The sequence below is a fragment of the Platalea leucorodia genome (genome assembly GCF_965183815.1).
Source record: "Platalea leucorodia genome assembly, chromosome: 5".
Lineage (NCBI taxonomy): Eukaryota > Metazoa > Chordata > Aves > Pelecaniformes > Threskiornithidae > Platalea > Platalea leucorodia.
In genome coordinates, this window is record NC_138827.1 from 72,511,418 (window position 1) to 72,615,038 (window position 103,621).

Here is a 103,621-nt window from a genome sequence, read left to right on the forward strand (position 1 = left end):
GGGGATGGAATCTCTTCCTCCTGACAATAAAATGGTGACAATTGCTTATAAAGTGCTTCTCAGACAGAATGGAAAATTAAAAACTTGAACCCAAACTGCTCCCTACCAGCCAGTGTAAGGAAGGTGCATGTTAATTGCATTTTGCCTAGGAAATGGAGAGTGTTACCCATCCCAGTGCCTTTGCAAAGGGTTTCCAGCAGATAAGAACAGTTAGGAATATCTAGAGCTGGGAAAAGCGCTCTTTAGGGGGCTGAGAAGGACAAAATTAAGAGACCAGTGTCAGCCTCTTTCACTGTGTGTTCCCCCTCTTTCTTGGGGGAACACAGTGTTTCCTACAGACCCCCCACAGTGCACAAGGCAGTGCTGAGGGGATGCGGGGGGGGGGGCCTTGGTGCTGCCTGGCCCCAGGGAAGCATCTGGCAGGGCACGGAGCCCCGGCAGGAGGTGCCTTTCCCATCTCCCGCACAGCAAAGTGCCGGCAATTGCACAACGCGAGCCATTGCGGTGCCTGGATGTTTGGCAAATGGGATCCCAAGGAGCCCCGTGGGACATGCTTGGGCTGTAGGAAAGAGGGGAGGGCAGGAATAGTGCCTGACTGCACTGAATGCCTGGGACTTGCCTGCTAAGACAACTGGGATTGTTTTGGGTTCGTGGCACATGGTTACTGTCCTTCCAGATTTATGACTGCCAAGTGTCTCTGGGAGTCTAGTTTTGAGCAGAAGGTTGATTGTTCTTGAACAAGGCCTCTCTGCTGTCCTCCCCTAAAAAGAAACGACATCTATGCCCTTCTGCAGCCTGAAGTCACTTTTTCACTACAGATGGAAAATGATATATGGGCCACTTCTCAGAAAACTATCTATGTATGAGTGTCATGTTAAACACAGGCAATTTCTCTTCAGCACAGCAGTGAAATCAGAACCAGGGGAGGGATGGATTTTTACACTTCTCCGAGCGCCGCGCACGCTGCCTACCTGCTCTCCTCCCCTGACGTTCGTGTCCCCACAGGTGATGGAGCAGCGTGCCCTGTGCCTCCCGCACGAGTGTGCTGGGCCTGGAGGGGGAACTCGTAGTTCGTAGTTGGCAGAGGGGCAACGTTCTGAGGCATCGTCAAACCCAGGAGCCCTAGAGAGCCTCTTTCCTTCTGAGGAGCCCAAGAGATAAATGTCTCAGTACCACTTGAGAAAAGGCTGGACGGCAATAAATAACACGGCAAGTGATGATACTGCCTCGTCCTTTGAGGAATCGTGGTGCATACAGTTGATTTAGAATAAAAAGATCAATCTTCGGCTGTTACCCAGTGAAGAAGCCATTCATCTTTAGGAGCAGGACTTGAAATGTGTGGTGCTCTAGTAATATATTATTTGTAAAGGCCAAGATTAATTAATTTTCAGTCAGATAAACTGGTATTTTTTTGTGCCAAAGGCTTTCATTCGTCCTTGCTGTCACTGAAACAAGATAACCCATACGAACACAACTTTGTTAATTGTGCCAGCCACATTTTGCAGTATACACTAAATGGTTGGTGTGTGAGGATGAGGAGAAAAACTGCCGATGGAAGCTAACCTAACACCTGCCTTGTTGTGGACTGTGAATCCTCTTCACGGACTCAGTTCAGCACCACATTTTCGCGCGGTTGCATGTCAGCACCAACCCTGTCTCTGCTGCTCAGCGCAGCGCCGCTGGCTCCCCTGGGACGCAGTCAGTGAAACAGCACAGCACCCGTGATTTTAAACGTGACCGCGGTGCTACTCAGAACCGGTCTGCATACACTGGCCATCAAAATTCAGGTACATCCCTAATCCGCGCATGGGTATTTTTCGCCATGAGGTTATTTTTACAGGACATGTGTTGTCGGGTGGGGTGCCATGCTACATACCAATGAAATAAGCAATTTGCAATTGTCTTGTAACTTTCTGTTTTCTTCGGGTAACAGGTTGTGCCAGAGATCTTTTTGCTGCCCTGTGGCGATACGCGTTCACATGCCGCGCTGCTCCCTGCAGCCTTTGCGCCTCGGTAAGTGTGGAGCGCTTGGGATTGTTAAAAATCCGTTTAGGATTTTGTGTTTTCCATTTCTCCTGAAGTCAAGCATCATCTCCCTGACAATCTTAGCTGCTTTAAACACGGAAAGGTGCAGTTTTACCCCTTATGCTTATATAGGAAGACCTTAAGGTTTTTTTATTATTATTTTTAGGGGGAAACAAGAAGCTGGCGGGTTGCTGGGACACGCGGTGACCGCCGAGCCGCTCTCCCGCCGTTACTGGCGCAAGGCCGGAGGGGTACCCGTGGCTGCCGGCGCCGCCCGGGCGCCTCTGCCCGGGCCTCCCCGGGGCTCCCGGCCGGGCGGGCGGCGGCGGCGGCAGGAACCTTGGTGCCGCGGAGCCGTTTCCCGCGGCGGCCGGGACGGCTTTGCGGCAGGACGCGGCCCCGCCGCCCGGCAGCAGCGCGGCGGCGAGGAGGGGCCGGGCCGGGCCGTGCCTGCGCGCCGGCGGCTCCGCTCCGCGCCGCTCCGCGCCGGGCCGGGGCGAGGGCGGGGAGCCCCTCCTCGGAGCACAGGCAGAGCGCGGCCCCCGGGCGGCAGGTAAATACTCCCTTTGGTCTGTGGTCGGTGCGGGGCTCGAAGGGTCTGCGAGGTGTCCCGGCCCCTCCGGGGCGGGCAGCCGGGCCGGGCTCCCCGCAGCCTCGGCCGTGCTGCCGGCCCGCCGAGCGCCTATGCGGGCTGCGTGCGAGGGCCCGGGCGCGGCTGTGTTTGCGTTTATCGCACAGACACGTCTGCGGTCATGTGCCCATCTGGGAAGACACGTTCCCGTCTGCATGGAAAGGCCCTCTGCTTCAGGCGTCCCCCACCCATAGCCGCTCACGATCGCAGCAGGAATTTGGGCTGCTCCCCGTCGGGAGAACCAGACTCCAGTGTGTGTAGGCACAGTGTGCAGGCAGTGCTCTCTATTTTAATAGCCCAGAGTATGACATAATGCCGTGGTCTTCTTACATTGCAGTAAAATTGCTTTTTTTATGGAGCAAGAACCCAAACACAGCCAGTGGAATTATACCTTCTGGAATCAAATAGGCCTGACAGGAGAGTATCTGTTATGTGGGAATGTGTGCTAGCTGGAGTATCAGCAGAAATGCTAGGATTACTGGCATTGCAAGGTAAGATAAGGGGAGAAACTGGAGATCAGGTTTGTGTAAGGAATCATGACTTGCTCCTGATCTGTTTTCTGTTCTACAAATATGCACTTATGGCCCTGATCCTGAAAAGATTTACAGACAAATCTGATTTTAGGCACTGCATAATCCCATTAAGTGACTACAAAAAGTTACGGTATGTAAAAATAAGAAAGCATCTGAATCTTAGTAGGACCAGTGCCCATACACTTTAAGCAACAGTAGTTTTCATCTTGCCACTTTCAAGCCTTATTTATCCAAAATTAGTGAATTAAACTTGAGATTAAAAAAGAATCAGAAATCTAAAATGTGAAACAGGGCACTATATAGTGGAATGAAGCATCTTATCAGTCTACAGTAGCCAGATACATCATTGCTGTAGAACTTCATCAGACTGAAGTCACGTTATGTGTTAACATTCCAATTTCATCAGATGTTTTGAGGTTTCTACTGGGCTTCTGCTAAGATCTTCTGTAATAAAGTTACAGTTCAGTTTAGAAAAACAGCCAGCGTTTGTGCTGAGTAGTCGCACAACTCTGTAGCGGTACGTGTGGTTACAACCAGCCTGCGGGGTTAGCTGTTGTGGCAGGGCTGCCAGGACCTGAGGGTTTGGGTTGCTGTGGTAGTTTGCTGAACTTCAGCATTATTTGGATCGTTGCTTCCTTTCCTTCCCCTGCTCCTCTTTCCCTGATAATTAATGTGCCAAACCACTGTGGTCCTGGCTGTTTGAAAGACAAGAGGAGGGCTTAGTTTGAGGTTTGAAATGAGTTTGTTATTAAACACTGTATTTCCATCAATGTCAGCATTCAACCTCTAATAGATATGGTAAATCCAGGTCTCACTGTGGAAAGGCTTGTACTGTCCCAGCTGAGCTCTTTGGGTACCACGGTTAGAGAGAGGAGTTGGCCACAGTCGCACGTCAGGGCTACTCAGAAAGCTGTGCACTGGACAGATTTGGATGTCAAGTACAATTTCTTACGGCCGTGCCATGATCTCATGGAAAAAATGTCTCCCATGTTCTTGTGGGAGATGCTGTGTTTCTTACCCTCCTTCTGGCCTCTGGGGCAATGCAGCTGTTATTCCCAGCTGTGGGGTTATACTGGGCTGTGCTGGAGCTTGATCATTGCTTCCTGCTTGGTGTGCCCCAAATATACTACCCTGCAGAGCTAAGTAAAAATTAACTATGTAGTCTGGCATAGATGGTAAAGGATTCAGTTATTATATTGCTATTTATACCAGCTTGTGCTTCATCTAGAAAGGTCCCAAAGTATCTTCTGAGTCCTGAGTCCTAGTTAAAGGAGATAAATCTCTTCATCTAGCAGCTCCCCTCCTGTATGTCCTTCATTGCTTAAATGCAGCCACCTTGTTCAGAACTCACAGGGACAAATTGAAAATTTCTGATTTCTTAAAGAAAAAAAAAAAAAGAGTCAAGCTTTTAAGGGCTGTCTGTCTTTTCAGCATAGTTCTAGAAAGTATGGAGTGGGGAGATACTTGCAAAATTTCAGTTTGTGTTAATCAGAAATATTTATATTTTTTAAAAAAAGGTTTTATCTCACCTGGCATACACAAAGTTCTCCCACATCCTAACAGGAGACAAGCTGGTACATCATGGCAGATACAATTAGAAATATTAGACTGAGTCATGTTGTTTGTCATTCCTTGAATGTCCAGTTCAATCATGTTTCCTCTTGTATTGGAGGAGGTTTGTATCGCGCCTCTTGGGTACCCTGTTCCCTGACAGTCTCTGTACTCTTTGTGCTGAACTCGGGAGGTATCAGGCTGTTTTGTGGTGTCTGTCTGCCTGGCAGAACAGCCAGGAGTTCTTGTAGTCAATGGCAGCATGTAAAATGCAAGTTATACAACTTTAGACAAACGTGTAAACACAAAGCAGATGAATCCAAGCATAGAAATCATTCACCCTCCTTTGGGTTGTTGTTTGAGACTACAGGTATGTTTAGGACTACACTTCCATGCCTCAGGCCAAATCACTGCTCTGCTTCATTCCGTTTGTCCATGTGGATTTTGTGCCTGAAGTGTGCGTTTGAGGTGTTTGCATCCAGACGATCTACAGGGGTGGTGGTAGGACTCAGGAGAGCCTCTGTTCCCCTATGCCTGACATCCATCCCTGTGAGGTCAGCCAGCCAACAGGCAGCATGCACAAGGGGGTAGCCTGGATTGTAGTCTGATGTAATCTAGGAAGGTGCCCACATGCTGATGGGTTTGGCTGGCCTGCAGCCTGGGCTGTGTGTCACCATCAGCTAACTCCCCTCCGGTCAGTCTGCTTTGCTTTCTGTTCCTCTCCTTGCCAAGGGTCCTTCATCCTTTCTGGAGTTCCAGTCCAGCTACTGAGATTTCAAATGGTTACTCATCCACGGGAAGTGATACAGCCCCTCATTACTCAGTGGTGCTCCCCAGCCAGGAGGGATGTGTGTCAGATGGCTGCAAGGCAAGGGAGTCAGTGATAAAGATCTCATGAGACCTGTACAGCAGTCAGTCTCTGGAAAAAAAAAAGCTTTCTGTGGTCCCTCTTCCTCCACTGCTGGGTCCTTCTCACCCTCTGGACCCACTTTGTTCTGGTGCAGCAGGTTGTTGTGTGCTTTTCAGCTTAGAGTTTCTTGTGTTTTAATTACTGTTTCCGAAGTGCAGTTAAAATTAAAGATAATGTACACTATAAGCACTGTTTTATTATTCATTACTGTGTGCTCATCCCTGGATGAGCTGTTCCGTAGCTGTGATGTGTTAGTTCCCCACGCAGGGAGGATGCCTGGGGAGCTTCCTTGTTAAAGGCACTGGGTCAGATCGGCAGCTGGGGAAAATCTGTGCTTCACAGAGTGAGACTCATGTATTCTCGCTAAGGGTCTGCTTCCACTCACAGAATATGCCATTCTTCTTCTTCCCTGGTTTCACCTCTTCATTTCATCTTTCCTCAGGTGGATTTTGTGTTTTGTTTTCTGTAGTGTGGAAGAGATCACTGCTGTCTTTTAGCTTGACTGTGATTAGGCACCAAGTTAATTGCAGCTGTTCCTGCTCTTTGCCTCTCCCTGGGTCTAGCAGACAGGATGTGTGAGCTCTTCTTCACTGATAAATGTCAGCAGCTGATTTAGTCCTTAAGGGCAATGAGATTATAGCAAACAGGTGGGTTTGCAACATGGAAATAGTTATGCTTACATTCACAGTTATCCTCTGTAGCACCTGGCCTTATAGCCAAACTTGCCTTACTGGAAAGCCTCTTTCTCCAGTTTTCCTGAGCTTTTCCTGAATATTGTCAGTGGTTTTGTGCAGGACTGTCAGTCAGGAGGTGTTTATGTGAGACACTTTAAAATTGGGATTATCTAAAATTTTAAGCAATTAATTTCTCAGTTGTGTGTTGGGGAAAGAAGCTTTTGAAGAGAGGCTTTAAAAATGTGATCTAAAGACAGTTATCCTGGCCATGTTGAACCAACTATCATATGGCAAGCTCTGAAACTGTGATCTCCTGTTCTGTATGAAAAGTTTCTTGTAGTTTTATCTTCTTTGTGAGGCACTGTAAATTTCATCCAGACATTTAAATGATGACTCTAACAAGCTTGTGTGCTGTGTTGCTCACTCGGTGTACACAGCAGTAGGTCACCTGGGGTTTTGGAATCACTTGGGGAAGCGGCTTGCCTTGTGCCGGGGGAACAAAATACATCCAGGATACAAGAAAATGTGACGGTTTGCACAGGGACAGTGTCCCAGCTGACACTTGCTCCCTGCAATGTCCCTTATGAAATTCCTAGTTATCAGTTGCCTCTCCAAATCGAGAATAAGAGGCAAGCAGGAGTGTAGCTTTCAATCGCCGCTCAGAGAACTGGCCACTGTATGCATAGGATTCGTAACTGCTAGGAGTATAAGTGTTTTTAACCAGGACTGCCCTTTGGTTACATACGGATGGTGCATAGTACAGTGGATCTGACTGGGGACGTTGTATGCTGAGGCTTCAGCCGCAGCAGCTACGATACTGTGCTTCCCGTACAGCTAAGGGAGAGAGGGCTTCTGGCTGGAGAGGGACGTAGATGCCATCAGCTTTGAAAGAGCTTATGGTCAGAACAAGATGGAGAATGTTTGCTGAGTAGGCCTTGCTACACTGTAAATAAATAAAGCACCAGCTACTGTCTAGTTACAGCAGGGGGATGCTGGAAAGAGGGCACTCCGCAATACCTTACATTGTGCTGCCACTGTCAGTTCTTCAACGTTTTCTGCAAGCGTTCTGTGCCAGTGATGTATAGAAGGGCATAGGCGGTGGTAAAGACTTTGTGTGTGACATGCAGCCGTCTGTGCATCCTCATTCTCGCTTCTACCCGTTCAGATGTGCCCACCTGACAAATACAGCTCAACTTCATAACTAAGAGGTAGCACCTAAGTCTTCAGCTTCATAGCTTTTTTCAGGGATTCTGCACAGCAGAGCCTGGTTTTCAGGGACTGTCATTGACCGAAGTGCATCCCATTTAGATTCTGGGCAATACTTGGCTGATGTGAACCACAGAGCTAGTCAGAAATCCTTGTAGCAGCAAAAAATTAGGCTGTGATTGTTCAAGGTGCCACTGGAAGATATTCAGGTCGCAGGCTGAGATTGCTCAGACTGACAGGCAGGAAAGCTCATTAGGCACTAGCTGCTCCAGCCCCGGTGGATTGTATTCAAAGAGGCCGTACATCCATCTTTTCTTTAGATCATCTGTTGTTCAGAGCAGGCTTGTCACAGCCCATAAACTGGATTGTAGTGGTCCAGGCCTGCAACATAACAGAAATAAGGGTCCCTGAGGCTGCTTGAATTTGCCCTGCTACCAAATTGTTACCCAATTGAAAGAACATCCCTTTCTGTTTTTCTTGTTGGCATTGGAGTTTCAGCCCACAGTTGCAATGCAGCACGAGATAAGCAGAGCTGGTTCCCACAGCAGGTTCCAGGGTGCTGAGAAGGGGATAGGGCAAGCTCTCAGTGGCTGAGGCGCCCCTGCTCTCTATTTGCATACAGGTAACTTGTAAAACTCCTCTTGTGCTCTTGAGATAAAATTCTCAGAAACACCCAAATCTTTGCCAGGAATTTGAACCTAAGGGTCATTAGGAATCAATGAGACTTGGGGGACTTGTAACATTATTACCCGCCGTTTGCTATCTTTTGCTGGCTGAGAGGTCCTCTCATCTATGCATTTCGTCCTGAACACATTGCTTGTGAACATCATTGATTGTTCCTTTCTAATTCTCTCTCCAACTACAAGAGAAAAGGGGAAATCCCTATTTACCTGTTGTGTATCACTCATTGTTTTATACATCTCGATCACAAAGAAGAGGTCCTGTGAGCGCCAAAACCAACAAGACTGCTTATCAAGTTGTGGGATACCTTCTGTTCCTCCTTCCTGCTTTCCCCCTCTGCTTCCCAGTGTTTTCAGATCCATCTCGTGCTAACCATTTGTGCTGTGGCTAATTTGGAGACACCCATGTGTTGGCACTGGCCTCCTAGAACGGATAAGGGACCGAGTTTTGCCTGCTTCTCCTGTAGAGGGAGGGTGAGTTTGGGCCTGTTTCCTGTCCAGTGTTGAACAACAATTCAAGAACTGCATCTTTAAGGACACTACCGCTTTGTCACATCTAGTCGAAGTTACCTGTACAGTTCAAAAGAAAGAGAGAGAAGAATAACTGGCAGATAGGCAGGATGGTGGCATAAACCCTGTTTCCTTAGGAAACCAAACTGAAGGTGCTTCTTTTAGATATACTTTTTGTATAGATTTGCGACCTAAGAGGATCTCTTCAGTCACTGGTTCCTAAATACATGCTGGCTCTAGCTTTCTCTCCTGCCTCAGCTAGAATAACAGTCCTGAACATAATGTGTAAGCTGGGGATACACAGCGAGTGCCTGTTGTGGGGGTGTGTGTCACCTGCAAGATCGCTTTCTACCCTTGCTTTTTTGCCATGCAATGCTTAGGTATTTTCCCTGGCCTGTGGGGATCCAGAAAAGCACATCAAGAAGTTAAATGATCTCTTCTAGTGTATGTTCCTTGGCATTTGTCATCCATGATTTTTCTCTGCTGTCAGACTGTGCTGTCACCTAGGTTAAGTCCTTGTGGCTTCTCTAAGGGAAGTAATCGTGACTAAACTGAACTTCTGTGTCACATGGCAAGACCAGTAATCCTTGCTGTTTACCTCAGCCATATGAATAATGTGGCCGCTATCAACTCGTGATAGTAAAGACTTTACTCATGTTGTAAGTGCACATTAATTATCTGACGGCTGCACATTCATGGATGAAAGCTGTATCTGTGCTAGACAGACATACAGAACAGCATGTTTTTCAGCTGCTGCAATCTCTGGGTCCAGCAGTTTTTGCTAAGTACAGTTCACCATGTTCCTTCTACCTTTTTTTTCAGTAAGACCGGGGCCTGGATGAGCTGTTAGGTTTCTGCTTCCCGTAACAAATCCCTGCTTACAGTTGCCTATAGCTTTGGCAGTCTTTAATAGTTTGGGCTGATGCTTCTCTCTTCCTCTCCTATTCACTGCCTTAGGCTGAATGTCTTTGGAAAAATTCAGGTGTTTCCAAGAAACAATACATAAGGCAATACCTTTTATAGTAATTTAAAAGGCGTTCATATTATCCTTTTTTTTTTTTTTTTTTTTTGCCTTTTTTTCCCCTTCATGTGAAGGAAGTGATTTCCACTGCTTTCCCTCCTGGAGGAGATTCTGATGGAGCTATTTACTGCCATATGAAAGTTTTTATTTCATTTGGCACCAAATCTGTGCAGAAGTCTGAATTAAAATTTTGTTGAGTGTCACTGTCAGAAAATGCCAAATTATGTTTATGGAGAATATGTGATTGCAGAATCCCAGCGCTAGTGGGAATTACTGGCACAGCTCTTTCTTTGATCTAAGGAGGTTCTTGGTGGTGTAGGAGGGGATGAGCCTGCCACCACTGAGGTCACCTTTCACATCTTTATTGAGCAGGACAAACAGACTAGTTTGGAAGATATGAATGCTGCAATTTGTGAACCATGTGATGCAGGGGCCTGTCATCTTCTCATGATCTTGTGAATCAGCATCTTACTGGATATGAGGTCAGTTTGTAGTTCAGCATCAACACACTTGGCTGCATGACACTGGACAGCTCCAGTCTCACAGGATCCAGAGAAACGTGCAGCCACATGAGGCCTCCAGCATTTAAAAATGAACCTGTTAAATGTAAGTGTCAATTTTTTCCCCTTGCTTTCCACCTTTCCTAAAGATTTAAAATAAAGAACAGAGCAACATTGCATCTGCTACCACTGAAATGCTTCAGTGGCACGTCACAAGCCCTTCTGGAGTGATTGCTGCTCCAGTCCCTCGAGTGAGAGCAAGGCTATATTCTCTGGTGTATTCACCCCTATGAAACGGCATCTGTGTATGGGCCAGCCTGTAGCTTTCACTGTTGGCATATGGTTATGTTAGTGCTGGTTTTGCTCAAGTGAATGCCTGTTGCAGTTTTGCAACTTCAAAATATCATTCTTACTTTAGACATGCTGTAGGAGGATGTAGAATAACTGGACAGGTTGCACCTCATCATGTGCCTGAGCCTGTTCCTGGAGCTCCCAAGCTCTAAGGTACCACGGAGCAGAATGCTGTTCTGGGGCTGCTGGCAGGAATGAGCTTCAAGAGTGAACTTCGTGCTGCATTAAGCTGACAATGCCCAGGATGACTTTATTTCCCACTGCCGTTAACTGGCACAGTTGCACAGCTTTGCGAAGAGTCTGTTTCCATATTGTTCTGATTTGAAACCACTCCAGATCTGTTTTGCTCAGCCCTCTGGTTGTGGTTCTGGCTCTGCCTTCAGTGTCTTACTCTTCTTGTTGAAGCTGATCCTAGTCCTGGTTCATTATGAGGGTAGTGAAGTGAATCCTTGCCAAGAGATAATGGGAGAAAGATCCCAGTGTAAAGGCTTGAAGTTTCCAGAGTTACGTATGTGATTATTTATTGCTTTTGAAAATTATTTACTTGGAGCATGTGTGCAGAGACCATGGTCTGAACTGCTGATTTGTTAGGAGGGAGGGTGAGCTGCTGCTTTCAAACACAACTGTGTTATGGCTGGCCACAGCTGAAGCAGGGATGGGAGGAAGCCAGCAGGTAATTGCGGAGGGGGTTGGTTTGTGCTACAGGATTCTGTGCCCCCTTCTTCTGGGGCTGCTGGCCTCCTTCCTCCCTCTGGCTTGCTATAGGAAAGGGTGCCTATTTAAATGAATTTGCTAATAGAAGTTAGGCAAATAGACTGTTCTGAATTAAAAAAGGAACCTTAAATAGAAGTATTATCTGTGTTTGATGCTGTTTAATAGATGTTTTTTCCTGCTAAGTGTAAATCTTCATGGGTCCTGGTAGCACTTCAGCAGCATTCACAAGCTAATGAGCTGCTAATTATCAGCCCTGCTGGGCTAATTAGTTCTATTAAGAGTGTATTAATCTAGACAGAGCTCTGAGCTAATGCAGCTTTGCTAGTTCTAGGACTTGAGCTGATGTGGTCAAAACTGGGATTTAGATCTCTGACTTTGGGCTGTTCTGCATGTACACACAGGTATTGTGATTTCTCCTAGCAGCCATGAGAGCTGTTCTCCCGCTGGCACAAATGCCCCGTCTCCAGGTCCCAAGAACTTGCACACATTTGACTAATTTCCCCAGTTTAAACATACCTACCGTGCATTTCCCTTGAGCACGGCAGCACTGTGGATGGAGCTTCAAGAGGGACAGGTTAGAAGGCAGCAGGCTTGGTGCGACGGAAGTCAGCAATGAGACACCACCACAGGGAACAGAACCCCCCTTTCTTCCTCCTCACAGGCGTGAGCTCAGGTGGGTCGATACAGCTCTTCACTAGTTCTAGCCTTGAAGCCCTTCGCTCTTCTTACGTTTTGCCCAGTGAGTCAGCTGCTTGGAAATAAAGATCTGTGGATTTGTGACTGTGCAGGATATGGTATATTTTGTTTTGCTGGTAGGATGCTTTTCTGGGGCTTAGGTTGCCACATGGTTTCACTTAGGTTCCCAGTGATATTCTAGAGAGAAACTATGTGCAGCGCTCTGCAGCAGCCTAATAGCATTGATTTATTAGGCAAATATCACAGTTCTGTTTACACAAACAAGTAGGCAAAGTAGCTGCTGTAACCTCATGCTGGTCTCCTAAAATTGGGAGTGCAAGCAATCTGGGAGATAAAAGGCAAACTATTTGAGGCTGGTTGGCCTGTTTTACTAACCCGTGGTTTCTCAGCTTTTTCTTACAGTCCCATGGGAACCTGTACTAAGCATACCCTAGGTCGCTGCATTTGTGGTGTTAGTCAGTACTGCCTCTCAGTGCAGCTTTCTAAACCTTGGTTAATAAATGGCATCACTTTGGTTCCCCTTTATCTGTTGCCCCATCTTGCTCTCTGCAGGTTCCAGTTCAAGAAGTGATCGTACACAGAGTTCACACACAGTGAACAACAGAAACCCCAAAGGGGTTCTTCATACACAATAATGTTGGTGCCAAATGAAGGAGAAAGTAAAATCAAGGGGGCTGTGACTGTGAAAGGAGTGATGCGATTAAACATACTTATCTGGGAAAAGGCCCTTACTGACATGATGTTTTGCTTTGCTTTACAGGTACTCTCCATCACTATGAGCTCATTTCATAGAGGGCCTGTAGCCCGCTTGATCGGTGGTGGTTAAGTCTCCCATCTGAAGACAGGTCGATTTGGTTCCTTTCTATCACTAAGGATTGTGGTTGGTGAAATGTATTTGCCCCACCATCTCTAAGTGAATGGTGTGCCAAGGACAGATGTGAAGCAGCTCTTTCTCTGGATATTGATGTGGTATCTTCTTAACGCATCACGACGCCTCGTGCCCACCGGCAGCACAGGATATGGAGGCTCTTGAAGTTGATGACATTAGCCCTGCCTTGGAAGTGACTGAAGACTTTTTCAATAGTTTTGATACTAAGCTTGAAAAGATTGTGCAGCCCTCTGAGGTGTACGGTGTACAGGAGGTCCCCGAACTGGTTGGGCACGAGGTATTTGATCAGATAACAGAGAGCAGGAATCTGAGGAATGTCGCCTCCTTAGCCAAAAGTAGCCTCATCTGGGATCACTGCAAAAATGGCCTCTTGGAAACCAAAGCTCAGACAGCATTCCCTGCCAAAGACCAGCGTGTGGTGCAAAGGGGAACAGCTGCTGACAACCTTGCCTGGGCAGGGGAAGGGGAGACTGCAGCTTTTAACATCTTCAATATCTGCCAGCGGAGGAGAGACAGGCCTCGCTCGGTGAACGACATCCTGGTGCAGAATGAGGAAGCCTCCACATTCAAGCCAGGACACAACAGGTCACGCTCCGATATCAGCCATGTAAACTGGGGAGTAGTGTTCACGGGCACCTCCCTGCAACAGCCACCTGCGCCTGGTCAGGACAATAACTGCGCTCTGCTCTCTTACCTGGCGTTAACCAAGGGAGAGGACATCCAGGGAAACACAGGTTTGTGCTGATGCTTTATTGTTTCTGTTGATATGAAGACCTTCCTATTTATTTTTAGTATTTGTCTTGAAAGAGGAGCTGCATGTTTAAAAAAACCAAACCACGCCCCCCAAAAACAACAGTGAGGTAGCTCTTAGGATGATAGAAATCAGCATGGCTCTGTTGTCTTTGATATAGCTCTGTCTGTTTGCCTGCCTAAGTTTTTCAACCAATCTTGACTTCTGTTCCTTCCATGGTTTGAAAAACTAAGCTTGTTTTACTTTTTGCTTCTATTTTGTACAGTTTGACTTGAGAAAAAAATTATTTATTTGTTATGTATTTCTGATAATTTCCTTACCTGATTTTCCCAAAGTAAAAAAACTTTGAATGCTAAAGCTATTGGGGGAATGGCAAATCCAAACAAAGGCAGTTTTCATAAAAGTTAAAGAGCAGCCATTAAAAAGAGGGCATACAAAGCTTTACTGTGAGGCCTGAGATCTCTGCTCTGTTTCTTTAAGAAATGCTGGCTATTCAGTCCATAAACAATTAACAAAAACTCAAGCATGCAATTTGTGCTTGTCAATATTAAGGCATCTCTGCCAGCTTTGTGTGGGGTACAGGAAGTCTTGTTATCAGATTGAGGCAGGCGTCTCCAGTGAGCCATACGAAGTGGTATTTCAGCAAGTGATACTTTTTCCTTTTCCTTTCTCAAGCACCACACTGGAAGAGGTTGTGCTCAGGGCTTCGGAAACACTGAACCAGTGTCTTCATCTCCATGATTTATTTTGTAGATGCCAGAAGTGGACTGGGCACTTACGGAAAAGCAAAGCAGTTAGTGCCACAAAGGTTTTGTAATGTAAATAAAGGCAGGACCTAACAAAAGAATTTAAAAATCAAAGGGTTGTAAAAGGGTGCGTGTGCGTGTGTGTATGGTGGAATGGCTCCAGTTACGAATAGGTAGCCTGTTTAGGGTTAAAACAAGCCTTTTGGGTGAGGTTTTCCAGATAAGTCAGCTATTTTGGAACATGAAAAGCAGGTGCCTAAATGGTTGTGTTTGTGGATGTGTGCATATACAAATATATATAATATGTGGGTATATATCTATGTATGCATACATATACACACAAACCTGTACGTTATTGTGTTCTATTGTGACATAGTTGCTGTATCCCACAGAAGGGTGCTCTTGGTTTACAAAGGCAAGTATACCTGCTGTTATTTTTGTTTAGGGAGATATATTGCTTCCCGTGGAGTGGGGTCTCTGTTCTCTGTCCTTTCCATGGAAGGGATGCAGAACAGGAACACACCCAGAAGCCTGATGACAGAGCTCTCAGTTTCTGTCAGCTGTATCCTGGGCATCTCATGGATTTAACTTAGCATGTAACACCTTTACATGCCCGCAGAAACACCATTAAAATCTAGTCACTAAAGGTCCCCGATAATGCTTTAAGCTTAATCTTTTTGGCCCAATTTCCCCACACAGCCCTCAGAAAAAGAAAGAGGTTCTGTTACTTATACTGTTTATAAAAAGAAAGACCTAAGCCATTCTGTATTTAAAGACTTGTTCATGCACTTATTCAGTGAGAGTGATTTCAAGCTGCCACTGTATCCCCAAGCTGCAAGAAGCAAGCCGCCAATCCAGCTGGTGCCGAGCAGCATAGTCCGAGGCCAAACAGGTCTGCCTTCTGTCAGTCCAAGGCTTAGGCAACTGCAAGATTACATTGGGGTGCACCCTAATGCATTGCACCTCTGTCTGGGGTGAAGCAAATTACATTCCCCTCTCCCTTAGACACAAATGCAAGACCGTGTGATGCAACTGTTCATAAAAGGAAGCAAAATGAAAAATGGAAACAATGCTGTAGGTTTTTCTTCCCCTTCTGGCAAACAAAGAAGTTGTATTAGGAACTGCAGTGCTAGGACACGATTGCTTCCAAAGTCAGGGACCACATGCTGCAGTGTCTCCCCCCTCCTGGATGAGTCTCCGCACTTTCAGAAGCTGGGCTGTCTGCAGTGTTGTCCTGCTTTGACCCTGGCTCCCACTTCAGCTGTTCCATTCCACTTTGCTTAGAAATCATAGAATCATAGAATCGTTAAGGTTGGAAAAGACCCTTAAGATCATTGAGTCCAACCGTTAACCTATCACTGCCAAGTCCATCACTATACCATGTTCTCAAGCACCACGTCTATCCATCCTTTAAATACCTCCAGGGATGGAGACTCAACCACTTCCCTGGGCAGCCTGTTCCAATGCTTGACCACCCTTTCAGTGAAGAAGTTTTTCCTAATATCTAACCTAAACTTCCCCTGGTGCAGCTTGAGGCCTTTTCCTCTAGCCCTATCACTTGTTACTTGGGAGAAGAGACCGACCCCCACCTTGCTACAGCCTCCTTTCAGGTAGTTGTAGAGAGTGATAAGGTCTCCCCTGAGCCTTCTTTTTTCCAGGCTAAACAACCCCAGCTCCCTCAGCCTCTCCTCATAAGACTTGTGCTCTAGACCCTTCACCAACTTTGTTGCCCTCCTCTGCACATGCTCCAGCACCTCGATGTCCTTCTTGTAGTCAGGGGCCCAAAACTCAACACAGTACTGCAGGTGCGGCCTCACCAGTGCCGAGTACAGGAGCACTATCACCTCCCTGGTCCTGCTGGCCACACTATTCTTGATACAGGCCAGGATGCCATTGGCCCTTTTCCGCCAGGCAGCTCTCCAGCCACTCCTCCCCTAGCCTGTAGCGTTGCAGGGGGTTGTTGTGACCCAAGTGCAGGACCAATGGCAGACCCCAGGGAGATGCACCAACCCTCTGGAAGCCCTCAAAGGACCTTGCTGTGTCCAGAGTCGAGTCTATAGTAGGACTTCAAACCAGTGTCTAGAACAGCTTAATAGAAAACCCTGCGTGATGAGAGGAAAAGACAAGAAAAGCGCTCTGTGTACAGCTGGATCTCACAGTGGGATTCCTTAAGCTAGGTTGGGTCCAGGATTCAGTCACCCCATCGCAGTGTGTACCCAAGGCGTGCCGCTTTAGTAGTAGCAGTGGAGTTCAGTGGTACACTTCCCAGCCCCTCAGCAGGCACTTGTACTGTTTAAATGCAGTTAATGCAATGTAGTTTTTCTCCATACAGAAAATGTCAACAAACTGTGTTACAGTGTGATATATTCTTTATTGTTATGATTTCATGTTAAACGGTTTGTAGTTGTGAGTTACAACTGTGAAGACCTCGCATCTATAAAGTAGTTTTGTGAAGTATAGCAATATTAGCACTCTTAAGAAAAACAGGAATTGACAGATTTCCATGAAGAAAACTCTTGGTTTTATACTATCTGCAATAGTGCCAGGTATCTTATAGCTCATCCATTCCTCGATTTCTCTGTAGTACCAGGAACAAGTCCCATTGCTGTGCCCAGTGCTGCCAGAAGCGTAGGTGTCGTCAAAATAGCTTTTTACAGAAGAGACTCAGTGTGGTCAAGTTCTGGGATCTGGGCGGTGAACCGAGCAAGGGAAGGAAATGGATTAGGAAGAGTGGCTGAAGAACTCCTCGCAGTACTCATTTGTAGCCCAGCAGCAGTCAGTACCACTAAGGTGCTCAGCCCACACTTCTTCTATTGCTTTTTGCAAAGGTGCAAGGCATTTGTCAGCGCTTGCCATGTGCCCTCCAAGAGCCTTTCTGCGTGGGATGTTTGAAGGCAGTAGTACCTTCTTTGAGGAAGGAGAACTTCTGTACTCTGAAAATGCACTCTTTTAATTTGTTTCCTTAACCTGTTCTGTTCAGCTGCTGTGCGGGTTTTAGAAGGTAGCCATGGTATTTCTTTCCTCTGTGTTTACAAGAGAGCCTGCCATAGAGTTTGCTGCTACTGTGAGCTGAGCTGAAGAGAGAAAAGCAAAAGCAAGAAAGTAGGTGTTGCAGGTACGTGTATCTGGGACTGGTAATTATTCTCCACAAGAGACTGAAAAATGTATTTTAAGATTGGCTAAAAGCTGCTGCAGTGGTTGAAGGAGTCATAGTGGCCGCAGCCTGTGGAGACATCCCTTTCCAGGGCTTTAATACAGATTAAACGAATGCATAGGAGATACTGAGAGCAACTTCAGCCATTCCTGTCAGTCCTCATTGCGGTAAAGGACTTCCCTCTGGAGCCTGCAGAGGTCTCCCAGTCCTCCGAGGTTGGCCGAGTTGCTGCATAGATTAACTCTTCACAATTTTTTTTCCTTATCTTCATAGTATATTTATTACTATGAGCTTATCTGTTCCTGCTGCTTGCTTTTTTATAATACAAACAAAATGAAACTGGATCCTTTCCATGTGCTGTGAAAGAAAAGGATCTGAAAAGAAGCTGTGCCTTTTGGGACAGTATCTCCTTAGGCCTGCTGGCAAAAGAGTTAGTGTACTAGAAATGAGCACTGTTTGTGCTACAGAGCAGTGTCAAGCGATAAGTGGAGCTAGCAAAGACGGAAGTTGTAAGCAAATTCAAGGCAGGCTTTTGTATTTCTGGGCATGTGGCCTGGCAAACAAAGGGAGAATGCTACTTCTGTAGTATCCAGCGATAGCTTGCTTAGATCATTAAAACACAATGTGTGAGCAGTTATCGTTGATAGTCATGTGGATGTTTTCATTCAAACACTGCCACTCCCGAGAGTGTGGGTGCTATAGGACTTTTCCCGGGTAGCTGTTTTGTTTGCCTGCCTTGCCTGTGAGCTTGGGGAACTCCAGAGCTGTCACTGTGCTGAGCACCTGCATGCTGACAAACTGTCCTTACTGCAGAAGGCTGACACCTTCTGCCCCTCTTCAGCAAGCAGCTATGGAGATATTCAGCCAGGCCCATTGATTTTGGGGTCTTTGCAGCACTGTGGCATGGCAAAATAGACATGCCAGAGAAAGGTCACTGCCTTAAAACTGGCCAACAGGCCTGAATTCTACTGTGTTGGATCGAGGCTAGGATTTCACCTCCTTCTTTCAACTGGCTGATTTAAAAAAATACCTTTTTTTTCCCCTCTCTTCATATCTTGTTATCTGGCTGGGAACCTAGTCATCGTTTGGGACACTGTGAAGGTATGATCTTGTATTCAGGGTTTGTGCAGGGGATGTTTCAAGAGAGGCTGGGCCCCTCTTCATATACCTCTTGTACATATCACATGCTTTTCTAGGGTGTTTTTGTGGAGGTGAGACATCTAAATCTGTATTCATGAGCAACACACCCCTGATTCACAGGTTGGGGACTGGAGGTGATCCTTGAGTTCTGACAAGTCATTTTACAGTGCTGCTTTCTCTTATTCTGGCGACCACACAGACTTTATGTGGGGGTACTTTCTTTGTTTACCAGATATCCTCACCTTCGGCAGCAGTAGTGGTGGCTGCTGCTAGCTCTGTGCCTGTCGTGTCGGCTCATGCAGCATTTAGTGGAACATACCAGTGTGCCGAGCAGGTTTGTGGTGGTGAGTCGCAGAGCAGCAGACAGCATTGCCATCGATTGCCGCTGTTGTTGTCCTGCTCAGGGAGGAGCTGCGAAGACAGCTAGCTGGAAAGGGGAGGTGTGGCAGGTGCAGGACCTGCTGCAGAAGTGGAGGTGGCCAGAGATCCTGAGAGGTGTGAAACATTGGAGGTGTGACATGCGGCCTTCATGCTTCCCCTCCAGTGATGGCCAGGTAAAGCCTAGCTTCTGACACATCTACCAGGGAGGTTTCTGAAGCCTGATTGCCATTTGTGATTTTGCAAATACACCCCTGTAGCACTCTTTTGTCTGTGGTATGTAGAAGCTACACAGCCAGGGCAAACCAATAGGCTGTTAATTGCCACTGGGATGGCAGAACATTATAGATCTGTGGTCTTGTGCAGAAGATAATGGTGCTGTCGTCCAAGAGGCAGATGTGCGGAAACAACACTTCTGCACCTTCCTCTCTGGAGAGCAGGAAGCCTCAAACCACTTGGAAATAATCCCAGAGGTATCAAGCCAGTTGGAGAACCGATGCCCCCCTTGTGGCCAATTTATTTTCAGCATTAAAAGGTAGTCAAGAAAAAGGTAGCTGTGCTGCAGAGATTTGGGGCCTTTCAAGATTTAAAGAGGCAAAAATGTTATTTAAAATCCAATGTGAGTTGGATGCCCTCCACTGCGGCAGTCCATAAGTGCCAGGGACTGCCTGTGCCTCTAGCAAGAGACAGCCCCTTCTCTCAGGAGATTACAGCTTAAATACACCACACAGTAAGGATAGGGAGGGTGAGTAGGGACAAAGAGAGGTGAGGCATTTTGCCCAAGATCAAATGGGAGTATAATTTGGATCGCCTGATTTCAACTCATCTGCTGGATGATACTTCCCCTCTAGCCCCCCTGGCTAATTCGGAGAGTGCAGGCAGCACTTGTTCCCTGCAGGCTCACTCCTGATTGCTCCTTGGGCTTGGGCACCCTCTGAGCTGGAAGGGCCATGGGGGGCTGGCAGAGAGCAGCAGCAACGGAGAGGGCTAGGCTGGGCAGCTGCCTCGGGTGGAGGGAAGTGTGACCTGCTCCACTGCCTTGCCTGGGAGGCTGTGGCAGGGTGCAGGGTGATGGAGAGGGGAGTGTGGTGGCAGGCGATGGGAGGGGCTCACATACATAAATTCATAGTGCAGGAGGATTACAGTAGGCAGCACTGATGAGTTTGGTTGTGAAGCTGTTCTGGTTGGGAGGGTTCTTCTTTCTGGAGATTTTTGCTCTGGAATTACGACACTCCATAAAGCTAATGAACAGAGTTTTCATCTCCTGGGGCAGTGCTGATTGCTTCCAGTGATGTTGTGATGACTTTCATAACTGAATTTTCAGGTTAGTTGCTATTATTCCGTTAGTGGTGTCAGCTAACTGTCCTAATGTGAACTGACCCTGTTTTCATGGCTTTGACAGTCACTTTATACCCTTTCTTCCTTCTTTTTAAAGCTGAACTGAGTGAATTTATTAAAAAATCAGCAAATCCATCTTTATTTGATATTCTCACTTCTTTTGCAAGTGCTGCTGTTTTATGCATCTCCTAGCTGGTGGTAGGTAACCATCTCTTTCAACTTGTTATAATTCTGTCCCTTCCAGAGTTGAGTTCTGTTCTGGGTTGGTCTTGCACTTTGACTGAATCCAGCCTCCCTTCTCCACTGCCCCCTTGGCACAGGCACTGTGTCAGTATGCATAGGGTGCTGGTGGTCTGCTCAGCAAACACTATACAAGCATTTGACTTGCTGCAGAGGAGCAAAAAGGATTGGATGGAGTGTCTGGGCAGCTGGCATCCTGTAGACTTCAGCAGAGTTTCTCATATGTTTCTCATACAATGCCAACACCTGAAAGGAAAGACATGAAGAATAATTTGTTCAGGTTCTTTAGCCATCTGTTTAGGCAGTTCATTCAGTGAGGAATGTTTTTGGTGAACTGCTAAGCTGACCTCACTAGCAATGCATAAATCTAAAATTAAGAGTTTGCAAGTTCAACATTTTCAAAGCAGGTTTTGCTTTCCCAAAGCCTAAGGAAGATGAAAAAGAGTGAATGCTCATTTGGTGGGGAGAGATGCTCTTTCTTTATATAAATTAATGCAAACTGCTACCTAGTTACAAGTCCCATTGCTGTAGTGGTCCCTTGAAAAGCGGTGGCATTGGGAGAAGAAGCCAGATTTGGCTCCAGGACAGCCATCTGCTGGAAATTTGTGCCTAAATATCAATGCCATTATTTCAGGACCAAGTGGAATCCGATATACTTGCCTGAAAGAGGTATACCTGCAGAGCCAGGTGGGAGTAGGAGGCATATCGACAATTGCGGATCCGAGTCACGCTGGCTGAGGCACAGTTTGTCCCTGATCTAGCAAACCCCACCAAGCAGGTGACTAGCCCAACCGAATTTGAGAGCATTTTAGGTCCCAAAGGTGTCTGTTAAGTTCTATGGAAATCAGAGAGGAGGACTGTTGACAAAAACTCTGTAACTTATGCTCATCTCTTACTAAGCATTAGAGAACCCAAAGAGGAGTGCCACCTCAAGAGACAAACTCCTCAGAAACTAGGCATCTCTGCTTCTGCTCTTTTCCAAGTTACTTGGTATTACTGTCATCAGAAATGCTTCACGGGTGGAAAATAGAGCAAGTTTTCCTGCTATACCAACAGGAACGCAAGTACAGTCAGTTGTTCAAGAGCAGATATATTCTGGACATGCTGAGACAACATTTGGGCTCGCTCTCTCTCCTGCGGTGCTGGCTGCACCAACTGCCCCCAGGTGTGGAGAGGGGTAGGTGTGTGCTCCGTGCAGGTTCCTACCCAGGATGAGTGGGCAGTTCCCAAAGGAGAGGAGAGACGCTGAGGAAGATACTGCCCTGTCCCCAGCTGCTGAGTCTCTCTTTGTTTCCCTCTGCCTCCTTCCCCCTCTTCCCTTGAAATTGTAACTCCAAATGGCTCAGGCATGGGCCATTTGCTGTGATTATTTCCTTTTTTTTTTTTTTACTCTTCCTCAATTTATTCTCCCTGTCTCTGTAGGGAGGAAAAGCGATGTAGTTTCTGTTTGGAAGGTGGATGGAGAGATGGTAGCATTTGCTCTCTGAGTGGAAAGGTATTATCTAGCACACTGCACGTCGAGAAGAGGGTTGTAAGGGGGGTGTGTGTACGTATAGCATATGGATTCAACCTGTCTCTGCCAGCATCTATTGCCCTGACCTAAACAATACGAGGCATTTTAATTTTAATCAAGTTGGCTGCTGGTTCTGTCCCAGTTAGAGCGAGAGTCAGTGGAGCCGATTCATGGGAGCTTGAACGGGAAGGAGTGGGGCGAAGGAGGGAGAGGGGGGTGCCTCTGTGAAAGGCAGGGAGAGATAGCCTTTCTCTAACTCAACAAAAGACAAGCAAACCTGTGTGCAGATGAAGGAGGGGTGGCTGGGGGAAGGTTACGAGTTGTCTTATTATGGAGAAGCTTGAACTGTCATCTGTACTTGATGGAAGCGAGAGAGATTGCAGTTGGAGCTGCAGAAGCGCTGCTTCCCTGATTGGATTAATAGAAAGGGAAGATGACTCTAGAATGGCTGCCCATTATCTGCACTACAAAGGGATTAGTGTGGGTTTCAGAGAAATTAATGGCTTTTGAGTTAGCGCAGAAATACTAATGAATGTCAGGGCCAGAGATGTACGGTGAACAAAATTGGTTCTCTTTTAGCGTGTGTGCGTGCGCACGTGTATCTATCCATTTGGGCTATGAAAGTGTGCTTTTTCCTCTACCATTTTGGGTTTTAGATTAGGCTTTCAGTTTTCATATTTAGCTGAAATACTCTCAAGTAGCTTATTTGTTGGCAAGGTATAGTTATATTGATTTCTTTTCCACCTTTTCAGACCTAGTGCCAAAGTAGCAATTTTTTAATTGTTGTTATGATTTTAGTCATATATGCAGGAAATCTTTGTAGGTAAAGTGTAGAGTGCTTTGAACATGGTGTTAAATGCAGGCACCGTTCTGAGTAAGCGGGCAATGCGGGGAAGCTGAGGCAGAGCGGGCAAGGCAAAACCAAAGTGCCTCCTTTTTGTTAGTGTGGATGGGAGGTAGCATCCTTCCCCCATTTTGTGACCCCTATGAGATTTGCATACTCACATAAAGTATATCAAGCAATTAATTCTCATGTATATTCATTAAGTTTAACTGAAACTTGTCTACTTAATCCTTGTAAATCCTTAAAGTTGGTCTTCACTGAAGAGCTAGCCAAAGCTTTTACACTGTTGCTGTCCTTAATCCTCCTCCTGACCATCCACGAAACTCTCACAACCAGCTACAGCAATGCTTTCAGACAAGGACGGGAGCACCTCCTTAGACTGTAGGTTACAGCCCAAGATCTGCTTTCTCACCAGTTGGTATCAGAAGCCCTTTGGACAGTAACGAAGTCCCTCAAATATTCATAGTCCCTGACTCTCCTTGTGCCCCTGGGAGGATAGACAGACTCACCCATTAGCCAGTGGTGGTGAGAGCGGCTTGGCCAGCAATTCTGGCTGTATTAGCTGGGAAGCCCAGTACACGTGGGGATGCAGTAACTTTTATACAGGCTCATCTTTGGCTTTTTGTTTCCAAGCTTCGTCAAGCCCAGAGGCTTCTGTTCTCTTAGCTCTGCATTGAAGACGTCCTAGGTATGCTCGGAGGTGATCACGTCTAAAACTTGTTAGAGCATGGCCTGTTAACGTCAGTGGTAACTGGTTAAGCTGAGACGCTGAAAATATTTTGCGCCTCCGGCTGTTTGCCCTATCCCTCTTTCAAAGGTTGTCAGCCCGAGGGCAGAAACCACGAATGAAACAGCTCCTGCATTGCTGCAGTTTGTAACACTGCATGTTAAGGTCAAGTGATGCTAATTTTGTTTTGACCTCATTGTGCCGGGCAGTGGATGAGGAGCTGTTCCAAGGTGGCTACCTTGCTCCTGCGTCGGGAATGGCAGTCTCCAAGGGAGATGGGCAACCGGAGGCAGAAACCTCTTCATTTGTGTCTGTTAATTCTGCCACTGTTTGTAAGTCAAGACCTATCACAGGTACCCGTACTGGAAAGGTGAAGTAGAAGTCAAGTGAGAGCAAGGATTTGTTCTTCAGGCTGGGTGCTTTTGGGGTGCTAAGTGTTAAAGTCGGTGTTAGAGTGTAACAGTGAATGCCACTGAATTTACACAGGGACCAACAAAAATTGCATAGAGCCACATATCCAGCCCAAGGTGAAAATACGTTTGCATGTGTTAATGGTAGCTGAAGTGGTGCAAATGAGATTGGAACAAATTTTGCACGGAAACATTTTCTAAAACTCAGAAATGCTTTAGATAATTCCTTTTACATTCATATCACTTTGGTGCCTGGAGTGACTCGGATATGGCTGGTTTTCTGGGGATGAAGAAAATTTCCCTTGACTTTGCCTTGGGCCAAGGTTTGTGAAGGAGTCTGCTCTGAAGCACCTGAAGTGCTGAGGCACTTAGATACATGTGTTTGAGTCTGGGCAGCCTCTTACTTTTCATTTTTGGTCATGTCTGCTGGTTCTGAGCCTGATTCTCATAAATCAGCAACGCTCCTCTCTAGTAAACGTGCAAAATGTTCTGGTCCCAGGTCGTGCTGAAATGTGGTAAGAAACTGCTGTCGTCGGGCGCAGTTCTCCCTTCCCCGTGTCCTGGGCAGGTCCAGGTGCCAGGTGCGGTGCCCAGGTGCTGGCAGCGGGGCCGTTTGGGCGGGTTCCAGTGGCCCCACCGCGGGGCACAGCTGCGCCCGTCAGCCACAGGTGGGGCCTCTCTGGCAGGGTGCATGTCCGAAAGGGCAAAGCACTGGACGGTGGGGTGAGGAGTGAGGAAGAAAGCGTGAGGAGCAGCCCAGGGTCAGAGGAGGAGAAGGTGCTGCAGGCGCCAGGGCAGGGATTCCCCTGCAGGCCCTGGGGAGACCATGGTGGAGCAGGTATCTCCCTGCAGCCCATGTGGGACCCCATGCCGAAGAAGATGGAGATTTCCTGAAGGAACTGTGACCACGGACCTCTCACTCAGGAGCAGGTTTATCCTGAAGGACTGCAGCCCCTGGGGAGGACCCACACTGGAGCAGGAGAAAAGTGTGAGGAGGGAGGAGCAGCAGAGAGGAACTGATCATGACCCCCCATTCCCCTTCCCCCTGTGCTCCTTGGGACAGCGGGAGGTAGAGGTGTGTGAAAGCATGAAGTTGAGCCTGGGAAAGCGGGGGGCATGAGGGGAAGGTGTTTTAGTTTGTATTTGTTTCTCACTGTTGAAATCTATTTTACTTGGCAGTAGATCACTTGATAATATTGTACTATTCTGGACTAGGTTCTGGGAGACTTGCAGTGTTTTGTTGCTCTGTCACTACTCTCCTGGATAATCTCAGGAAAATTGCTTTGCTTCTCTGTCCCTCTGTTCCCCTGTCCCTTTTTTGTGAAGTGTTTTGGTACCTCTGGATAAAAAAGTGCTGTATTCTCCTTGGTTCAAATGTAGATTCAGTGCTTGTGTTTGCTAATTATAACCTATTGTGTGAAGGCTATTTCTGTGATCCTATCCTCCAGATATATCATATATGGGTAGGAGAGATAAGCCAGAATGACATAGCAATTTGAAACAATTATTTAAAAAGAATTAATGGTAACGTTCTCATTTTGTTTCCTCCAGAACACAAGCCAACGTTCCCAAATATTCTGAAGAAGGGATACTTAGAAATTAGAAGAGACAATGACAGCTACTGGCAAACGTGTTACGCTGAGCTCTCCCCATACAAACTGTACCTGTATTGCTTGGACAGCAGCGGCAACCAGACTCTTCCCACCGTGTATCCACTCATGTGTTTTCAAAGGGTCACTGTTACTGGTTGCATTGAAACCAAGGTGGTGGACGCTGTCCTGTCAGACAACTCGCAGCTACAGCTGAAGGCAGAGTCCTCATGGGAGGCTTTGGACTGGGGACAGAAACTCTGGGAAGCGGTGCGTGCTTCTGTGCCTGCTTTTACGAGACAGCAGGAGAAACTGGAGAATGTGCCAAAGCCTGACAATAAGAGTGACCTTTCTCAAACCAATGGATTGTTAGAGAAGCCTATGGAGCTCTTCCTATCCATGAATTTGACTGAAAGCTCTAAAGAATACCAAAATATTCTCAAGTCAGGGACTCTCTATAGGTTAACTGTCCAGAATAACTGGAAGGCATTTACTTTTGTCTTGAACAGGTCTTATCTCATGGCATTCCAACCGGGTAGGCTTGATGAAGATCCTCTGCTGAGCTACAATGTCGATGTGTGTCTGTCGGTCCAAACAGATACTCAGGATGGCTGTGACTCTTGCTTTCAGGTCATTTTTCCTCAAGATGTCCTCCGCCTGCGTGCAGAGACCCGTCAGAGAGCCCAGGAGTGGATGGAGGCACTGAGAGCAGCAGCCAATGCTACTAGAAGTTTAACTCAGAACCCGCAGGTCACGCTTAGGAGCAAACCTGGAGATCGGCCCTTTGGAAATGATCTTAGAAAGAGCAAGCGCCAATCTGTGACCACCAGCTTCCTGAGCATCCTGACCACGCTGTCTCTAGAGAGAGGGCTCACAGTTCAGAGCTTCAAGTGTGCAGGTAAGCCACCAGACTGCAGCATCTGCACCTACTCCTCTTCTGCAGGAAATCACTTGGAAGAACATGTATGTGTTTTAGCAGTATACAGCCATTCCCTGCCTCTCGCTATGGCTGTAGATGCTTTGGTGTGTTAGCCTTTCTTTGCTCTCTGTAAAATGTGGAGAAAAGCCTATGGGATATTCAGGGATTCACCTGCATTTGATGAGCAGTGCTGAAACACTACATCCTGCACGTACAACACTACATGGGCCAGGGCTGCCTTACAGGGTGACTGAGCTGTTTTCTTGGTTCAGGACAGCGGAAAGGTGGTCTAGAATCAAAGCGATTTGAATTCTGGATACGATGCAACTTTCCAACTTCGAGCACTTTTGTTTGCTTTTATTACTGGGTCTCCTCCAAGTCATTTTTGCAGCTCAGTTTCAGCTCTGGGCCTTCTGGGGAGACTTCTCAAAGCATATATGCTTCCATGAAACACCGTCATTTGGCAACGTGTGTTCTAGTGCTGAGGTTCAGGCATGAGCTCATCTACTCAGTTCTTCCCCTGAGGCAGGGGTGAAAACATGACCTTAAGCCTCTGCATCTAATTGTGAATCTCAGTTCATTTGACTGCTGACTCTAGTCCTAGGCAAGAGCATGACTTTATCCAGTTTGGGAATGAAGTGAAAATAGAGGACCTGTGTGAATGCAGTTCATTGTCCATTTACTTTAGCAAGGGCACCTTTGCGGAGCAAATTTGGCAAATTTGTGCCTAAATTGTATTCTGTGGCTGACTTTAGTTAGGCTCATATAGAAATTGTCAGCTGTATCAGAAACAGCTTTTCTGGAGGGTTTTCCTCTTTTGTTATGGGAGTTGTAATGGTCCTGCCTGCTCCCCACTCTGCTCCGGGGTGGGGGAGCTGTCTAATGTGGAGGTGTCCTGTTGCTCTGGAACCACACGTGGCTCTGGGGGTGTCTGTGTGGGCCCAGGACCTGCTGGGTGGCCTGAATCCCTTCCAGGGGAGACCTGAGCCCCTGAAGTACTGGGTTGCCCTCAGGACTGGCTGTGGGCGCAGCTGCCTTTGTCCCTCTCTGGTAGTCACCTGCAGGTGGTGTTCCTGCTCACATCTCCACAGTGCATGGCACCCACCTGGTAGCTGGAGCATCGTGAAGGTTGGCCTCACTGCAGGTAATGATTTGGTCACAATATTGGGGCTTCTGCCTGAGTTCAGTTCTGTTCTGGGCCACAGACTCTTCGGGTGACTTCATGTCAATTTTTTCTGGGAGTAATTATGTGCCAAACTACTGCTGAAACTGAAGGTACCTGGGTCCTATGATAACTCTGATTACCTGAACACTATTGGACAATGGTCATGTCTTAATTTTAAGGGTAGTTGTGAGAGTGAAAACTTCAGGGAGACTCTGGGAATGGGTCAAGTAAGTATCCCCAAGATGGGTTCAGCCCAGTGTGTTACCCAGCAGACAGCCTTGTGAAACTCAAGACAACAGCAGAATTAACAGCTTCAGGTTAAGATAATGTCTCAGACGACATTAAAACTTTATTCCTTTCTCCTAATTTCTTTTAATTCAAAGCTCAATAGAGGAAAATTTTGTAATTTTGCTTCATCCTGTGACTGAGGTCCAGGAGAGTTTCAAGTGAGCATTTTCAATGACCTCCTCAAAAATAGGATCAGGCCCTGGGATGGCAACAAAATGCACGTCTCCAATGTGAAACAGGTTTTAGTCTTGCATTATGTAGCATGGGAGCAGACTTTTCTCTGGGAAGGGGTGGACTTCCTCTCCCAAACATGGGACAATTCATCTGCATTCACTCATGTATTCCCCACAGAAATAAGGTGCTCTGACCATGTCAGGGTTGCGTGGAATCTTTTCCTGATACACGTGAGGCGTTCCCAGTGCTCCTGTGCTCTCCTCTTAGTCTGCAGAACTGAACAAACACTCTTGTGCAGAGAAATGTGAGTTGTGGAGAGTCTGTGAGAAGCCAGCCACTGGGATTCCCTGTACCTGAGGATGGGGATGCACAGCCCTTACTCTAGGAGCGGACCCTTTGCTGTCTGCCTGAGACCCTTAGAGCCGGTCTTCGAGAGTTGGCTGGAACTTCTAGCTGTTACCACGGTGCAAAGAAATGAATCATTGTAATTATAACTGGGAGAAACTGGGGAAACTTGTCTGGCTCAGAAAAGTTTGTGCTGTGGGGACTTCGGAGGCACAGCAGCCAGCTGAGACTCTCTCCTTGCACCTTGCTCCCTGCAGGCAGTTTGCGCTGTTCCCTGGCATGGGCTGCTGTTTAACCTAAGGGGCCTGCTGTTGGTAATTACAGCTTGCAGGCATTGAGAGCGGTTTTCCCCAGGGCTGCTGGGAGGGGTAAGCTTGGAAAAGGATGAGGAGGGGGGAGGAAGAAAAGTTTTGCTGTGAATTCTTCAGCCATTTAGTGCAAATTCCTGTAATTACCGTCTTTGTGTCCTGTCCCAATGGCACATAATACAGCAGAAGCCTTTCCTAATTGAGACCTTACAGGAGGTACAAATCCCTCCTTTGTTCGGCCTGACAAATTAGTGCCAGAAAGTGGCAAGGTCCGAGTGGGAATCAAAGGCAAGCAACACAAAGATGGAACTTAAGGCTACAGTAATAACCCTCTCTAGTCCTGCAGGGGTGGGAGGGAAGGAAAAGTAATGACCAATGAAAAATGAAGGGTTTTTTTGTTATAAATTCCCTTGACATGACAGCACCTCAGGGCTGCTTTATTTATTTAGGAAAAGTGATTAAATAGTAATACAACAGGGCAGACCATTGTCTCTCGAGCTACCCCCCTTCCTACGGACCCCTGCTGCCTTGGCTAATTGATTGACAATGAACCTCTGATAAAGAAGGTTGTTGGGGACAGGGGTTTTATTTTTTTTTATTTTCTCTTTGCAGTCTTTGTGGGGTTCCCCTCCCCGATTTTTTTTCTGTTTGAAATGCCCTCTGCATCCCCCTCTCCTTTTCTCCCTCAGTAAAAGCTTTTCAAGGGACTGCTCCCAGACAAACAGCTGACACTCACAAGCAGGTAGGGAAGAATGTGAATGTCTGCGCCTCGCTATTGACAAGTTTATCTTGGAGTCTGACTAGCACTTTTCAACTCGTGATATAAGCCAGGGTGGGGGTGTCAGATGTAGTCATGGGGCAGGGGGGACAAACTGTTGATACACTGGAGTCAGAAGGGCAGCTTGGAAAAAAGTTTTCTTTTGCTTGATCAGCAGATACAAAAGCTTTCCCCCACGTTTCTGACTCTTTGTCTTACTGTGGAGAGTGGGACATTATTTCTCATAATTTCCAAAAATGAACTAATAGGCCACTGATTAACAGTGGAGAGGCATGTTTTCATAAACCCTTTTACCTTTGCTGCCATTGTTTATATTTTTTGCTTGGAACATAAATACATTTTGGAACGTGGGGTTAACTAGAAACTGCTGGCACTGGAATGGCAGCCTCCTCTGTCCTTTGCATGTTCATATAACTGCAGGCATGATCTTGCCCTGTTACTGGGGTACAGCAATGTTCCCGTGGGAAGTGTTTGGGGCTCTGAGCAAGAGTGGCATTTGTGAGTGTCGATCTACTCAGGTGAGACTTTGGAGGGACCCAGCCCTTGTCTTCAAAGGGATATGAAGTGAAAGTTGGTTGCGAGTCCAAGCTGGTAAATTTCGGTTTTGTTTTGTTTTTCTTTAATATGCAGGAAGTGAGAGAGATGTTAGGATGATCTGTTGGGGGGGGGTGGTGTTATTATTTTTTATGTATTTATTTCACCTGGATTCAAGAGAAATCCCCCAAACTGTTCATGTTACAAATTTGGGATGAGGTGACTTTCATCAAAACATGTGTTTGGCAAGTGCAGCATCTTGCAGACAGCGGTAGCTGGTTCTGAGTACTCCAGTGGCTGTCCTCTCTCTCTCTGTTGGGCCATCTATGGACTCCTGGGGAAAGGTAGACATTTCTCCTGGAGGAAGTCTCCTGGAGGTCTGTAAGGAGCAAGTGTCCCCAGCTGCCCTTCACTATTGCTATTCCCTTGGCATGTGCCTTCACATTTCCATAGCTAGGGAAGCCAAACAGCCTCTGCCCTTGCCTCCTGTTTTTGCATAGCTCCTGTTCTTTTGAGGTCTGTCTTCCTTTTCACCTTTTATTTTTTTTTTTTCTCCCTGTCCTTCATTAAAACAAACACTTTTACAGTGAAGTCAGTTGTGTCTGCCAGGATCTCTTGTTGCTTAGACAGCAAGTCCTAATGGATGTGGGAGTTTCTGCCTTCTGCAAAATGTGCTCTACACCCTTTTGTTTGTCTGTGTGGCTTTCCTTGCTCCTCTTCTGGGGTGCCTTCTGTCTTTTCCTCCCTGCTTTCTGCATGTCTCCTCACTTGCCAAAAGGATAAATACTGCTATTAGGGCTCCACTGACTTGGCTGGCTGAGCTGAGCACTAGGTGCAGAGAAGCCAAGGTTAGTAAATGGGCTATTTCCTGAGCTTGCAGCCTTGTCAAATTGAGCAGCAGGTGGAAAGCTGTTGGCTTTCAAGGAGTCATTCTGCCTCTAGTGCTGTGATCCTGTGTGTAGATGGGGGACAGTCCAGTGAAACACACCCAGCTCCTGCAGCCTCTGCTCTAGCTCACCGCACTGGTCTGAAGTCAGCCCCTACGGCGGTATAAGTAAAGTTCCCTCCTCCCCCCCCCCCCCCCCCCCCCTTCATGAAAAGAAAGTATTTTCCTAATAGCTTGCAAGCGAGCAAGTGTGATTTAAAAAAAAAAAAAAAAAAGGAAAAAAGAATTAGTCAGGCACAATGTTGACTTTGTTCAACTTCTCAAAAAGCCACATAGTTGAAACTTCTCAAATCCAGATAGTTGAAAAGCATGGGTGCTCCTTCCTTGAATTTAACAAATACTTTCTGAGCTGTCATCCCACCCAGCACCTATTTGTAGCATGTCAGTGAAATAAAAATACTAGGTGACAAATCTTAGCAAACGTAGCACAATAATAAAATACCAGAAGGTCCTCTGGAAAGTTGTCAGCACTCTTGTCACATTTTTAGTCCCAAATAACAATTGTTCTCACCTGTCCAGGGCTTTTAGGATTGTGCTTTCTAAGTGCTGTATATATTTTGTGCTTGGTTTCATTTCAATTGATCTCTTTGTTCCAAGACTTCAGCAGCTTTTTGCCTTCCCTGTATTTGAGACTTGGTAAAATCCCCTGAGAATGTGTTTTGCACTGTAAAGGTTTTATTGTGTAAGTATCTTGACTTTAGACCACAGTCTTCCAGTCTTGTATGTGACTTTCAGGCCCTCTTTCTATTGATTCACAACTAAAACTTCCACTGCTAACAGTGATATTTCTAAACTGCTATTCTTTGTTAGCCAAAGCCAGCTGAGCAAAAAACGGTTGTCCATGGCTAAATTAGTATTTGGAAAATACACCATGTCTAAACAAGGCCACTGACTTGTTGGGAGGCGTGGGGGGAACGTTTCCAGACAAGGGAGACTTGAATTTATGTACCAAGGAGTACTTAAGTTACAGTGGACCTACATGTTTCAAAACACAAGGTTGCCGGTCCACAGTGCTTTGACACGTGACAGCTCTTGTTTGGGGAAAGATCAGAAGATACCGCATGGTATCTCTTTTACTTGCTTGAGTTGATTAAACCTGTTATCAGTGATCAATTATGATCACAGAAGCCATTTACTCTTCAGCAGTAAGATGAGTGACCTCTTCAATCCAGTTTTAAGATGGCTTGACTAGGGGAAATGGCAGTGAAAACTGTTAGCTTTGTCTAAGCTGGTAGAAGTTAGGTCCTTCACCTTTCTGGGATCTGTCTGGCACCTTCCCAGGGTGGGATTTTCCCCTTCATAGGATTTGGTTTGGAGTTGGCCTGCTGCTGCCCAGAAGGGCAGTTTAGCTGAGTACTTAGCCAGTTCAGTGCCTGTCCTGCACCCTGGTGTGCGCTTTGCAATCCTCAGCTGGTGTTTTACTGTGGTCTTTGCCTCAGTCCTGCAGGCGGAACAGCCGATACAAATGTCTTGGCTGATACATCTACATATTCCTCCTGGCAGGTTTAAAGGGCGCCTGTGCTGCCTGTATGGGGTAGGTGACCCCCTCACTCTAATCTGCCTCTGTGAACAACTCTGCAGGTTTTCAATATGTTCTTTTTTTTTCTTTTTTTTTCCCATCACAAATAAAATATTTGTGTTTATTTCTTTTACTGTTACGAGCTCAGTTCTGCTGTGTGTGAACATGTCTCTATTCTGAGCATAGACTCTGTCTTTGTCCTTGACTATGCCTTGTTTCTTCCTGTCTTGTAGGTGCTAGGTATTAGTTCCATTGCTCTTGGTTGCTTGGGGGTTTTTTTGGTCCATTTATTGTGTGAAGCCAGTCTTGATGAAGCTTTTGGCATAAAGTTCAAAGAAGAGAATGCCAAAAACAGGGAGTCTAAATGTCCAAGTCTCACCTTTGTTGGGATAGAAGAAGCTGCATCTGGATAAAAGCAAGTGTTTTCAGACCCGAAAACTCCAACACCCCCTTCCACCACCACCAATTCTTCTCTGGAGAACCCAGAGGTTCCCCATGAATTGCGTTACAAGAGACAGCTTTATTTGTTGGGCTAGCATTTTTTAAATCAGTCAAGCCAGCTTTTGCTAATAAAGGCCTTGCCTTCACAAAAAGGCACAGGCAGGGTATATCTGCACAACACTTTTTCTGCAGTTGCAGTTTATACCAGGCCCCTGAACTGGGTTGGGACATGACTGTTAATTTAGTTTCCTAAGAAAACAAAGCTTATGTGATAATGCTGTTTGCTCACAGTTTTACCCCTCCCCCGTAAGATTTGAATCTACTTGACTGTTTTAACAAAATTTGACAGAGGAGAAGAGGTACCAAAGATGTGGGAATCTTAGAGGTTTCACAGAAGCTGGCATCATAGGGAGTGCCTCTTAATGCTGCTCTGGAAAAAAAACCTGCTATGTGCACTGTGCGTTTGCTCAGCATCAGAGCATCCACGTGGGTGTGCAGCCTTGAGGGACAAATACAGAAGAAAAATGGCTGCTTTAGGTCCACTACAGCAAAACTAGGGCATTTGTGTGTGTGTGTTGGCAGGGCTCCCCGCCCGTTCTGTCACATGCCAAAGCAGTGTATTATTGGCAAAACTCTTACATGTGGATCAGATTGGGGGGAATGTAAAAGAAATTACAGAGCAAACCACAGGCTAACTGGTAGGAAGATTTCAGGTTCTGAGTCTGGCCTTCTGCAACGTCAATAGACTCTGATACATACCTGTGCTGTGTAAATCTGAATAGTGCATCTGCCCAAGGGAGTGCTGTGCTAGTGATGTGCGACCAAGAAGAAATTCAGCCAAATAGTATTGGCAAAAAAATATATAACCACACTTACTGTACAGTTGTTTCTCATGTTAAAAGGAGATAAACCAGCTGTGTATTCAAACAGAAACAGAGCTGGTTATTTCTAGGTATGTTAATAGCTGCTGTATCAAATAAATGGAGCTTAGCAAAGTAGGTAGCCTTCAGTGTAAGTAAATGAGTGAGTGGTGCAGGGGTAAGTCGTCTTCAAACTAACTGTGGAGCAGAAGTGAAAACTAAGTTAAGTAGAGGCTCTTTTTGCTAAATGACGTGGCCACAGCTGAGGACGCTGGCACCAGTGTTTGCTCTGATCACACAAATGGCTGGCCTGCTCTTTGCTCTGTTCTCTTGTCTACCTTCTCAGTATATAAAACCAAGCTTGAGTGTAATCAACTGTAGGAATGGGAATACCATTATTAATTATGCTCAAATTATCTACTTACTCCTAGCTGGCAGACTTAAGAGCTGGCCCAGAGAGTGTGTTCAGTTCCCATCCCTGACTAAAGAGCTGGTGAATTACTGAATCCTGCCAATAAGTCATTCAACAGGAGCTCCCATTCCCTTCTGTCAGGCAGCACTTCAGAGTCTCAGCAAAGCGCCAGATATTGCAGAGAATAATCCTATAAGGACATGGAGGAAAGAATAGCAAATTAGCTTGAGGTGTATGGTATTCTTCCTCAGCGCTGTTGTCCTGGGAACAAGGAGAAAGGAGTTGAAAGGATGCACTAGGAGAACGTAAGCTGGCCATGCGTTAAAGGATTCACAAACTATAACTGTATGTGAAGTGTGTCTTCATAGCTGTTTGTAATTCCCTTGGAGCAAGTTCTCTGGGAAGAATGGTATCTTGGCCCTTCTCAGCTTTTGACACTAAAGGTAAAAGAACCTGGTGAAATTCAAGTGGGGAAATCCAAGCAAATAAAAAGCTAGTTTCAAAAAGTTTTGTTGCAGCCATTTGACACACAGCTAGTATTTTTTGGTCCTGATCTACTGATGAAACTTTTTCTTGACTTATATATGCAAAGTGTGAGCTTACACTTTGACATTTATGTTTTTTCAGTGTTACATGTGCAGGCTTAACTATTATTAGTTTTATTGGGAAGGCAGAATTTAGCTGTGTAACCTGCAGCGTGCTATCTTCTACAAAGGATAATACAAACACGCAGAATGTTGTGTACGCACCTATGTGTGCTATCATCTGGCTTGTTTCCACCAGTGATTTTGGTTTTTCTTGGTTCTTCATCTTCTTGGAGAGGTTCACCGCTCTGCATGTCCAGCATGACTGTTGTAAAGGGTGTTGTTTACTTCACCTACCCCTAGCAGTCTAAATATTGGATGTCTATGCTAATCCAGACTTCGCTGACTGGAAGAGAGCCTAGCTGCCTAGAGGATGGTTCATCTCATCTGCCTTGGAGAGATGCTGTGTGGCAGTGTGCCTGTGAGACATCACTAGTAGGATGGGATGGGTCACTCTCTGGAGTGGCCTGTGTCCTCAGCCCAGGCTAGCGCCTGTAGCCAGCAAGCCTAGACTGGGTAGGCTAAATTAGCTGAGCTGGATTGTGCGAGACAGGAAAGACAGGGCTATGCATTGTATCTTCAAATGGCACTAATGAAGATGGGAAGGCTGTTAATTTAGGGCTTAGTTCTGAGCTCCAGCTAATAGTAAGGTTTCCATTGACTCAGAATGGTTGGTCCATCCTTTGGAGTCTATTTAAAAAAAAATTGAGTCTGGGAGTTGGCGACTAGTGAGTCCTTACTTATTTCTGGAGAAGCTGATCTAGATTATAATTAGAGCGGGATTTGTACGTTGCTGAGATAAATAATGTGGGATTTATACATTGCTTAGATAATTATAACTGGATAGGGTCAAACCCACATGGCTTCAACAGGGGAGATTTTCTGCCTTTAATCTGTTAAGGTTTTGTTGTTTGTTTGTTTGTTTGTTTTTTTAAGTCCGTAAGAAGCTCACAAAAAATAGGCAAGGTGAGTAAAGTGTCAGACTTTGCTTGGAGGTTTATGAGTTTTGATTATTTCTTTAGAAAGAGAATTGCTTTGGGGAAAAAAGTAATGCTGGGAAAAGGACAGACTGTAATGCAAATTCAAACCTGGGTGGGCATGAGGGAGAACTGAGCTGGATTGCTGGTGTGTCTTCCTTGTGAGTTTGAGTTTTCCCATGGTGGAGTGAATTGGAATCGATGCACAGAAACATAAGGCCAGCAACTGCAGTAATTCTCACCTTCTCTTTCTGGTTGGGCTGAGCAGCTAGAGCAACGCTGTATGTCTGATCTAACCCTCTGAACATTTGTTGGTGTGCTTCTTCTTCTTAGTCTGTTTTATGGCTTTATCAAGCTGAAAGCCTTTTGAAGTCGGTGGGTCATTTTCTTTTCTTCATATTGTATGTTGTTTCTAAATGAATTAGCTTCTAAGCTAATCTGTCACAGATTTAATTATGGTACACAATCATGAGGGAGTTGCTTTTTCCTGATACTGAGCAAGGAACTTTATTGAATAAGGAAAACAGTTGTGTACTTAATTCTAGTTTGGTCTTCCATTTTCTCTGTTTCACTGTGGAAATACTCCAATCTTTTCTTGCTAAAAGATGAAAGAAAAAGGTATCTGGATAAAAAGAATAGTTGTGTGCGTCTTCCTTGACTGTAAGACTATGCAACACCCTGAAAGTGGCAGAAGTGGTGTTTTCCATACTTTGCAGAAGAGGAATTATATTCAAGTCTCTTGAATTCTTCCTCCGTACTGTCGTCACCACCACCTTAAGTCAAGAAGAGAGCCTTGTTACAACTTTTTAACCTCATCTTCCCATACTTTCCTCCCCAAGTCTTAGCGGTTGGAGATGGGCCTCTTGATGTTGATACTCCTGCTCTGCTCACAGACATGTTGTTCGGAGAGGTTCATCTGTGCCCAGCAGCACTTTCTTGCTGCTATTTTTTCTAACCCCTCTTTTCTTTGCTTGATTCCAAGGCTGTTTTGTTATATTTTCTGTGATGAAAGGTTTGGGATTACTCCTTCCCTCACTTTGCTAACAGTGTACCTACAGCTACACTTTTTCCCTCTGTAGCTTGCACTATAACATCCTTTAGGTAGGGATGATTTGGGGTAATAGTAAATATCGCAGTATTCTCCTTGCTCTACGCTCAGGGTTTGCCAGACCTTTGTACAGATGTTATATGGATAGTATTCTGTGAGAGCATTAGGAATAGGTGAGAGAGGCTTGGTGAAAGTTGTTCTGCTTCTTTCCCCCATCCTGTGGAAGGTGCTTTCTCTAGCTATAGGCAAGTAAGTGTTTTCTCTGCAAACATGAAACGGTCCCTTCCCCCACCCCAAACTGTTTGTTGAGTTGTGTTATCGATCTCTGAGGTGGTCAGCTACATCTGACTGTCTTGCTGGGAGGGGTGCTCAAGAGTCTAAAGCTAGGAATCAGTACCACCTTTGCTTCTGGTAAACATGACGGCAAGTTTATGTACCTGAATGTCCAGGTGCAGGATTTCCAAGGGCATTAAGCCACAAGCTATTCATTCCTCCTCTTCTTTCTCTCTCACTCTTTCTTGCTCTATTTTTTTCCATCTTAAAAAAACAAAGTAGCATAAGTGGTCTATGCCACAGAAATATGTTTGTCACACTACATTACTTTGAACTGCATAACATCAAAGAAAATCAGTGCTTTGATAACTTGATTTGAAAGGATTGTAGAAATAGCCATCATTATGAATCACAGCAGATAGGAATGGAAAGGATGGTGATTTTCAAACAGCAAAGCTTGTAAGGAAAGGGAAAATGTAAGGTAGGTGCCAGTGCTACATTCTCATCTGGAATACCCCAGCCTTATAATGGTTATGTAGCTTTCCAGAATACAATTTACTTGAGAATATGAAGAGGAGTGAGAAATACTCTGTGTAAAAAAATGTGTTTCTGAGGAACAAGGAAACAAATGTGGGCTCAGAGAAGGGCTGGAATAGGATAGAAAGCAATGCATGCTGCTTGGGTAGGGACTTCTTATACTTTCTCCTCTTTATAAAACCACCCTTCCCGAAGGGAAGGGCATCCAAAATTGCTTGCTGAGACCCTCCTCACCCTGGAGACCTTCAGTTCTTATGGACTGGACATAGGCAGGAGGAGGGAAGCTGCCCCAGCACTTCTGTGCTTTGTCGTTCCTCTCCTGAGGAAACTCTCTCTGTGGACTGGAATGAGTTTCTGGCTCTAGGAGGCTGCGAGAAATTAGGCCTTAAAACAGTGACTTCTCAACTGCAAACATTTTAGTTTAGGATGATGGCAATTCAAATTGGAGTTTAGCTTATTCTTGCCTTCAGTCTAACGGATAGGAGCTAGGGCACTAAGACAAGCTAGCAGCCTGTGGAGTGGCAGGGAGTGCACAGTGGCAGTTAGATGAAATCCGTGTGTCCTTTCCCATCCTCATCCCCCAGACAAGTAAGTGTGGGCTAGTAGGGAATGTTTATAAAGGTTTCAGTGGCATTGAGTTAGGAGACTTCAGTCTCATTCAGACACAGCTTTACCACTAGTACTTCATCAGCCGCTCCAAACACATTGAGCTAGAAAATACTACATGTCATTTAGCAGTCTCTGTTTCACCCAATGTGAGGTGATGGCTGTATGTAATGAATGCTAGCGTTGGAGCCAGTTGAGGTATGAAGACAGATGCTTCAGTGCTTTTCAGTGATAGGAAATTCAGAGGCAACTAGTGACGAGAAAGATTCAGACCCTTCGCTGCTTTTAGCAAGGCTGGCACAGAAGAATGTGCTGTACTGAGGTATTGCTGACACAAACGTCCCCTCTGAGGGCTTGTTCCCATGTAGCTTGGGAAACGGGAATGTTCTCTTTCATAGATTCCTTCATCTTGCTCCATGAGGAGAGGAGTGGGCATGCTTGTCTGTTTCCTTTACAGAGGAGCAAAATTTACCTCTGTTGTGCTTTTAAAAACATGGGATCCATAGCAACAGTGTGAGTACCTTCTGCAAGCATCTTCCAGGGCTACTAGTCAGATGAATTGCATGTCAGACAAACAGGACTGGTATTTCATGTCTTGTCAGCTGTTCAAAACCTTCACCTTTATGTATGAATGCATTTTAAAAATTGAAAGAGTAGTTCTATATGTACTACAAAGCACTGATACTGAGCTTACTACTAGGCATGCCTGCTGACTTCAGCCATCACAGCATAGTGGAGCAGGACTGCATGGAAATTCTTCTGACTAGTCAGGAAACAGCTTTTTTAAAGAAAGGAAAGAACAGGAAAGGAAAGATGGGAAAATGCATGCTTTGCACTGAGGGAAATATGAAGTTGGTGGCTCCTAAGTTCTGATCCCAAGCCACAGTCATAGGTCGTATTTTTATAACATGCTGCTGAATTACTTGAATTGACTTTACCCTTATAAAAGGCATAGCTGCAGTCTTTCTGCCCTAAAAATATTGCTTTGCAAAACGTTCTGCTAATGTTTACCATACAAAAATTATTTCTACAATGATAATAGTTTACAGTCATAATGTTTGGGTTTTCTGTTTGATTATTAGCTAAGATGAGGTCACATTTTTGCATTATGTATGTTGAGTTATTCCACTTGAGGTACATATTTATGCTTATGATCTTATGAATGGTAAAGGAGGAGACATTGACATAAGTATCTCTTTCATCAGCTGACCTCTTCATATACTTACCTTTTTCAAGAAAGTGCATATCCTCCCTTCAAAAAAAAGGGAAGGGAGGGAGAAGGAGATGGAGACAGGATGTGTCTCACACTGATTCACTTGATAGTGTGCATTGCAGAGAATCAGTGGCCAAATGGCTCTGGAGTGTGGAAGAGAAGGAAGTGAACTAATTGTGTTGGTCAGGATATTCTAATTATTTTGATTAGAGCAGAGGGGACATGGTAGCATCAGCTAATAGGGAGAAGGAGGAGTTCGATTTATTCCTAGAGTAGCTGAGCTGCGATCTCTCCTCAAATCAGGATAACTTCTGCTGGGGAAAAAAGACTTCTTCAGTGGGAGAAAATACATAATTACACTAAACAAAGTTGGTTATACTGACAAAAGCAGACAGTCACTTGACTTCTGCCTGAAAAACCCTGTTTAACCAATACTTTTGCTGTAAAAGCGATGTACAAGGATTCTGCTAATCAGCATTACTAACTAGCTCCAGCAGAGACCATCTGAGCATACAGCACATGCCAGAGTGCGGCTCTGGTGCTAATTGTGTCTGTAGCTGTAAATGTCATATGGGGACACTAGCATTTGAAGGAAAAGCAGAAATACTGTCATGTGTGCTGCGTCAAAGAGGTGTTAATAACAACCACAGACATCTCATTATATCTTATCCAAACATTTTTAGCCTCACTTCCTGAGCAGGTTGTTTAATATGACTGTGCTGTGTGTCTTCAACCCTCCACTCTAATATTATTTGAACCTGTTGGCTCATTTTAGCCACAGTTGAGAGAAAGATAGAGGTGTCAAATACATGGAGTTTCTATGTGTTTTGTGAAAACAGGTGGTCAGGTGAAGGAGAGCTCTGCATTAGTTCTTTCCAACTAAAGCTGCAGCTTGTGACTACATTGTTTTACCCCAGGGACTCCACACAAGAGGGCATGGGAAGAGGCAAGGGATCCAGCTGTGAAAAAAGGATTCGGCAGACCTCAGACCTTGTAAGACACAGGGTAATCCAATCGTAAGGAAAAAAAAAAAAAACGTGCAGGAAACTGAGCTGTGTCACTACTGTTAGTCAAGGACTACTCGTTCTCAATGTGACTGCTGCTCACAGTTATTATTCATGGTCTGACTGTGGTTCGCCTTGGCTGTGCTAATTCTGTGGCTGAATCCTACCTGCCAAGTCAGCACCCCTTCTGGCTGTCAGCAGGAGCTGGCTTGAGCTCTTCCAGGCAGCCAGTGCTGGCCCATTCTGTTGTGGGGAAAATGGGAGCTGTCTGGAGTGACTGCACAGTACTTCTGTGGTCTGGTGTTTTCTGTCTAGGCTTCAGGTCATGGTTTCCAGATGGCCATGGCTTTTAAATGCCCAGTGTCTCGAAGTTGGTCTTCTGCCTTTGTTTCTTGAGAAGTGCTAAGTATCCTTTGACTGCTCTCTGAACTCTGTCATAGATGCCCAAGTTAGTGTATGCTTGTTCAGCGCTAGTCCAAGAATACTGATATTTATTTCTCTGTTTTTAGGGAATGAGAAATGGCTCATTGGTAAAAAAAATAAAATTTTAAAAAGGTCTCATATGGGGGAATAATTACTTTTCTTACCGCATCCTGAGTACGTACCTCTGGCACGGTGTACAAACCCAGACTTTTCCCCTTTCTCTTCTCCAGGCTGTCAGCGCTCCATAGGCTTGTCCAATGGGAAAGCCAAGGTGTGCAGCTACAGTGGATGGTATTACTGCAGCACCTGCCACGTGGATGACAGCTTCCTCATCCCTGCACGGCTGGTTCATAACTGGGACACTTCCAAATACAAGGTAATCTCCCTGCAGGTTGGCTTGCTAGCACGTGAACGGAGTTGCTCTTTCGATAGAAACCCAGACATTGCAACAGGTTGAAGGTTACAGGCATTGACTGCTAATACTGTCGTCTTTGTCCCTCTTGCCAGAATGAGCCGTGGTCTCTCAACAAGACAGAAGTTTTCATCACAGTTTCCTTAGCCAGGCCTGAGGCATTTCACTACAGGAGCAGCCATGCTGCTCTTTCTTGGTGGCATCTTTTCCATCATTGCTTATCTGGTTGTTCAAGAGACAGGGAGGGACAGAACACTGAAACCTCTCTTTTAGCCCTAATCTTTGCAGTTATTGAGCCCTTGAGGAGTACCTGTTTCATGAGCACTAAGGACTATGGATTGGCACTGCCTGGTGGTGGATGCTAAATTGTGGAAATATCCACAGGAAACTGGCATACCCAAATATGGTGTTTGCAAGGCCCAGTATGTCCTCTCTTGGCGCAAACGTTTCAAGGACACTACAAGGACATTGTTATAGCACTTGTTTAGACCAGACAGCCGAAAGTTGCATAACGAGAAAATTCTACAGTTGTTCACTTGCCACACGAGCAGCTTTTCTAAAACTTAAGTCATCTGCTATTTGCTGCTGTCTCGGTGGCTGGTTGCTGGATAGGGGCAACTGATTACATGCCTCAAAGCATTATGCCAGCAAACACGGTAGCAGTGTTGTTTTGCCATCTCGGGGATCATATGCTGAAACAATAACAAACTGCTAAGGGATCCAGACCATGCTAGAGCTTCAGACCTAGCAGCCACTGTTAGGAGAGGCTGTTTGATGTTTTGTGTCTGCGAATATTATTATTATGGGCTATTTGAAAAGGAAAAAAATAACCAGTAAATGCCCTATTAGAGAAAAAGCAGCTCTCTTGAAGAAGAAAATTTGTCAGACGGGGAGATTATTAAAAGGTAGCCAGAGCCTTCTATCAGGAAAATGATAGTCTTGTGCCATGAAATGTAAGATTCTTCAGAGTTACAAAGCTCCTACATGTGGAGACAAAAACCCCTCCCTTTCCTAGAAGCTAGGAATAAATATTTAAGAGTTCTTTCTTTGGATGCTTTTACCAAGGACTAAACTTGCTAGCCCACGGTAGTATAGGTAGCCCTGATATGGGGCAACTGGGTGGTAGGGCAAAGACCTTGTATCAATTAGCACTTCTCTTATGAGGAAAGGCTGAAAGAGCTGGGGCTGTTCAGCCTGGAGAAGAGAAGGCTACGGGGAGGCCTTATTGCAGCCTTGCAGTACTTAAAGGGGGCTTATAAGAAAGATGGGGACAGACTTTTTAGCAGGGCCAATAGCGATATGACAAGGGGTAATGGTTTTAAACTAAAAGAGGGTAGATTCAGACTGGATATAAGGAAGAAATTTTTTACAATGAGGGTGGTGAAACAGTGGAACGGGTTGCCCAGAGAGGTGGTAGATGCCCCATCCTTGGAAACATTCAAGGCCAGGCTGGATGGGGCTCTGAGCAACCTGATTGAGTTGTAGATGTCCCTGCCCATTGCAGGCAGGATGGACTAGGTGACCTTTAAAGGTCCCTTCCATCCCAAAGCATTCTATGATTCTATGAATATTACAAGAAAATAAACTGGTTTGTTTTCTAAACCTGCAGGGTAAAATTATGCTCTGTCCTCTGTTTCCTGTGGTCTTGGTATAGGCAGCTGAGGCAGAAAGGAAATGGCACTTTTAAGCTTAAGCATTCATGGAAAACTTAATCTACTGTAATTGCAGTATAACAGTGAGAAGTTATCAATTTGCACTTTTTGTAGACAGGCAGAACAGCTGTGAGGTGGCTTGGAAGCACAAGCAAATTCTGTGCAGATACTTTACCAGTCTCTGTGCCAAAGCGCTCGGAGGGGTGGATTTAATAAAGGAACACCATTCCTTAGATAGGAAAACACGACGGCATCCCCAACTGTTAGAGCAGAAACTAAGGCATGGAGGGAAGGTGAAGAGGACATCATGTGCCACAATGGCAGTGTGACAGCTGAGCTGAGATCACTGGTTGGATCTCCTCAGCTCTGTCCCATCCGTGTATAGCATTAAAATAATAAGTAGTTCTTGTTGCCTTTGTGAAATCTTTGGGTTTTTCCCCTTTCTGTTCAATTCTGCCTACGTGTGCTTTTATTTCTGTCACTGCTATACCTCCATGGGAACTAGGCATTACTTTTCTGAGGTAGAGCACATATTTCCTGCACTTTTAGATCCTCATCTCCTTTCTCCGTTCAGAGATAAGGTCTGACATTTATTTCTTCTGTGTGGTCTAAAAGGCAACTTAGTGCTGGCTGCTGCACTTAATAGTTATAATGAAACTGCATGATTCCTTAGTAGTGTATTGATTAAATGTGCTGATTTGGCAAAGACAGATATCTTGTCCCACTTCCTTGACATGATCTTGGTAGTAATAATTTTCTTTGGGCTCATTTTTAAAGGAAGATCACTTAACTTGTCAGCATTTCACCTCCCATAATTGGCCACTGTGCCCACACAAAGCTGTGCAGCAACATCCCAAAATGAAGCTAAACAACAGAGCTTCTCCTAAATGCACAGCACTGCCCCTCGTAGGTAGCACAGCAATGCCTGGAAGTGGAGCTTCTGTGGTGAGTGACTTGCTCCTGGCCAGGCTCATAGCATACCCCAGAGAGGTCCTGCAGGGAATAAGCACATACCACATTTGACGGTCAGAACTGAAACAGGGCTTCAGTCTTCAAAAGCTTCTGTGTTTCACCCAGTTTGAAATGTGCCTGTTAGTCCACCAAGTGGAAGGAAAAGTGAATGAAGAGTTTGAAAACCTGCGCTTCTTCCTACTGCCACCTTTTCCCTGCCTCTGTAGGGGTTTCTGGGCTCTGTACTATCTGGCAAAGCAAGCACCAATAGGTACTCTAGGACATAAGCGTTTATGATGATAGAGTGTAATTGGGCATGTTTCTCTTTTCTGTTTCATGGACTCCTAGACATCTCAGCAGCAGCTGTAAAGTAAACTGTTGCATCAATTAAGTAAGTTTTGCAAATGGAGAGGTTCTTGTCTGCTTTTGACAAGACAGGTCATGAAAAAACAGAAGTGGTAGAAATCTGTAGAGTTGTGTCTTCCCATACCCAGGATCTTGAAAAACAACAATGCACTTAACACCTGAAAGCCCATGGGTAGGAAAAGAAAAATCCCCTTGACTGCCGTAAAAGCTCTTTGGAAGGACTTGGCAGTTAGGCATGTTTCTTCTGTCATAACCAAAGCAGCAGTTCGGTCCCCAGGTTCACTTTTTTCCCCTGTCTCCCTACTGTTTTCATGTTTGTGTTTTTCATGCGTTTGTGTGAAGGGAAAAGAGGCAATCTTGTGAACATCCTTTCGTCCTTTTACTTAGGCCAACTGTTTTCCCTGTTTGCACGCAAAAACCAGTAAGTATTGCAGTTTGGTTCAGGTGGCTTCCAGCCTGCGCGAAATGCCAGACAAACACAGCAGGAAATGAACTCCCTGTGCCAGAAGGCTTCAAGGGAGGCTGACTTCTGGTAAATTGAATTTTGAACTGTAAGTTTGCAACCTCTAGAAAAGAAAGGTCTGGAAATGTTAGCATCCATCCTTGTATGACATTTAAAGCTAAAACCCTGTTGTGCTTTGCATCTTGTCACTCTGGCTTATTTAATAGGATTGTCTAGTCTGCCCAGTAAAATTGGGGGACTGTGAGTATGTTAGTACATGTACTAGAATATTGGCTGGTAGCAAGCTGAATTATTATGATTACCTGACCCTTCCCATTATAAGACTGCATTTCAGCTTCTTGTAGCTTTGCTATGGTTGGCAATGTGAGTCAATGTTTTAAATGACCTCTGTGCCTGTGTCAGGCATGCAGAGTGAACCGACACCTACCTGTCAGCCAGCGATGCTGGGCAACGCTCCTTTTCCTGCAATCAGCACTCAGCAGGTACATTGTATTGGCAAGGAGAGAGAAAGGTTTGCTTTGCTCCTCTCTCCTCAAAGGCTGCATTCAGACCATGCAGCCCCAGAGCTGCACAGTAATACTTTGTCGTCATAGTGCGCATGTATTGCAGAGTCACGCAGGGGACCTCAATTCTGGCATTTTTTTGTTGCTGTACTCCTAATGTTGCAGCCTCAGGAGGGTTGCCCCATACAGGGTACGAGTGTGCACAGGCATGGGTGTAGTACTTAGTAATCGCCCTCTGGTTCCCGAGACAGCAGGGCAGGTGGATGAGGAGCCCATCACTTCAGCAGGGGTTTAAAGGAAGGAAGTAAGACTACAAAGCACACTGGGCACCAGGTCCTCCTGGTGGGAGGTGCTGGTCGCTGTACCAAGCATTCATGTGCCTCCTAGGGAATCACTGAATATGTGGCTTAATTTGCCCATTGGTGGAAGAGGAATAATATTTACTATAGACACAGCGGTTGTCAGGGGATCACTGAGATATTACAGCCAAATAGTTTAATGCTTGTAAAGGCAGGTTGTTTAACTGCAGTCTCTTTTGTGCACTGCAGTTAGCATGTCTAATAAAACATCAACACTGCTAGTGTTAGAAAACTTGACATATTTGGGGTTTGTAGAGTTTTGTTCTACAAAATCCAAGTTGGCTGTGCTGCTCCTTACACAGCACGTTACCTGTGCTTCCATTCAGACAGCACAATTCCTTGTACATGCATTATTTAAAAAAAAAAAAAAAAAAAAAAAGGAAAGAAAAGAAAAAGAAACAAGTGGGATGTTTAATACAAGTAGGTGAGATATTTCATACAACTTCAGGGCCTGGGAAACCTGTGGAGTTACGATCTGCTGCATTTAAAATTACACATTGTATTATCTGTGTAGTTATTAGTGGGAAGGCTGACCTTGGCATTATTTCTTATATTTTTATTATACATTGTGAAAAGGTTACCTTCGGGATAGCTTTCTCTGGAAGTAGCTAGTGACTGTAAGTAGCTAGTAACTTGTGCTGTTTTTGGAAGCGGTGCTATTTATAAGGATGTATGTTGCTTTTACCTACTTCCTACCTTACAGCACCAGAAGGGAAATAACATCCTAAATCTCAAGAGGTTATGCTGTGCCCTTTCTCCTTTTGTTAGCCTAATTCATCCCTCCCTCGACTCAGTGTAAACACTGATTTAAAGGTCCAGGAGGACTAATTGAATTGGAGCGAATAGTATTTCTATAGCACAGTTTCAAGTAATTTGCAGCTCATTTCAGATAATCCCATCTTCTCTCTTCCAGCTGTGATAAAATGCAGAAATAAGGAATGAGAGGGAATTTGGCCTTCTCAGCTCAGAAACAGGAGTATCTTTTCTAGTGGGAACAAAAGTCCCATTAATTTATCAAGATTACAGTAGCTCTTTGCAGGTGGAGACAGAACAGAGCACTATCATGAAAAAGGCATAAGAAAAATTTCTTGCAGATGAAACATTGGGAGTGAGTAATACCAGTAAAATTCAACTGTATTTATCTGTATTTAAAAAAAAAACACAAATTGATAGATGTGCTTTTTTTTTTTTTTTTTTTTTTTTTTTACATAATTTTAACCATACTGGTTGAGCATGAAACAAATGGGAGTAGTGCTTTACACTGGAGTTCTATACCTTGGGATAGTACAGTGTGATTGGATTTGCAGTGTGCATGTTTCCTTTTCTAATGTTGCGCTTTCTCACTTACCTAATCACTTGCTTCTTGCCAAAAAGAAAACAGCGAACAAACAGAAAAATATTAACAGGGAAGAAACTTCGTAATCATTTTTTAGAGTTGAAAAACGTCTAGTAAGCTATGTTACCCAGCAGTGAAAACATGTGTGGCTGCAAATATCACTGTACTTTGAGTAAGTAAGCAATTATCTCATACACTCAACTTTGATGGGCTTGATGAAGTTTTACTTGGCTATAAGCAGAGACAGTTGGATCTCTCTCTGTCTTCATCTGTAATTGGTAACAGAGTAAGTTTTCAGATACAGAGAATAGCTGACAGATCACAGAGGGGAAGATCTGCTTAAAAAGAGTTGGGAGGAAAGCCTAGCTAAACTGCTTGCTTTATTTTTCAGGTATCAAAGCAAGCCAAAGAGTTCCTGGAATATGTTTATGAGGAGCCGCTGATTGATATCCAGCAGGAAAATCCCATGTTGTACAAGCATGTTGAACCTCTGGCAACTGTTGTCCGCCTGAGACAGCAGCTAAAGTCTCTCCGAGCCTATTTGTTCAGCTGCAGAGCAGCAGTGGCTGAAGATCTGCGTAGAAGGTAAGAACCACAGTCAATGTACAGCACAAGGATGTAGTTTCCTTGTCATGTTGCTTTTCTTGGTTTTTGGTTTTTTGGGGTTTTTTTTTGTTTGTTTGTTTGTTTTTTCCTCACAATCTAGTTCTGAAGATGCTACCTGTTTATAAAGATGTTGTGCTTGTATCTGACTTCTCTGGGCAGCTGGGTTATCTATTGCCAAAGAAAATGGTTTTATAAGGTCTGAATATCTGAAGTTGTTCTTGACAACTTTTAGCCCAGGGGTCACACATTTTGGTATCTCTTACTCCTCCTCAGGCTTCCTGGCTGTGCATGAGTATTTTCAGTCAGGTGTGATGCCATGGCATCGCAGTGTGGTAGCCACTGTTGAGACCTTCGAAACACCTCACAGTATGGCAAAGCATGAGAGAGGCCAGAGTCAACCACCTGTCCAGCACTTCTGCCCTCTTCTGCGATACGATCTCGCACAAAGGCAGAGGGCAGATGTAGTACCCTGGCACGTGACCCAGCATATGATTTATGTGACACCGGAGCAGTTATGCTCTTGCTCAGCCACTATCTTTTCCATCCATGACATGGTTGTGCTGAGTGTTTTGTTTATTGGAAAACACATGGTCACAGCACAGCAGAAGGTGTTTCATATTGAGTTTTCTGTGGTGGAAACAGTAGTTTTATAAAAACTGAACTTCATTTTAGAAGTGCTGTCTCTTAGTCCATTCAGCTGCTGCTGCATTTTTCTAACAAGCTAAAAATGAGCAATCTTCTTAAAACCATCAAGCCACAGTTGTGACCTTAAAAACGCCAAGTTATTTTTGTTGTGGATCTCTGAAAGGGATGGGGGGATGTCTCTGCCCGTGCCATACTGTGAGGTGAGTGGCTCCAGGCACATGCAGCTGACCTGGTGGTAAATGCATCGTAAGGATTTGTATACCCAAGTTTGTAAGTAAGACAAGACCACAAAGAGGAAAGCCACTGCTTTGAAATCATGAGCTGACAAAGGGCAAGAAAGCAGATGACATCAGTGACTGTATTTTGAGCATGGTGTTTTAAGGATGGGGGACCTGAATTCTGTAGGAGGGAGAGGAGGCTGCACTAGTGTCTTTATCCCAGGTAAGGCGTGAGGCCGTCTGCTATTTGGTACGTGACCTACGTCATTGCTTTGATGAACTACCTAGAACAACTAAGAGAAGGATATAGCAGCAGGTTTCTGGAGAGCACTACTGAGTTCTTGTGTCAGACCCACGGTGTGTTAATACATGTTTGTGTCTTACTGCTCAATTCCTGTTATTTGATAGGGCAGCTTACAGCATTTTAAAAATTAGGATGATTTTTCTTTTATTCTAGAGGGTGGTATTATCTTGCAGAGCTGTTTCGCTGTTCAGCTATAATAACTTTCCTATGCCATCCTCTTCAACTGCAATAAAACTAAAAGAAGAATAAGATTTGTGAAGGCTGCTGTTCAGAAAAATTGGCAGAAAAGAAATTATGCTTTCTGATTAATGCTGAAGAAAAGAATGCCCTGATTAAAATAGACAGGAGGAGGCACGAGACTGAATGGACTTGGGTAAGAGAGTGAAAGAAGAGAGATCAAAGGAGGCCTAAACAGAGAAATCAATGGACTAGAGACAAAGGGATGAGGGAAAGCCAGGAGAAGGAGGAGATTCAAAGAGGGAAGGGATGTCAGGAAATTATGAGTTAATGAAGAAACCAGGACAAAGAGGGAGCCCAAAAACCTACTTCCAAAAAGGAGAGATGAGAAGTGCTGAGGAAATGGAGAGAAGAGAGGATGGACAAAAATTAGCACAAGAAATGTGTGCATGGTCTTTTCTTGGGGTGGGGAGGAGAGAGAAAAAACTCCCTGTATCAAAATGAAACACCCAGAATGGCAGAAGAGGAAACTGGGAAAATACTCCAAATGCTCCCTTTTCTTATCTAAGTGTTCCTTCATGCTGTCTCCAATTAAAGCTCTCTGTGGTGGAGAGGAGGACCCCAGCCCAAGAAGGGTTTGCTTTTATACTGGGGAAGCAGTTTGGTAGGACTTGTTAAAAGTGCTGTAAAAGCCGCTGAGGGAATGTACAAAACACACCTTAGAGTCCAGCTCCTTCTTGGTGTGTGAAGTCTCTGTCGGGGTGGGCTTGGTGCTCAGTTGGTCCCTCAGATCTCCCCTAAGAGGTCTGCAGAGATGAAAAGGAAGAAGAGCTCTTTTCCCAGAAGGAGTTATTCCTTGCTCAAAACTGGTCCCGATGGCTTTGCTTTCTGCATGCAGTATCACAGTGTGCAGACATTCACTATCAATGTGATGGCTTTATAGAGCACAGCTGAAAAGTAAATGAAGAAAATATGTGATTTAAATTTCCCTTTGGCTCATCACATGGGCAAGTTACAAGAAAAGGAGGAGTTTAAACAATACGGTGAGACAGCATTCCTAAATTTAGTACTGTTTCCTAGTTAGAAATGAAAGGCTGGGGGAGAGAATCCAGTTATCTGTCCTGCTCTAAAAACATTCTTTTTCTGCTTGGTCTTCACCTTAGTATGTGAATGACTATTAATCACAAGAAAGTGAACATAGCATCTTGAAGACCTGTCAGACCCATATAAACAGACTGAAACAAACTGTTAATATTGCTGTCTAGGGAGAACTAAAAACAGACTGATTAATTGTATTGGCACCTTGCTGCCTTTGGGACACTGATAGAGCCTGCCTTATTAGGGAAAAGCAGATCACTCCGAGGTTTCTTTTATTAATACTATTTGCATTATAATATTCTTTAAATCTATACCTTGCTCTTGAACCCAGATCACAAAATGAAGATGGCAGTGAAGTTGGAAACTCTTGGTATCCTCTGGGAAGACAAAACTGTTTACAGTGCTTACAAGTCACTTTTTCTGAAGAATTCCAGATGGCTATAAACCAGGTTAGCTCAGGATCCAGTTGGCTTAAATGTGGAAATGTTATTTATAATGCTTGGTGCACATAGATAGGTACTTTGGGAACTTTGAAACCTGGCATCTAGCAGAGAACTGAACCACATTGTGAACTTTGAAGAAGCGAGTGACTAAGTAGAAAGAAAGGAAGAAGAAAAGGACGGAAAGAAGGAAAAGAAACAGAAGAAATCCTAAAAGTAGCTAGAAAGCTCCCAATAAAAGTGCTCTTCATCAGTTATAATGATTTGTTCTCACCTATTGCTCCACTGGATTTTAAGCTCTTTTTATATTTGCAAGGGAAAAAACGAAAGGAACTCAGACTTGGCTGGGAGGAGCAATAAGGACCTCCACCGGTGCATATCAGCAGCGTTCTTCTGAGATTAGCCAGCTGAGACTCCGAGCCTGTTGCTGAGCTCCCTGTTTTACAAGGGATGTTGTTATGCCTAGTTTGCTGTGGCTGTCACCTCAGTATTGCAACAGACATAATTTGCCTCAAATGTCTTTACTCAACAAGTTCTCACTTGTTTTGGTTGCCTTGCTTGTGTGGATGCTGTTCAGGCAGAAACATACTAGACTGAAACCTAGAGCCAACAGAGAATTAGTGCAAGTGGAGCTGTACAGATCCCACCACCTGCAGATTGTGGGATGATGAATGAATGGCACAGGCAAACAAGATGGAATCAATAAAATTGATAGCTGGGAAAGAGGGAGAATCTTTGAGTCCATTAAATAATGAGGTTATTCTGTGAAGCTGTGCTGAATTATGCAAGTCTTATTCTGGTTTTGCTTTCTTCCTTTTATCTCTAGACATAAGACACACTAACAGTGCGTCCCTATGCAACAGCCTCTTTTCCTCTGTTCTTGTCATGGCTGAAGGCTCTTCAGGGTAAGGAGCTATCAGAATGATTTTTTGGGGAAGTCTTCAGGCACCTCCATGTCTACTGTAGGGTAGGCTAACCCAGGTCAACCTTGGAGCTCTCTCTGGGCTCTTTGCTTTCTCAGCTATACACCTAAACTTGCAGTTCAGGTGTTACTAGCCCAGATACTTTAGACAGATGGCAGCAACACAAGGTAAATGTTCTGCAGCACATTCCCCTATACATTAGCGCTCATTGCAGTGCCCATGCTCTGTAAGTACATCTTCTGAATGGTGGTGAGAAACTATATGGAAAAATTTCCCTCTTGTTACTCGTCTCTCTCTAATACCATTTGTCTATCAGCTCTAGAACAGCAACACATCAGTTTTACCCTAGCAAAACTCTAGCTGGATGCGTTACTTAGCCTCTTACAGGAAGGCCAAATTAGAGCTTGCTGTTGCCGCAGGAGGTTAAAGGTACACCTCCAGTGCTGCAGACGTGGGGTCCTGGCTGAGCCTGCCGGTCTGTCAGCACGATGCGAAACAAGTCCAAATTCAGTTATGCTGAACAATAGAGTCCTGTCACTTCCTACAGTGAGGCCTTAGACATATCGCTTCTGACACAGGAGTAGATTACTTTCAAAATATTTGTGTGGCGATTGGGGAACCTGTCTAAACACATCACAGGAATCCTGATTGATCTTATGCAATCACTATACCACCAAATACCTCACGTATGAGAAGCTGGAGCTATGTCATCTTTCAAACTAAGGACAACGGAAGGTCATTAAGTCATGTCCAGACTATCAAAGGAGACTGTTTTCTCCATTTTCTTTGCAATGGGTAGTCCATTCGGAGATTGGAAAATCGCAAAGTAGGAGAACAAAGACACAATGTGTGAAAGCAGTAGACTGCAAAAAGAAAGTTTGAGCAGGAAAGGAACAGAAGGATGTGGTTTCATAGCACTCAGGGCTCTGAGTTAATGGCAAGACCAACAGAAGAAGAAAATTTGTCGCACGGGTGATTGGAAAGAGGGCGAGAGAGAAACTCATTCAAAGAGGATATCTGGATATCCTGAGAGGATCCAGTGTTAAGACCGAACACCACCTCAAAATGAGGAAAGGTGAGAAAATAAATGCAGACGAGTATGGACGAGCCATTTGTTGTTTTATAGAGATCCTGCATGCGTGTAGCCATTGCAGTAGCTGAAATAAAGCATGCCTGTTGATGGAGCTCTTATGAACAGACCACCTCTTTGCTTTAACTCTTGTGTCTTTTTGAAGAAGGAACTGCGCGTGCAGGGTCCTTGCAAGTTAACATCTTAAAAAGCACTTGGCTAAAACTGTAGGGGATGGAGTTAAGGTGGACTTGGAGCTTTTGTTTCAAGTAGGGGTAACAAACAGAGCTGGAGCAACAAGATGTGTGCCAGAGCAGCTAGGGTAGAAGCAGTGCTGCTGTCTGTTCAGGCCAAGGGAAGGTTAAAAGCACAAGCCAGTGCTCTACCATGGTAAGCATCCAGCTGAGGAGCATGCCAGGGTATATATAAGTTTTCCAGAGGACAGGTGGGTCTTTCAGTTCATGTTAGCATTTTCCAGTCTAGGGGCACACCTGCATCTCCTTGTCAAATAGGTCAGTAATATCAGACATCTTTCAAAATGGTAGTCTCCATTCACCTTTTGAGACTAGATTACTTTAAAAAAACAATGATTTAAAAAGAAGTTCCTATTAGACATGGACACCACATTAAATATGACTTGTGCCATTTTTATCCCTATGTTTTTATACCAGAACTTCCAGCAGCAAACTGGAAGCGTTCAGAAGTGCCTGACTAAAACAGAGACCATTTTCTTATTCTTCATTTCAAGTTAATGGCAGGGGGGATCTAAGCTATTTTGATTTCAAAATGAAACTGTGTGCCTCTAATTCTCTGCATCCTGCTTTTAATAACAGCGGTACTTGATTCCTGAGATGGATCTGTAGAAATTCTTGTCTTTCACAATGTTACCGTAACCTTGCTCAAGTAACCACAGAGGAGAGAGAGTTAGTGTACTGCGTTTTAGTTGAAAGTTTATATACTGGTTCAGGATTGCTGATGGATGATAAGAGTAACTGTTTTAACATAGGAATGCTCATGGGGAGTTTCATAACAACATGAAACAATACCTTACCTGGACATGCTTGCTAATAAATCTAGCACTTAGTGTAGGCTGAAGATATTTAGGAATGGCTGCTCCCGGTTCACAAACGCTTTTTTAGCCAAGCCGACAGAATTAGAAAAAAATCATTAATCTAGTATAATACCACAATAAATAAATAAATAAATAAATAAATAGTGGTGTTTTTTTTTTTTTTTTTTTTTTTTAAATTCATTAATTTATTATTACCTTTTGAGTTTCAAATCACTGGGTTTCCCAGAGGCCCGCTTCCCTGAGTAACTTTTTTTGGCTGGAAAGCTGGGGTTCTCCTCTCCTACTATACTTCCAGGAGCTGAGGTTTCCAAGGAAATACAAAATCAAAAGCCTGAATAAAACCATAAGAATTAGCAACACTGGAAAAACTCCTACCTTTTCCCCTCTGATGTTGTTCTCTACCTTAAATTAACAGATTCCATGTCAAATGAATTGCAAGAGAAAACCTAGCAAGAGATGTTATTTACCCCGCCCCATATATTTGGGATAACTGGCAGTTCACTGATATCCCTCTGTACTTTTTAAATCAAATAGTAGCTGAAAAATTTGAGCTCCCGTCAAGGAGGTCAGAGCGCACGCAGTTCCTGCCTGTGTGCTACGCACACGGCCCCAGCTGTTGGTGGTGCACGCTGCAGGGGCTTCAGAGGTCCTCTTGCCCCTTGTCTAGGAGGCAAAAAAAGTATGGGAACAGCAGTAATCAGCATGTGCTTGCCTGTCAGCTGCTTTAGTTTGTGGTGTGGTGCAGTAGCTTAGAAGTAAATTGGTGGTGGTGTAAGTTGCAGTGCCAGGGTATGAACCGTGCTGGCTGAGGAAATGGACTCGGTACCTGGGGTGCCGTGCCAGCTGCGGGCGTAGCAGCTTCCTGCAGAGGGGTGGAGAGGACATCTGAACGTGGCTGCGTGCTAGGCTGGTGCATCTGCGTCTCCCGTGAGTCAGAGCCCAGTCATACAATTCTCAACCTGGTCAAACAAGACACTCCTGGCTGGCACATGAAATCGTGGTGCCAGCTTCCCCTCCCCCCTCCCATCCTAGGTTTCAATAGGCTTTTTGGGACAAAAGAGACTTGGTTGTGCCCACCTGCCAGCTAACTTGATTTCTTTTGATTGCGCTGTAAAAAGAAGAGTTCGCTCTGCTTATCACGTTTGTACTTTGGTTATAGTGTCAGGCTTGGGCAGATTAATTGGTTGTAGCTTTAGCAGAGCTGTCAGGGTATTTAACCCGTTGGAGAAAAATTACCTAAGCTGATGATAAACAGGCTTTAAATGCAGAGCAATTACTTAGTGCTAACAAAGCACCATGACTACACACTTTGTCCAAATGCAGAAAGCAAAGTCTTATCAGTGGTTCTGTTTGCAGGAGGACACTAAAAGATAACCTTTGTTTGTGCAAATACTTACCTGATAAGATCATCCGGAAAGGGAACGGATGAAATTTCTGGTTCTATCTTGCCTGAAGGTTATGCTTCAGATTACAAATTACCAAACAAAAAAGAATAATAATCACCAACTGAGAATGCTCAATTCTCTCTTTTAGTTGGACCAAAAGTCTCTGATGGTGGGTTTCTTTCCTGCTTGCATTGATTGCTTTTACTTCTAGCACATAACAATAAAGCAATTTAGAGACCTTTAACCAATAGGACTTTGGATTTCATTGTTCACAGGAACTGGCAAAGCTGGAGGGCTGGTTAGCATTGAACTTGGTTTGTTCATTGCAGGCTTAACCCTGACTGGTAGCCAGGGTTTACAGCACAGCAATCCTGTGACTCACAACTGTTCTGTTTTGCATCGATGGTGAAACTGGTCCGGGAGTTTCCAAACCGTGAAAGCTTAGGAGGTGCTTTTAGTGGGACATGCAGTCAATACCGTTTGCCTCCCAAGGGTCACAGGTCACATTCTGAAGCAGCAGAGGCTTGAGTTTTTATTGTGATGAGTCTTAACATCTTGCGTTTGACCTCTGTCTAGCTCACTCCAGTTTTTTTCTGTGTTAAGATTTGACTGAAAGGACACTGCTTATTGAATGCTTTTAATTGACCAACTTAAAAAAAAAATCCAGTTTGTTATAGCACATCGATCAAAAGATTTACAAAACTGACATCTTTTATTTTGCTTTCAAATAACTTATCAGAGATCTCCCATTTGGTGTTTGTAAAGGACCTTTATATCAAGGGAAAAATAAAATGCAAACACATGTTTTGGTCTTTTTGGATCAAGGCCTTGTATTAACCCAAGCATGCTCAAAGCTCCATCTCATGCAGAAAGTAAATAGGTATTTTCTAGTGAAACGTTTCTAAGTATAGTTATCTTAGCCTGCTCTGTGGTCTGTGTCAGATTTTTAGACGTGAATGTGATATTAGGTTGATTTGGATGCCATGTAGTACTTTGTCATTGCTAATGCAATGGCACGGTGTTTGTGTGAGCCCCATCTCGCCCGCTGCACTCTACTGACTTTGGCTTCCTTTCACCAATTTCAGTTGCAGTTGACAAAGGGATGGAGATGGCAAAGATGATATGTTCCTACTAGTTACATGAGAGGAAGTGTCTGGGTTGAGAAGCAAGAGGCTCTGAATTAGTCCTGTGTGCCCCCTACTGAAAAAGACTTTATATAAACCATCACCTCGTTATGCTCAGAGAACCTGTGCAGACAAGGAAGCTGTTGGAAACCGGCCGTCATTCATTTTCTTGCTTACTGGACTACTTGGTCTGTGTGGATTTCCTGCCTCATCTCATTTGCTTGCATTTTATAATGAGGTTTTTTGAAAATGCGTTTGATATTCTGGTGCCTCTTATGCTCTTGTTCCCCACGCACTAGAGGCTGACAAAACTGCCAATAAACAGACGCATTTTTGGGAGGCAGCTTCACGTGTTATGTTCCAGTAGCTGTTGAGTTTCATTTTTTTCTTTCCAAATGGGACTAATAGAAGTTTTCTGGAGGAGATCTTAATTGCAGATGTGCAGCACAGCAGGATGTTTTTGAAACAGATGCTCAGCTCACCACAGGTGTGAGGGTGCATCATTTATATTGTAAATGATAAGGGACTGAACTGCCTACTTTTAGGCGATTTCAGTGGCTTCACATTCATGGAGCTGTGTGCTCTCCAACTTTGGTGACGTGGGCAGGTGCTGTGGGAATGTTTTGCACCTCTGTGTGTATTGGGAACCATACAGGAACTGGTCCGGTTGCTTCATAAGAAATTTTGCAAATGCTGTTGTATATGCGAGCTCTGGCAGCTCGGCTGTTTTTCTGTGGCCAACCACAACCAAACTGTGATTTTTTCCAAGTCAATAGAAGGACTGAATATCTGAAGCTGGACCAGCCCTACTTACTGAGGGTTTTTAAATGCCTCTGCTTCCATAGCAGTGAAAATAAGCACTCCTCTTACCTGAGTGCCAGGTATGTGCATGTGTATATGTGCCTTGCATAAGACTGGGAGGGCAGTGCCTAGTTCTTTTCCTGGAAATAGATTTGGAAGGGAGGAGGAGTGTTGGATGCTGGCTCTGCAGAGCTGCTGCTGCAAACTAACATATCTCAGGGCGGGGGACAGGTACAGGGAGAGGATGACTGTCACCAGGGCCTGTGCTGGCTGAGACCCCCCTGACAAAGGAGGTCCCTCGATGATGAGTTTGCTTTTCATCTGCACACTCTTATTAGGAGTTAGAACTTGCAGGAACTAAAATGCAGTCCTTGAAGGCAGGGGAACGTGATGTTAGTCATCGATATTAGTCATTGACAGTTTCCACCTTATGGGCTATTCAGGCTATTTCCTGAAAAAGGAAATCTTTCATTAGCTAATTATTTTCCTTAGCAGCGCCGTAAGGTCATCAGCAAATAATACAGTTCCTGGCAAAGCTACTGCACTGTTTAGTGCCTGCCTGTGTGATCAGGGGAGAACGATGGGGAAATTTTAATGAAAGAAATTCTACCAGAGCTGAAAAATACTAATGGCTTCAAAATGCTGTTCAGACTCCTTAGCAATCAATTTTAATAAATCTTCTATGTGCAAATGAGGAATCCAAATGTCATATACTGTCTGATAGCTGGATTTTGACTGTTTTCTAGTGGTCTTTGACATTCTGCCAAATGTATTATGAAGGTGCGATGCAGCAGAGCTACTGAAACATGCTCAGCTCTAATCGGAGCGATGGTATAGCCTACAGAACTGAAAGGGGAAAATGCAGTATCCCAGTGAGATTACAGCTAGGAATTAGGTGGGTGGAGCAGACATGCTTGGCGACTCAGAAGGAGCAAGGGCACAGTCCTGCTCCAGAAGAGTGCTGGAAGATTGGTAGTGCCCAGTTGTCAGTGCCTTGCTTGCAGGACTCTTTCCCTTCCCACCCCAATAAGGCTTCGATTTTTTTCAAAAGTACAAAAGAAGTATGAGACTTTGTACCACTCACCTTAACAGCAGTGAAAAGTCCTAGTCCCTCCAAGACAGCTTTGAAAGCATCAGTTTAAGATAGCTGTTTAAGACAACTAATGGCATAGAATGAACTGAGGTGCTTCCATTATTTCTTAGATTCGGTGTTCTGTCAAAGACTGCAGTTGGTACTGTTATTCCTGCTGATCTGTGTTTTAGCTAGTTATGTTGCCGCACCTTCTAAAAATCTCTTCTTTGAGTTCCTGTGTACTTTCTCATTAGTCTCATATCATGATCGTGTAATTTCATATTGGCCTTTCAGCGTCTTTGGTTTTTTGAACATGTCCAGTTGCCTTTCTGTTCGCTGCCATTCAGTCCCACCGTTACAAACCAGTCTTTGCCAGAGCTTTGTTCATGCATTTAATAATATCAAGAATTTCGTTTCTGTATTGCGTGAAAACTACATGGTTTTAATGTAGGAAGTGGGTTCACAATTTCTTCTCTAAGCAACATGTAGTGTACAGGAGTTTTACCTCTTGAGGTACTTGGTCGCTTTTTTTTGCAAGTGATGATATCAGCTCCCCACGATACCTTAGCGTGGTGTTGTATTTGTTCTGCGTGGATGGAAAATAAAGCTGGTTGGCGGGTTGTTTCTCCGTGTGTGCGCACAAAGATAGACATTTTAATTAGATGCACTTTTTCTCTTCCTGACATCTTTATGGCAGACACATAGGTTTTCATAAACTTTCCTTGCTAATATCCACTTCCCTTTACAAGGTCCATTTTTCTCTGTAATGTTACTTTAACCCAGTTTTTCATTTTACTGCAAGTCACCCTGATTAGGAGTTTTCTGTTCAGGTTTCTGTAATTTAGCTTTACTGCACAGGTCTGTCAGTGGATAATCAATGGTCTTGCCTGAAACCTTGGTTTATGTAAGGGAAAGATGCCTTTCTCAAATAAGTCATTATAAAGTGTATGCCAATACATATAGTTCTGTATGCAAAAGGGAATTGATATCAATCAACTTTATGTTGGAAGAACAGTATCTGCATGACATTTTTGCCGATAGAGTTATTTCAGTTACAAAACCATAAATCACATCTGAAATTAACTGTAACAGCTTTCCAGCAGACCAGGAATCTTGTACTAAAAAACATAGGAAATACTTTTAAGGTGTAGTTTGAGTTATTTGGGTTTAAAAAACCACCTTCCGTGCTCAGGATGAGCTTTCAATGGCTGTAAATGTTGTCGTACATGCTTACCTGACAGTTGGAGAATGACGCTGGCACAGCATTCATTCTTATTGTGGAATTGTTGTGCCCATGAGGAATGCTGTAAAAGTAGCTGGTGCTTACAGGGAGACATTATTCCACTTTCTGACAAGCTCCCTCTAGCATCATTGTTCTGCAGTCTTTTGGTGGGAAGAGGAAATCTTTGAGTTTCCCAGGCAAAAAGGCATGACACACATCCATTTTTCTCTTTTCCAGGATCTTTCCCAGAGAGTATCTTCTCCAGCAAATCCATCTTTATTCTCTCGCAGACCTTCAGCAGGTAAGTTTCTTCAACTAATTCTACCTGTTACACATCAAGCCTGTTCTCATCTTCAGTGCTAATTGTACGTTCCCCCTTCTAGCTAGTCGTAGCTTAAATAGCTTTACTTCTAAGCCATCTCTGTGGTTTATAGTTTAATATAAAAATGGGTTAACAGTGGCATTGGTTAGGGATGAGAGAGAGAAAGCCTAGAGCGTCAGTGTTGAAATGGGGCTGCAAAGAGGCTGTGGAAGACGACTGTAGTCTGCAAAGAGAACTTTGCTGTGAGAAATTTTTCATCTGATCAATGAAGGCTCATCTAAGGCTCAGCCTACAGGTGACAAGTAGTATTTATTTCTTTGCTTCAAAGAATAGTTGTTCAGGAATTTATGAGTTTGTACAGTCCCTAGTGCAATATGCTTATTTACAAAGTCTGCTAGGCATTACCACAAGAGGGGAAAAAATAATTAAAAAAAAAAAACCCTCAGCAAGGCTGCTACACAAAGTTAAGCTATACAGTGTTACTACGACAGATGTGACCGCAGAAGAGGTAATGTAAACTGCTTGTTTAGTTCAATCAATATCAATGCAAAGACATGTTTTGCTGGCAAGCACCTTGCAGTACATCTGCTTGAACAGCAGAATTTTATTACGTACCAGATTTAACAAGAAGAATTTGGCAAAAAGAGCTGAAAACAGAGGATAGGGAATCTAAGGTGAATGTGCTGCAGCGCTCAGATGCACAATGGAGGAAGCAATGAGGTAAGAGGCGCTAGCTGACCTGGGCACATCTGTGTTCACACTCTAATGCCATTGCCAGTGATATGTAAAACACATTATTTTAAGCTTCTTTCACTGATGTTTCTCTTGTCTAGTGGTGCCTTCTCTGCAGAATAATGGGTAGCATAGTCAGTACAGGATGTTCAGTTGACACATTTAAGTCAAGGTAGTTCAGATGCCCTTCAGAGCTGGAGACTACAGAACTGCAGGAAACATGGCTTTTGTTGGCTAGTGAAGTCACAGAGTAGAAATGATTCCATATATAAAATAAAAAGGCCAGTCATCTGAGGTCTAAAACTGTTTCCACAGCTTTTCAGCATGTTCTGCTATCTCATCTTTAATAATCAAGCCATGAAAAAGCAAGCTACTTAACTCCAGAGCTGCAGTATCCATGGTGGGCCTGTCTGTTAGCTCCCAGTGCTTTGTAAGCTGCTTCATCAGTTCCTAACATGGGTAGTAGATGTTTTAGAAGCAATCAGCAGCTTATCAAGCACCCCGTGGGAGGGAGGGAGGAAGGGTAGAAGTCACAATTCATCCATTGATTTAGCAGTTCCCTTTAGCATGTTTCTTTGTGTTTGTCTTTGCAAGACACCTCTTCCCCTGAGGGCCCCAGCCCCAAACTTACCATATTTAGAGGCAATATAATTTGATTACCGTTTCTGCTGAGGTGGGTTAAATTACATTTACCTTTTAATCTAGCTATATCCTTGTTGTCAGGCTGGAGAGGGTTTTCCACATTTCAGAGACTCTAAGTTTCAAATTGGATTGCCTGTTTTTGTCAAAGTGGAACCAGAGTGGAAAGGGGAGGAGGACCCCCTTGAGGAAATTAATCCAACAGCCAGAGAAACACTAACACCCTTACAGCCCCTGCCTTCTCCCTGGTTTGCCCCTTACAACCGCTTTCTCCTGATTGCTCATCATTTTCTACTGACCTGCAGTTTGGGTGTTTTTTAATCCTGAAAGTTTCCCCTCCTTTTGATTCCTCTGCTGCCTATTTCCTCATATCCATGGGCTGCTTTTGCACTGTATCCTGCTGTCATGTAGATTGCATGTGTTTGGGGAATTAACTAAAAAGTTTATTAAAGATTAATGGAAAGATAAGGCATGGTGAGTGAATTAGAAAAGCAGAGAGGGGTAATCTGTAGATATAAGCAACCTTTACCCTGGTTAGTCCCAGCTCAATTCTGATTTGTTTCCTAGCCAAGTTCTCTTTAAAGATCCTAGAAAACATGCGTCGTTTCCTACCAAGCAGCTGAGTTTCAAAAATGTAGTATGAGGGTCTGTTCTTAGGTGCAAAAAAGTTGAAATGCCTGTTTGCCAGTAGATGAAGCGGCATATAATACTGTTCTAAAATGAAATCCAATTTACATTTCTTTCCAAGCTTAACAGAGCTCCATGCCTAGACCTTATGCATGTGGCAGAGTACATACTTGAGCTGTCTGATGGTCTGGGGACGGTTGTCACTTGGATCCATTTGGACAGGGCTCTACTGGGGAAGACCTTAACTGTGAGGTTAAAAGCAGAGTGGAAAAAATTGAAACAATATGTCCTTAATTTTGGAAACTCACCAAATCCTGGTGAGGTAGTGGTTTTGCTAGGACTTTACTCATTAACAAATGCTTGTAGTGCAGATGTGAGTATGCCTGACCTTTAACCAAAGAGGCAGCAAGTGATGGTCTTTATTTGCATGTGTATGTTTGTTTAAAATAAAGACAAATGCACACTTGTACCCCAGCAAGGTTTCACTGCAGACCAGGGCCCCAGGGACTACGTTAAAGTTTACAGCAAGACTATCTGTGGGCATTCCCATGGGGTACATATTCTTAGAATCCTCTTGTCATTGTTGTCGTTGGAGGTGTTAGCAGACGAGATAACTAATTAGGTGCATTCAGATTTAACCAGCAGAAACACGAAGTGTGACAGCTTGCCTGTTCTGCCCCATTGGCTGCATTTGCTTTCCTTTCCAACCCTCCTTGGCATCATCTGCCCTGCGTCACCCATAACACTACTGCATGTCTGTTAGCCAGCTTATCCAGGGCTATTCCAAACAATTAAAGCTTTAAAGAGGGAGACCTCCAATTGTTAGGAAGCAAGTATTCACTCCGGAAATTACTGGTTTTAGCAGACATAGTACACTGGAAAAATGGATTACTCTTATTTATGTGCAGTATAGTCCCTGACGGTGCAGTCACAATCCAGGGTAGCTTCACCCTAAACCTGCTGGAGGTATGAACTCTGTTCTCTGCGGACATTACTAATGGACGTATCACTGGTTTTGTGGACATGTGGGCACAATTCGCACAAGCTGGAATTAAAAACTGTCCATTCATTTTGTATGACTATGGGGCTGCTTTTGGTGAGACTAACAGTTTTTACACTGTTAAACATTGATTTGGACAGAAGCTGACTCAGACAAGGCTCTTGCATTTCTTAGGAAAAGTAATTCTTGCTGCTTACACTAGATTCCATATTAATGGGAGCTTTTAAAGTAAAAGACTTGAAGTGGCTATTGTGAAGAGTTCAAAATTCAGGTGCTTAATCCACACAGAGAGTTAACTAATGTCTTGCCTGTTTTTTGTGTTAAATAGCAAGATATACAAGTGTACAAAGATTATTGCAGTGATAATCTTTACTGTAGAAACACTCTTAATCATGGCAATTATTTCATCTTGGTTATACTCCCCCCAAAGATACGGTAAAATAAAAAGTATCCATGTAAAGGCAAAAATGACTGGATGTCAAGGATGAAAATTGTGAGCAAGATAAGAGATTTAAAAAGATGACGACTTGAAGTCTTGTTTACATGGGAACACTCAGGAAAAAAAAAATTGAAGTGACAAAATATGGGAATTTAAAATGATGAGTTGAATTATATTGAATCACTGTGTAAATACTGTTATTCAAAATATAAGTGGCTTTCATTTGGTTTATCTCCATTTACTTTGGAAGCAAAGTGAGCTAAATTGTATTAAGGCCATTTTCATTCTGAATGTGTATGTCCATACAGGGATTTAATGTAGTATAATTTATCCATTTTAACATTGTAGATAAACTAATCCGTTAAAATTTAATTAAAACATCCATTTACTTCAGATCAACTTTCCTGACTATCTACCTGTAGATGAACCTACAAGCGATGTGAAGAACAGTGGAGAGAAAGGATGAACAAGAGAGCCCTATTCTCGCAATAATATAGCACAGGTCATACAGTGAATATGAGATACGCACAAAAATCCTTAATGGAAATGTTTCTTTGCAGAACACACAGCAAGCATGAGGAACTTAATGCCACAGTAATATTACTGAGGCCAGAAGTTTATCATCTTTGAGAGGATTAAGTATCCATAATGAGAATGTCCACAGTTACACTATGTAAGATAAAGAGATTATAAGGTTTCAGAATAGACATATTATTTACTGAGGGGATTAGGAAGATGTCTTCCCTATTGACAGACGGATCAATGATTTCATCTTCCTCTGACGTATATAGCACTGATTACAGCACCTGATAGGGTTTTGGACTAGGTGAACAGTTAGTCTATTAGAAGCATTCCCAATATGAAAATCTTAATGTTTCTGTTCAAGATTTTGTGTGTATAAGGTTCCCTAACAAAAACGTGGGGAATAAAAATGAACTCTGATGAAACGTAAGTTCCACCTAATTTGAGCCTAGTATGTTCGTAGACCAGGATTAGGAAGCCTTAGAAGAACAAAGACATTGTTAGGTCTCATTCACTTTTCCAGGCTTTTAACCCATGCTGTACTTTCATCACACCTCCTTTTCCAATGGCAAATTTGGGTCCTCCCTGTATTTTCCTGGACTGAGATGGGGGAGGAGATTGGAGATGCTCTTTCTAGCGGTTTTGCATGTGCAAAACTTTACATTGATTTAGACAAATTGTTTCATGAGTCCCAACAACAGCAAAGACTGCAAGGAGATGTGGACTGTTTTTTGCTCTTTACTTGCTTTTTTGTTCAGAAGTAAAACTTCTTTTCTGATCACTCAGTCCTCATGCAATTACTGAGAAATGCTCAGCTTAGATTCATAACGTACAGCTCAATGACTTCCAAGCCCATCAGTGGTGGTGTCCTTGCCTAGCAGTTCCTTTTTATTCACCCAAAATGATGGGATGTGGCATCTAACCCACGTGCCTCTGCTGGTGAAAGCTATATAGATTGACAAAACTGTGTTTTGGCTAACATCCTTTGGGCTTGCTGTAGTTTTGGCAGTGTTACTGGGGTAGGTGCATGACAAACGCCCCCCACCTCCTGCTCTTAACGGATATAGCCATACCTGTAAAAGCATTAGTGCAAACTCAGTTATATCAATGAGACAGTCTTTTGCTGTCATTTGTCTCATTAAATGATTCAATATAAGCTGTATCAGCTTAAACTTTTATTTACCAAAGAGGTTTACCCATGTAGCTGTACCAGCAGATCCTTTTAAGTTTAGGCAAGCCTTTTTTTTTTGCTTGAGGGGCAGGAGGTGGCAAGTGAGAAGGAGAATTAGGTTTTTGGCAGGCCTGGCTGTGCTGAGATGCCTGAAGATCTGTCTGTCGCAGTTCTCTGTGGGAGTTCACTGTGCTCAACAAGGGCAGCAAAATGCCAGGCGCATCTGTGCCATAGCTGCCACAGTTCAGAGTTCAGCACCGTAGTGAAAACATTGACCTACATCCCCAGCCTCCCAGACAAGGGTTGACACAGCGTGTGTGACAGAGATGCAAGTCCTGCAGTGCGTTACTACCAGTATTCAGCTGACCACAGGTTGGATGACCTTGCTCAGAGTAGAGCTGGTTTAAAACAGTGGTGGGTTTTAACTGATGTGTCAGGTACAGCCCCTGCTCTTAAATATCTGGTAGGAGGTAGACAGAAACAGATGGTTGTGAGGGGCGTACACACTGTTAATTTGTACAGTCATCCAGTTCTCATCCTAAGGCACATGGGATCTGGACTCTCTTCCCAGCTCTGCTGCAGGCTTTCTCTGACACACAGGACAAGTCATTTTTAGTGGGATTAAGGTAAAATGGGTCTCACTTTACTATGTGTATGTTTAAAATATACATCCTAACCACAATTAAGTTCAAAAGAGGGAAACCAGCACTTTGGAGGGGTAGTCCGTCTGGCCTATTTTAAATATGTTGTGCAATTTAAATACATTAAAATTTTGAGGCACTTAGATAATTCTGTACTTGAACCATGTAAACATGCATCTTGGACCATAACGACATAATGCTAATAGCCATCTTTATGTCCTTCCTTTACAACCTGTGCCTGTATGACTGTGGTAACTGTACTAGCAGAAGAATATGAAAATAGTCCTAGGATGGGAAAAACACACAATATACATTTCCATAAATACTAAAAGGTCTGATAGCAAAAGAGCAATTAAACAGCTTGTATACTTTCCTGTGGCTATGGCTCCTTTATCACTCATTTCTGTCACTCCCTGGAGTTTGCTATCACTGAGCTGCCTTTCAGCAGAACAGGAAGCTTCAGGTTAGCTGATATTCCAGGTGTGTGTATAATTCTCCAAAGTGCTGACAGCTCTGCTTACAATTAGTGGTAATGGCAATGAAGTTACTGGCGTTTCCTTTTTACCACATCTCTGCTGGGGAAGGGAGGTGCTGTCATTCAGAATGGCTTGTGGTCAGGCGGAGAGCATGGCAGAGCCGGCCAGGCTCGTGGGTGAAGAGCTGGCCAGGAGCATTTTGCCAAGTGGCAGCCAGGAAGACAAGTTCATCTGAGTTAGGTGTGTTAAAGTCTTGGAGGCAAAGTGTGGATATATAGCAAGATTCTTAATAGATATTTTTAATAGCAGAACTGGTTTTTGCACTGCTTGAAACCAGAGTTTTCCACAGGGCTTATTAAATACATGTGGTGCATTTCCATGTGAATAAGTAATCTAGGCTGCTTGGGGTAAGTGTGGCTTTTTAGAATGAAATTCTGTTTAAAACAACCCAGCAGTGGTGCCAGTGGCTCGCAGGAGCTTCTGACCTGAGATCTCCAGAGATATTTTAATTTTTTCAGCCCCTGGAAGAGGCAGTAGCAATATAAGCTACCCCTTTTCTAGTGCTTTGTGCTAACCAGGTTTCTTCTGTTCTTTTTTTTGCTGTGCAGAATGAAAGGCCCAGTACTGGAGATCAGGGTTAGCAGTGTGAAAGATTGGGCTCTAACCTCGTTGCTGTACTTCACATAAATGTTTATTCAGGAGAGGCAGCTGGACGTATCTCAAGGAGTAACATCCCAAGAAACCAAATTTCCTGAGGAAACAAAATACTGAATCAGGGCTACCTGCTTGGATGAGAGAAGAAAAATTTTTTTAGGAATTTTTTTAAAATACACTTTGTAGTCACAGTTTTTTCCAGAGTAGCCCTAGCCGTTTTCTTGGTATGTTGCTTTCTTATTCTAAAATCCTTCAGAGGACTCCTCCTTAAAATGCCCTGATCCAGTCCTGTGCAAGGCAGGAAAGTTTTTAATTTTGTGATATCACTCATGAAATAACATCTTACTCAGTGGGCATGTAGAGCCAGTTAATATCTCTGCATGCAATTGCCTGCTTAATCTTAAAAAAAAAAAAAAAAGGAGGGGGGAAAAAAAAGCACATATATACTCTCTGCCTGAAAGCATATTTGCTTGTGTGTGTATTTAGAGTCACGTATGTTAGAGCACTAAGGAAAGTGCTTTCTGTTCTTTACCAGCCAAATTCCTCGTACTCTTTCAACCTTGTTTGATTAAAACAGCCTTTAACCTTTGCTTGAATACCTGTTTCTTAAAACAACCTATAATTCATCCCTGCAACAAGATTAGGAGAACTTGGGGTGTGACAAAATGACATGTAGCTGCCTGGAAACCTTGGGGGAAGGAGAAAGGAGGAATGACGATTGAAACACAGTGAGTGTGAAGGCAGAGGTTGTGGGGCTGGAGTCTGGTTGCAGGGCTGGCTGGGGAGCTGGCACAAGTGATTTCAAAGCGTGTTGTTTATACTGAGACAATTTCATCTCTTTCTCACTTGTGTCAGCTTGCACCCAGAGACCTGCTGAAATATCAGGCTTTTCTTCCTTTGCATGAGAGGGGTGGGGGAGGGCTTGGAGGGACCTTGTCATCCGCTCTGCCTCCTGCTGTAAATTCACTTGGACTGTCACCAGTTTGTTCCTCTCCCCAACCAATGTAAAACTCTGTCTTCACCTTGCCCCCTGCCTATATGTGCTTGTCACAGATTAGCAGCATTTGCTCTTGACCTTGTTTTCTTTTTCCTCCTCTTCCCAGTGCCTGTTATAGTTAGTGGCTCATTTGTGGAATATCACTTTAATACCAAATTAAAGTGCAACACATTGAGTGGTCTGGTTTGGAAGGACCACGAACAGCAAATGGCTCTGCCGTCAGTGCAGACTGCCTGGTGCAAAGAAGTCAAAGGGAGCTTGTGATTTCTGTTTATTCAAATTCTCACTCATTTCTGCTTTAGTTTGATTTATTTCGTGGTTGGTTTTGTGGGTTTTTTTGTTCTTTGCAAAGTTTATCGCCGGGTTTCCTTTCACGATGTTCTCTGCCCTGTGTGGTTGATGAGTTAGCACGGCACCACGTGTGGCTGCGCGATGTTGCTTTGTCTGTGTCAAAGCCAGTGATGGCAAAATGGTGTCATGCGTGTCAGAGCCAGCACCTTGCACTGGTGTCAGCAGTGGATGAACGGAGTCCCTGGCCTGACCCGCTCCTGTCCGCCCTGCTGCCACCCATACCACAGGCCGAACAGGCCTCTGGGACAGCCAGAGAGGATGGGGCAGTATCACCCTTACTGTCGGGAGCTGGGATTGTGGCCCATAGCATGGCTATAACAACAATAGATGGGGCTCTCCTGAAGTTACTGCTGTGTTCTTTTTTAATTTGTTGTACAGCAATGCATAGTGACTGATTCTAGCGTGCATGCACACAAGTATTAAGAAATCATTCTTCCCTTAAGTCACTTGCAATTTAAATAAACAAGACAGGCAATCTGAAAGAGATGACTGGGAGTCAAAATGGAGCAAGGAAAGCTGACCAGACCAGTATATTGCAGAAAAGATGGGGCAGAGATGAGATCTGATATCTGCCTCCCTGGGGCTTTTACCTCATGATCATACTTCCTCCGTCCATTTCCCTTTCCTCTGAACTAGATTAATTGTGCATTGAAATCGTAACAAGAATTTGCGGTGTTAAGAATCTGGTGAACGGAAGGGAAAAAGTCCTCAAGGAAGTTAGCAGTCCGCGAGCATTGTCTGTTCCCTAGATATAAATGACTAGGAACTTCCCAGCCAGGGAATATGTTTTCCCTTTCTTTTCTCTGCAGCTTGCATTATCCTTAGCTAAGCATATTGTAGCGTACTTGTCTCCAAGTCCATGTTTTCATCGCAGAAATCCTGACCCTGCTGAAATTTGTCGCGGGGCAGAGATTCCATTTACCTTTTGCGCTTTAATGCCCGATCTCCACACTTAATGAATGCGGAAAAACACCTGCTTGTTCTGCAGTTAGCAAACAGGTAAAGGCAACCATTGTAGCTTTCCTGCACCCCAATCTGCTTTTGTTCTTCCCGGCTTGTGACAGAGATCACCTGTGACAGAGAAGAGAATGCGTCAGAAAATGGTTTCTGAAACAGATTGCACAATGTCAGGATAGGAGATAGAGCGTGAAACAAAGATAGTTGACTGCAGCAGAAGAGATCTGAGGCAGGCATTAGGAACAACTTTCCAGCTCTTTGGAGCGCTGGAGAGTTGTGGCATCTCTGTGGTGAGAAGTTTTTAAGCAAGTCAGACAGACATCTGTCAGTTGGTTGTGCCGCAGGGTGAGGAATAGTGTGGAGGTTTCCAGAGGCATTTTTTCTAGCCGTGTTTTCTTATATCATTGGTAGTTCTTTCAAAAGCATATTTCTCATCTGTCCTGGAGGTGAAGAAAGATTACTGAGTGTTTAGTCCTCCTCCGCAAAGCTTCCGCCACTGGAATTTGGAGGGTAGTGAGCACAGCGGTGAATCCAAGCTGATCTGTTCAGGAGATTTTATTTTCCCTTTCTTTCAGTCCAGGAAGCACATTCTCTGTGCTACTCTGAAGTCTAGGCGAAGCTGGAGCTTAGCTCTGAGCTTGTTAGCAAAAGGCTTGATTCAGACTAGCTGTTTCTGGAGAGGTAGAAAGAAAACAACCAGGAAGAGGCTTGTCTTTGGAGGATGGTGGAAAGCTGTGCACGATTGTTGACTGCTTCTTCAGATAGCTTCCTTCTGCCAGGCATGCTTGTGACGCTAATCCCAATAATTAAAGGACTTTCTATCCCTTCAATGTATATAATTGGGGATGGTGAATGAGCTTCATGTCTACCACCCCTTCTATTTTCTCAGTGCCTCTTGGGCTTTCCATGTCTCTTCTGCATTGCGTCAGTGCCTCCTGGCAAATTCTGTCTGTCTCTCAGATAGAGCCAAGTGTGCGTCTGGCCTTGAGAAATAATCATAAATTGTGTTCTGTCAGGAGGAGAGGCTGGGACAATCCAGTTGAGATTTGAACCTGTAGTTCAAGGTGTTTTAGGGATTTCATATCACTTAACCCATCCCCTCCAGGCATCACTTGTGTCTGACATGTAAATCAGACTGGAGGAATAAGTGGAACAGATTGCTCGGTGCTCCAGAAGAAGGTTACGAGGAAAGCCTGTGTCTTTAAAGAGAGTGCCTTCTAATAAATGTTATCTGCAGAGAAATACACCAGCCCCTATATAAGTAGTTAATGTTACAGCCTCAGTGTAGGCTTATAAAATGACTTTATCACCTCTATGACGATAATGATTAACAAGCTGATTTACAAGGGTGGGGTCACAAAGCCATTCGGCAAATTTAGCTTGTCTCACAGTGGCAGTGGTACAGAACCTGAGTTTTACAGTATTTTCTCCACCTAACCTGGAATATTAAACCCTGGTGGTAGGGCTCTTAAGCAGAGCAGTAGCAACAGATACTCCTCTATGAGGATAATAACCAGCGTTTCCTCCTGTGCTTCTGGTACATGAGGAAATTACAGGTCCAGGTCTGAGGATTCAGGAGAGTTGGGGATGTTTCTAGCTCCCTTCTCAGTGTTTATTCCCTGATCACTTAGCCGCAGTGAAGTGATGGTGTTCCTAGACACACTGTTACGTGATGCCTATGGTTGTTGGCTCTCCCTTGTGTCAGAGCTGGCAGAATATAGAGATGTGGGTAGATTTCTCTTCCTTCTCTTAGATCCTGGATAGCTTCTGTTAAAATATCCTTTGTCTGTTGATTTTCCATTATCTTGGGTCTTCATATAAGAAAAAAATCTTTTTTTCTTTTTTGTTTTTTAAACGGCTTCTGATTTTACTTTCATTATCATATGTTGGAAATTATCCAGACTATCAAATTTAATCTAACAATTATTTTAATCCAGAAACCCTTGATGTGGTTTAACACACCGTGACACTTTTCAGAATTTGGACTTCTTAACTTGGCAGTTCCTCACATCGAGCAGAACAGTGTATCTGAAAGCTCAGCAAGCTATATCCCCTTTACCACTTGTCTTGACAGTCCTCATGTAGGTGATCAAAGGTATTTATGATCTCCATGCTATGTAAACATCTACTGCACTTATAGAAGTTGGTAAAAATGCACAGACAGGGTAGGCGATTTGATGACCCTCACTCAATTTCACAACATAGGCTCCTGCAGGGATGGAGGCCTTACTCCCTGCCTTTTACTTCTTAGTTAGCATTGCTGACAGGAGCCCTGCCCTCAAAGCAAACACTCACTGCCCTGAGAAATGTCTGAAAACTGTACTGTTTCTTCTCTCCTGTCCAGAAATTTCATCATGGCTGATAGATTTCAGTGTTGATTTATGTGGCTATGGTGCAAAGGTTGGACATTTCTGTCGACCTGGTCTAATAGGTGGGTGGAAGGCTGTGGAGGCGTTACTTGAAGCAATAGTGGATTACAGCTGGCTCATTTTTCCTTCTGTTTCTGCACATCCCTCCTCTAGTTCCCCCTAAAGCCCTTGTAATATTACCTCTTTGGGAATGACACAGTCTGAGTTTGGAGGGGACTTCCATGCTTGCCTTGTCTAATCAATATTTGACTGCTTTTCAGTGACACCTAGCTTCTATTATGTCTTTTCTAATTTGAACAACTGTCAGGAACCAGAACAAACCCTAACTAATTTTGTATTAGGGTTTTTTTGTGCATTTTTTTTGTCTTGTTCTGTTTTCCAAACAGAAAATTATTACAAGCCGTGAGTTTAGGTTACCATCTCTCTGGGTTAGAGCTCTCAAGGGAGATGAGAAGATCTGTCACTGTTACCTTGGCCGCTTTTCTAGTTTGGTTTTTAATATGAAAACATATATATTGCAACACTGTGCTCACTACATTGCTCACTTGTGGGACTAGTTTGTGCAACCCTTCTTCATGCTGGTAAGTATGTTCTCATACAAGGAGTCTTTGTTGACTGAAAAGGGAAGACAAAGTGACTTGACTTCTTTCTGCTGTGTGTAACAGGCTGGAGTTTTGGACCCCCTGTATGGTGCTATATGGGAGGAGGAGGTTTAGGGGCAAGGCTAGGGCTGGGGAGTGGGGGCCTTCAGAGGTGGACTTCTGCCAGCATTGTGTTTGGCCTGGAGAGCTGGGATGAGGGATGAGGTCAGGACAGAGCTGTAGCTCAGCATGTGTCGGAGGTGAGGGGACTGCCTCTCCTCTGGTGCAGGACAGCGTCGTGGGCTCAGAAATGTGTCATGAAGGTAGGACACAGGGATACCAGTGAGAGTCCCCAGGACAACGCGTGCTGCTCCTGGAAGCTGTCTGTGCGCATCGGCCCTGTTGTGCGCGTAGTGGGCCACTGAGGAGGATTTCTCTGCCTGTGGAGGATGCTGTGGTCTATGGCCTTTCCAGTTCTTATTCTCTGGAGACAGCTGGCTGCCCGCTTGTTTCTGAAAACATCACCTTGATAGAGCGAGGGAACTACGAGTAACTTCCAGTCTTTGGATAGAAGGATCAGAAAACCTCTGGGGGGCCAGCAGCCCTCCTGACAAGTGGTTAAACTTTGACTGATCACACGTTGCCCTCATGATCATATTAATGTGATGTATCCAAAGGGATTTCAACCTGTACCATAGCCCCTGCTGCCTTTCATCTTCTCTGTCTTCCTGCTGAATCAGGAAAGACATAACCCAGTGCATGTGCGTCGTGTTTTCCCACTGCCCAAGGCTCTTGCAGCCGTTGCCGACATTGGCTTGTTCTGCTAGCATTTGGCAGTCCCCGTGCTTCACCTCAACCTCACTCATACAGAGCATAATTGTTTCTTTGGATTTATACTGCTACCCAACTGAACAGTAGCACAAATATATACAGAGAAGAAAGTTTGATTTACCTTTATTCATAACTTTGACTTGTATGAAAAGCCTCTGTTGTAGAAATCATCTGAAATAATTGTCCCAACACCCCTTTGGCATGTGTTCAGATCCTGTGTACCCCTTTAGTTTCTCCCACTGCTGCAGACAAGTCTCTGCCTTCGCCTCTTGCTTCCCAATACCACCTCAGCTTTCCGGAGCCGGGTGCGGGAGGCTGGGCAGCGGGGTGGGTTGCTGCTCTTGCGGGCTCTCCTGGCTTCTCCTCTCCCCTCCCAGCAGCCCCGGCACCTGCAGCCATGCTCTGGCTGGAGGGATGCTCTCTGCAGTGTGGGCAGGGAGCCTGTACAGGAGGCTCCTCCAAAACACAGTTTGTCCCATTTAGGGTGGGAGATATGTGGCAGTTAGTGTAAAAAGCAGTGTTCGTTTTGTTGGTTTAAATTGTAAGTGCTTTGAGGCAGGGGCAGGGCAGGGCCTGTCTTTTTATGTGTGTACATGCGGGTGTGTATTTTTATACTATTCTTAATGTGGGACACGCAGTTAGGAGCTGCAGTATGCAAAGCCACAGCTTTCTGTCCTGTGGTAGCTTGGAGAAGTGTTTTTCCAGATCCACAGAGGTGGACAGTGATTCTGATCTGAACACTGGGGCTATTCAGAGGCACAACTTGCTTTGAGCCTCTGAACGCAAGTATTTTCCTCCCGTTGGCACCAAGCAGTGTACCCCAATGTATTCCAAGTTCAGCAGTGGTAAGCTACCTGTGAGAGCATGGCCCCATGTCCAGAATCCTATTGGGATGGGTTCCTTTGACCAATTTAGGAAGAGAAAGCTCCATTGTACCCTCCATCAACTGATGACGAGGGTGCTATAATTTTGGACAACGAAACAATTGCTTGCACTACAAAGAATTTGCATTAGGAAACAGACCTTGCTCTTCGTGTGTGCTGTAGGTAGAAGCGAATAGGAACTCAGCAAAATTTTAATTTATTTTGAGCTTGATGCTTTTTTTTTTTTTTTTCTTAAGAGGCAGGAATATATTTTTAAGCTTTTGCAGGTGCGTGTTGAAGTTGTACTATGTTGCAGGGATAAGTCAATGGTGAAATTTTTGGTTTCTGTTCCTTTGGCATACTCTTAACTTAGTCAGTTTTGTGCTAAATCTCCACATTTCTTATGAAATGTGATAAACTGTTCTGTAGCTGGTAGTGTGTGATTTCACAGTTTCTCTGTTTTGTGAACTTATTTTGTAAGCTTACTTTGTAAACTGAAATGTCCTTAGGAAGGGTTCAGGTCAAAGCTTAGGAGTGACTCCAACAGTGAGAACAGACGTGTGCTGTGTTAGACTGCATGGGGGCTGTGGAGTCTCTGTCGCTGAAAGGCTTTAGTAACAGATACAGCTGCAAAGAATGACATAGATGTTGCTGGCTCTGCCAAGACGGCCTCTTGAGGTCTTTTTTTTTTCCCCTCCTATGATTTCCCTGATATCTGGATAATGCATTACATTTGTTTAACACACTTCTATTCTTTAATCGCTTGTGTTTCCTTGAAACTCAAGATCAGATTCCAGCATCAACTGGGAGAACGTCCTGGGACTCTGCCGTCGTGGTTCTGGGATGTTCTGCGATGTCTAAACTGACTGACCCTGGGCCTCTGGCTGTCACAAGGGAGCGCTTAGTCACAGGAGAAGTTTTGACACCTTTGATTATGTGTCCCACGCTCCTTTTCCCAAGCCGTAAAACACTCACTGGGGAAGTGTTACCATGAAACTCCTTTTGGGGACAGCAAGTAGAAATCTTCCTTTTTGCTTGCCAGGGTAAATGGAGATGAGGATTTTATTCTTATTAGCTGCAAACACGAATGAGAGAAGGCTGCAAGGGAAATTCATATCCTGTGCACAGCCCTGAGGTCTCTGATGAAACAAAATGACACAAAATTTACAGATGCTAAAAATAGTGATAACATCAGTTTGATGTTGCATTTTGTCTTCCTCCTATAATACAGTAAAATGGCCTGTAATTCACATTGCAAAATTGGCATGCATGGCTCTTTGAAGATATCATCTTCGTTGTGTATCTGCAGTGGCCAGAGTTACAAGCCAACCCGCTACAGTGCTACGACGAGCCGTACAAATAAATAAATAAATAGGGACAAATAACACCACCTCCTTGGGGGCAGCTGCCCACTCTTAATCTGTCTTGCTTAGGTTGCGAGCTCTTCAGCATAGAAAACCTTCTGTGCCTTATACAGACTTAAATTCACCCCTGGTGCTTAGGAAGGTAATAGATGATGTTAATTTTGTACATTATATAAAATGTGATTTTAATTCAGAGATTTAAATTTTAAGTCCTTGCTGATAGTGACATTAGTACAGACTTAGAGAGTTTGTTTGCAGCTCTGTTTTCATCCTGACATTTTAAGCTGAGCTCTTATGGCCTGTCAGAGGTAGTTGCTGTAGCATGAAAATGCTTTGGAAAATATGTATCTATTGTGGTTTATTTACTATCTTTGTATGTGTATTTCATCTATTAGTGCTAAATGGCTTTTTGGATGGTGATTGTAGCTGTGTCCCTAGCTGGGTGGCTTCACTGTTCCTTTCCTCCTGTTTATTGAATACTATCAGCTTTCGTGTCTTTCCTCTACTCCCAACTTGTTTGGCTTTCAGACCCTCTGTAACTCGGGAGTCTGCAAGAAAAAAATTTCTTCCTTTAAAATGAAAAACAAAACCCAGCCTAGGGGAGCTAAACTAACTTCTGACCATCCGTTAGAAGGTTAGTAATATCACTACCTTGAACTATGGCTTCATTTTTGTATTTCACGCAGCAGCTTCTCTGCATTGTTTATATTCTGGTTGAAGAGGATCTTCCTATGCCAGGATACAATAGGAACGTCATTTTTCCTCTAGCATGAGCAGATGTCCTATCTGCAGTCCTAGCAATAACACTGCCACTTCCTGTGGGTGCAGATGTTGTCAGCAGGCTTGAGCTGGACGCAGAGAGGGGGCACATTTCAGCCCGCGCCATTCAGCGCCGTCAACATCGACGCTACCTATGCACCTCCTTTTCCACGTGTACTCTTTAGTAGTGGCTATCTCGGCTAGCGGGCAGGAGGTTGCCCTGGAACACAAATTTATTTCCCTTCTACTTTACGCAGGGGAAGAGTGCTTCCAAAATCTCTGTTGTTCATCTCTGCCTTGAACCTTTGCTTTCTCTAGGTTCATTTACACTAAACCCAAATTACAAGTGGTGTGTTACCATATTGAGGGAAGGGGTGCCTGAACTGAATCTGGCACACATTTAAGTGCAAATCTCACCAGTCTTAGGTTTCAGGGCACAGCCCTGTGCAAGCCTTCCATCAGCAATTATGGCATTCTTTTTCTTTTTTATGGGAGGTCACTATCAAATCCTGTGGCACATTTCTATCACGAATCTGGCAGGCTGCCATTCAGACCACAGGAAGCCCGGGAGAGAAGAATATACACTTAGGGCCTTATTCCATCTTCATTATTCCCTACACCAGCAGAATTCCTTAAAGTCTCTGGAAGTTTGATCTGAATGGAAAGTATTTTGCTTGAATAGCACCCCTTGTTGAGGCATTGTCACTGAGTCACAAATTTAGATGAGTGTTGTGGCTAGCAGTTTAATCTATACTGCATGGCCGTTTTTTCACACCAACACAGGGAGTGCTAATCACTTCTAATGGTCTAGCAGGATTGTCTGGCAGTGAGGGACTTCTTGATTTGAGAGCTGGACACTGAAGGAAGAAAACAGGGTTCCTATTGAAGAGTTTATCTGAGAATTTATTCATTTTGGCAATGAGGGGAATATTGTATTTTAATGGTTTTCCATGGGAAACACAACATTACTGAAGGCGGAAAGCCAGGGTTCCATTCACAAAAAAATATGAAAAAAACCTTGTGCTTTGGAGGAAAAGCAACAAAGACAAAACTGCGATTTGTGCGTAAAAAAAAACCAAGAAATGAAAATCATAAATGTCAGGCAGTATCCATAGCTGTCAGTTAGATGATAATATGGAAGCCTTAAGCTCTTTTCCTATCTACTTTTTTGTGCCTTAGTATGTGAATGCGTTGTTGTACTTAAAATGACTACTAACCTTGTATGTTATTGCTGTATAGAGACTTACAGAGAGACAGTAACTTTGTTTTTATGTTTGGATCATTGCCAGTTCATTGGTTACTATTATCACTTGTGATTCTATGGAGCTGAAACTGTTGGGAAGTAACTTTCCTGTTGTTTTAACCAGCAGCGCTTAACCGCATTTCTGTATTAATAAATATTGTCTCAGTCCTTCAGGGAGTTCTAGTCATTATTTGGGGGTTCATTCAATGTTGTCTTCTCCTCATTTCAGGTTATCGAAGGAAAGCTGGCTCCTTTCTTGGGGAAGGTGATCAAGTTTGCCACCTCTCATGTGTACAGCTGCAGCCTTTGTAGTCAAAAGGGTTTCATCTGTGAGATCTGCAACAACGGAGAAATTCTTTACCCCTTTGAGGACATTTCTACAAGCAGGTACCGTAATGTCAGCATACGTTTGACTCGCATATCATATCGTTGTGGATTCTCAGCCTCATGACCTCTTATTTAAATAACTAGGGATTAGATTGCAGTAATGCACATTTCTGGGCAGCTACACTAGATTGATTACTGGTCCAGGGAGGCCACCACGAGTAGACTTGGAAATAGATGGGAAGAGCTACTTCCCAAAGCCCTGTAAGTCTCAGAACAGCTGTTCAAAAAGGGAAAAGTCACGTGTAGCATCACACAGTGTGATTTATCCAAAGCTCTTCTGAGTTTGCAAAGTGTCCTGAAAAGCCAAATGGATTCTCTGGAGTGATTGCAGACATCTTTCTGGTATCCGATGTCACTGGACCCATGATGTACTAGGATTGTCCATCATAAAACAATAGCCATCTATTCTGAAGCATTTCCCTCATGAAATGTTATGGCTAATTCTCTGCTTTCTGTGGGCATACTCCTCTGTGCCTGTGTATGCAAGATTTTTTTTTTTTTTTTTTTTTTTAAAAATGGCATTGCTATTCTCAGGTGGCTACAAAATAAATATAAGCGTATGTCAGTCCTAAGCTAAACAAAAAGAACCTTTATTTCACATTATATGGAGTGGTGGATGCCAGATCAGGGACGGGAGTTGCATGGAAAACCTAGAAGCAAAATGCAGGAAACCAGAGCAGACTTGGCAATGCAGCAGTGTTACTACTCTTTTTCAAAAATGTCTTGGATTTTGAATAAAGGAGAGATTTTTTTTTTTTTTTTTTTTAAACTCAACAGAAAGACAGTAGATCTGACAGCACAGCATTCCTCCATAGATAAGTACTTTTCTGGCTGTTTCAAATACAGTTATTTTAATTTGTTATCCAAAGTGTTCCATTGAAGAGAAAAAAATTGAAGAGCCACCTTTGGAAACAATCAGGACCAGCCTGTTAAAAGAGCTTCATTAAGAATCTGATTCCCCTGCATGCACAAAGATGTTAAATTACAAGTAACCAAGGACTACTCTTCAGGGATTTTCAGCCTGACCTGAGTTTCAAAGACTGTTTGCACATTCTTTTTCCAGACTCTCGTTCGAAAAAATGCATTGACAAAGCAGTGGACATAAGCTAAACAAGGTGTGCAGCTGAGCTCTATAAATGGTTTTCAAGAAAGAATGTATCTAGGATGCATGGTGAGATAGGCTGAGTTAAAAAGAGAGAGACTAAGATGACATAAAACATAAGATGTCTATTGAGGCTGTACAAAAGGCGATTGAAGGTATTCCCGAAAGATTGATGAGAACATGTAAGAGCATTTGGGAAGACAAGTTTACTTGAAGTGTCTGTGCATTTGATTTGTCTGAGGGATTTCTGGTCACAAAAACATTGTTGGGTGTATTTTGTTCCCCCGCCCTTCAGCTGAGATCAGACGTACCTTGCAATTACAGAGTTTAAAACCTTCTGGAATCAAATAGTATTTGTCAGCAGTTCAGTGAAAAGCCAAAAGAAGCTGCTCTAGCTCCTGTTTTTATGTGAATTAGAAGCCAGAAAAGACTTTTGTTCATGTTTCACAAATGTGAAGTCGTGGTTGATGTCATGCCAAGGATAGCAGTCTTCGTTAATGATTTTAAGTAAAACACAATCAGCATGAAAGGTTCTCCAATATTTCTCTTTCTTTTTTTGTCAGAGGTCATCCTGCTTACTCCTTTTGTACTCCTTATCACCAAACCTTGCTTTTATCCCCAGCATTTTTCCATTTCCCTTCCTAGTTAGTTTTCTCATCTCATTACTGCTCGTGTGCGCACATGCACCTCTGTGAAACTAACCAGATTATTTCAGTTCCATCTTTTTGCTCTTTTCCACCTTCAGGCTGGAGGCAAGTCATGCCACCAGAGGAGCTTGTGTGTTTTACCGTGCAGCTCCATCAGCTGCAAGGCAGTGAGGGAGAAGGTCAGGTAGAGGGGTTTTGTGTTTGTTTCCATCTCTTACAGATGAGAGAGATTTCTGAGGTAGGTGTGCTGACCACTACAATGACAAGCGTAAGGTGAGGAGGCTAGTTAGAAATAGGTAGATGTGCAGAGTAACCTGTGGCAGATGCAATGGCAAGTTCACAAAAGGTTCGTGTGAAGACTTGTGATTATACCTGAAATTTCTGATGACGTGTTCAGCTTTCCTTGTTAGTTAAGTGTCATACAGAGCTCTGAGTAAACAGCTCAGATTTGTGATGTAGTTGTACTATTCTGAGTCCACCATTTGCAGTGAGAATTGACTACAATTCCCTTTCTCCATCCTGGTTTTCTGGAATTGCTGTCTACAGCACAGTATTCACATTTTGTACTCAATACTAGACTGTCAAGTACCCTGGCTGTAGCTGCTGAGTTAAGGAGGAAAGAGCACCTGAGCTCTGAAGACCATGTTTTTCCTTCTTGCTTTTGAATGTTGCTCATTCACTTTTGAGCATACTACTAATTCTGCCAGAGAACTGGGCTGTTAGGTTAGAAATACTCAAAAGTGGGTGCATGACAGCTTTTGCAAACTTCACCTCTCCGTTGAATGTTTGAAAAGTGAAGTCTGTTTGTGTGTGGGGGGTGTGTGTGTGTGTCTGTGTCTGTGTTGAGCTGGCATTTGTTTTTCTGGCTACCTCCCCAACGTTTCTCGCTCTTTGGCAAGAAGAGTGACAGCTGTCAGAGCGGCCATTACAGTTCCAAGGTGGTTCTCAGCTGGCTGTTACCTTTCCATCTTCATGGTCTCTTTCAGGTCAGCTTTGAGGTGGAGAGATCGTTTCTCTCCAAAATATTCTCAGCAGTTTCTGGAGCAGTCTTCAGCAGGAATTTATGAAGGATGGGTCTTCTTTAGATAGATACAGCTGAGAGAAAAGGAGGGCCCCTCTTGAGGGCTGGAGTTTCTCTTTGGTCAGGTTATTTGCTTGAGAGTCATTTTTGTCAGTCCTTGAGCAAACAGAGTGAATACCTGGGTTATGCACTCCTCAGGGTTTGAATACACATATATTACATACCCTTCTCTCGCTAATCAGCATGACACATTCCTTTGTTGGCAAACGGTTCCAAACCAAACACAATCAGTTCACTTAATTAGCGGGTCTGTGGGCTGTGCTTGGCAGGCTCTTTACATCCTGCTCAACAATACAACGCAACAGTTTGCTGCCTTGAATGTAAGGGTGGGCTCACAAAGTCATAAGCTTTCTAATGATATTTCCTTTCTGTGGCTTTTCTTGGGAGGTGGCCATTCTGCACAGAGCTAAATGAAAGCCATGATTCAGTAGTTAAACAATTTCTTAAAAATTGTCCCATCCTTTTGGATGCCTCTTCCAGTCAGTTTGATTCCTCTGTCCCCCATTTTCCTCTTTTCTGTCTTACCCATATTTGCATAACAGTTCATCAGGGTTCCTTCTAAATTTCACAATTTCGGCATCTTTTTGAAGGCCTTTAAATCATGAGAACTATATTTAAAGCCTTCTGAGTTAATTGCACATTTCATGGAGCAAATTGCCAGCTAATGTAAACTCGCACAGCTCTGCTTTTGCTGGAGCTCTGGCAACTTAAACAACCTGAGCATCTACCTCCTGTTTTATTTCTTGGACTAAATTTGCCCGGGGCTTAAATTTAGTAAATAAACATATAAAATTATCCTATTATATCACTAATTTTATTTTTACAAGTGTTGTGAAATGAGTTTAAATATCCCTGGTTATAAATCGGCTTAGAGCTATCCTTGCCCATTTGTTAGCAGCCAGGCGCTGTCCTTCAAGTTTTTCTGATATTCCTTGTTCTTCATTAATGTGGTGAAAAGTTTTTGTTTCTTTCTCCTAAAATTAAAAAAAAAAAAAAAAAAAAAAAAGCAGAAGTGAGAAGAAAATGCCTGTGTAGTGGTAATGTTGCCTATAATACGCGGCTGTATTTGTTTTATAACCTAGAACAATTTTTAACAAGTTTTAAGTCTTAAGGAATACTGAGAAAAATACCACTGGAACGAGAATAGAATTATTCATTAAAAAGCGTTTTCTGCCCAATTAGATAATTAAGTAATTATAGTTATGGTTAAGATTATTATATGCTACCCAGTTAATAGTTTTGATCATGCCTTTGTGTCTGCATCCTAGTGACTACTTTCACAGGCAATTTGTTGTGTTTTGCTGGTAAAGCTACTTGCTTCGTTAAGAACTATTTAGTCAATTCCTTGCCTTTTATGTGGTGACTATAGATGCACGTGAACCAAGGAGAGTTGTTCTTTTGTGTTCATATTCATTTATCAAGGCTAAACTGTTTTCTCTTTGCGAAGTTAATTTGTTCTGCAGATCACTTAAGACATGTAGACCTTTTAAGATACAAACCAGAAGACCCAAGTTTAAAATAGACATGCCACAGAACAGGCTTGACTATATCAACCAGCTTGGATGCCTCTATAATCTTTGGCCACCATCCTGATAAGACCTATGAATGTACTTTACACATAGCGAGAAGTCTTACTAAAGGCTCCGAGCCTGTGCTTAGCCTTATGTGCATGCCAAAGTCTTTGCAAGATTACAGGTCACTGTGTTATGGATGCTGTGTCACTGGACAAAAACAGCTTTGAGCATTTGGGAGAACGTTAAAGATAGGTATTAGGTGGAGAGACTGAAATATGTAGTATAGAGCATTTCCAGGAAATACCTTGGCACAGGTCAAAGGCATAACTCAAAGTACATCATTTTCCTTCTTGCTTTGATTAGTTTGTTTTATGCTAGACAGCCTTTCCCCAAGCCCAGCTCACCTGAGCTGTGCTAGTATTTTAGTACCTAATTTCTGAAAGAGCTTAGCTTATCAGATGTCGATAGTTGATTCAAAGCACCCTGAAGTGATCTGCTCAACACTTTCTTTAAAGAAACTTAGGCACCTAACTAGATGTTAAGTTCTCTTGATAATTTGATTTCATCTGAATATGTCAGAACTGGTCAAAATCTTCTGGCCCAGATCTTTTGATTTTTGTCTGTGCAGGGTAGCGCAGTAATGTTATCTAGAATACATAAAAAGAAAGAGATAAAATATACTGACTTTTTCATCAAGCATTGTATTTTGGAACTGAATTAGCTTTAGAGGTTGGTTTTACCTGCCTCATGCCAGAGTGGTGTTAACTAGAATATTCAGCATAAAGGCAGGTATTAATTTCAAGTAGGAAGGTCTCTGCAGTGCTGCCTTCTGCTCTTCCCCGCTGGCTGAACATGGCAGCCATCTCGTTTGCAGCTTCCCTGCTTGCCTTCTTCCTCACTCTAGACATTTCCAACTTGCCAGTCAAGACCTTTTAATTCTTCCTCCTCCTTCCTCATGCAAATTCCCCTTTTAAGATAGACTTCTCCATCTCCCAAATATGATTCCTTGTAGACCAGACAACAGCTTGTCAATTGCTTTTTAGCCCATGAAAGCCAACACTGCCAACTCTAAGTGCTCAGCAATTCTACAATTACATTAAGAATCTTGTTGTTTATACATGTACGTTATTTTTTTAAATGTTATGTTCCTTTTTTCCATCTTGGGTCCAGGTAGGCATGTCTTCCACATTACGGCAGAGCTATGAAGTCCAGGTGCCTTTGCCTTTCTCTTTTATTAAAAGCATAAATCCTGGCTTAATCACAGGATTTCCAGACTTGAGACTTACAGAAAAATGAAAAATAATAGAATCGTGCAGTCACATCATAATGGTTGAGGGCAGTATGTTAATATTACTATTAGTAGTATTGCCTGACTCTTTGCTTTTAGGTCTTCAACCACCACTTTGTGAATAGTTCATTAATAATAGGAGAGGTAGAGGGGCAAAGTCCAGTTCATGGTGTGGCAGCTAGCAGAGGCAAAGGATATACGTCTGAGCAAGGTAAACACTCGAATCTCTGTGGCATCTCAGCCTCTCCAGTGGTTTGCAGGTATGGATCTACCATGTGTAGGGCTTTTCCCCTTTCCCAAGTAACCTAGCTCCACTGACTAAAGCGTAATCACATGAGTTTCAGATTAAATGTTTTCGTACTGATTTTAGTGTCCCTTTACTGATCTCTTGTGAACTGCTGTGTACAGGCCACATTACTTGGCTTGGGATTTCTGAACTTGGGCAACTCGCAAAGTGCAGTACTGAGGTCGACAGTCAGTCCTTAGTTCTGCTGGACACTGGTATGGAAATATACCTAGATAAGTGTAGCATAAATCCCTGCAGCCACAGCTGGGGAGGAGCTGAGGACATGCTTCTGTCCTTATAGGATCAGGAGTGACAGAGCTCTGCGAAGAGGGGTCTGGGAGCTGCAGGATCCCTTCCCTCATTTGTGAGGCTTTAATATTTCTGACCACTTTGCACATCTGTTGGATGCAGTCAACCTTGGCAATGGGTGCTGGCATGACAGGATGAGGGGCAAGAGATGAGGAGGAACACAGTGGCAAGCCCTGGGTGGCCGAGCCAGGATAGGGGCTTATTCATTCATCCTCCCCCCCTGCCTAGGGTGCTTCTCCAGCAGCTCAGTCTAACCCTTGCTGGGTGAAAGGGACCCTGGCCTGGCAGTTTTCATGCAGGGACACCGGGTAGTGTGTCATTCAGCCATCCTGGGGTGTCATTACTAGAACAGCAGTGGTGGTGGTGTTCACAGATGCCACGTCAGGCTGTGTGTGGGCTGGTCCCTGCGGCTGTTCCAGAGGCGCGAACCGCAGGCGCTCTACTTGGTGAGACCCATCAGCACGGGCTGGCGGTCACTGTACACCCCTTGCTAGCTGCCACTTGTAACCAGCTCACCCCTCTGCATCGTTTCCCCCAGCACACGAGCTGGGCCGATGGTTGGCAGTTGCAGTTATTTCTGTACCCTCCAGGGCCGGCCCAGGACCCAGCCACGCCATTATACATGAGGAGTGTCTTCGAGCTCTGCTGGCATGTCAAGGGTAACCCCCATCTGATGAGCACGTATATGGAAAGGAAAACTATGATTATGCTTTGAATCACTGCTGGTTCCCTGGACACTGAATTAATCATTTAGAGTGAATTTCAGGCATGTAACAAATTGAGGGGCTGGGTAGCGGGCTCTGCTCTGTTTTTGTTTGGCCTTTTTTTTTCCCCCCTCTTCAGAGGAAAGTTTTTCAAAAGCAAGGCTGAAGTATTAATAGTTTTTAAGTATGGTATGTGAAAAAAACCCTGTGTCTAGTAAAGACTGTAAGGGTGTCATACAAGGCATTATCTTAACAAGCGCCTTATAGGGACAAATCAATGTCATATTAGTGCCAACTTTCTTCCATTCATTACTACACGGGCGTCCCTCCCTAGGCAGGCTGGTTCCTAGGCAACTGTAATAATATTGCTGCACGTGTGTGTCAGGCATTGATTGCCTTTGGGGCTTTTTTTGTGTTGTAAGTGAACACAAGCTAGTCCATTTTCTTTTTGTGTTCTGCTAAAGTCTCTGAGAGTTTTGAAGGGCGCGTCTGTGATATTCACAGCTGAGCAATTCAGAAATACTTCCAGTCAGGCACATGTGCATAGCCTGGGATGGTCGTCATGCTGCAATCCCTAGGCAAGGCTTACTTCAGCTACTGTGGTTTGCTCTTTGGGGTTTTTTAATAGCCAAGTTACAGGTGGCTTAGTATTCTGGATGCTTGGAGAAAGTATAGTGTTACCTGAAGAAAACATAATGAACAACCCCAGTTTATCTTGTTTTTACTCTGCATGGAGGGAAAGGAAAAAACCTGACGAGTTCTAGTCAATGAAGGGTTCGGCCCTAAATCAAATCCTTACTGAAATTCCTTTCAAGGGATCACTCGCTTGAACAAACGTGTGCAAGATCTGGCACAGAGGAAGTGGGTTTTTTATATGAAAAAATGAAAGTTAATGTATAAAATTGCAAGAGAAAGGATGGTGGGTGAATATGGCACTGCAGTGAGACAGGGGAGCTCTTTGACCTTCTCAGCTCTTCTAAGAGCTCCTGGCTGACCTTGAGCAAGGCAGTTGACCTTGTGTTTCCCGTTTATGAGGTGGGAATGGTGGTGTAGCTGTCATCCACCGTTTGTTCATTTCAGGGACAAACAACATAACCATGAGCTGCTTTAATTCCCCACTTGGTGTTTGGAAGCCAGACAGGTACAGCCCTGTGTGTGGTTCTGAAGCTGTCCTAATAAACCTTGCCAGTCCCAGTAGCTTCATCCCAAGATGGTCATGCTGGCCAGTCTGTCAACCTGTAAGGTTCCTAGGAGACAAATAAAACTGTCTTTCAGATGACATCCTGAGCCACCAGTTGATCATCCCTGGTTTATTTTGTCTGCTTAAGGCGGAAGGTCTTTGAGGCCTCTTTGTGTTGCATCCCACCTCTTTGGGCACCTGATCTTACCCATGGGCACCTAAATGGTGGTGCAGTACAGAGGAGAAATATGAGTAAAATCAATTGGTTGTGCAGAGTCTACAATTACTTGAGCCATAAGCCTGTGAAATATGTGTGGGAAGCATGAGAAGAATTTGCCAGAATTTACAATTTACCAAATATTTATATGTATATGTTTCAAATGCCCAGACTTAATGGGAGATACTAACATCGGCATTTCCTCAGCACACGAGGAATGATTTTATGCTTTTAATGTAGAAAGGCTTTTCTTCTGTAACTAGTAATGATAATAATAAGAGCATTATAATGCCTGTCTGACTGTGGAGAGCTTTGTCCTTTCTCTCTTACACTTTTTAGTGCAATAGAAATTATTTAGAGGATTGAATAATTCTCTGCATTTCTATTACTCTGGTGTTCAAACAAGTAAAACATCCTTAAAACATAAAACACCCCCTATAGTCTCAACAGAAATTGAGTTGGTCAGGAAAGAGAAAAAAAGAGAGAAAACACTGAAATAGAGAGAAATATTTCAGATGCCTTCTTAGAGGACTGCAAGTCTGTATGAAAACAACATGCAATGTTCACCAGTTCTTCAAATGATGTTTGAAAAATAGCAAGATGCTGTTAATGTGCAGTATCGCAATATCATTCATTAAAGAAGGAAACATGAAAGGCCTGAATGGCAGTGGGCTCATCAGCTTATTATCAGTGGTGTATAGAAGTCTCACAAAAGGTGCGGGGACTTTTTGGTCTCTAGCCAAAGAAGAAGTCAGGATTCAGAAATAGTACCTGCACTGTGAATTACCTATGACAACAACAAGAGTTAAGGGAAAGATAACTAAGTGTAGTGAACTATTACGTGAGCCTTTTATAGACTACAAAATGTATTTTTTTCTCCAGAGAAATAAAAGCATTTTAGAATACTGAGGCTTGAAAACAGTAAAGAAAAACTGTGACTCTCACAGGTGGAGATAAAATTAGATGTCAGGATTAAATAAGAAGCAATCTATTTGTAATACTCTAAGAAGGAATATCTTTTTGGTGGGGTCTTTGGTATCACTGGAAAATTTCTCCCAGTGAGATTAGGAATGGTCAACCAGTTGACATTTCCAGGGTCAGTTAAGACTGACTCTATTTGATATGGTGAAAAGCAAAGCCGTAGGTGGCTTGGGGTAGTATAGCTCCATCACTTTAAAGGGAGTCACTTACCGTTTGTCCAAAGGCAGAGCAAGATCAGCATTGCCCCCCTGCCCCAGTGGCTGAGTTTCTTTAGCAGCGAGGGGATACAAGCATGCGGTGGAGGCTGACCCAGGTATCCTCTCGACCTGTCCCTGTGGAGAGCAAGAGGCAGCTTGCCAATTCAGAGCACTGTTTTTCCAGGCTGCTGTTTTGTTGTCATCTGCACACCAAGAGTACATCAGCCTTCACCGGAGAAAGCAGAAAATAGGTCTTCAGAGTGGCAGTCAGGCGTGGGGGCACCAGAAGGGGCCGACGGTGGTCACGATGGCTGCCGGTGCAGTGGGCTGTGAGATCCGGGGCTGGCTGTTTGCACTGCCTCTGGTTAGTGCCTGACAGTGTCAGAGCTTCAGCTATTGCACCCTCTCTAATAAATAACAGTGCAGACATTTCTTCTCTCTCTTTTGGTTCTGAGTGATGTGTGAGAAGTTTGTTAATTTTTTCCACTGAGCTTATTTCCAAAAAATGAATTAATATTCATTTAAACACCATCAATCTTTGTTTTCTCTGCCGATGGCCTTGGCTGGGGAGAGCAGGTGTGCTGGCTCCTCCCTTATCCCGCTCCATTCATTTCAGCAGCAATTTCTGATAAATTTTGTCACCTCCATGCGTACTGTAGAGAAATACTGAGCGAGCATAGGGAGTGGCAACGTGAGAGCTCAGAATTACACTCCTCATCAATCATTACCCTCTAGCAACTTCCAGAGCGCCGTAAATTGCTGACTAACAAGGGAGCATTAGCTTGATAAAATCACCATTAGTGTCAATTCAGAATGATGTAAAGTTTTAAAGACACTGCTGTCCTCTCTGTCTCTCCCTCTGTTCGTGGAGATCCCAGTCCAGCAAAGCACGTAAGCACATGCTTAATTGTAGGCAGATCAGTAATCCCAAGGAAACCACTGGCGTATGAGTCCTAAGCGTGTGTTTATGTGCTTCACTGGATCAGGGCCATAACACAGACTCTCTGAGCACAGAAATGATAAATATCTCTGTGTGAGCCAGTTTCTTGATTCAAACCCAGATTTAGACTCACTAGCTGGACTTAGAAATATGACAGTCAAGTTCTACTGCAAGAGAGCATAGTGGTTAGTAGATATACGGCATTATACTTAGCCTCTTTAACCTTCCTTTTCTTACTTGTTATTTGAGTTTTATCAGTTTGTGCTAGCTAGAAGCGTGTGTCTCTAAATCTCTGCATAACCTTCTCAAAGCTCTGCAGTTACTAAAATTTAGACCATGTTTGGACCCATGCATAAAACTTAAAGTGCAGCCAGATCAGGAACAGTTTTTTAAAAGTTACAGGTGAGATGCAGATGCAGCTAATATAGCTAACAGGTTGTATTAGCTTGTGGACTTCTCTCAGTATTGCCAGACTGCATACCAAATACTACAATTTGCCTTATGGCTTCTCAGTGTTGGGGGTTTGTTTCTTCATGTTTTCAATTTTTCTTCACAGTCTTGACTACAAGAACCTTATTTCTAAGAAAAAAAAGAAAAAAACACAGCAAAAAAAGCTCAAAGCAAACAAACAAAAAAAACCACTAGAGAGATAAAAATGGACACTTGGATTCTTGTATAGTCATTTGATTACAATAGCTGTGAAAAAGGAAGAGTGCGAGGCATTTTGAGACTTCCCACAGAATCACCAGGGTGACTGGCGCCCCTCATTTGTATTTCAAAATTGCTCTAAAGTTTGATGTTTGTTGCTTTCATTATTTGATTATCCAACTGGAATCTAAGACTTTGTACCTCTAACACTGTCATCCTTTTATTTTTTTCATTTGGTTACAAAGCTGTAGTGACTTACTCCTCACTACAGATAGTCATTTGCATTGAAAGGCTGAGAATGTCCATTTAGTTGTAGCCCACTCCATGATCACCAGATGTTTCATTGCTCCACAGCCATCTGGAACTGGGGCTTGATCTGCTGTGACATTACATCCATTGCCTCAGAGTGCCCCAAAAGTAATCCACTCATCTCGTTTGAGCAGTTGATTTGTCTGAAATCATAATACCACATTTGAGAACAGAATAGCACGCCTTTGAATGCCAGAAGCTATAATTGTGTCGATCTAGTCCCATCTTTCACAGGACACAGAGCAGAAAATATCACCTACGTCTGTTTCATTTTTTACTTTGTGGAATGACTACTTCTCCTGCCGGTGAAGTGCACTGTACTTTTACTCTTTCCAGAACAGCTGACCATTGGAACTTCAATGAGGAAAATGTCATGTCTTAACTGTTGCAAATGCTCAAATATATCTTAATGGAAATGCATATTGTTACTCTTAATTTACAAACCCAATCAGCAAACTTGTCTTTCATAAAACAAAATTGATGTCTATTCTGTGACAGACCTGAATGCTAGTTAATAAGAAGATTAATCCTTCTAAACATTTCTGTCTGTGAAGCAGAAGTGCTGGGACAGATTCTCAGCAACTGCAGATGGATGCAAGTCAACTTATTTTAGTCGTCCTGAGTAGCTTTACACCGGCAGAGGTGTGGGCAAGCCAGTGTCTTTTACCATTCCACTCTTTTGAAACATAGCACTCTTTGAGCTACCAGAACTGTTTGAAGGAATGTCTACTGCCCACAATCCATGTGAAGCCCATTGCATGCTCTGGTCCTATTTTGTCATTCAATTTTGACACTAATTTGTGTTTGCAGGTGTGAAAGCTGTGGTGCTGTCTTCCACTCTGAGTGCAAAGTGAAGGCTGTACCATGCCCCAGGTGTGTGCGTAAAGAATTGCAGAAGAAGCAGAAATCCTTCTGGAGGCGACTGAATATGGATGAAAACTTCGAAGAGTCTTGCAACATGTTTGAGTTGTCATATCAGAACACATGAGTTCCTTAAGGCAGTGGCCAGCCTGAAGAGAATCCCTTTCCTAGCTGCCAGCTCAAGCAACTTCTCAGCTTAGCCAGGCAGAAATCTTTTTGCAAAATAATATCTGACCTTCTTCATCTGTGAATAACAGCTGCCAAAGTGGCCGTAAAGCCTTCTTGGCTTTGAAATACCAATGGCTAAACTGCATTTTGCGTTGAAGTCCAGCCGCTAGCTCTCATACAAAATGTGGTTTACTTGAAACGCTTTAGGTCTAGCTAATTAAGCACCCAACTTTTTCTTTTCCACCTCTGGAGAAGACTTTTCTTCAAGGCAGAAAATATTTGCTGCCATGACCACATTATTTTTTATGTTGTTCATTTAGAATTGATGAATGATCGACTTATTTATGTGTATTATTTATTTATTATTATCCTTGGCAGAGGTTCTGGTGAGGTGTTTCACAGAACCCAGTAGGGCAGGAATGATTTTAAACCCACCTGCTCCTTCTGATGTGGACATGTGGTTCCATTTCCTCGTGTTTCCAGAGAGCTATTTTTAAAGCATCAGTGCATTTACATGTCACTTCTCCCTGAGGAAGGAAAAGTATCTCCCATCAAACCTTATTCAGGGTGCTTGCAAACATAAAACGCAGAGTAATTCCTTCAGCTATGTTTATATATTTATAACCACCCCAGTGAACTATTCCATACACAGATAAGCAGGGGACTTGCTGCTCTTTTTGTTCAGGCTGGGTATGTCGGTCAAACTCTGTCACTGAAGTCCATTGAGTTTTACCCTGGTTATTCTTGATCTATCTATGTGAGGTCACGTCCTCACCTTCAGTAACATGATGTTGGTTCTGACCTCCTGCTATTCTTGCATTTTAAGACATTTTAAGTGTCCACATTGGGTTTGTTTTTATTTTGTGAAGTTTTAAATGTTTCTCTAACCTGAACCTGTTAGACTGATAGGCGGGAAAGTGGTCTCACCCACGTTAGTTAGAAAATACCTCCAAAATTGTGAAACACTAGTTTGCTGTGCTCATGTGCAATTTGTGTCCTGCGTTCTTTGCGAGCTCTAAGGGATTTTATACTTCTGTAGTGATTTCCGTGGTGGAGAGCAAAGTTCCTTGCAGTATGGTTCTGCTCCACACACCTGGAACACCGAAGTATTAAACACGGTAAATTACATATATTGTGAAAGGGGAGTACGTGATGGATTTAGCTGGGGAGATGTGTGTCGTCACTGGCAGTATGTTTAATTCATTGCGGCTTCACCTCCAGTGAGCACTTGGAGATCCTCCGCTCTGCAGTCCACATTCTTAACTCTTTCTCCAGACCCTGCAGTAATGTGTGTATTACGTACATATGAAAGCATTCCCATATATATACACGTACATCTATATACAGAAAGCAAATATGGTTTCAGGAGAAAAAAGCCAGTCACATGCATGCGTATTTTTCCCCTCTTCTCGCATAGGTTTGTGAAAATGCAGGACACTGGTCTTTGCTTCCTATATAATCTGCAGGCTGTTGTATTCAAGGCAGAAAGCAGTCTTGATCATTGAAGCACTAATTGTGGAAATATTTTAAATAAAAGAACAGGGTACATCATGCTTACATGAAAAGGTAGAATGCTACAATGAATTGCCTTGTACTGGAGCATAAGTGGTTACCTTTTCCAGCCTCCATTCGAAGAAAGTAGCTGAATCTGAGCTTCCTCGAATTTGAGTGCAACTACTATATATATATAGAAGCATGTTTATACCTGTATGCATCAGACAACCAGTGCCTTTCTTTTCCAGAAGTCCTTCTCGCAGTGGGATTCTTTGGAAGGAAGTGAGGGTTTTCCCATGTTCTTGGCAAAGTAGTATAGGGATTCCTGTATTTAATAGACCTGGTGAATCATGCACCTTTGTCACTAAAATTAATACTTCCCTTACACAGGGATGTCTCTGTCTCAGCTCACTGTTCCTCATGTGAAATGAGTTTCTTTCGGCTATCATCCTTGAAGATACGTTCCTTGCAAGTCCATTCCCACATGAAGAATTCCCTGCATGTTCACAAATGCAAACACTGGGGAAGTATTGTGGAATTAGTCATGCAAACAGGAACTGCAGTGGTACTGGCTGAATAAACAGTACGCTCCCATGTTTTTCAGCATGTGTCACTACAACTAGGCCTGTGGCAAAGCCAGTAGCTCTGAAACTGTCAGAATCTGGCAGGGACTATTTTGAATTAGCTCTAGGCATAATGGCGGGTCATTAAAGAAAAAAGGTGGTGTTTTTCCTATCATCGTGCTCTAGTATTTAAGATACCTTACAGCACTGGTTCATGTCCAGCTCAGTTTAGAGAAGGCTGCTTGTGTGCACTGTCAAAAACCTTACGGAGTCAAGGACTCAAGGTTCAGACATTGCAAACTATTAGTTACTTTGACAGATGTCCGGATCTCCAAAGTACCAGTTGTGTGGGTGGTTAGATATTCTGGTTGAATTCTGGAATAACAACGTAGACAGCACTGGAGTTGCTCTGGGTTTGTATAGGTATTACAGAACAGTTTCTTTGCTAATTGAGATTTACAGAAAAAAAGAGTATGATGTCAACGAAACTGCGGGAGTTAGTCATGAGTCCGGAACTACTGCCATTACTAGCGGCAAAGAGCAAAAGCGTGTTGTTGCGATATGCTGGCAGCACCCAAAGCTTTATGTAAAAGGATACTGTACAATACAGATCAGATTCATTTCTTTAAAATCCAATGTTGTTGTAAACAAGCCAGTTTCTAAAATGGATACACGTTCACTTGTACCTTGGAAAAGTAATATAGCTTCTCACGGTAGCTGTAGGAGCAGACCGTAATGTGGAAGATGCTTTCCTCTCAGGGATGCCTAGCTCCTATCAAAAAAAGTTATTCCATATGAACGGGTAAGATAAAGTCTTCTGTCACTGCCTTTCATAAGCATAATGAAAGGCTTGATCCTGCCCTCAGAAGGTGCCGATGCAGTAGGAACAAGCCCCGTTCGTTTTTCAGGATTGCAAGGCAAACGAATGAACTGAAACTACTGCTCACGTTACTAACGTGAGTCACAAGAGCCAACTCAAAAAGGACGGTTTTCCTGCAAGAGCCATCTGCTAGCAGGAGACTCAGCCTGCGGTTTTGTAGGTGATTTGGGTTTCAGACAACGCTGTACCCTTGCGTGGTTGTTTCTGCTCTACTATCAGTGCTGCATGCTGGTCCCCAGTGCTACTCTTCCCATAGCCTGCATGTGGCTCTGCGCTGCAGACTTCTGGGTGGGCATCAGCTGGAAAAGCACCCGGGGTCTTTCCAGATTGCACAACTCTTCCCACACACACACACAGGTGAAATTACGTATTGGTACTTCTAGTCTCATCCTACCCACGCATGAAATAAATTTGAACAATAGCATTTCATTGTGAATCAAGAATAAAATGTGGTGTTTGTCTCCTTCACAGAGAAGGTGCTTTCATAGCTGACGGAGGAGGAATTGATCTGTACATCCAGTTACTGCTTTTCCTTGTACAGAACTTGTAATCAGTGTAGAAATAGGGTGCTTCACTGCAATGGACTATAGCCTGACCCTCTACAACTACTTAGAAACTTCTCATCTCAGTTTAGTTAGTCTGAGATTATTTTAATCTAGGACACTGTAGAGATCCTTATTCAAGTCTCTTTTCCTCTTTACCCTGACCCTCCAGCTTTCTTTCAATGGGGAGAAGGACCCACCTAGGGGATGCAAACAGCAGCTTTATATTATCAACCTATAAAAAGAGAAATTTGGATCTCTCATGTAGAAATCTTTCTATTGCTTTTCTTTGTCTGTCTTAGGTGATGAAAAATGATGGCTTTGTGATGTGACACAGTATCCTGGCTGGCATATACCAAAATGAGCTCATTGCTGGGATGACAGGAATTGGCAGTTGTGAGGGTTTCCTAGATAAGTGAGAGAAGGTACTTTTTGGTGAGGAACTTGAGTTTTTCAGAATACTCCACAAGTTCTGGTGGCACTGTTAGGAGTGAATCATCAGGGTACCTCTAGAGCTTCTCTTGTCAAGGCTTCTCTTAATATCAGGATACTGTGTGTATTATAATGGATTGATGATAATGTCCTGAAAGACTTAGAAAAAAAAAGCAGAGGATGTCTGTTTACAATGAAATGGGGAAGCTGCACAGTTGTATTTTGCTTTTTCCCTGTGGCAACAGAAGCCACCGAGAATTTCCAGGGCTTCCCAAGGTCATGGCCTGGATTGCAGCCAACTGTTGATCTGTATAGAAGAAATGTAATCAAATAATCATCATAATCTTCTCTCTTTTTTCCTGCTGCTCAGCTGCAAGCCAGTCCCCTCTCTCTCTTTCACTGTCTCTGTCCCTGTCTTCACTCACAGTGCTGAGCCTACAGCTAGGCTTTGAGCTTCATAGCTCATTGTGTTGCTTTTGAACCAGTCGAGTCTGATCATTCTCTCCTTCGTAATTTGCCTTCCAGTTTTCCCTTCCCAGTAGGAGTGCCTTACAGTACTGTATATTAGTATCTACCTTCCTGTTTTGGATTTCCTGATTTAATCTTGTAGGCTTAAACTGAAACTCTCCCGTGGCTGCGCGTGCTTTTTTGCAGGGGCAGCTGAGTAAATCGGTTTGCTTGTTTTGCCCTCATTAAGTGAGCTCTACAGGCTGTGTATACCAGCTCTGAAGACACCAAGCTGCATGGAAACCCCTCACTTTTGCTCAATTTGGTGCCTTAAATTTTCAAAAGCGAAGAATTTTGTCAGGAATGCTCTGCCATGATGCAGCGTGTTTGGCATTGGAGCTCACAACCCTTGCTCATGGAAGTTTCCATCTTGCTAGGAGTGGTGACCATAAAATTTGTTTACTATCTGTGCTTTGAGAGGGAAATATGAGAAAGGATAGCATGGATATGGCATTGGTTTTTATTACCTGTATTTTGGAGACTAGCTGGGCTTCTCTTCAGCCAGAAATGTGGTTGTGCTTATGTGAGACCTTTAGGAGCTGTGCATATATAATAATGGCAAGCACTGGGCATTAAAACAGGATCAGGTCATGTGCAATTTTGCTCCTCCTGGAACCACTGGCTAGTCCATGCCATGTGGCAAGGGACTCCCGTAGGGCTCTCCCTACCCGTATGGCACAGCTGGGTCCAGTGCTGTGGGAGCAAAGGCTTTTCCTCAAATCTTAATGCAGCCTGGTTCCCTGAAGGCTAACCCAGTGAGGGTTTGGGCAGCATTACCTTAGAGAGAGGGTTAACCTGCTTAAATTTTAGCATTATTTGCTAAAGTATGTGGCTAGCTCTTCCAGCATGTGTTAGCCCTGGGTACATGTCCATACTGAGTGTGATCTTTTAAGTCCATGTTTGACACCAGTAGCAGGAATCCCGTTAGACAATGGCAGTGCTGTCGCTGCATTTTAGCAGTGTAGCGAGGAGACAGCCCAGATGATAACGTGCGAAGTCCGTCTTTACTTGAAAACCCTGGTGTGCACACACTAGCTTGGGTCGTATCTTAAAATGCCAGTTTCGTCCAAATTCCTTAGGGTGGCCATTAATCCAAATGGCAAAGATGCCACTTGTGGGCAGCATCAGAGAAATCCAGGCCTGGAAAGCTATCAGCTGTCCAGGACCAAAGTGTATTAGACCTCGTCTAAGTGCACAAGTGTCAGTGGCTCAATTATTTATTTATTCCTGTCTAATCAACGCATTCAACCAATGTAAATCCTTGAATACACAGCGTTGTTTTGGTGGAAAAAGGATTGGTTTCCGTTTGGCTTATGTGCTTGTCTACAAAGTCGATCTCGCTTAAATTAAAGTGTTTTCAGACTGATTTTTAACGGCATTGATACCTGTGATATCAGGTTAGCTTATACCAGTCCCTTCTATACTTGAGCTAAGCAAAAGTAAGAATTCATGAGGAAAATGTGTGTTTGACAGGTTTTAGGTGATAAAGGCAGCTTCCAAATCAACTTTAGTTCAGTCGAGGCAGTTGGAGGCTGGGGGAAGCCGGGCGTGAGCAGCAGAGCGCAGCAGCTGGTGCTGTCCCTGGCAGCCCGGGCTTTCCTTCGCGCCGGAGCACCAGCTCACCTGCAGCACTTGCAATGGATTTTAGCATCACTGGCAGCGCACCTTGAGTTTTTGGAAAAACATGATGTGTGTGTGCTACTCTGTTAACTTATTGGCATCATCGTTATGTGTGTTTCATTGTTCTTATGTTTGTTCGTTTGTTTTTTTTTTTTACTTTTGACAAGGATTTTTTTAAATTATCTGCAACTATTAGGCAATAGTCTTAATTTATTATTGATGTATAATAATGTTATAATTTAAATTCAGTGAGTTGAATTGCTTGTTGACACTTGAGCAGGGTTTGTTTGGGTTCATTTGTGACAGAATCAGAGCACCAGTCCCTCATGTATAAAGGCAACTCTCAATAAACACTAAAAAAAAGTTACTTGTCCTTTTTAATTTGCCTTCTGGTGGGTACTGCATCATGGGTAGGACAAGTTTTGAAAGAGTGCTAGTTTCCTTAAAAATGCTAATCTGCTGGTGAAAGTCTTCCAAATCTAAGCAAATTATGATATTTACTGTTCCTGGGTCTGAGCCAGGACGTCTCTGGAAATAATGACTGCATCAGGCTTTGTATGTTTGGATTCCCAGTTAAATCTCTTAAGTGTTTTTTGAAAGCCACAAATGCCTGGATTTTTAATGGTGCTGACCCCCAACAGCTCCCAGGGGAGCTTATTGGGAGCTGTTGTTGTCGGGCACCTTTGGATATGGAGCTCCTAGGAGGCACGCGGGAGGCAGAGGGAGGCAGCTCCCCACCGCGTGGCTGTCACGTGGACCTCTGCCAAAAGGGTCCAGGCTGAGGGCCCTGAATCCTAAGCAAGGGAGGTATCTCCCAGCTGGACTGAAAGGCCCACTGAAGGGCTGGGAGGGCAGGATTTTCCCCACGTTGCAAGGGTTCTCCAACCCACAGATGTAAAGCAGGCATGATTCCTGCTCTTCTGGGCTGCTTCTTCCAGTGCAGCAGCGGAGGAGCTTCTGCAGCTCCCTGGAGCTGTGGATTTGGTGACTGTAAGGATTGCAGTGCTGAGCTGTGGTGGAGCTCGTGGGCCTAAACCCCCTGCCTGAGGGTCCCCAAAGAAATCCATGCCTAGCCCCACGTTCTCGTGGCCTTCAAAGAGAAGGATATCTCCTCTCCCTCACTGCCCTCCTGCCCCTCCTCAGAAAGACCAGAAGTCCACCAGGAATGTCAATCCTCTCTCCTGCAGGAACCTTTGGACTTCATCCCTGTGATGAAATCGGCTACAAGCAAGGAGTTAATGTTTGACCGGGACCATACAAGCTGCACGAGAAAACCATGTGCAAGACCTTCTCTTCCTCCTTATTTGCTTTACAAGGTGAGCAAATTCCATTATGACGTCTCCTTCCCCTTTCACTGCCGCCTCCCATCACTTCATCCTGTAAGCAATGGTGGGAAAAAGCATGAACACAGAGCAGAGACCATGGGGTCTAGGGAGCCCTGAGAGGAGCACTTTGCTTGGGTTTTTTTCTGGCCTCCTGTGGCTGTATTTACCCAGCTGCTTCTCTCCTCCTTGCCCCTTCCCAGCCTCTCTGTTGTGCTCTGTTACAGTGTATGAACCATCACTGAAATGAGCTGCTGAAGGGACATACTCCAATAGCTGTCATGAGCAACTTGGCTGGAGTTTCAAGGAACATTTCTTTGGTTTCAGTCAGGAGCTAAAGTGGTGGGATTTTTCTCCCTGTTGTACATTGTCATTATGTGAAAGCTGTGCCCTCCGGTGAAGTGTAACTCTGCCAATAAAACCTTACATTGGCAGCCCTGTTCGTAACTCCTGCACGCACAGCCCCAAAAGCAATGCTTTTTGGGTTGTTCTGTTAACCGTTTGTGTTAATTTACCAGCTAGCCTTTAACGCAGCAGGCCACAGAAAATACCAGTCAGACTGTGAATTGTCTGAAAGGTCAGGACGGTTCATTTTTAAAAAGTTACCCTTCTAGCTCTTAGACCAACATTAACAGTATTTGGTTAATACGGGAAGTTGACTGGTTTTCTAAAAGGTGGCAGAACTGAAATGCAGCCCTTCTTCTGGGAATAAGCGACAGTGTCCACAAATTTATGAAGTCTTGAGGATACCGTCTAAAATAATAAATCAAATGGTACAAGCTCCCTGTCCAGAACTGAGCTCCACGCTCAAGGAAACAAATATTTTTTTTTCTTTCAACTTTTCCATAACATGTATGATACAATCCCAATTACAGTATAGTAATAGATTAACCCAAATGGAGCTAGCTTCCTCCTTCTTTCCTTAGGGACGGAGAGGGACCTTCCAGGTCTGAGGCTTACCATACCTTTTCAGTGAAAGGCACTCTGACGGCAAATGAAAATATTCTGGGAGTGTGTGTACATAGCTCTGGACTGTCTTTTAAAAATAGTTTTTGTTTAACTAAATACTCTCCAAAATAGTGGTCCCATCTAGAGGCCTGAGCATTACCACTGTGAGAAGGTGGTGAAAAACATCTCAGATAATCAGGTGTCACAAGTAAAACCAGACAAAGTCTCCAAGGCAAGCAGGAGTAAATTCCAAACATTTTCAGCGTAGACAAATATAAAACTTGGCATTGAGGCTGTAAACATGCTAAAAAGTCAGTCCGCTGTTTATAGTAAGTGACTTGATTTTCTATGATTGAGTTTGAGTCATTAGCCTCAGATATTAAAAATGAAGTTGTGAGACTCATGTGGAAAGCAAGAAAAGTCAGATCATAGAATCATAGAATGCTTTGGGATGGAATCCCTTCCCTTTAAAGGTCATCTAGTCCATCCCCCCTGCAATGGGCAGGGACAGCCACAACTCGATCAGGTTGCTCAGAGCCCCATCCAGCCTGGCCTTGAATGTTTCCAAGGATGGGGCATCTACCACCTCTCTGGGCAACCCGTTCCAGTGTTGCACTACCCTCATTGTAAAAAATTTCTTCCTTATATCCAGTCTGAATCTACCCTCTTTTAGTTTAAAACCACTACCCCTTGTCTTATTGCTACTGACCCTGCTAAAAAGTCTGTCCCCATCTTTCTTATAAGCCCCCTTTAAGTACTGCAAGGCTGCAATAAGGCCTCCCCGCAGCCTTCTCTTCTCCAGGCTGAACAGCCCCAGCTCTTTCAGCCTTTCCTCATAAGAGAGGTGTCCCATCCCTCTGATCGTTTTTGTGGCCTCCTCTGGACCCGCTCCAACAGGTCCATGTCCTTCTTGTACTGAGGACCCCAGAGCTGGACATAAGATAAGAGCTTGTGTTAAGGGCTGAACTTTCATTGACTCGAAAGTTCTCAGGTGTTTATCAGATAGGTACGATACGATGTATTTACAGGTGAATAAGAAGGAATTGTTCGTAAAGTTAAGTATTGCTTAAAAATAAGAAAGTGCAAGTTACTGAATCTGTGTAAGAAAGTAATTAATAGATGTAATCAGTGTGCATGGAGCAGCTCAGTCCAAAGTGCTTTCATAGCACTAGAAGTTGTTAAGTTAATCATCTCCTTTGTGACTGACGCTGCAGGCGGGTACCTAAAGGACAGCAACTAAGTCACGAAACGTGACGAGTGTCTCTCCACTGAACTGTGCCTTGCCCTGCAAGTAATCCCACTGATTTCTGAGAGCAGGGCGTGCAGACTCCTGCAGGAGCAAGGTTAGGATGGAAGAACTGAGACCCCAGCACGCACCATTCTGTCATCAAACATCGGCACACAATTGCTTGTGACACTGGTGGATATTGTTTGTTGTGTACATATTGCAAAATGTCCTGTTCTGACTTGGACTCTGCAATTCTGAAGAGCACTCCTCTCTGATTTAACATATGGCATAGTCGATCCTTTAAGCAGATACAAGTTCTGCTGACTCCAATGAAGGCTGCAGTTTGTGAAAGACCCAGAGCTGGGCTCTCAGTATTTAGAGACATGAGCTGTAGCAGTGCATAAAATTGGCAGATTCCTTGTAAAATGCATGTGCATCTAGCACAGAGTTAAGCCTGAGTGACAGCAGGTGAAACAGGGCGAAAGTATAATAAAATATGGGTCTCTGCTGTAGGTATTTATACAGTATTGACATTGTTAGCTGTGCTTAGAGATTTATGTCAAGTGTTACTGTGCTGTCATAAAACAATAAAGTACTTCTGTGAAGGGCTTAGGGCAAAGGGGAGGCAGAGAAGTCTCGCTATATAAGGCCCTCCTCCAGCACCCGTGGTAATCCATGGGAATGTTTCCATAGCTGTCGGCAGGAGCTGTGTGGAGGCCTGCTAGGGGAGGGCAAGCAGAAGCGTCACGTTTACTATGTTTAGAGCAGGTAACTTGTGATTTTGTCTCAGGGAGGATATTGCCACGACCAAATTCTAGCAGCCTAACACAGCAGACAAGTCCACCTTGCAATCTGTGAAGAGAGATGAGGGTTCCTCCCGGGGGCAGGGATATATCTGAACTGAATTGTCCTCTGGTGTTTCATAGAAATGCTGACAAGGACCCATAAAAGCTGAGAGATGACATTAAGAAAAATACCGTGCTCAGGGTGGCCATGAGGTGAAAAGGGCAGGAGTCCAGTGTCTCAGGGTGTCTACACAGCGTACCCGGGACTCGGCAGACTTTCAGCTCGAGGCTGTTGCAGCTCCACTTCTCATGTTGGGCTCACAGCAGGCTCCCCCTCAACATTTTGGCTGCAGGACCAGACTTTGCAGCTGAACTCAGTGTTTCTATGTAGTGGACCAAACTGAAATGCCAGTCCCAATCAGTCGGAGCACCAGGGAGTTTAGATCCAGGCACAGTGCCTGCCTGTCCATGGGTCTGCGGCTCCAGTTTGTCCTCCCTGCTCATTGTCTCTGCTCTTCATGAGGTTATGGCAAGATTTCTTCTCCAAACCATGCTGATACGTGGGACCTGTTAGTCTTGCTGCAGAAAAGTATTGCTCTTCCATTAGAAGTGGTTCATATGCAGTTGTTCTCTGGTTAGATGACTGCATGGAAAGGTGTTTTCCCGCTTCTTTCCAGATGCAGGAGGCAATTCTTTTCCATCAAAGCATTTAGCAGAAGTGTTCCCCATCATAGCAGTCCCACAGCTGTCCTGCGAGGGGTGGGAGAGTTACCTGCTTCCTGACCCTGCTCTGGACAATGCTGTTCAAAAACCAGCCAGCTTCAAAAAAGAGAAGCATCTCTGTTGAGAAGGGACATTTCAGAGCCCTTCATAAACCTGAGTGTTGCTGCCAGCCTGGCTTGCCTTGCTTTACCTGTCAGGAACCAGAGTGCTCCACACCTGCTGGCCTTCACTGTTCTCTGAGGGAGCTGATATGGGCTGTTTGGAAAACAGGAGGATAGCTATGGAGCACTTCAGCATCTGACCCCACTTCTCTCAACTGTCTGAATTAATGCTGAGCCTAGGCAACTAGATGAGCCTTCCATACTTCTGGCTCAGAAGCGTTGTCCATGCCGTTTCCTGTTCCAGATTTTATCTTAAAAGTTAATGAGTAAAGCTGCAATCTGTCAGACACATCAGCCTCCAAACTCCAGGGCTGACTTCACACTGGGGCGGATCTCAGAGTCCATGGGCTCACTCCAGCTAAATCTCAGTGTGAGACTGGGTTGGTCCCTCCCTCTGAGTCCTGGGAGGTGTCACAGTGGCAATAAACAGCCTCAGTCCCATGGCACCTGATGTCCCTTTCGTTCCTCCGGTTCTCAGCTCAGTTGGTGCTGAAGATGTGGCCCAGGTTCATTCGCCTACTCCCAACAGCACCTCAGGCTCCTGCTCCACAGGACCACCATCTACCCCAGCAGAGCACTGTAGGACACCCTGTCCTTGCATCCCACTGTCCTTGTGCAAAAAAAGGGGGATTTTAAGCTCAGTTCAGTCAGAGGTGAGCACTCTCTCTCACATGAGTACCCAGAGCAGAGTGCTGCAGCACCAGCATCCCCTTGGCTTTGTGTGTGATCTTTTCCCATGAATATCTCAGTGGTGTCCTCATCACATGAGCTCTTCAGCCTCTGGGATGGTGAGACAGCCTGGGAGATTGAGGTGACCCTTTTAGTTTGCACATCTCTTGCTCTGCATAGACACCCCTTAAAATTATACGGTTTACCCTTCTCTGTAGGAATTTGGAGGGGACCTTGGAGCAAACTGCTTGGGACTGGCAGGGATGTGCAGGCGGGAGAGACGCGGAGCAGAGCGTGTCTCTCGCTCCTCACACTCCTTCTCTTCTTTTTATTGACCTGCCTCACTGATTGGAAAAGACCCATGTCCCCCCCATGGCCCCCTCTTCCTCCCCAGCCGCACAATTGTCACCGCCAATTAGTGCATTGTTAGGGCACACAATGGCGCTGTGGCCACTGGAATGGGCCGCTTTTGTGCGTCTCCAGTCGGCCGTAGGGGCAGTCAAGATTCATTTAGGGCCTTACACAACATGGACAGAAAATACTATCAGAAAAGCAAAAGGGGGAAAGAAAAAGGGAGAGAGAGAGAGAGAGAGAGGTAGCCAGAGGAGGGGGGGCGAAGTCTGCTATTCAGGGGTTAGCCCAGCCGCATGAAAGGCCCAAGAAGCAGTGCCACATTGAAGACGCCCCTTGGAACACAAAAAGGAACCAGGGCTTAATAGTAATTAGTGGGCAAACTGCAAAGAGCGCCATGGCTCTCCAGTGAATTGTTCCTGCACTTATTGCCACCGCTGTCCCTTCCCCCTTCCCTCCGGATCCGGCCGGGAGGGGAGCAGCTCGGGGATGGGAATTGGCAGCCCTCCTTTACCCACCACGCTTTGGGGAGGCCCCATCCAGCTCTTTGTGGCAGGTAAATTGGATTTCATTCTCTCAAGCTTGTAGCCAATTACAGGAGGTACTCTGCAGCCAGAGCAGGGCACAGGGGTATGGTTTTGGGATCAGCACTGTGCCCCTGTCAAGGACCTTTAAAGCAGCCCTGTCCCTTTTTGCAGCCTGGCACGACACACCTTGCGGCTGGGCTGTGTTTGTCCATGGCCTGTCCCTCTTCCCCCAGCAGAGCCTTGGAGGTCACTGCTGTTGTTCTCTTCTGCTTCTGTTGTTCCCCCCTTTGCTCATAAAATAATCACCTGTACAGGTTTTAACGATCTATTTAGGGAAAGGCCTGATAGCAACTGTCAGCTTAGTAGCGGTGAGGAATCTGCTCAGGCTGAAGACCAAACCTTGCCCTCCCTTCTCCACCGAAGTCTGCACAGTGCAAACAGCACCTGCATCCACTCTTTTCCCCTCGTTTCTGTGCCAGCTCTCAGTCACGCTATGGCCTTCATCGGTACATATACAATTTCTTCTAGCACATTTTGGCCCAGCACAGCTTGGGCTTGTCTTGGGTAGTGCATTAGCTGAATATGTTTAATCTCTAGTTCTGCAGAAATCAGCTTGTTGCTGTTATCAGTCTCAGCTCATCTCCTGAACTGCTCATACGAGGTTTAGTCAGGAGCTTATGTGCCCATCAGAGTTAGCTGTGTCTCAAGAACATGCCAAGTTAAAAGATCTGTAAGGCAGGTTTCACCTCACATAAGTGTGCTTGAGTATTGAGGAGAAATTCAGGGCATCTTAACCCAAATGGAAAGTAAATAGAGACACAAAATTATGAATCATTCCTTTCATGTTGTCAGGGAATCTAAATAAAATCTATGGAAGGAAGCTGCAGGGCCTGATGGTTAGTTTGTTGGCTCTTCTCAGCTAATGGATGTGCGTTTTGGCTATCCTTGGATACAGGGGTGCTGGAACAGGTGCTGATCTCAAGCACAACCACACACAACCCCACAAACTTAAGCTGGGCTCTTGCGGATTCAGCTCAGTATAAATTAGACCAGACACCAACTGACCGAATTTAGTAGTCTCTGCTGGAAACGTTTCCAAACTGCACCGCCTGAAAGTGATACACACGCGCGCGCGCGCACGTACAGTTCTGGACTGCTGTCTCTCTTCTGGGAGAGACTGAAAATACCTCCTCGTTTGCTCCGTTAGCTACAGGTACAACACTGTCCTCCCTCTAAGAT

At 44.1% G+C, this 103,621-nt stretch overlaps 1 protein-coding gene across 7 annotated transcripts; it reads left to right on the forward strand.

Annotated features, from left to right (window-relative positions):
• Positions 1 to 2,482: 2,482 nt before the first annotated feature.
• Positions 2,483 to 91,143, forward strand: PLEKHM3 (pleckstrin homology domain containing M3). Of its 7 annotated transcripts, none has more exons than XM_082312321.1 (10): positions 2,483 to 2,578; positions 10,114 to 10,347; positions 11,708 to 11,979; positions 12,763 to 13,625; positions 25,684 to 26,619; positions 41,306 to 41,451; positions 47,509 to 47,702; positions 59,511 to 59,574; positions 77,041 to 77,198; positions 89,412 to 91,143. In XM_082312321.1, the coding sequence occupies exons 4-10, from the start codon at positions 13,022 to 13,024 to the stop codon at positions 89,587 to 89,589; spliced, it is 2,280 nt and encodes a 759-aa protein (XP_082168447.1). In that variant the 5' UTR covers positions 2,483 to 2,578; positions 10,114 to 10,347; positions 11,708 to 11,979; positions 12,763 to 13,021; the 3' UTR covers positions 89,590 to 91,143. The 7 variants fall into 7 exon arrangements, with proteins under 7 accessions (XP_082168447.1, XP_082168452.1, XP_082168449.1 ...); XM_082312322.1 differs by lacking the exon at positions 2,483 to 2,578 and adding an exon at positions 3,083 to 3,147; XM_082312326.1 differs by lacking the exon at positions 11,708 to 11,979.
• The last annotated feature ends 12,478 nt before the right edge of the window (positions 91,144 to 103,621 follow it).

Bases quoted from the DNA above. Each gene is read 5' to 3' on its own strand.
- PLEKHM3 (XM_082312321.1), top strand. From the start codon at position 13,022: ATGGAGGCTCTTGAAGTTGATGACATTAGCCCTGCCTTGGAAGTGACT. The intron at 41,452-47,508 runs GTAATCTCCCTG...TTTATTTTTCAG, and splicing joins GGGACACTTCCAAATACAAG to GTATCAAAGCAAGCCAAAGA. The intron at 47,703-59,510 runs GTAAGAACCACA...TCTCTTTTCCAG, and splicing joins GCTGAAGATCTGCGTAGAAG to GATCTTTCCCAGAGAGTATC.